Below are 144,179 nucleotides of genomic sequence, written 5' to 3'. Positions count from 1 at the left end.
TTTATTTTGGAGTTATTAGAATCTATTCAGTTACCTACCAAAGTAGCTGTTTGTAAATGTGTAGCTCATACAAAACAACAGGATAAGATTTCAAAAGGCAATGCATGAGCTGATGCAGCTGCAAAGCAAGCAGCCTCAGACTCAGAAACTTTACTTTTGATTGAGGAATTACAACCTTCTGAGATTTTAGATTTAGACATGTTAAAAACAATGCATATGCTTACTACAAAAGCAGAAAAACAAAAATGGGTAAAACGAGGTGCAATTCTTGAGAATGGACTGTACATTTCCAAAGAGAGAAAACCGATATTGCCGTCTAATTTATTTAGATATTCAGCTTTGTTGAGCCATGGGCAGTGCCATGTCTCAAAAGGGGGGATGGTACAGTTAGTAAACCGAATATTCCAAACATATGGATTCACAAATTATACACAAAAATTTTGTGCAGCTTGTCATACTTGTAACAAGCACCATGCACAAGGGGCATTTAAAACCAAGCAAGGAAGTTTTCCTATACCACCATACCCGTTCCATACTATTTGTATGGACTTCATAGAATTGAATAAGTGTGAAGGGAAAAAGTTTTGTTTAGTTATTGTAGACATGTTTTCCAAATGGGTAGAAGCTTTTCCAACCAAAAACCCGGATGCAGCAACAGTAGCGAAAGCCCTGATAAAAGAGATAATCCCTAGATTTGGCATTCCGGAAAGGATTTATAGTGACAATGGCACTCATTTCGTGAATCAGACAATCCAGCAACTTGGGAGATTTTTTGGTATCTCCTTAAAGAACCATTGTGCCTACCACCCACAGTCAGCAGGACTGGTGGAAAGGTACAATGGTACCCTCAAAAATAAGCTTAGGAAGCTAGTTGAGGAAACCCAAAAGAATTGGATATACAGTCTGCCTTTGGCACTGCTGAGTATGAGAATGGTTCCAAATGTAAAGGGTCTGACTCCCTTTGAAATGGTTTTTGGAAGAGCATATTATGTGCCTCAGTGGAAAGCTCTCATGCCTTGCAGAGCAAGAGGCTGACAGTTCATTAGCTAGTTATATGAGGAAACTGTTAACAAATAAATATGTTTTGCAGTTTAACTCTTTTTCAGATAAGGAACAGACCAGACCGGTGGAAGCAGTCTTGGCCCCTGGGACGTTTGTGTGGCTGAAAGTGACGAAAAGGAAGAATTGGGTGAGTCCAAAGTGGGAGGGACCGTACCAGGCTCTGTTGGCAACGCCTACTGCAGTTAGAGTGGCCGAGAGGACGTCCTGGGTTCATTTGACACATTGCAAACCGGTAAAGAACTTTCAACTTGATAAAAACTATGTGACTGATATACAACCAGACCGAGATGGCCAAAAACAAAGCGAATAGAAATTTAGATCAACCTCAGAGATGTTGCATAATCATTTTGTTGAGTGTATATTTATTGACTGTAATTGTGACAATTTTCCTCTTGTTGTGGTTTATCCTACACACAACCACACAAGTGAAAGTGGGAAGGCGTGATGAAACGTCTATAGACTGGCATCCAAATTTTAACACATACCTAGCCATGAAACGTGTATATGCAGAGACTATGAACATTTCAAATTGCTAGGTTTGTACAGCTATACCAACAGCATATGGAGGACTGATAATGTCCGCTGTCCCTTTGGGGATAAATGAGACTTGGGAGAATTTACTCTTCGATACAGGAACTGTGAGATCACAGGACAAAATAGCTTTATTTTTACCTGTCACACAAAAAAGAATTGCATGTTTTTATAAAAATGATACCCTCCAGGTGAGCTGGAGCAATTGTAACATAACCATATCTTACCGATATTATATTAAGAATAGTAATGGCAATACTTTTTACAATACTAATTATGACTCATATTTGAACTCATTGAAAACAACTATGAATGACATTCGCAATAATCCAGTTTTGTTTAAACAATTGTCAGTTATAGATCAGAAAATGTTTCATGCAGGGCTGATGCGTATTAGTACTAAAGTAGAAAACTGTTATTTTATTTGTGGGAAAAAGGCATATAAATGGTTACCTGAGAATTGGTCCGGCAGTTGTTTTTTGGGTTATTTGGTTCCGGCAATAAGACATACTGCAGAATTACCTTTGGGTAAGATACGAAATGTGAGAGAAGCAGCTTGAAAACCTGAAGGTCCAGTTGAAAAACCTGTGAATCCAGTCAGAAAGATCGAAGCTGGCTGGAAAGATCATAATGCCGTAAAAGACAAAAGCAAATTGACTCATATGGACTTGAGTGACAGTGTTATATCCTGGGCAGGAATATTCCCAGCCTATGGAGCAGTCAAATCGATCTGGGAGCTGAGGAAGTTGTCGAAACTTCTCAAAGTAATGAGTAATGCAACTTTTTCTGCCCTAGAACTGGTGACTGATGAACTGAATGCAATGAGAACTGTTGTGCTACAAAATTGAATGGCTCTTGACTTCACCCTAGCGGCAAGAGGTGGTACGTGCGCGCTTATCAAAGAAGAATGCTGTGCGTATATACCAGATAACAGGCATGAAATTAATAATCACCTAGAGGTAATTCAGCAAGTATCAGCCATGACTGAACCAGGCCCAAACCTACTGACAGACTTTTTCCAGAATCTATTTGGGGGTGGGGTTCCATCCTAATGAACATTCTGATTGCCATTTGTGTGGGTATACTCCTAATAGGAGCATGTGTTTGCTGTGGAATTCCCTGCATGAAAAGATTAATCAAAGATTTTATTTATGTATCTGTTACTGAAACTTTGTACCAAGATATTGAAATTGAAAAATTGATCTCAGATGACATTTTTTCTGAAGTATAGATTGAATGACTCACCTAGCTGAAAATCCTAAGTGGAAGAAGTTGGGAGATGAAATGACACTATGCATACTTCAAAATAGAATAAAAAGTATTAATAGGGGGGGAAATGTTAGAAAAATGTGCATTTGAATATATGGGAAATGCTAGTTTAAAAGCAAAGTAGTATATAATGCATTTTATTCTATTAATCATATAAGTAGAGAGGATTAATTCATGTTTAAATATAAAGTAGTTTTGAAACTGCAGTGTGGCTTGAAGCAAGCTAACCTTCGACCCTGGCAGATGCTAGCTTAGCAAGTTTTAATGTTTATGCTTTTCACAAATGATTATCTGCTGGGTCAGGAAATTAAATGTGTGAAATAATGAAATCTTCTGCTCTTTCCTGCTGGGATGATTTGTCCTTGTATATGTATTACTGAGATAGCACGCAGCTGTGTGAGAAAGTGTAACAGAGAACAAAGATGTGTATTAAAAGACTGAATCTGCTATTGTATTCGAACTGATATGAAACCTTGAAGAAGTAACTTTACAGAAAGACATTATGTCTGACCAGGTGGATAGCAAGGCCGTATTGTTACCAGAGGAAAACTTTTTTAAAATATACAGCATCAGCAGTTTTAATGAATAGAGGACTGTAAGCTAAAGTGATGTAGATGCCCTGTGACATACCACGTCAGTAAGGTGGGCACAGCTTGAATATTAAACCTATATAAAATTGTGTGCTTCCTGTTTCATGTTAGACAAAATTCTGTACTTGTACGCTTTTTGCCTCCTGGTGTACACTAGTAAACTTTTGAATCTGAACCTCCTGTGTATTGAATTCTTGATTTTATTTAACTATATATATATATATATATATATATATATATATATATATATATATTGTGCCATTGCAGCCCCTTGTCACCTGAACCTAACTTACACTGTTCTCCCAGCTTGTGACACTTAGAATGAAGGAAGGAATGTGGATGAGATAATGCTGGCACAAGTTTGTTGTTTTACTTATTGCTTGCTTTTAGGTTTGAAGGTGTATTCTGTTGGAACTAGTTGTAGTGGTAGACCAGAGCAGGATAATGACTGTTCACCCTTGCCAAACATACAATGCTTAAAACGTGAAGCTGAGATTAGGAATGCCTCTGATCTTGGATAGTGTGCAGAGTTCATGTCATTAATAATATAGCAATAACCCACGCCTGGGTGTGGGTAATGCTGGATTTATCCATGGTTGGTGTGGTTTGGTCACGAGGGTGAAGTCCGAGTGGCCAAACAAAGCCATCCGTGGGTAAATCCAGCATTACACACACCCAGAAGTGGGTTATTGCTATTATACAATGACATTATTTAAGAAAAAAAATGATTACTTTTCTTAAAAAATGGCATTCTATAATGCCTCCTTGCTGCCCTTCCACAGCTGTCTGGTATTCTGCGGCAGTTCTGATGTACTGCGCATGTGTATGCCTACACAGTACATCAGAACTGTGGGCAAAAGCAACGGAGAAAGCAAGATCTCTGTTGCATTTTACAAACTGTTTTCGCTATGTTAAATGGGTTTAACATAGCGAGACAGCTTTAAAAAAAGCAACAGAGAATCTCCGTTGCTTTTGTTAAAGCTGTCTCGGTATGTTAAACCCATTTAACATAGCGAGACAGTTTTGAAAAAAAGCAACGGAGAAAGCAAGATCTCCGTTGCTTTTTACAGACTGACTCACTATGTTAAAGGAGTTTAATATAGCGAGACAGCTTTAAAAAAGCAACGGAGAACCTCTGTTGCTTTTTTTAAAGCTATCTTGCTATGTTAAAGGAGTTTAACATAGCGAAACAGTGTGAAAAAAGAGTTATAGGAATGGAAAAAGTCTGGGCTATCGGATCTTTTTCCATTACTATAACTCTGATTTACAACGTGTACCCTGACCAATCAGCATGCACGTTTTTGAATATTAATGGGAGGGAGTTGTATAATGCACATTTAGTAGTCTCTCCGTGCAACTACTACACAGGGGAAATACTAGCCCTTGTGGTTAGAAGTTCTGTAAACAGGGTGCAAATCAGAATCAACTAAACAGGCAATGACTTTCACCATTACTTTTAAACTCTTCGGAGCACAGTAATAGAGTTGCTTAATGTATGCGTACACACATGCTTACATGCTCTTCTGCTGCATCCTTCTTTTTAGAGATAAGAAACTGCATATGGAAGCAGAGAGCCTGTGTGTCTGTGTGTGTACAGATTTTTGCATCACATTTTCGGTCCATTTTTCATAAAATTGTGGTTTCTGGCAAATAAGTGGCAAATCATTAAAGACTGAAGTTAGAAAATAATGACAGACATTTGAGTTTCAGATTTTATACCCTTCAGAAAATTCATACTAATGCAAGACCTATTAACTTTCAATTCATGCTAATGCAAGACCTATTCACTTTCTAAGTTTTAAGAGAAATATTTAAAAATTGGGCCTTTGTCCCACTTTTATTTATGGCATTGTCCAGATTTCTTGCTCTGAGGTTGAGAATATGACAAATGTGTCAGGGCCATCACTGTCAGCCAGAGACATTTCAAATTTTGACATGCTCGTACCCCACTCCCCATGTAGTGACTTTGGATGTGTCCAAGCAAGGCAAGGGGCAGTTATGCAGTGCAAGTGTGCAGACAGAGTATCCCCCCCATCCAAGGTAGACACAAGTACAGTGACTTTTCATCTGTCCTTGATTTTGCAGAATGTTCTGGTTTTCTGTAATTTTTATAATGTTGATTTATGCTTCTTATTCAGAAAATGCATGTTGTTGGCAGCATGTTACTTTTATAAAGCTGAATATAAATTATAATTAGAACTGCAGTGCAAGGAGAAGTGGAGTGGTTTGAGTTGAGTGCTGCTTGTTTTCTTATACTTGATTTTGACTGGCATTTCAGTAATGTATATAAAAAGTAATTTATTTTTTCATGCTTCACAGCCTTTCTCTATCTAGATACTAAGTAAGCTGTCATGTAGCCTATGCATTGAAATATTTCTTCTCTTGAATGGACTACCTGTGTATACATGTAACAATGTGCTGTGTAGAGTATTCAGCATGCACCATAGTGACTGAACATTTATTTCATGTAAATTGGTAAGCATGGCCAGCACTGATCCCACTGTACCATAGCTCCATCTCTTTCTGGTTAGCCATACCCCTTCCTGTTGGCCCCACCCATTTATCTGTCTCCTGAAGCCCCCCCCCCTATGATTTGAAGTCACCAGCCGCCACTTTGGTTTGGAAAACTGTTTCAGTTTTTTTACTCCGGTTGGGGGGGGGGGCAGGTCTTATCTTTACTTCAAATGAGACATATTTATGGATAGACCTTACCAGGGAGGGCAAAACACATAGGGTAGTGCAATGGCCCCCCATGTTGGTGAGCACTAGGTCTAGGACATTTGAGCCCCTGTGAGGGTGCAGACCAACTGTTCCAGGACAATAGAATTAACAAAGTCCAGGAACTTCAGAGCAATCATGTTTGTGCTCATGTATATCACCCAATCAATGGAAGGATAGTTGAAATCTCCCATGACCAAGGTGTTTTGCTGTATACTGAGTGACTCTAGCAAGTTGATGTAGGAGGCGTGCTTTTCCTGGTTCATAGTGGGGGACCTGAAGCTGTCAGTGATGCAGTAGGTTACTTTACCTATAGTTATTTGGACCTGCTGGAGTAGCTCAAGAGAGTTGTACTGTTTTACCAGTCTTGAGGTGTATTTGGATTTTATGAAGATGGATACACCTTCAACTTTGATTCTTTCATGTTTGTTTTGGGGTCAGAACATGTGAATGGCATTGTAGCCTTGTATGGCTGAGGTGCTCTCAGCTGCCTTGAACCAAGTGTCAGCGATGGTACAGAGATCAGCATATTCCAAGGTGAAGAGTGCTTCCAGGGAGTGCAGGTTACTGTTTAGGCTCCTAACATTAAGCGGCATGACCTTGAGTTTGCTGCTAGTGGGTTTCTTTACATCAGAAGTTTGGTTATGTTGACATTGCCTAAAAAAGGCACTATGTGGGAGGCAAGCATCTTTGCCCATATCTGAAAGCCTTGAGGAGACAGGTGAAGACCATCTCTGGCAAAGCAGCATGGTCTGTTGACCATGTCTACCCAGGCTGACAGATACTGGATCCCCCTGGTGTGACACCAGAAGATAAGCTAATTATTGAAATCAACTATGTTTTGCTTGTATCATAGTATCATCCTAGGTGAAGGTAGAATGCTGCTTAGGGCTAGGGACATGCCTGCCTGGGACACATAATCCGAGAATCCAGTCATGTCTCTCTTTATATGGTCCAGAGAAGTACGTCTCAGGTCATTCACTCCAACATGTACTATGACAGAGTCATAACGGGAAATGTTACTGAGTGACTTGAGTGCGTGTGTGATTTGATGGCTCCTGGAACCTGACAGGCAGCTGACCGTGACTTTTTCCTTTTCTAACCTGGTGAAGGGAACATCAGTGTATCTCACTACTGAGTCGCCTATGATCCAACATTTGGTTTTGAGGTGTTGTGCCGTAGGGGATTAATTGTTGAGAGATTGATATGTGTCTTGTTGTGTGTAGTGGTGGATTCTGTTAGTGTACCAGTATGTGTGGGTTGTTTGCGAATGGGAGGCCTCCGGTCTTTTGGTAGGCTCTTATTGAGTACCTCTGTGTATTTGGGTTTATGTGTCTTGACCTTATCTTATATGAGAGGAGATGTATGTGTGCTGCCAACCTGTTTGTCTTGTTTATTGTTATGTGAGAAGACTGATTCTTTTAAGGTTAGGATAGGGGAACATCTCAGTGACATTAAGAATAAAAAGGGTTCCAGTTCTTTGCATAAACATATTTCTACACACCCTATGGGCATCTTTTGTTTCATGGTTATTGATCATATTAAGGTTAGGAATAAACAATCTCATGTTTTACATGAAATTCTCACTAACAAAGAAAAAATGTGGATCATTAAATCGGGGGCCCTTTTCCCTCTGGGTCTGAATGATCATTTTTGAAGCATCCAGATTCATATTGTGTTTTTTATATATAATTACATTTTCATGTGGATAGCAAATTGTGTATTGTTAGTATATGCACTAGAGCGTGCTCCTTGCATTCAGTACGAATTTATATATAAGTAAGAAGACAGCATGATAGGTTTGTTTATTTTTGCATCATGTTTGGTTGCTGAGGAAGGCTTTGCCGAAACCGATACAACCATGTTGGTGTACTGTGGTACTGTGGTACTTTTTTGTTGTTCTATTATGGAATAAATTAGTATTGCCTATGCTACAAGAGTCGGGTGCTGGCCTTTTCTTTTGGGATAGTTACATCTCTCACATGCTGTGTTTGTTTGCTTTAGGAGCACGTGGCTGTCAGTATACATGATGCAATTGCTACATTGCCTCAGGATGCCCATGTCAATCCAGCTGGTTGTAGAAATATTGGAGATCTGTCTGTCCATAGTAGTAGTTAATTCTTAAGTTCTAGTTTCTGAGAAGGCAAATTAGATCAGCTATTGCTCTGGGGTTAACAAGTTGGCTTATTCTATAGAATATCGGGGATGAAAATTGGGGTGATGTTGCTCAGTGCTCAGCTGAATTGCCTGCCAAGCAGCAGGGAAGTCTGGGAGGGTTTCACTGACTGTTATCTAGGGAAACATTTCCTTCTATACAGGATACTATTAAACCTTGTTGCACATTGCACAGCTATGGGCAAACGTGGGGATTATATACAGGCGAATTTAAACAATTTTTAACTAGTCTGGTAGTAGGAAATCACACAATGATCCTTCCTCCAGCAATCCCCAGCTTAGACAAGGCTACATCTGCATTATTCTGCCACAAGGGTGCAGGGGAGCCCTTCTTTATGTAAGATGGCTAAATTTGAGTTCAAATGTATGAAAAAAGGCTAGATTCAACAAGTCTGGATCTAGTCTATGCTAAAAGCAATATTTTAGTGACAAACAAGTGCAAATAATGAAGCAGGCACAAAAAGGGAAAACAGTCAAGAAGATACAAATTAATGCAGAAAGACAGTAAAATACACTTGAAAAAGTGCAGATCAAACTCAAAATAAATGTCTTGTTCTTAGCTTTGGATGGCTTGGATTATATTTAGGCAATGTGGCAGAGTTTCGTGTGATCATTTTAATCAAAAGAACATGGATATTTGTTTTTGAGATGTGTTGCATTTTATTGGAGATAGTTCTGTTCAGAAAACTGCGTAATAGTCCTAAATCCCAGTAGCATGTAGGCAATTGTAAGTGTAATTTTTTTTCACAAACTGTCCTTTTTATCCAATATCCTGCAAGTTGCTGCCATTAATATTGCATCACCAAGTCATCCTCCTTTAATATAGCTTGATAGACCTTGTTTTGTTTTTCATTACTAAGTGCTTGGACTTGCCTTTGATGGAGAATTCATTAATGTATACAAAGCATAATGTCTTACATTTGCAGATTTAAAACTGTTTAGCTAAACAGGTCATAAAATGTTTAGCAACTGTAAGGCTTTAATAATTTTTACTTTATCACATGCAGACAGGTTGATTCCTTCTACAGATTCGGCCTTTACAACAGTAACTGTCACTAACATTGTATTTATTCTGCCATCCTAATGAGTTGCTAATGAAGTAGAAATGGGTTTTCTGTAGCAGAGGAGCAACGTGATCTCCACAACAAACAAAGCAGACACTGCAATTAAAGTTAGAGGGTTTGAGATGATTAACACTGGGACAAAATCTGCACCAGGAATTATCCTAATTAAACAGGCATTAGCTGTTCGTGATAAGGAGACAGCTGTTCAACAATACTGTGTCAGAGTAGTCCCTCTAAAGCTTGCCATTTCTGTAGTATTTGGATGATAATTTTGTTGCCAACACATCCCTGTCTATACATGAGAAGAATAAGTTCAACTCCCATCTAGAGATAATTGGCACACTAGTGCAGACAAACTAGCACATAGTAATAACGGCTGCAGTACTGAGTTTCTAAATGTGCATCTCTTCTACAAACTCTGCTGCCATCATAGTGGAAATTAACCCCACGAATGACATTCATTACATTAATGCATTTATCTAACATCATGACCTGCATTCCTGCACCAATAAGGCACATGAATTCAGTTGCCTGAGGCTATGAAAAAACATCTGAAATATTTATATACGTGTGTGTGTGCATATGTGTGTGTGTGTGTGTGTGTGTGTGTGTGTGTGTGTGTGTGTGTGTGTGTGTGTGTGTGTGTGTGTATTATATATATATATATATATAGAGAGAGAGAGAGTGAGAGAGAGATGTTTACACACACATACACACACACACACACACACACACACACACACATATATATATATATATATATATATATATATATATATATATATATATATATATATGGCTCTATATTACATCAAACTCACAGGAGTTCGAACGTTGTAATATCTAAACCAAATGTTCGAACTACAAAAATAGCGAAGCCACAGCACTTCGATTTTTTTCCCAGTGAAAAAAAATTGGTGGGGCGTTTTGGGGGCTTTGCTATTTCCTCTACTGTGGTGCGATCTTGAAGTTGGTATATTTAAGTAGGGGGTGTGGGGGGCACAGCCCTCCACATTGGGGGTGTGGGGGGCAAAGCCCCCCACATTAGTTTCAGTTTAAAGTGCAAGTGTTTTGTTTTGTTTTTTTGTAAAGGAACAGCACTTTTTTTCCCTGAGAAAAAAAATTGCTGTTCTGTGTTTTCGTAGTTATTGGGTTTAGAACTTCATGGTTCAGTATTACATCGTTCAGACTCCTGTGGGTTCTACGATGTAATATAGACCCATATATATATATATATATATATATATATATATATATATATATATATATATATGAAAATTATTGCACAAACATAGCTTAGCTTCTAGAAAATGTTTTTGTCTGGCTGCTGTCGATAACCAATATTCACTTTATACTATCCAGTTTACTTTTCCTTATTCCTCCACTCTCCAAATGCTGGTACTACCCTGCAAATCATTCTACTAATTAATCATAGCCCTTGTTAAAGGAGTATCTCAGAATCCTAAACTAAAGCATCATATCACGCCTAATTAACTCCTAATTATTTCCTGGACTGTTTCTCATTCTTTCAGTATAAATAATGTTTTTTGCATGCAGTCATACTATACTGCATGAAATGAATACCCTTTCATTGAGTTATACCCGCAGTCTGACATCACTATGTCATGTTTTTTTTTAATAATTCTGCTGTGAAGATTACAGGGCACATCAATGTTTCGATGCAACCTATGGTCATGTGGGCAGTAACACAAATTATCATTTTTGATAAGATGAAAAGGGTGAATTATAGGAAGGGAAATTATTTTTGTTTTTCTGTTGTACACATTTAATTGGGGAGAGCAGGTAGGAAGGTCTCAGAGGAATCATGTGTGTAGTTTAGGTGCAATCAGAATAGCAACCATCCTTTGCAGTCATCATGTCAGATAAGCTAAACCAAAATACACATGAATGCAATTCAGAACTTTCTCAGCAGTGCAATACTAGTGCTGTTCTTTCTGATCTTAACCACAGGGAAGTCATTTAACAAAATAGTTAAATACTCAGTGTAGTAATGTTTCTCTGATTGTCACCCTGCTCAGAGGCTGAGGCAGCCTGGCTAGACAGACTGTGCAGCAGAACAGTATCTACCCACATCAAAAGAGATACGTTTGCTAGCAGTCCAGGTGCCAAAGGTGCAGTCTGGTAGGAGGGTACATGCAGTACAAGTTACCAGAGTTTTCCTAATGTGAAGAGGCGGGATCTCTCTCTCTCTGTCATTGGAACCTCTAGGGATACTGAACAGGTATAGTTAGCGAATGATGACTTAAGGTGGAACATAGCAAAGCAGAGCTTAAATGCATACTGTAAATAAAAATAGCAAAAAAAAGATACTAGAAATAAAGTTTAGATCTGCTGTCTTCAGGAAAAATTAATGAGAAAAACAGTCACAAAAACAGACATCAAGATATTTTTGAAGAAGAATATAGAATGAATTGTTGAATAATCAATTATTTTCTCTCTGCAGTATGCATTCATATGGTGCTTTGTCTTGTTTTCAAATTCTGCTTTTGTACTGAAACAGCATCATGTTTTTTTTTTTTAACTCTGAGTTGGAGTCAACCTCTTTTATGTCTAAACCACAAAGCAATGCATCATGTGCAGAAGGGACAAGACAAAACAAAAAAGTCCCCCGTCCTGCAGTCTGATGGTAATTATAAATCACCTACCCACCACATCTCTTGTGTCAACACAGAAGGAATAGTTGTTAGGCAGTGCAGAAGTCCCAAACACATGGGGTGAGTGAGGCGAAACAACAAAAAAGTTAGGAAACAACTAGTACAGCATGTAGCCCTACACATAAGATATGCTACTAGATTTCCCATGGTGCTCAAGAATGGCAATGCTGTACAGTAGCAACACCAAAGAATCACAGCAGTAAGTTATTTAGGTGTACCCTTCTCACATTTCTGATATAGTTAGGTTTTTAATCAATAACTTATAAACACATCACAATGTTCTATGCTTCAATAGGTGAAGCCACAAGCTTTGAGATAATACAAACACGAGGATGTGCTTAAAAGTATTACCTCAGATATGCAGTTTCATTTAAATACGCAATCAATATAAAACAATAAATAAAAATAATACATAGGACACTAGAATTAGTAAAGCAAACTAAAAAGCTGCTGAATGTACACTCATTCATTACAGAGAACTTGGTTATAACAAGAATGACTAAATACAAAAAGATGTGATCCAAATTTCAGAATATAGCTTGGCAAAGTAATTGTCTTAGAAACAAATTCTATTCACTCAGAGCACAGCAATCACAGAAAACATGGAGTAACTTTTTATTAAGAGTCATGGTTTGTGCTACGGGCAGAATTGCAGAGGTGCTGCAGATAGTAGCGAGACAGTACTCTTGAAAGAAATGAAGATTAGCTATTTTATTGAGTTTTACATGGCTGGCATTAAAACTAAAAACAGTAATAATGCAGCTTAGTGTTATATATAGCAAGTCCAGAAAATGTTTTGTCACTTCAGAGAAAATACCACTACTAAACTTTCTCTTTGGTGTTTTATCTCGGTCTTCTCTTGTGAAACATGAAAAAAAGAATCCATGCCATTCTAACAGCAAACAGCCCTGCGCAAATAAATTATGCGTAACTGTGTTTATCGGAGCACCTCACAAAAATACATCACAGAATTCAAATAAACTGTATTCCATTTTACCTGAAAAGTAATGTAGGTAATATATTAAAGCAGGAATACATGTAATTTAACATAGTTTGTTGCCAGTAACACAAATGCCCATAATATGATTGTTTATGTGGGCTACCAAGACTTGTAACTGCACTAATTCTGTATTTTTCCCTTGCTCTTGCTGTGTAACCCCTTTTTTGGAACTCTGGGTTAATCGCATAGAAGAAACAAAATGCAATTTTTTTTTCGTCTTCAAGTGTCCATTTCCTCATTGCCAGGCCACTTGTCTGGCTAGTCAATTTTTTAACTTTTTGCATACTATTGTTTTTTATTGCCATATTGCAGTCTCTTAGGCCTAACACAGGAGCAAGATTTCATTCATTCTTGGAGGACTTTGCCCAAGACTTTCTACCAGCCCTGGCCCTAGTTCTTTTGTCAGGTTTTTTATCCTGAGATGAGAGCATCCAACTCTCCCTTTTTTCCTTATTTTTTTACATGATATATATGACATATATACATATATAGAGAGAGAGATATGTATGAGTGTGTGTATGTGTGTGTGTGTGTGTGTGTGTGTGTGTGTGTGTGTGTGTGTGTGTGTGTGTGTGTGTGTGTGTAAATCAGTTTCTCCTTCATAAGATTTAGTTAATAATGGGCCCGTGGCATGTAGGCACCCACCAAGGCTTGAGGCCAATTTCAGTTCAAAACAAAACCTCCCTTTCCTTTTCTTTTTTGTGATGATTTCATCTCTCCATCCTTCCCCTCAGTCAGACATGGCCAATTCTTGACCTTTGCACCAGGGATTCTACCTAGTGTTGAAGCGAGAACTGCCTGTCAAGGATGTCTTTCAAGCAGCCTTAAGAGTGTTTTGTACTCTAACCATATGGTGGCAATGAGGGCATCTGTGATGGCTTAACCCCAACCTCAGGAGATGTGGATGTTTGACCTGTGTTACTATAGAGGCCCACAGTGTCCTCCTCTATGTGACACCTCAGTTCCACATACCCACATTAAAGGCTACTACCAGGCAATGCCATGGCAAGTGCAATGGCTGCTTCAAGACATGCATTTGTGTCACTGTCCCTCCTGTGAGGAACCATGTTAGTACATAGCCAGCTGCACCCCCTTCATCCAAGGATGGGAAATACCATCTAATTCTGCAAGCTCCATCAGACCCCATACTTTTTAATTGAACCCAGCTTTACAGAGTGACATTCAGTGCTTTTTCACTCTGTACCACTAGATCCACATCCTTTTAATTTTTTTCCTGTTACCCCAGATAACAGAGAAGAGGTAACACATCATATCAGATTCCAACCTGCCAGGTAACATATAGATTCCCAGTCTTTAGAAAAAAAGTGTTAAAATTCTGCCCAAACTGTCCAAATTCCTTCAGATTTTTATTGTGCGCTCACACTGCCTTTGCATTTTAGTTAATTGATTGTTTATAACTTTCCATACTTTGAGCATGCACTGGACCACACAGGCCTTTTTTTTCATTCCAAAACCTACTAAAAACAAATGTTTTAAAAGATAATTACAAACATGTAGAAAACAGTAAATATATAAAATAGCACAGGGAGAGATAATATATCATGAATATAATAAGTATATGTCTCTCTGTCACAAATAAGATATGCAACAAGTTCTAAGTAACACTGAAAAAAATAGTGAAGTATGAAACATTGCTATGTTAAACTTTAAATCACTAAATAAAAAATACAGCATTTTTTGCAGTGGGTAAGTCTCCTGCACCCCCCATCCTCTGCTAATTATGTATACCAACACCAAGATTGCATTACAGTGAGAAAATGGCAAATTTCGTAAATCCCACCACAGTACGATCTTGCTTAAAAAAGCCAGTACAGCTGAATTTCAATCAGCTGTACTTGCTTTTCCCATTCAATATGCTTAAGCATCGACCAAACATTAGACCCCCATATGTGTGTGTATACACACACACACACACACACACACACACACACACACACACACACACACACACACACACTCCTTCTCCTCCACATTAACACATGTACTTCCCTACTTACAAGGATTGTAATTACAAACACTGGCTTTTCAGCAGACACACTAAAACTACATATTGAAATGTTATGCTTCTGCCATATGCTGCCAAGTTTAGTGAAAGATAGTTATAGACAGAATTGCAATACAAAAGGAAAGAAAGGAAGCAAACACAGGAAGTAAGAGGACAGAGACCTGACATAAATAACAGAAAAGCTGGCAAGACAAGCCAATACTGCTTCAATAATTACCTTGATTTGTCTGTCTGCCTACCATCATCATCATCTTCTTTCGCATCATCATCTTCTTTCGGCTATTCCCATTAGGGGTCACCACAGCGGATCATCTGTTTCCATTTCTTCCTGTCCTCTGCATCATGCTCTTTCACACCAACCGCCTGCATGTCCTCTCTCACCACATCCATAAACCTCATCTGAGACCTTCCTCTTTTCCTCCTACCTGGCAGCTCCATCCTTCGCATCCTTTTCCCAATATACCCAGCATCCCTCCTCAGCACATGTCCAAACCAACGCAATCTCGTCTCTCTTGCTTTGTTTCCAAACTGTCCAACCTGAGCTGACCCTCTAATATACTGATTCCTAATCCTGTCCATCCTAGTCACACCCAGTGCAAATCTTAACATCTTTAACTCTGCCACATCCAGTTCTGACTCCTGCCTTTTCGACAATGCTACCATCTCCAACCCATATAACATAGCTGGTCTCACTACCCTCTTGTAGACCTTCCCTTTCACTCTTATTGGTATCCGTCTGTCACAAATCACTCCCGACACTCTTCTCCTCCCATTCCACCCTGCCTGTACTCTCTTCTTCACCTCTCTTCCACACTCACCATTACTCTGAACTGTTGATCCCAAGTACTTAAACTCATCCACCTTTACCAACTCTACTCCCTGTATCCTCACCATTCCTCTACCCTCCATCTCATTTACACACATATATTCTGTTTTAGCCCTGCTGACCTTCATTCCTCTCCTCTCTAAAGCATATCTCCACCTCTCCAGGATCTCCTCAACCTGGTCCCTACTCTCACTACATATAACAATGTCATCTGCAAACATCATAGTCCATGGGGCCTCCTGTCTAATCTCATCTGTCAACCTGTCCATCACTACTGCAAATAAGAAAGGGCTCAGAGCTGATCCTTGATGTAATCCCACCTCCACCTTAAACGTATCTGTCACTCCCACTGCAGTCCTCACCAATGTCACACTACCCTTGTACATATCCTGTACCACTCTTACATACTTCTCTGCCACTCCCGACTTCTTCATACAATACCACAACTCCTCTCTAGGCACCCTGTCATATGCTTTTTCTAAGTCCACAAAGACACAATGCAACTCCTTCTGACCTTCTCTGTATTTCTCCAACAACAATCTCAGAACAAATATTGCATCTGTAGTGCTCTTTCCTGGCATGAAACCATACTGCTGATCACTAATCATCACCTCCCTTCTTAACCTAGCTTCCACTACTCTTTCCCATAACTTCACGCTGTGACTGATCAATTTTATCCCTCTGTAGTTACTGTTACTGCAGTTCTGCACATCACCCTTATTCTTAAAGATAGGTACCAAAACACTTTTTCTCCACTCCTAAGGCATCCTCTGACTTTCCAAAATTTCATTAAACAATCTGGTTAAAAATTCCACTGCCATTTCTCCTAAGCACCTTCATGCTTCCACTGGTATGTCATCTGGGCCAACAGCCTTTCCATTCTTCTTCCTCTTCATAGCTGTCCTTACTTCCTCCTTGCTAATCTGCTTCACTTCCTGATTCACTATCCCTACATCATCCAACCTTCTCTCTCTCTCTCTCTCTCATTCTCTTCATTCATCAGCCCTTCACAGTACTCTTTCCATCTACTCAACACACTCTCCTCACTTGTGAGTACGTTTCCCTCACTGTCCTTTATCACCCTTACCTGCTGCACATCTTTCCCAGCTCTGTCCCTCTGTCTAGCCAATCGGTACAGGTCCTTTTCTCACTCTTTAGTGTCCAATCTCTCATACAACTCTCTATATGCCTTATCCTTAGCCTTCGCCACCTCTCTCTTTGCCATGCGCCTCATCTCCTTATACTCATGTCTGCTTTCTTCATCTCTTTGACAATCCCACTTCTTCGCCAGCCTCTTCCTCTGTATACTCTCCTGTACTTCCTCATTCCACCACCATGTCTCCTTGTCCTTCTTCCTCTGTCCAGTGCCTACCACGAGCTAATTAACAATGGGTTTACTATATCAGATGGCTAGATGTTTAGTACAATAAACAGAGTTCATAGAAGGAATAGTATTAAACACAAATGAAACAATAACAGAAGGTTACGTAAGTGACACCACAGTTGTTGCAATACTTTGATTTGCAAATGAGAATTTAGTGATGCTTTTCAGTTATAGTTGGAAAAGTGTAAATATCAGTTTTAAACAGTGGAGTAGGCAAATGCTTTGTTCACTGATGTAAAGAAGAAATGTCCCTGTTTTGGTGGAACATCAGTATTTTCAGGCCTGATTTACCCCTGCACATACTTTCAGGCTTGATTTATCCTTTTCACAATTTTCTGACTCGCCCTTCATCACATGTGATTTTTGAATCTGTCTAGTATACAGAAAAACCACACTAAATGACAAGTATACTAATGGCACCAATAATTTAATGAAAGAGTTCACACATCTTTCATTTCCCTTTTTCAGAATCAAAAATAAATGGCCTTGTTGGTAGACTTTTTCAACAGAGTTTATAAGATTTTACACTGTCTTTTTGATAATCTGCATATATTTTTCTATCATTTTTGCCACTGTGTTTCTAAGTGTTATCCCGCATTCCTACTGAAAGTGGAAAGAGTTATCTATTTGATATCCAGATTTATGCTAATTAGATGACTCTTTCCTACTGGAAGTGGAAAGAGTTATCTATTTGATATACAGATTTTATGCTAATTAGATTACTCTTTCCTACTGGAAGTGGAAAGAGTTATCTAGCTGATATCCAGATTTATGCTAATTAGATGCCAGATTTTTGGCTGGATAAACCTACTTTTCAAGAGTCTTTGTACCTATTTTCAGAATCTGCAGATCTGACAGAGAACAAGACAACATCTGTTGATCAGGTGCGGAGTCATGCTTGTGTGGTGGGTTGCCAGCATTAGTATGAGATGTGAACAGTACCCAAGAACTGTGATCTAGTAGAAGAAGGCTGCAAGAATGAAAAAAGATCTACACAAAGTAGGCAGATAATTTTGTTTTAGGAGAGGTTGACGATAGGGCCCTTTTTTGGAAGACTGTGTTACAAAACAACATGTCTTATTTGCTTTATTTAAATCAGTGCAACTTAGAAGAAGACTGTAACATAATCTGAGGCATAAAGCTCTCTCTGGTGAAAAAGCTATGCAACACCCCCTTACATTTTAGGAGACCTGAATAAAGTCTAGGTTTAAGTTAAATGACAGTATATTGTAGAAGGATGCACAAGCAGTAATAAAAATGCACTGTCTCAAGTGGAATGCCTAAGGATAGTGTAATGTTTCAATACTGAGGGATTTCAGAAGGTCTAGCATTACTGACAAAATGTATGCTTTACTTATGTTCGAATGCAATGTAAACAGTTTGATTTTCAGTCTGGAGGACAGGAAAGAAGAATACTTCTAAAAAGTAAATTTAACAGATTTTGGAGATACTTCAGACTTGTAAATAACTATGTCATCTGCTTAACAAATTATGTTTACCTTTATATTTTTTGATCAGCTCTTACTTAGAGAGAAAGAGAGAGAGAGAGAGAGAGAGAGAGTGGGAAAAGCAAGGGCCCAAGGATTGAACCTTCTACCACATCACTATCAAGCTTCAGTGCAGTAGGCCATTTGTTGTTAATGTTTACTTTTGCTGATTGGATGCCCAGGTAGCTAGCAAACCACTGTAGTAAAACCATCAGAATGATCGCCCCTGTTTTCTTCTAACAGGATTGCATGGCAGATGGAATCAAATGCCTCACCGAGGTCCACAGAGATGCTACCTGTAAAAGTCCCTTCCTCCGTGCTAGAATAAATTCAATTAGCGATAGAATTGCAGCAAGTGACTTTATTTAAACCAATGCTGTGAAAACTTTATCAAGCTGTGTTTGTTGAAGAATTTGGTAATTTAAATGGGTATTACTTTTTCAAAGGATTTGCTAAGAAGTAGTAAATTGTCTGTGATGACTTTCCTGACAGTTTGGAGAGACATAGACTTAGGTTGAGATTCTTTCTAGTCAACTGATTGATTAAATTTATCACCACTCTACCCGACACATCAGGTTCTGGAACTTGTTTAAATATTTGCTGTTACAGTAACAAAACTCTCCCACTTGATATTCAGAGACATAGCCTGCTCTGTAGAGGATAAGTGCACTGAAGAATGGGTTCATGGGTTTACAACCCAGCATGATATTCAGATTCAGAGATAGTCAAGCCTCAGATGCTTTCATTTTACTGTACACCCAAGGCAAGTTTGGTGTGTGGTAAAATATGTCAAGTATCCAGATGTGCACATTGCTTACTGCATGAAGCTGAGTACAACAAATTATGTGCCATACACAGCCGCATGCACAACAGTTGTACAAAGAAGACCAAGTCTGTTATCATATCTCCAATTAATCAGATGGTGTTAGTGGTATGATAGTACACTTGATCTTCTCAGTAGTCCTGCCAGTAGGTTGGGCCAGGTACTGAGAATGGAGTGATGCTGTCTGACACATAGAAATGACACTGGCTTGAAAAAGACTGCTATCCATTTGGTTAGCAGGTGAGGTGATTGACATTAAGTATGGTGGTTGAATGAAGAAAGTATGTTTTTTTCAAATATGCTTATAAATGCTACAGAACAGAAGTTATCAGGAGGCAATTAACTGTTGCAGTCTGTACCCACTCATAAATGTCCTAGGTCTGATGGTCTCACTTTCTGGTTTATGAAACTTTTTGAGGAACTATTATCTACCCACAATTGCCAGCTCTTCAGCCCACACCTTTGACAGCACAAATGTCCTAGTCTGTAAGTCAGTTCATGTGGTGTAGAGCGAGAAAGCCTTGACTACAGCTCAAGTAAGCAAAGTTTAATTAGTAGCTCAGACACCTGATGGAGCTGACTGTAGAGGATGGAAGTGAGCAGCCACTGCCAGTTTGTCAAATCTGGGGGGGGGGCTCTGGCTTGCCCCATTTAGTAACACCTAGTTGGACTCCTACATGATGCACCCATGAAGTGTGAACCTATGCGCACACCTTGCCAGTGAGAGTGTAAAGACATGCTCACTCCAGCAAGCACTATGGAGTAGAGCTCTGAAAGCCAGTGTGAGGACGTTGTGTGCTACACTAGAGGAAGGGTAGGCCACCCCTCAAGGCCAGCAAGCTGTCCCACTCCTGACCACCCAACTCTCATTTTTGGGGAATGGATAGGCCATCATAACTAACTGGATGAGAACAAAGGAGACATAGTATTCTTGGCTAGTCTAGGGATGCCAGGCTCTAACAACACAGAACAAATGGGACAACAGTACACAGCAGAAGGAGCCATCAGACCAGTCCTGAAAAATAAATTGCCTGCTAATCTGTGGAAAAAGGCCATAGTAATAACCATACCTAAATGTCCAAATGCTTCTAATAGATCTGATTTTTCACTCTTTCTTACTTTTGACAGATGTAGGCAAAGTCTTGAAAAAAGCAGTATATAAATACTTTTCTAACTTTATATACTAGGATGACATTCTTTATCATCACCAGAAATGCTTTATACAAAGTAGAAGCACTGTGACTGCTTTACACATACTTACAAATTTTAAGAAAAGCCACCTCTGCACTTTTTACTGACCTCACAAAAGCTTTTGGCATTAATCATACCCTTCCCACTAACTTCCTTACATACTCCAGCTTCAGAATCCTCCCCCACAGAATAGTTTACAAAGTAACCCATAAACAGACCTTCCACTGATAAACATAACAAGAAGTTTTCTATCAGAGCATCAGTTGTGGATTACCTCAGGATACTATACTAACCTAAAGCCTCTTTAGCACCTTCATTAACTCATAACTTATTGACTTTAAGCACTCAAACTTAATACTAAATGCAGAAGATATGTTTATCTTTGACTCAGGTTCTAAGCACAAAACATTCAAACAAAATCTCCAAAAAAATATTGAACAAAAGCATCTTTCCTTGAATGCCAGAAAAATTAAAATAACAGTGTTTGTCACAGCCAAAAAAAAAAAAACTGCCTCCTCTGTCAGTCCAGCTCAGCTATGGTATCCATAAAATGGAATATGTTCACACTTTGAATTGCCTGGCTATCATACTTCACCCTAGTATTACTCTGCACCTCCACATCAACAACATTAAATTCAAAATCAGCTAACTCTTCTACACACAGTTGAAACAAAATCTATCAATTCCAAATCCCTAAAGGGTGACTACTTACTGGCAAAAATATCCTACAACCTGAAATGGAATACAGACTGCCTTTAATGGCATTCACCTCAAAGAAAAACAGAATGACCTCCAAGTTCTCTACAAAAGAATCTGTCTATTCATTATACTCTCTTCATAAACTGAGCACGACTGTCTTTCTCAAGCGTGCTAACCAGCTTCTTACAAAAAAGGTGTGCTGATCTCCTACTCCTCAGCCTAATACATATGGCACTTTATAACAATAGGCCTTCACCCCTTACCCACAAACTAGTTATATGGAGCAAACCATTTGAGCTCTGACCTGCAATTAGGAATGAGCCATTGCTATTACTCAGAGCTGCTCCAAACCTTGCCACAGCCAACCATGCTTTCTCAATTCTTGCTTCTAAACAATTGCTCTAACTGCAGCCAGCACAGAAACAAATTATCTAACTACCTAAAAAAAGGTTTGCCTGCAGTTTCTTCCAAACAATGCATAAATTGTTCATAAAATAAGCAAACACTGTCAATACTTTCATGATTGACTATAATGACTTCTTTTCAATGCCAGCAAGTTGTCAAATACACCTTTACCCTGACTTCCAAAAGGAAACTATCATTTTGATGGCCATCAGTGTTTTCTCATTATGGCCTTAAAATATTTCTTTTATGGTTATTCTTCTGGAGGAAATCACCAGTGTGAGGGATTGTAATACTGGAAGAGTTTGGTATGCATGCACTTCCACACATATGTGACTCCAGGTACAGCACCTAACATTGATTGGTGATCCATGCATAGGGTGAACTCTAGTGCTCCTGGTGTGGTCTACTAAAAGCCATTAATGGAAAACTCTACCCTAGAACTAAAGAAATATTTTCACTCTCTCTGTTTTCTGACCTATTTTAACACCTTAGAATCACTCTAAGTGCTTTAGTTGTAATTTTAGCCTGTTTTTCAGAACATGGCTACCAATGGGGCTTGATGTATCAATGTGATCTTTCTTCTCCCTCTTTCCTTTATCTTTCCCATAATGCATTGTATGACATGCCAGACATAAGGAAGTAAATTTGAATTCCCATGCCATTGGCATATAATGAGATTTGTGTGAGTCAGTGTTATTTTCTTTACCGTCTGTAAAAGGACTGCTTCTTTTCTGTCTCTTCACCCTCATTTATATTTGGCTCTGACCTTGTTTTACACTATTCTTAGAAGTTATCTAGCTACAGCCAGAAAATTAACTAAATTGCAGGCCTTTGTTCAGTTTTTTCTTTTGTAGTCTAAGATGAATTATTCTGCAATGGTCTCTCAGTGAAGTAACAGTTTCAACACCTCTGCAGTAGTGTGGGGGGAGGGGACTCTCAATTCCTCTTGAACTACAAAAAAAAACCCACTGAACAAAGGCCTGCAATTTAGTTACTTTTCTGGCTGTACCTGGATAACTTCTAAGTCTGAGCCAAGCATATATGAGGGTGATTAGAGACAGAAAAGAAGCAGTCCTTTTACAGAAGGTAAAGAAAATAACAGTGACCCTCACAAATCCCATTATATGTCAATGGCATGGGAATTCAAAGATACTTCCTTATGTCTGGCATGAGTCATACAAAGTATTATGGGAAAGAGAAAGGGTTGAGGAAAAACAAGATCAAGTTGATACATCAAGCCCCATTGGTAGCCATGTTGTGGAAAACAGGCTAAAATTACAAATAAAGTACTTAATAGTGATTTTGAGGTGTTAAAATAGGTCAGGAAACAATAGAGTGAAAAAAAATGTTTTAGTTCTAGGGTGGTTTTCCTTTAAGAGTCTTCACTTCTAGTAGGTTGGGAGCCCCCCACCCCATAAGATGACTGACTTGGTACTGATCACTTAGAATCACATCTCCGGAGAGCTCCTTCCATTCTCACCTGTGTACCACAGAGGTGGATAGTGTATGTGTTGTAATTTGTTTTGATAGTGTAAATGTGAAATGTGCTACACTTATTTGTAGGTTTTCTTTTCATTAGTTGGTCTATAAAGCAAGCAGTGTGAATGGGCAGTTTTTACCTTATGCCTTTAAGTGATTTTTTTGTCTTCTTATTGTATATTTTTTCTTTTGGTGAGCCAGCTATTTCCTTTTTGGGGATAGATTTGTTGTAGAGATAGGGATCAACCATACTACCATTTTATGTGAGTTTTGGCAGAAATTATGTGAATATTTTTTATATATATATTGCTATTTTGATGTTTAATTTTGCTTCTACATTACTTTTGCATTTTAAAGTAGGGACTGAGTATTTAGGTAGGCCTGTATTTTTAATTTTTGTTGGGGGTAACAGTCACAATTTTTATATGTATTTTAAAGTAACAGCTTAAGTTATGTTTTTAATTTTTATTATTTTAATGGCTTTATACTTGAGGACTATTGCTTTAACTATTTTGGACTTGCAGATAAGTGTTTTCAGCTTGTAATTACTGAGATTACTCTAGTTGTAAGGCTTTGTCAATTTATACTAACGTCCAGCTCTTGACAATGTTTGTGGGTTTGTTGATTTGTGGAACTTATGCACATTTCCAAACACTGTTGACAGAGTGGTGATAAACTTTTGATGACATAAGTAGAGAGGTCGTAAAATAACATTCCATCTTGTAACACAGGTAGGTATTTTCTTCAAGTTCACTTTATCAGTGCCCATTGTTTGGATATGCATGTTTACTGGTTTGTGAATACATCTGTATCTTTATCTGTACATTTTATATATTACATACAAGACTGAAATATCCATAAAATAAACAGACAAACACAGTGTCAACATTGTCTTGCATGCTTGACTATATTGACTTCTTCAGACATGTTAAATGCTAGAAATCATTGCTTTAATGACCTTATATGATGACATCGTCCTAAAACAGCCAACGAACACCACTCAGGCATGGATAAAACAATTATGAGTGAGCAGTCTTGTCTTAACTTCAAGTTAACTCTACATCTTTTATGTAAGTCAGACTTTTCAATCTTTTGGTTTTATATTAGGTTTAATACTGATAGTATCTTTTAAACCTGATTGAGTTCTGTGCTTCAAGCAATAATTGCCAGCACAGTTCTTTGTTGTCCAACTTGAAATCCAGGTCCTCACCCTTTACAACGTTGGTGATATTTTCTAATACAAAAATAACACTCTTTTAAAACATTTTAATTGTTTGAATGTTGATGCAGGTCATTGTATTCCATATGCATTTTATAGCATAAATGTGGTCTGCATTTATTTGAGGGAATTTCCAAATTACTCTACCTACAAAGAATGCTGAAAAAGTACAACAATAAGCCATAATCGAGATATATTCTGAGTGACGTTTCTAATGTCTTGAGTAACTAAATGACTTCCCTGTTCTTATATCCTCATAATAAGCAGTATCTGCCACAAAGTTATACCATCTGCAGCTTCCACAGAGGAGACCCCTTTTCTTTTATCTGTGTGGGTACTGTCATAAATGTATCTCCAATGTCTCTCTCCCTCGCTATATTTTTCCATCAAAGACTTTAAATTATTGCCTCATTTGTGAAAAATAATGGTTGTAGCCCTGCTGTCTTACAGTAGACCATATTTACCAAAAGTGTTTTCCCATTTTACTATGTTTTTACTTTCCCTTGCATCTACACTAAAAGTAATCCCTGTTCTAGCCACATTAGTATTTTTCTCACTCCTTCTGTTGCATCTCTCTTGTATAACACCTGCTGGGATGCATTTGTATTTGCCCTCTCATTCCTCCTTAACCTCATGTAAGGATAGTTGTAACTTGCTACTCTCATTATACATTGGTGGGAACATGTATTTCAGTTTGTTCATTTTTTAATCAAAATGATCACCTTGTATAGTTAAACTTGACAAACTGATAGCTTAGCTGGTCACTGTTTTACTTCATTTGAGGTGGATGCACACTGTAAATAATTATTGCACTGACATTCATAGAATCATAGGAGGTTACTAGGCTAATGACCCTGGGGTCCTTCCAAGCCTAACTAATAGTTTAACCCCAAAAAGAAGCCTCAGTGAGCACCTGTTACCCCTGTCAATGAAGGACACAGGTGGAACCCCTGGGACAACATTCTATTTATAAACTGTTGTATTACAACCTCATACCACCACATCCATAGAATACTTTGATAACCAAAAATGTAGCCTTAAATAAAGTCATTATGAAAAAACATGGGAGAAAGTAACAAAGATGGTTACTAAGGGGAAAGGCTAAATGCATGTTGTAATACATGTAAAAGCCAGTGACTTGTCAGAGGAGACAGTAGAAGTTTTATTAAGTAGGGTGAGCAGAGCTAAGAAACTGGTCAAGAGATGACAGGTTCAGGGGCTACAGGTAACATTCATACCAGGAGTTAGTGCCAGTGGCCAGCATCCTAAAGAAGAGAAGGATTCAGGAGTGTAATAACTGGCTCTGACTGGGATATGGGATGAGGCTTTGGGGGTGCTAGGTGGGTTGATGGAAGAAGCTCTGGCATAGATCCCATCACTATGTAACCAATAGTCTCCATCTTAGAAAAGGGCAGCATTGGAAAATTGCACCTCCACACTTACACCTTTAAGCTTACATAGCAGTCTACGCATTAACAAAGAATCAGCATGGAAAAAGTACACAGTCACTAAGCAGAGGGAGAATACGGACATGGAAAAAGAAGAAGAATTCAAAGCAATAATGAGAAGTATTACCGTGCAATGTGACAAGAGTGTAAACTAAGATGGGGACAGCAATACATGATGCAAGAGGAATAGATGGTGGGCATGGAAGTTCTGAGACACAGGCTATTTTAAACTGGCAAACACAGAAAGGATGGAGCAGATTGGAAATCTGTGTGACAGAGGACATCAAATGCAATATTATAGATGAGAAAAAATGTCATGGATAAGGGACTGGTAAGTGTCAGAACCTGGAGCAACTACCTTGTGGTTAAGGTAAGAACAAAGAAGTATTAATGAAGTAGTACAGCTTATCAGCCACAGACTATATGTCAGCACAGGTGGTTAAGAAATGGAGAGGAGGCTACAGGAATGGGGAGGTTTTACATTCAGAGGAGCTGGACCTAGGAGGACTGGCAGATTGCAAGCTCAAGGGTAGAGTGAGAAGTGACTATGGTCTTGCATCTTACCGATGCAGCCAGCTGGTGACAACTGTTGCAAAACCATACCAGACAGGATAGAATTTCGGATGCACTGATGGCCAAAGTAGTGTGAGTCACAGTTGTGGTCAAATCAGTATATGGATTAGTGTAGTTGGAAAAGTAACAACCCAAAGGCAAAGATGATTGTGGCAGATTTCATGAAATTTGGTTTGATCTGACCACATACACACACATGCAAACATGCACACACAAAATGTATTCACTTCTCTTTCTTTTATTCTGACTGCTTTATACAGCATGCACATCCTTAAGCCAATAAAAAATCATCAGCTACAAGCATTTACAATTCAATGATAAAGTTATTTGCTTGTAATAAAGAAAATAAAGCATTGCACTTGAAAAGTAAGTATTCAAACTAAAGTATTCTTACACAAGGAATATAAAATAAATGTTTTAAACAGACAACTGGCATACAGCAAATACTAACAGACAAGTGACATACAGCAAATACTATGTCTCAGCTAATTTGAGCCTTAACTACTTATGCCAGAATTATTTCTCTCTTCTAAGATCAAAACAAGATTTGCAGAGTCCTTACAGGCAATGTAATAAAGTTAAGATCTGTTCACTTGTGCATCCTCCAATAGGGAAAATGCAGCAACTGACTCTCTGGAAGGAAAAACAGTAACTGTCTTAAATTAACAGTCTCTATCTATATTTCTACCATTGGATTTCCTGTAGCTTCAGTTTAAAGTTTAGTAGATGCCTTCTTGTTTAACCAGTTACATACTTTGAAGGGAGGGGTACAAGCTTCTGTCCAAGTAAAGCATCGCTGTCTAACCTTCTGAAAAATTTTCCAAACAGCATTAGGCTTTAAGAACTATAGATGTTTGCAAGAAACAGAAATAGTTACATTTGCAAATTGGAATACATTTTCACAGTAACAAATGTTTAACAACCTTCTGTACATAGTTTCACACACCTCTTTTGGGAGCCCTACTGTTTGTTGTTGAATAGTCAATCAATGCTCAGAATGTCAGTAGCATTCTGTCATGGCAGTCAGATTCAGAAAGAGAGCAATATGGTATGTGTGATCGCAGAAGTGATATATCCATAGTTTAGGGGTTCTGGACTTGCCATATGTCAGGATATGCATCAGGCTTAGTTCAAGTTCAAGTTTGCTATAGTGCATTGATATAGCACTTTCCAAACAATAAATTCAAACAATGAATAGTGAGCAGTTGACAACAGTACTCAAAAACTGGTAAAAATTGAAATAAATTTATAAAAAAATCACTTACAAACATAGTTGCATAAAGAACAATTAAGTCAACATGTAATGATCAGCAGGCAACCCAATACATCCATCTTTAACTTCCAAGATTTATGCCATATTCAGTAAGCCAGCCCTTCCCTTATTGATGTCCCAGAAACAATTACTTTAATTATAACAAAGTCCTTAAAAGTTGCAGAAGTAAACCAGTTCTAAACAACAAAAGCAAAGTTCATATGTTCCACACACAACTACCGGCAGTGCATAAAGAAACTTTATGGTGGTGCAGCAGTAGCATTGTCACCTCACAGCAAGAGGTTCTCCCATTTGATTCTCGGCTGGAGCGTCTTCTATGTGGAGTCTGCATGTCCTCCCAGCGGTTGATTGGCGTTCGAAAGACATGCGTGAATGGGTGTGCCTTCGTTGAAGGCTGGGCGTCGGGCTGGCACTTCGACACCGTAAAAATCTACTGCCAGTCATTAGAGGACCAGAGTTCCACTGTGGCGACCCATAACCGGGAACAGCCGAAAGAAGAAGAAGAAGGTATCTTCTCAATAATTACAAGCAAACAAACTCATGAATGCTGCCTATAGAAGTCTAAAAATTACTTGTTGCAGTTAATCCCCACACTGCAAAAGTTCCAAATTCTGCCAAGCACCACCAAACACTGACTACAGGATTCCTCATCAGAACTTCAAGACAAAACCATCCTGGGACCTCTAAACTCCAGCAGCAGCAAAGATGTCAAGAATGCCACATAAGGCCCACCAAAGTCCACCTCTGTTCTGGCTAAAAGTTAATCGAAAGTGGAATAAAGGGTACTCAGGTCACACAACAGCAGTGATAGCAACTAGCAGCAGGATAAGCAGCATCCAAATGAAAAATGAATGTAAAAAACAAGCAGTACTGCCCAGGCTGACAATCACATGTCACCACTGTCAGGGCCCTTACCATCCACTCAAAACATGTTTTTGTGTTTTGTGATCTTGGGAGTGTTACTGTTTGACTAGCACTCTTCAGAGATCTTAGATGCTTTAAGTCCAAATAATCATATGTGATTAAATGAGATGTGATTATTCATAGTAATCCGACTTCTTTCAAATGCTACTCATTTACTGCCTAAGGAGTTACAATGGGATTCTTTTACTTTAATCTTTTAAACATATATATTTTTTCATAATTAAGTACAGTCAGAGTGCAACTTAATTCATTTTCTATGCATTTCCATTGAGCAGTTATATTTCCTAAGCTTTTCACAACTTTTTTTCAGCTATCATTTGAAAACACAAGAAAAGCAGGTGTACAACCATATATATATATATCCAAGGCAGTGATGTCAGAACAAATTGCCAGCTTTAGACCAAGTTCAGTATCTGTTTTATTAAAAGCATTACATTTACTATACCCTAAAGAATCATTCAGAAGCCATGAATTCTACAACATTATAAAAAGCAACAGCTGTAGCATTGATGCCTGGTATTTTAAAAGAACTGTTTCATTACAGATATTGATAACTCCATATAAACTGATATTACAATGTACACTCTACCAGTTTAAGGTAACTGCTAGGACTTTATAATTTGTGTGTGTCTATTCTGTATGCAAACGTAGGTACTCATGCAAATTTTAGGCATATGCCATGATGGAGATGTAAGGAATGAAAATTCAACGATGTAAGGAGAGTGTCGTTGTAGCACTGGCTGTCAGAATGTCCATGTAGAAGGTATCATCTCTAATATTTTCAGAAAATGTTCCCATCCACTGAATGACTCTCACCAAATGAGAGCAGAAATAATGGTCCACATCACCCTTGAACCCTTGTTGCATATGGTACTTTTAGATAATTTTGTATTTGGTTGTAGCACAGCTACTGAATACATCATATGCACCAAGTCACTCTTATATGTTTCCATTAACTGTTTTATCTTATTTCAGGAATCCAGGGTAACCACAGCTTATCTTCTTGAACAATACACATAAAGTGCGAACCACTTCTGAACAGAATGATAATCTGCTGCAGGACACACACACACACACACACACACACACACACACACACACACACACACACACACACACACACACACACACACACATGCACACACACGCGCACACGCACGCACGCACACACGCGCGTGCGCACTCTGAATCAGGGTTATAACTAGAGTGGGGAAAGGAGGTGTCTATCCCTGACACAAGTTTTTTTTTTTTTTTTGGGGGGGGGGGGCATGATCAGCAGTTACCAAGGGGTGGTAACCAGTACCAGCATTTGCAGTCATGGCTGAAACACTAAAGTGGTTCATAGGTTCACAGGAGAAGTTACTAGGCTATTGGCCCTGAGGCCCTTACAAGCCTAGCCAAGAATCTAGCCCATGTTCCAAGTCAGCACCCTATGCCACTGTCCAGCAGGGACACAGGTGGAATCCCAGGGGTGTATTTTCTGTTCCCCATCCAGTTATCCAGGTTGCAATCAGAAAGGATTAATGAGGTACTCTGCTTTACATGGAGAGGGAGGCACTATGGGGAGGCAAGAGCCTTTGCCAGGAGCCTGAAGCCCAAGGGAGACAGATGCAGGCCATCTCTGGCAAAGCATTGTGGTTTGTCGATCATGTTATCCCAGGCTGTCTGGTACTGGATCCCCTTGGAATGACACTAGAAACTAAGCCAATTGTTAAAGTCAATCATTTTCTGTTTGCATTGAGGCATCATTCTGGGTAATGGTAGAATGCTGCTTGAGGCTAGGAACATACCTTCCTGGGACACATATTCAGTGAGCTTGATTATGTCTCTCTTCCTGTAGTCCAGGGAGGTACCCCAGCCTGGAACTAAATCAGATAACCAAGTATTATAAGGCAATGCTGCACCACTGTGACACCCTTACATCATATGAAGCATTTGTAAAGTCCTACTAACTGGGGTGATACTACATCTTAATCATCCTACATCCACTCAGCACCAATGACAAGTCTGCAAATCACTACATGCCAGGACCAGGTTTCCCTGTACAGCAGCTAAGACGGTCCAAAAAGTATTCGACAGAAATCTGGAAAAATATAAGCCATAGTGCACTGTGCTGTGGTATTATGCATCGCTGGTGGTAAATCACAGTCAGCCATCTCTGATGATGATATGAATTCCAAGCTTAAACAACATAATGGTATGTGCACCATACAAGAACAGTTGTATAGATGACTGTCACAGCTACACATTTATTAACATAAAGTGGACAAGTCCCTTTTAAGTAAATGAAACAATTTATTAACTCTGTAGTATTTGGCTAACATTTGCAGTGTCATTTGTAAACTGGATACTTTGTTAATAGAAATCAATGTAACTCTGAACCACTTCAGATAAATTAAAAAAATAAATCAAGAGAGTATCGGTGCATTACTGCTAATTTTAATGGCTGACTGTATTAAAATGCAGTGCCAATTGTGGTATTCCAAACATGCATAGCTACCAGCAGAAACAGAAAAGAGTAAAACTGAAGACTGCAAAAATATAACTGACATTTTGCATGGGGTATCAATTCAGTTAAGGCTGATTTATTTAGTATAGCAGCACTTTATACATAAAATTGAACAGATAATTTTAAATCTTAAATAACTAAAACAGACATTCATTTAAAGGACCATACAGTGAATTTATTTAAACTGTATGCATCAAAATACGGTTGATAGTTTTAAATCCTATAAGAATAAAATATGTATACCAAACAACTGTTTAGCTTAAAGGCAGATGCTGTTTGTAAAGTCCTTACATATTTAATAAATGGTATAAATGAAGACAATGTGGACAAAATCAAACGATTTTTTTAAAGAATAACGTGAGTGTGACTTTATCTTTCAAAGACAAAGATATCAGCAGAATTAAAATGTTATCCTGATTTTGGAACATGGTGTACGCTCAAAGAGAAATTCTAGTAGCATTCTTTCAGAAGCTAATGCTCAAAAGTATGAGGAGAAAATTGTTGACATTGTTATTAAACTTTACTCCAGGAGCAAATTCTGCATTTATAATGTAAAAAAGAAAACTTAATAAAATTTTCAGAATGTGTCTAATACCAGGAAACAAAGCAGCCAGGAAATCAACAACAGAATTGCTAAGAAAGACTGCCAACAGTTTAATAAGGTCCATGTACTGCATTCAGCACTTTAAGTGCCAGTACAGGCATTTGGTTGACTTTTATTGTATGATAGGAGTGCAGACCTCACCAGATTTTTGATATATTGTTTGGCAGCTATTGAAGTTTAATGTTTGGCTTTTCTCCAGTGCTCAAAGTGTTTCATGGAATTATTCATGAACTATTTCAAGACATTGAAAGAGCTGAGGAATAAAGATCAGGCATTGTCACCAATACTGTATGAACGCAGATTTAAAAAGCTGGAATTTGTGGCTTAAAATTATATTTTAGCACAAACAAATACGAACACATAAAGCTGAAAATAAATTGAATATGCTTAGTGCAAGGGTAATAGTAGTGAAACTACTGCTCTAATACAACAACAAACACAAAGTGTGTGTGTGTGTGTGTGTGTGTGTGTGTGTGTGTGTGTGTGTGTGTGTGTGTGTGTGCACAATGCAGTCCTCTTAAAATCATGATGTTATCATGGTGAAGGGGTCTGTGTGCCGCTGTGCCCCTTACAATTATGCTGTCTGAAGCATTTTACTGCTGGTAGGGTCAGTCTTGGCAAACTGACCTGAAAAGAGGCCTGACAAGAAGAGATTAAAAATGTGAGCACTATTACGTTTTAGTTATAAAGAATCAGAGTGGTTTAGTTAAAGAATAAGGGAACCTCATCCAATATTGGGATAATGTGACCTGTCCAGGAAATGGGTTGGTTTTCACTGTGCCCACTTGGTAGCCAGGTGACCCTATCCTGCAAATCCCTCAAACAACTGCTGTATGTATTCACCACCCACAATGCAAATGGTGGGGAATGATGTCATTTAACTGTCTGACAGAAACAGGATGGAGCACTACATAGCAATGTAAACTGGTCTTGGAAAAGGAGTTTGAGCTCATGCAAGAGTTTGAAATGTACCAGCTACATTTAATTGTTCTTAGTCTAGATATAGTAATGGTTCTGGACCCAGACTACTCAAGGTGAGTCAATCCCTTTCCTGCCATAGAGCTAACCACTAAGAGAGACCCTGGGTGGGTTTGGAGATACGAATCAGACACTATTTGGGTGCTATACAGTTGCAATTTTCATTTGCAAATGAGATTACCTTAAAGCAAATAGGAGTTTCAAACTCTGTGCTTGGTTTTAGCAAACGGAACAGAAACTAGTTAGAGTATTTAACCTTCTCAGAAACAATGGATGCAGTGCTCTACAGGGCACCCACACCAATTTTGTAGTCCCTCTGGAGTTCTGCAGCACTTATGTGGGGGCATGATGGAGATAATAGGAGGAACACAACAGGGAGATACAGTGTACCTGCTCTAAACCTGAGTGGTGTAATGTTTTTGATCTTCTGTGCTAGTTATAGTGTACACAGAGCAAACATTGTTTTCAAAGCAAGACTGTTCAGAAGAGCACTTTGTTCCAGAATACTTTAGGCCAGAAATCAACAAGTGATTTTGTAGTCATGTCTCCAGACCTGAAGCTGCATGTGCTGACCACCTAGGTCAAGAAGAAGGTAGAGCTGAGCCTGTCAGCTGATACCATATGATAGTTGGACATATTGCTGAGCTAGTGGCTTTTCAGTCCCAGGAAACCCAAACATGTAAGGAGGGTTCCTTGAGAATGACTAGTTCATTCTTATTTGGGAGATACTTTGACCTCTCACCTCTGGAAGAGTTTCTGCCATTTACCTTGAGTGGTCAGAGACATTCAGTTTGAATGGACCCTTTTCAAGACCATATAGCCATATTTCAGTAATGTCAAAAAGCTGTGGCCAAACGTTTGTCTGCACTTGTCATTGTTGTAATCCTAGGGCTAGCTGATAGACATCAGCACTACAGGAAACTGTCACGTTAAATAAAGAGGCCATCCATGGAATGCTAGCTGGAGCATGTCCAAGTTTGTCTGGTAGGTAATGACAAACCAGAAAGGCAGTACCTTGGCAGTTATGGAAGTAAAGACCTTGAATGTGGCAGATGTTTGCCAAAATCAAAGAAATTGACCTTTTCAGATGGCCCCGTAGAGGTTCTGACAAACCATTTAATGACCCAATAGGGGTAGTGAAAACATTGTTGGGAGTTCTTCTCAGTGACAGCAGTGAAATGCTCTCCTCAGGTTGGAACATTCTTGAAAGGTAGTAATAACACCCTGAAGAACTCCTAAATCTGGTTGTCATGACTTTTGCTAAGGAGCCACTGCCAGAAACATCAGTTGATATTGGAACTATTTCTTTAGTTAAGGTCAATGTAGTGATTAAACAGTTTTGCTGTTTTTTGTGTAGCATGTTCTGCTTACTAGTTCATTAATTGAGTCTCAGGTAATACGTTTGTTTTTTTTTTTGTTTTTTTTATGGCAGTGTCTTTTCTGTCTGTTCACTTTTGCTTAAAGTCAGAAACTCTGACATGGAATGTCAGTCATAAAATTTGTGAATTTGGCATTCGGTTTATTTCTGCCATTAAGAAGCCATTATACAAGCGGAGTGCAGGCAGAACACGGTGACCCAATACAAAGCATAATTAAGCTGTTAGATTGTGAATAACTAGTATCCAAAAAATATATATATATTTTCAGACCTGCAGCAGTGGCAGGAAATTGTACGCTAATGCATCAGAATGAGGCACACACTCACGTGCATCTTCAGTAAGCAAGTTTCTCGCAAGTCTGTACCCCAGCCAATCACATGCCTTACATCCCCGAATGGCTTGTACTGTTAAAAGTATACTCTTGTCATATATCTAGTTTGTGATGGTTTACCTTCAAAATGTTGATGGTCGGAACGTCGAACCCGCTTGTGAGAACTCCGAACTGTGCCTTCTCAAAACCTTGAATGCTGATGTTTCGAACCACAAAATCTCGTCCCCTTTTTGACCCATGTTAGCACTTGATGTTATGTGATCCTATCTCGCCTACATTCTGACTGATGGGTTCGGAGCCGATCCCTCGGCTCCGACTCGGCACGCTTATGCTATAGAGCGAGGCCTCTAATTGGCTGAGCTATGTTTATCCCAGGATGCACCACCACTAATCCCCCAGATCTCATTTGCCGCTTACAGAGCTTGGACGTGGTCTCAACATTGGCTGGGCTAAGTACTATATTAATAGTATCTTTCCTGTCAGTAATTCTCTATTTTTCAAGAAATCCAAACAAAAGAAAGCCGTAGAGCGGAATGCAGTACTTTTCCTTAAACAAACCACGAAAGTGACACCAACGAACTTCTTGAACGCTTTTATTACACAACCACATGCGTTTTCGTCCTGATACTCCAAGACTTCATCAGATAAAACTCTCTATTTTTCAAACCAAAAGCTGTTTTAACGGCTATTTTTTGTGTACGAGTGTGTTTCTTGGTGTTTTATTGAAATTTGCTTTATTTTTCCTGTCAGAGAAGGTTCCGTTTCAGTTAGAGGGGCCTTCCCTTGTTCTAACTACTTCAGTGGTTGTCTGTGGGTCAAGTACCCATTTGAGTTAGAGGGTCTTGACCCTCCTTGTTTTTTTTCCCTTTTCTTTGCTGTAAAAAAAAAAAAAAAAAAAAAAGTTTTTTGTTTCAGTTTATAATTTCTGAGATACGGCATACTTATTGTACCTGTTTTTTTCTAACAACTGTTTAAGTTTACTGTTGTTTTTTCTGTTTTTACAATATGTCTAAAGAACATAAACCATCCGGTTTTAAGAAGTGCACGAGGTGTGGGTTGAAAATGTCCATAACGGACGACCACTCCTCGTGCGTCTATTGTCTTGGCGCCAAACATCTCCAGGAATCCTGCAGTGTGTGCCATGCGTTTTCCTCCTGAGTCCTCCAAGAGAGGAAAAACAAATTAATCCTTAAAGGATTAATTAAGCCTTCTTTCGAGGAGGCTTTATCTTCCTCTCCTTCTCCTTCTAAGAAGAGGAAAGCGTCGGCTCCGACCAGTCAGTCGGAACCGACGGCAAAAAAAGGCAAGCAGACTTCTCCATCGGCTCCACGGACTTCGGAGCCGAGGTCGGAACGGTCTGCCTCGATGCCTCCTACCTTGACCCCTCTGTTTTCGGAGCCGAGGTCTGGAGCATCGAGAGGTGGGTCACCCTCATCGGCTCCACTGATATTGGAGCCGATAAGGGTCATCGGCTCAGACACTTCCCCCTCGGAGCCGAAGGCCTTATCGGCGCCGAGGGAAATTTCACTGAAGATTTCCTCGGAGCCGATAATTGTGGAGTCCTTCCGGAGCCGGTCCCCGAGCCCTTCGGAGCCGATGGAGAAATCGGTTCAGGCCCGATCGGTATCCTCGAGATCTTCCAGGATGTCTGATTTGGACATCGACAGGGTACTCCTTCGACTTTTCCAGTCTCCGGTGTTCCAAAAGATGGTTTTGGCTCCAACCCATTTGGCTTCGGAGCCGATGGTCCACTCCCTTACAGTACTTCCTCCTCCAACAGCTTCGGTACCGTTGGAGCAGGTGTTGGTGGAACCAGTGGGGGTGTTAGGGTCAGGCCCGACCCTTGCTCCTACTCCGGCTCCTGGGTCGGAGTTCAGTGCACGGACTTCTTCCTTCAGCCCTGGGGGGGAGGCTTTGGGATTGATACCTTCGGTCCCGAGTCTCCCCCTTGGTGCGTTGGCGGCGGGAGTACCGTTCACTGTCGTGGCCATGGAGGGGGGACCTTCCCAGGATTATGGTGGTCCCACCTTCAGGGCTATGAGGAGTGCTCTAGCCAAATCTTCATTGGCTACCTCCACAGTTTCCCCAACTCCTTCCCTACATTTGGAGACTGGGTCGTTGGCAGTTCCCCTGTCAGCAGACAGCGGAGCCCCTGGGCCTCAGGTTACCCCCGCTGGGGTTTCTCCCCCTCCTGGAGGTCCTTCTGAAGCCTCTTCGGAAGAACCTCCCAGGAAGAAAACGTGCAAGAGAAAGCACGTTGACTCCACTGATGAGTCTTTAACATCTGACACCGATCTCGATGATGCAGAGGGGTCCCCCAAGTCGTCCTCGGATGATGTCTCCTTTGCAGACATCCTAGAAGCCCTAAAACAACGAGGCGGCTGGCAATCCAAACCTCCCTCTGCTGATGAGTCGGTGTTCCTGAAGGCCTTCGGGGCTCAGCCCTCGCCTCCTGGGTGTCTCCGCCCTTCGACGAGCTCTTGGATTTGATCTGTCGAAGGGCGTGGGAACACCCGGACTCAGTGGAACTGGTGCCTGCTCGTCCAAACAAGTTCTTTCAGCCCCCCCAGATAGAGAGTTCCTCACGAAAGGTGTGGCTGTGGATGCTATGGTGGTGGCATCTGCTACGCAGCAGGATGTAGCAGAGGCTTCTACGTCCGTCCATCCTCCTAATAAGGAGTCTAGGAGCATGGATCGGTACGGCAAGCGCACCCTAAGTTCAGCGGCCTTTACCTTGAGGTCTCTGAACTACCTAACGCACTTTACGAGATTCCAGAGGGATCTGATTAAGGAGCTGTCCTATACCCTCTTGGGTAACCTGCCTGAGGAGCTGGCCCAGACGGTTGGATCTCAGCTGGCTACAATGTCATCCATTTCGAACTCGTCCATGAGGCTCATCTCGTATGTGGCCGAAGGGGCGAGTAGAGCGGCGGGTACGGGCATTGCTCTACGGAGACAGGCCTGGCTCCGCCTGTGTCATTTCGCGGAGGCCTTCAAGTCTTCATTCGCCGATGCCCCCTTTGATGGGTCCTCCCTTTTTGGGCCCAAGGTGAAAGACACACTTACCCGCTGTGAACAGGAGGGTAAGACTCTGACTGCCGTAGGGGCACGATTTTCCACTCCCTTTCGGCCTTATCCCAAGGCTAAAAGAGGAGGGAAGATGTGGTTCCGGAGATCGCAGAAGTCTTACCCCTCTCAGCAGGAAGGTTCCCCCTCCAGAAGCAGAGGAGGGGGAAATTCATCAGGAAGACGCCGTCCCAGAGGCGGCAGAGGCCCCCGCAATACTGGAGACCGCGAGTCCTTTCGTGGCTCTTCAGCTTTCCATAGTCCCTGAGGGATTGCCCGACTGTGCTGCTCCGGAGCCAGTCAGGGGTCATTTTTCAAAGCACCCAAAGGCCTGGGAAGGGATCACTCAGGACCGATGGGTGCTTCGAATTATCGCCGGAGGTTACTCCATCCCATTCTGTTGTCCCCCACCTCAGTCCAAAAGAATCCCGGACCCGCCACCCAGTCAACGGGATACCGCAGCTATAGAGGTTTCAAAACTGCTGCAAAAAGGAGCCATCCAACCGGTCCCCGCAGACCAGATCGGATTAGGGACTTACTCAAGATTCTTTTTAGTGCCAAAAAAGACCGGGGACTTGAGGCCCATTTTGGACCTAAGCAACCTAAACCGTTCAGTCAAGAAGTCCAAGTTCCGAATGGTCACTTTACAAACCATTCTCCCGTTGTTGGAGAAAGGTGTTTGGATGTGCTCCATAGACCTCAAGGACGCGTATTACCATATCAAAATACATCAAACGTCCAGGAGACACTTGCGCTTCAGCCTAGGAAGCAGTCATTTTCAGTTCCGTGCGCTGCCCTTTGGTCTCACCACAGCCCCCAGGGTGTTCACCAAATGCTTGGCAGTGGTGACTGCTCACTTGAGGAGTCTAGGATTCCAGGTGTTTCCATACCTAGACGACTGGCTTCTAACTGCCACCTCCAAGCATCTACTTTTACGGAGCCTGCAAGCCACAACATCACTGGGCAATTCCCTCGGAATCTCCTTCAATTGGCCAAAGTCTGTGTTACGGCCATCTCAAAGAATCAGATTCATAGGGGCAGAGATAGATTCAAACCAGATGCGGGTCTATCTACCTGCAGACAGAATTCAGATCATACAAAACCAGGTTCGAGCCTTACTCCCCAGGTCCAAATCCCCAGCCAGAATGGTCATGCAACTACTGGGATCGATGTCTGCCACAGTTTTGCTAGTTCCCTTGGCAAGGTTACACATGAGAATCCTCCAGTGGCTACTCTCAACTCAGTGGTCCTTTCAGGAACTCCCTCTCAATCATCTAATATGGATCACAGAATCTTGCAGATGGGACCTTCGCTGGTGGCTAGTGTCTTCCAATTTGGATCAGGGACGACCCTTTGTTCTTCCTCCTCCGGTGGCCACTTTGACCACGGACGCCTCCCAGATGGGGTGGGGGGGGGCATTCCCTGGGCAGGTCAGTCCAGGGCAAATGGCATCTGGAAGAGACCTCTCGCCACATCAACATCCTAGAGATGAGAGCAGTACTCCTGTCCCTTCAAGCCCTTCACTGTTACCTCCCTCAGGGCGTAATTGCTGTTCACTCGGACAACATGTCAGTTGTCTGGTACCTGAACAAGCAGGGAGGGACCAGATCCTATCCTCTTTGCAGAGAAGCGATGAGGGTCTGGGAATGGGCAATCTCAACCAAACGCTTCTTAGTGGCTACTCACATTCCGGGCAAATCCAATGTCGTAGCCGACAGGTTGAGCAGGACCATTCTATCTCCTCACGAGTGGTCTCTGAACATAACTATTACAAGACAGATTTTCAGCGGATGGGGAGTTCCTTGCTGCGACCTCTTCGCGACTCCTCTGAATGCGAAGTGCTAAGAATTTTTCTCCCTAACCCCGGCTCCGGGGAAGAGCCCTATGGACGCGTTAGTCCATCCTTGGCCCACCGGCCTGCTTTATGCCTTCCCTCCAGTTCCTCTCCTACCCAAGGTAATTCAGAAGGCTTCTCTCTTAGGGAGCAAGATGATCTTAATTGCTCCTTACTGGCCTCGTCAAGTCTGGTTTCCCTATCTTCGGAAACATGCTCTGGAAGGTCCATGGTTCCTGGACCAGATCCCAGACCTTCTGACTCATCAGTCGGGACTACTACACCAGTCCCTACACACTTTAAGATTGACAGCCTGGCTCCTCCTCTTCCAACCATAGTCAGGAGACATGCACTAGACCCAGAGGTAGTGCACATATTGTCTTCAGCCCACAAGTTGACTACGAAGAAACTTTTATTCTAGCAAATGGAAAAGATTTGCTATATGGGCTCAACTCCGGGGCCTGGACCCCATTTCAACCCCCATAGCAGAAGTACTCAAGTTCCTAACCTCTCTTTTCAACCAAGGCTCTTCTGTTTCTACCATCAAAGTACAATTGGCAGCAATTTCTAACTTTCATGAATCCATAGACCCACCTTTAATGAGCAACAGGTTGTGTAAGACCTTCTTGAAAGGTGCTGCTCTATTAAGACCTCCAGTTTCTCATCCTGCACCTCCATGGGATCTTGATATAGTATTACGTGCCTTGACTTCTTCCCCCTTTGAACCGGCAGCTACCTGTGATTTAAAGTTTCTATCATGGAAGACAGCTTTCCTAGTAGCAATTATTTCAGCCAGAAGGGTTTCAGAACTTCAAGCTTTGTCAGTAAAACCTCCGTACTTGGCTTTTCATCCAGACAGAGTTTCCCTCAGACCAAATCCTTCTTTTGTTCCCAAAGTCTGCTCTGCTTTATGCTTACAACAGTCATTAGAGCTCCCAGTGTTTTTCCCAAAATACTCCAATGAAGCGGAGTTTATTTTCCACACACTAGATGTCCATAGGCAGTTACGTTTTTATTTGGATAGGACCAAACAATCAAGGAGAACAGATCAGTTGTTTGTGTCCTTTGCAGAAAACAAATTGGGCAACGCAGTCACAAAGGTCACTATTGCCAAATGGATCAGGGACTGTATTACTCAGGCTTATGTTTTTTCTAACGAGGAGCTTTCCACCTCTGTCAAGGCTCATTCTACAAGGGCTATGGCTACTTCGGTAGCATTTCATTCTAAGCTTGCTATTAGTGACATTTGTGCTGCGGCTACATGGTCTTCCCCGCATACTTTCATTTCTCACTACAAATTAGATGTGGCATCTAGAGGACGAGCTTCATTTGGTTCCACAGTGCTCAGGAGTGTTTTCCAATGAGCCACCCGGGATTTAGGTGCTAGGGACGCTGTCCCATCAGTCAGAATGTAGGCGAGATAGGATCACATAACATCTTTTAGTTATGTACTCACCATAACTTCAGATGTTTGGGATCCATCTCGCCTACATTCCTAATAACCCACCCTCCTTCCCCCTTCCTTGGAGATCAGAGGATATCAGAAGGTCCGAATCCTGTTGTTTCATCTTGAAACATCTAACAATGTTATATAAACAAGCTATGCATGTGTGCATGAATGCGGACAAACAAGATCTGGGGGATTAGTGGTGGTGCATCCTGGGATAAACATAGCTCAGCCAATTAGAGGCCTCGCTCTATAGCATAAGCGTGCCGAGTCGGAGCCGAGGGATCGGCTCCGAACCCATCAGTCAGAATGTAGGCGAGATGGATCCCAAACATCTGAAGTTATGGTGAGTACATAACTAAAAGTTTGTAGGTGTGGCGCAGTCAGAAATGTCGACATTCGATTTTTGGTGGTTTGTGATGTTTCGGCGGTACGGGTTTCGTGGAAACAGTTCGGTGATGCGACATTTTAAAGGTAAACCTTTTGTGACATATCTATTTTAGTAAAAATAATAATAAAACTAATCCATTTTACCTCTGTAAACTATTTAGAAGTATAGTACATTTTCCCCAATAAAGGTATAACAGTTTGTGAGCCATGGCACTATTATACACTATACAAAAGCCACTAAACTGAAGTTGAATGATTTAATTACAATAATGTCATGTCCTAATACCAAAGTGGATTTATGATCCACAATCTACCTTACTGAGTAGTGGTTGCCTTGTTTCACTGAGTCATACCAACAACCACTCATTAGCGACATCATGGGGAGGGTAGAATGTAACAGTTAAGAAAGTAATAACTGATGGGTTACACATTTGTCATCATATATGCAGACACCATCACAGGTGCAGACTGATTCAGTAAAGACTTCACTGCACTTCTGATAGACCCTGATCAGATCCAGTCACCTGATTCTCTGGCATGAACATTTACTCTGGCAGTCTTAGTAGCTGTAGCTTCACTTATACACCCGAATATCAACTCTCCGTAACAGATAAGGGCTTGGATTAATTTCCTTCAATCTGAAACTTCTGCCCAAACTTCTGATCGAGTATAATTCTGATCCTTTGTCCTTCCTTTAATAGTAAGAAACTATTTGCAATCTGTCATAGAGTTGCTATTTCAGCTGACTTTTCTGTACAAATTTAGCTGCTAGCATCACGGTTTCTGTTAACAATAGTGATGAAACTTTATACTAATCCTTCTCCCAGTCAACAATTGGGCTGGCAAAAGTCCCATAACCTGTGATGGAATATTCCTGTACATCAGTACTGTTAAATCCAATGTATTTGACCTGAAGCATTGCATTTTCTGAAGAATATTCTTTAATGTTTGAATCATAAACTTGATTTGCTAACTAAAATGTAGGTAGCTTGAGTTTAATAGAATATGTTTAAATTCCATGCATGTAGAAGAATTCTTAAACTCCTAGCATGAGAATTGTGGAATATTTCCTGATGTGACCGGTTCTAGGTTGTGACACTTCCTTTATGGTGGTGACATATATCACTCAACAACTTGAACATATTAATCACAGAAATAGCTGCTAAAGACATAGGGCAGGATTCACAAAACCTCCGTGTAAGAGTTAATATGTCTTACACGGAGGCTGCAGTTAAATGGTGTGACGTCAGCATGCCATGCATATTCATGAGGGCATGCTGAATCACACCCTAGGCTAACACGGTCCATATAGGAAAGTAGGGGGTGTGTCCGCATGGCGAGTTCTGCAAAGGGACACGCCTCCAGAAGAGTCAGAGTCCTGAAAGTAAACTCCCACGAGTGAGTCCACGGAAATGTCAAGAAACACAACACACATGCCCCCACAGACTATAAACCCAACTGTAATGTAAAACGTAAAAATAACAGTTTAATCTTTTTTTTATAATTTCAAAAATGTTTGCCCGTAGTTGCACTCATTTGCGCGGGTGTGCCCTCCGCTCAGCCACAGTTAGCAGTCATTGAAAATATGCAAATTAAGCCAAGTAGCAATATTGTAGCAGTAGAGACGTTGGCCAAAGAGGGGGTAGTCACGGTTTGAGCCCCAACAACATAATTTTCTATTTTTAGTGAAATAAGCATGAAACAATCCCCTGACATATATGTATATATATATATATATAACTATAATTTAAGTAAAATGTAATGAAATGGGCCATGTATTTTTGAAGAAATCTGACACAATAAAATAAAAAAAAATTTATAAGTGCCCATAGCTGAGCAGCGCTCTAACAAGCTGAGTATGACTGCCCGCAGGTGAGCAGCGGTTTAACAGGTGTAATATGAGTGCCCGGAGTTTAGCAGCACTTTATTACGCGTAAAATGTGTGCCCGTAGCTGAGCAACACTTCACACAGCGTAATATGTGTGCTCATAGCCAAATAACACGTTACCCAGCGTAAGCCATTTGCGCAGAGCTGCGCAGCGCGCCAACTGGCTTACCGACGAGCAACGTTGAGCAAGCTATATCAAAACCGCCTTTACACAGACACACCTTCTAGCCTGTCTAGACAGTAGTAAAATAAAAAAGCAATGGCCAGGCTCGAACCCAGGATACTGTGCACCACAGTCAAAGTACTAAACCACTAAGCCATGACAGTTGTACTGCAAAATGCAGTATTAGCATATATATAGGAATGAATGGAAATAGAAGCATGACAAAGCAGGTGTTTTTAAGCTGATACACTTCCAAAATGGCCAATTACAGATAAGTGCGGGAAAACCGGCATATATAAGCCCCATAGGTGGGAATACACAGCATAACTGATTGTGGAACCCATTTGCAGTCAGGATGGCAGGTGTAGGAGAGGGCAGTCACTTCCTAGCACAGAGGTGGGGTGTTGAGGAGTCCAAATATATGGTTTGGCTCCTAGTCCATGATCATGAGGCTCAACTCATGCAGGGCCAGGTTCCCTGGGGTACGTACAAGGCAGAGGCGTGGAACCGGTTGGCACATGATCTCACCAGTGCCACAGGCATACCAAGGACTGGTGAACAGATCCATCACCACCATGTGGACCTGAAGAGACGTAAGCAGGACCAACTGAACCGTTGGATCCAGGAGGCCCGGCAAATGCCCAACACCCCACTACTGAGTAAGTATCCATGTAATTAAGCATATAAGAAATTATCCTAGCCGATATTATGAAGATGTATGTTCCAATATTACTTCATTTATATTACAGCTGCAGGTGTGCATTCTGTGAATCGGCGAGCCTATGATGATAGGCTGGTGAGGTTGCGCCACCAGGCAGGTTAGTAATTATTTTGCTGGAATTGTTATAGAATATAAGTGAGACAGCTTGTAAAAGAGTTCAGTGTTCAAATAAGACTAGAAGAAAGATTCTGCTAGTACTGTATGATTAGATAAGTGATGCAGCCTGTAATCCAGAAATAAAAATGAAACAAGTCTGAAATAGAGATTTTCCACCTGTATTGTAATATCAGATAACTTGCTTCAGCCTGAAAATTACTGGTAAACAATCTACAGAAGATAGACATGTGTCAAATACATCCCCTTTTAAAATCTGACATATGAAACAAGTGAGTCTGTTGGAAAGGATTGTTGTAACCAAGTAAGAAATGTTAATAACGCCTAGAATTAAGTACCATCTTGAATTGTAAAAATAAAACAAGTGAGAGTGTGAGAAAGAGGTATGAATTGACAAAGAAAGCTGTAATAAGTCTTGAATAAAGTTATACTGCAGTCTGTACATAATGAAATGAATGAGACAGCCACAACCAAAAAGTGAAATGTTTGTAATAAAGTACTGAAGCTGGAATGTGTCTGTCCCATAATTTGGATATGTTGCTGTACCCTTGCAATATGGAGATAGTATGGTTGTATGAAATACTGAACATCCACAGTTGTCTAGAGCCATATAAATCAAATGTAGCAGGATGCTGTACCTGAACACAGCCATATATGAACATGTATGAATAAAAATGGAATGTATATTAATGTAGCAGTAACATTCCCACCACCAACATTCCTAAGGTTACATATAGGAAACTGTACTAAGACATGTAGGGTATATATATCTGCAGCTACTAGAAATGTACAGCATATGTATAGGTAGTTTAAGTTGCTAATGTAATATTTCTTCATCCTACCCTATTTCACAAATAATGCCATTCCACACCAAACTGGGTATGTGTATTCACAATTAATTCCCATGGACATTTGTCCTGTTGGTTCATACATATCTGCATGTACATTGATGCATGTGCCCTGTTCACATATCCAAACCTGATGGCCTGTTGCCATCAATCAACCCTGCACATGCTGTTGGATTGTGTACTGTTATTCTAAATATGCATGTGTTATGCTTGCTGTTCAATGTTTGGAATTCATGGGTATTTGGTTAATGGGAATACTGATGCATGCTGTTACAACTAATTTTGAATGGTGTTGTTTGTTACTAACCCAAAATGTCATAAAATACAGCTAAACATAGGACAACAGGGAAGGTGGGTTCCAGCGGACCCACCTCTCCCACCTCAGCTGGCGAGTGCACCTGGCACTAGTGACCAGGCCGGAACCTCCTCCAGTGGCCCTGTGCCACCTTTGGTTGGAAGCACTGCAGGGGATGGGGGCTCGTCACCCCTCTGCAAGTGTGGCCGGAGGAGAACGTCCACTCACCTTCCAAAGTGTCCGGTCTGTGGTGCGTAGCGAGATCAGGCATTTTGTGCTTGAACCCCTACACCAGCTTGAGGCATGGGTGGCGCAACTCACGGGTGTGCCTGCCCGTCCTATACAGCCCCCAGCACAGCCCCGTCCTGGGCTGTGAAGGTGCAGTGGCAACTGCCCATGGGTGGGGATCTCAGTTCCACTGTTGCCATCTGTGGGCTCATGGGCTCGCAATATCCAAACATCCATCCCCGTCAATTGTGTTTACCCCCCACATGTGTTATACTCCACCCCTGTATGCGTCTTGTTTGTCTTGTCTGTTAACCTCCCCAACCTACCTCCCCAAATATACCTACTTCCTGTACCTCACATTCCACTCTCACCTGAAAAAAAATAAAAAAAGGGCACTCTGTTCCCACAAAAAAATTACTCCCCATACATAGCTGCCCATTTTGCAGACATGTCTGCTGGACATGTGAACTGGTAATTACAATTGGCTGTACAACATATTTTGTTGTCCTCACCCCACTCTCAGGGGTGAAAGGTTTCAAATTTCACACCAAATTACACACATATGCACAGCTGTTGCTGATAAAGAAATGGGCAGCTATGGGCCTTTCCTACATCCTTCCTGCAAATCCCGAGCTTGTTTTCCTACTATCCTACCCTCTTTGTGCCCCCTTTTTCACCACTTTCCTATCTCCCCATTTTCTTTTCTTTAAAAGAAATTAGCGCGGGTGTGCACGAGAGTAAGCACTTTTAAGCAGTAGTCAGCGGGTGTGCGCTTAGCTAAGCATGTGTGTGCGAAGCTAAGCGACAGTGCGCATGCGTGAGCACCGCGCAAACCAGTGCTAACCCGCTTACAACTGCTTAAAAGTGCCTTAGTCACTCTGAATGACAAGGCCTGTAGTCTGCTCAGCAGCAAAATAAAATTCCTCTGTCAGTCTCGAACCCAGGACCTTAGAAACACTAGTCTGCATAACTTACCACTAAGCCATGACTGATATACAAGAACTTGGTGCTGAAAGCAATATATCATGAAATAGAAGGACGGAATGTAAAGGGAGTATAGGAAGGCTATTACACAAAGCTTGTTTCTTGTATCTTTACTGGCAATTATTGTGGAAATGTATTACATTAGTGTGATAAGAGAAACAGCCATGCTAGTAGGTAATAATGTGACAGTAGCACCTTGCAAACCCCACACACTATCAGAGCAGGATAAACACCACCATATTTGAATTGGTAAGAGACCAGACCTCCCAACTGTGACTGATTTACAGGGATGTTCCTGATTTGCAAACAAATGTTAACTGTGCCCCACTGACTCCCTGTGAAATGTACCAACAGTAGGCAGAAAGGTGGGGAATCCCATGTAATGGTAACTGTCAATAAGTTAAAGTAGACACTACTTGCATGTCAGAAATGGTGTAGTAATACATATGCTCAAAATACCCCACAATCACAACTGCAGAATGCCTGAAATATATAACGGGTGTATCCCACTGATATGTACCATTCCCTGAGGCTGCTCAAATATGCACCTGAGAGTATCTGAGGCCTGCAAGTGTCAGAAACTCACAGGCATATCAGCCTGTCTGCTGTCACACACTGTGTGAATAGCTGTAGAATTGCTTCCACAAGCACACTCTCATGTAGGAGTACAACCCAGAAATGTCAAAGGATGTAGCCATCTAATAAAATAAGGACAGTATAGCAATTTACAAGCACTGCATGTGCCTGATATTCATAAATGTTAGTACAAAGTACAAGGCCCCACTACTGCTCAGAAGCAAAATAAGATACCCTTGTAGGTGTCAAACCCCACACCTTGGCCTTACCAGACTGCATGCAGTACCCCCAAACCACACCAAACATATAAGAAATTGCTGCTGAAAGAAATATATCATGCATTACAAGGACTGAATGTAAATGGAAAATAGGAAAGCCATAGCAACACATTCCAGTAAAGACACATTGCAGGCCTTCAAGGAGTGAATGTAAAGGCTAAATAGTGAAGCCATAGCAACAAATTGCAAAAGCTACTGTTGTATACCAGTTAATCCACAAGTCCCACAGGAAAGTACATACTCCCATGTAAACAGTATTAGTATTATTAGATGTGAGTTAACACACACTGAGAAGAATGAACTGGAAGAAGCAACAGTCAGGTTTCAGTACAACATGCATTTCAGTGCCTACAACACAGCCTTACATATGAGAGACATACCAACCTTTTGACTCACAGAACAGTGTCCACAGCAAACCAGCATAGTCCCCACCTTGAAAAATTGAAAGGGCTATGCCTACCTAACCTAACATTTTATAGCACTGTCCTGAAATCACAGTAACAACTGCAATTACCACACAGCAGGCTGCATGCAATTAGTAAATGCTGGCCAACAATTGGAGCAGAGGCCATCACATGCACATGTGCAGATACCTACAAAAGCAGCCTGTACTCCCAGTCCACACATGCAATAATATCATTGCAGCAACTGGAGGGGGAGAGAGAGAGAGAGAGAGAGAGAGACCAAAAATAAATAAAAAGAAATACAAATAAAAAAACATCAAGACAGCAGCAAGCCATACAGCAGCAAGGCAGCAAGCCAGCAGCAAGCCATACAGCAGCAAGGCAGACAGCCAGCAGCAAGGCACACAGCCAGCAGCAAGCCATACAGCAGCAAGGCAACAAGCCAGCAGCAAGGCAGACAGCCAGCAGCAAGGCACACAGCCAGCAGCAAGCCATACAGCAGCAAGCCAGCAGCAAGCCATACAGCAGCAAGGCAGATAGCCAGCAGCAAGGCACACAGCCAGCAGCAAGCCATACAGCAGCAAGGTAGCAAGCCAGCAGCAAGGCAGACAGCCAGCAGCAAGGCACACAGCCAGCAGCAAGGCACACAGCCAGCAGCAAGCCAGCAAGCCATACAGCAGCAAGGCAGACAGCCAGCAGCAAGGCACACAGCCAGCAGCAAGCCATAAAAAAAGCAGTCAGAAACAAAGGTAATGTACACTACATAATCTAATAATCAGCATACTGTGAACCCTCCATATGTGTTAGCAGTCTGCATCTATATGTATATGAAGATGTGCATAGGGCAAGGGACATACTGCAACTGTTAGTGAAGGCTGGACATACATATGTAGTTGAAGGTTTGTATGTGCACATATCAATGTAGGTTGTAGTACAACGTACAATGTAGGTTGTATAGTAATGGATGTTTAGAAGTATGTTAGTGTGTGTATTTATATGTGTAAATAAAAAAAAATATATATATATACATATCTATATATCTATATATATATGTATATATATATATATATATATATATATATATATATATATATATATATATAATATACATATATGTGTACATAGATAGAGAGGTATGTATAAATAGATAGACATATATAGATAGATAGATAGAATATGTATATACATATATATGTAATAGACACATACATATCTAGATATATATAGATACATACACATATACAGACAGATATGAATGTCTAGAGATATGTATGGATATGAATCTCTCTCTCTCTCTCTCTCTCTCTCTCCCTCCCTCTCTCTCTTTCTATATATATATATATATATATATATATATATATATATATATATATATATATATATACATATATATATATATGTATATACGAACTGTTCCAAACGTGCCGAAAATACACAAACTAGAGAAGTGAACAAAAACAAAGCAGCTGAACTCTCCCAAGGACGATTTATTCATCAACAGTAGCGTAAGCGTAGTACAAAACCAAGCTTTCGGTGAGCTCAATGTCCCACCTTCATCAGACAACTTTTACAAGCCAACCACCTTAGTTTAAATACTAAACAGTTAATAGATTAATTACAATCAATTATATAAAAACTTATCCAATTAAAAAGAATTTATGGGTGTATAATCTAGTATTTACCTATATAAGTAAATAAATAAATAGACAACTAAATTATGTGTATATATATATATGTATGTATACAAAACCCATATATCAAATACTGTAAACCTTATCCCAAAAATTCATCATCTAATCAATAATTAAGACATTTTATTAAATATTTCTAATTTCAATACTAAAACCAACCTATAAAAAGCATGAACAGTAAATAACTTATAACAAAAATTAAAACACATATTATGTCAGGGAAACTTTGTGTTGAATTAAATAACCTTAAAGTACAAAATATATCCTACTCTATTATTCAACAACACTGTCGGTAAACGCATCAGTCATACGTATTTTTAATGAAAACATATAAACCCGTAAGACATAATGACAATACATGCTGCACAAATCTAAACTTTGTTTCAAATAAAACCAAAATTCAATATCTTTCTGTACATAAAAGGTTAACCACTGTATAGACCTAACAAAAAATACAGTGCCCTGAACCTATTATATTTTATTTAATATAATTAATACACATCTAGTACCTACTTATTCTAAAATATCTCATAAGTAGATACGAGCATAACCTCAAAAGATTTTAAACTATCTTTTATTAGACAACAATTTCAAAACAGGAGCAATAGAGACATACTCATTTAAGCCTGGGTTAATGTATGCCCAGGTTCGTAGCTGCCAATAAAGTTCATTTACTTCTAAATAAGTCTGCCAAGGGCCACTTAAGTTGTCAACAAATGACTTACTCAAAACCGTAAATTTAAAACAATGTCCTGGGCAGTCAAAAATGTGCCTAGCCAGGGCGTTATTAACGTCTTGTTTTGCTATGGCATAAGTGTGCTCATAAATCCGCTGCCTAAATTTTCTTTTCGTTTTTCCGATATAAAAGGCAGTACATTTTTGACACAAAGCCACGTAAACAACACCAGTAGACTCACAATTGAATTTCCCCATTATTTTATATTCTATGTCCCTAATTCTAACTTTTGGGTCAGTAAGAATATACCTACATTGGTTACAAGAACCACATTTTCTTGTTCCAACAAAACATTGAGTAGAAATTTTTGATTTTGATTCAAGCAGACTTTTTAGATTTTGCCCCCTTCTAAAAGTAATTTTCGGGCATTCCCCTAGTCTTTTTGTCAGAAACGTGTCCTCAGTAATAAGTGCCCAACATTTGTTGAGTACATTCCTGATTTCGAAATGGTCAATAGAATAAGTACAAAAAAAATCTCAAGTCAGGTTCAGGTAAATTACTATTTTCAGAGCTTGACATAAATGAAGAATCTATGGCATCATGCAAAACAACATTTTCAGTACTCAAAAAAAGGTTTATAAAAACCCACCCTTCTTTTAGTAGTGACTTTTGTTTTAATGTCACTCAACATCACACCAGGATAACCTCTATTGGCAAACATAATACTCAAATGCGCACATTCTTGCAGAAAATCTTCAAACTCTGAGACCATCCTAGCAGCTCTTACCATCTGGCCTTTAACTATGGCCTTCTTTTGGTAGCTAGGATGGGAACTCGTAAAATGCAAAAATGCGTTTGAGTAAGAGGGCTTACAATAAATCAAGCTCACATACTTAGAGTTTACCACATCTTTCTTAATAAGAATGTCAAGAAAATTAATACTTGACTCTTGCAGGTTGTGTGTAAATTCCAAGAAGGGCGTCTTCTTTGTAAGTGAGTCTAAGAAATCAGGTATAACCAAAGGAGAAGCCTTCCAAATAAAGAACATGTCATCCTGGTACCTAGTGTACCAGGTGACATGAAATGTAAAACAGGGATCAATAAACAAAAAATTATTTTCCCAATGGGCTAAAACTCCATTAGCGAAACTCCCGCCACAGGGAGATCCCATCGCTACTCCTGATTTCTGAAGATATATACTGTTATTAAAGGACATAAAGTTGTTACTTAATACTATTTCAAGTAAAGTTTCAACTACGTAAATCACATTGTCATCCACTTTCCTTTCAAATAAAAATTCACGTATCCATTGGATACCCAACATTTGTGGTATGACTGTGTACAAGTCCTTTATGTCAACAGTCAGAAACCAAGAGTCAGCCTGAAACGGGATCTTACTCAATTCTTGGAGAAAACTCCAAGAGTCCTTACATATATGGACTTCTTTGGAAATTAATGGTCTTAAAATGCTGTCAATGTACTTAGCACAAGCAATGGTAATAGAACCACGCCCGTCCACTATAGGCCGAAAGGGTGGTTGTACCAAAGACTTGTGCGTTTTTGGGGTGCCAAATAACACCGGCAATCTAGGAGCAACAACATTCAAATAATGATACAAATCAAGGTCAATACAGTTCTCCAGAAATAGGTCTTCTATCAGACCCCTTATCTTTACATAAGTTGTATTGACCTCGTTAATACTAACAATTTGGTATCTATCAGTTTCCAATAGTCGGTTCATACTTTGAACATATACACAGTTGTTCATAAAGACCAATCCACCCCCCTTATCGGGTTTCATAACCCTAATGTTACAATTTCTCAACAATTCAAGAAACTGTTTTTCCTCTCTTGTAGTGTTAAAATACCTTTTACTAGAGGGATGGTTGGCTTTAAGGGCTCTAAAATCGTATTCACACATCTTTTCAAATAGACAAAGTGTATCATGCAATGGGGGGTTATACACACTAGGAACTCTAAGTTCACCTGAAAGGGAAGTACCATTACCCATCAAGATTTTTAAATTGAGTTTTCTCACAAATAATTTGAGATCTATCAATATTTTAACAAGATCAAACGGCTTGTCAGGTACAAAGGATAAGCCCTTAGAAAAAAACTCCACCATGTCAGAGTCAATATTAAAAGAAGTGTAATTATAGATTTTGAAGTCCCCTTTTGAATCTGTAAGAACTTCCAACTCAGAAAACCGATCAATCATCTCCTGCGTTGACCTCTCCGATTCCTGTAATTGTTCTGGTTGGTCCTGCCCTGACCATTCGTTTGTTTGTTTTTTCTGTTGTTGTTGCCCCTGGAAAAACCCTGCTGATGGTTAACTTTATCACAGCTGTTAACTACGTCCTCCTCAAATTCGTCCCTGGTATCCTTATCAAACCGTGTAGTAGTAGTATTGGTGTTAGAGTTTGCAGATTTACTAGCATTGCTAAGGAGTCTCTCACTACGACGAAGTGGAGGCAATTCTTCGTTTTCGTGAGACTCCTGTGGTAACTCATCCTGACCACAAGCAACATGATGTTTACCAGATGGATTAGTTCTATCCAGACTGATACTTTCCAATTTATTAGACAATAAGGGTGGTCGAGGATAAGCTTTATGGAGCCGATATTCATTAATGTCTCTACTAATTTTCTTTCTTTTATTGCTAGTAAGCTTGTTAATAGTAGCATCAATACTACTAAAGATACGCAAAAATTCGTACTTGTACCTAAAAAACTCAGGATCACCTTTAATGGTTTGCTCCAAGTTAGCCAGCTCAACCATCAGAAGATCTACTTCTTTCTGGTACTGCAAAATCATAACATCCATATATTCAAGACCTTGCTGGTCAAACAAGGTTAACAAATGTTTATGAAATTCTGAGCCTTCAATAAGACCCACGGGAAAACGCCACTGGTGTAAACCTTTTGGGACTAGTTTTTTAGAAACACATTCTTTCAAATAAGAAATTTCAAGCTGCAGTTTCCTGCACTTGAAAAGTTTAGAGTCAAATGTATTAATAGAGTCGGATAAGTCACTTACGTTTTCCTGATCATTAAAACTGTTTTCTTCCGTAACTTCATCTCTAAAAAAGTCCGTGTGGCTAAGAAATCTATTAATGCAAGGGCTTGCCACACCATTACCACTGGAACAACTGTTTTGTTCTAGTTCGTTGGTCAGCGTTAAATTCCTGTTAATTTGCCCTGGTGGAATATCCGTGCTGTCCATACTCCGCGTAGAGCCAGGCAAAACAACCGGCGCGACACCGGAAGCGTTTGTAATACAAGCCGGTGGTGCCCCTGAATTGTTGGAAAAAAACGGAGCTGCAAAATTAGAACAGGCACCTGACGCTGACTGCGTTACCGCTTCAGTACACTTCAGTTTGGTAACGCTGTTAACTTGCAAAGCGTCTACTTTCTGTGTCAACTTGTCCACTCGATCCATAACAAGTTGAAGCAGGAGAGTTAAATTCCCTTCGGCGTTCGCCTCGTTTGATGAACCCTCTCCTGCTGGAGAATTGCAAAAGCCATCCTCGTTTTGAGTGAATAGTGAACCTTGGGTAGACATGCTCACACTGCTCTGGGCAAACAACACCAACGAACTGTTCCAAACGTGCCGAAAATACACAAACTAGAGAAGTGAACAAAAACAAAGCAGCTGAACTCTCCCAAGGACGATTTATTCATCAACAGTAGCGTAAGCGTAGTACAAAACCAAGCTTTCGGTGAGCTCAATGTCCCACCTTCATCAGACAACTTTTACAAGCCAACCACCTTAGTTTAAATTGTTTTGCATGATGCCATAGATTCTTCATTTATGTCAAGCTCTGAAAATAGTAATTTACCTGAACCTGACTTGAGATTTTTTTGTACTTATTCTATTGACCATTTCGAAATCAGGAATGTACTCAACAAATGTTGGGCACTTATTACTGAGGACACGTTTCTGACAAAAAGACTAGGGGAATGCCCGAAAATTACTTTTAGAAGGGGGCAAAATCTAAAAAGTCTGCTTGAATCAAAATCAAAAATTTCTACTCAATGTTTTGTTGGAACAAGAAAATGTGGTTCTTGTAACCAATGTAGGTATATTCTTACTGACCTAAAAGTTAGAATTAGGGACATAGAATATAAAATAATGGGGAAATTCAATTGTGAGTCTACTGGTGTTGTTTACGTGGCTTTGTGTCAAAAATGTACTGCCTTTTATATCGGAAAAACGAAAAGAAAATTTAGGCAGCGGATTTATGAGCACACTTATGCCATAGCAAAACAAGACGTTAATAATGCCCTGGCTAGGCACATTTTTGACTGCCCAGGACATTGTTTTAAATTTACGGTTTTGAGTAAGTCATTTGTTGACAACTTAAGTGGCCCTTGGCAGACTTATTTAGAAGTAAATGAACTTTATTGGCAGCTAAGAACCTGGGCATACATTAACCCAGGCTTAAATGAGTATGTCTCTATTGCTCCTGTTTTGAAATTGTTGTCTAATAAAAGATAGTTTAAAATCTTTTGAGGTTATGCTCGTATCTACTTATGAGATATTTTAGCATAAGTAGGTACTAGATGTGTATTAATTATATTAAATAAAATATAATAGGTTCAGGGCACTGTATTTTTTGTTAGGTCTATACAGTGGTTAACCTTTTATGTACAGAAAGATATTGAATTTTGGTTTTATTTGAAACAAAGTTTAGATTTGTGCAGCATGTATTGTCATTATGTCTTACGGGTTTATATGTTTTCATTAAAAATACGTATGACTGATGCGTTTACCGACAGTGTTGTTGAATAATAGAGTAGGATATATTTTGTACTTTAAGGTTATTTAATTCAACACAAAGTTTCCTGACATAATATGTGTTTTAATTTTTGTTATAAGTTATTTACTGTTCATGCTTTTTATAGGTTGGTTTTAGTATTGAAATTAGAAATATTTAATAAAATGTCTTAATTATTGATTAGATGATGAATTTTTGGGATAAGGTTTACAGTATTTGATATATGGGTTTTGTATACATACATATATATATATACACATAATTTAGTTGTCTATTTATTTATTTACTTATATAGGTAAATACTAGATTATACACCCATAAATTCTTTTTAATTGGATAAGTTTTTATATAATTGATTGTAATTAATCTATTAACTGTTTAGTATTTAAACTAAGGTGGTTGGCTTGTAAAAGTTGTCTGATGAAGGTGGGACATTGAGCTCACCGAAGACTTGGTTTTGTACTACGCTTATGCTACTGTTGATGAATAAATCGTCCTTGGGAGAGTTCAGCTGCTTTGTTTTTGTTCACTTCTCTAGTATATATATGTATATATATATATATATATATATATATATATATATATATATATATATATATATATGTATATATATATATATATATATATATATATATATATATACATATATATATGTATATATATATATATATATATATATATATATATACTGAGAGAGGTACATGTGTGCAGATGTATTGCAACAGGTGCCTGGTGACAAAAGCATGGACTGAACACCAGTGTGGATACTGGAGTACCATACCCCATTCCAAAACACTATGCCATATGAGTCACCCTGTGTAACTGTTTGACAGGATCAAGTACAATCACATTACATGTGTCCCAAGGGGCAGGGTAGCATAACACTATGCTGCCCTAGGCCCAGGGCCAATAGCATAGTACCTGCCTATGACACAATGCACACACACATGTACTCATTGCAATACCAACTATGTGAGGTGGAATGAGTGTGCCACTGACTGTGTGGAAGGTCTGTAATGGTGTGATTGCTCAGCATGAATTTGTGTCTGTCATGGTAGTGTGTGTCCTCGGTGTGAGGCCAGAGAAAGCTGTGTCAGTTATTGGGATACAAACATACTACATTGCCATATGTTGTGCTGTGGTTCCCTGTATATGACTGCGGTGTAGGTAGGGGTATGGCAGCAAAGACTAGGGTGCATTACCATTGAAACTGTGACTGTGCATTGCATGCATTGCATGGGATGACAATATTCCCCATCCATTAGCTTGATACATACCCCAGTGTGACGTTTTGCATTGAACCTCAAACAGTGTGCCGAGTGCTGGTGTATACTAGTTTGTTGTATGGAGTGTGGCAGGCACTGTCACACAGTTGCTGGCTGAGCACTGATATGTGTTAATTTACATGTGTATCCCCTGATAGACAGACAGATGCTATATATGGCAGTTCAGTGATAGCAGTACAATAGAGTATTATGTGTGCCATATTACTTGCTCACATATTTTTCTTTTCCTTCCAGGATGATGGTGCATCAGCGCAACCCCTGTTATCCGGCTGCAGAGGATGAGGAGATACACCAGAGCCTGGTGCAGCATTTTTCAACACTCTTTTCCTGGACCAGCCAGAACCAGCAGGAGAGGGCTGCACTGTGGCAAGACCTTGTCCGTCGGGTAAATGACATAGGCATGCATAACCGGACATATGAGAAGGTACGCCATCACTGCAGTGATGTAATTAGAAATTTCTGTCAGCGTGCATCTGATATCCACAGGCAGCAGCTTGCCACGGGTGGTGGGGTACCTATCCACCCCCCCCTCACCAGACTGGAGGAGCTCCTCCTAATTGTTGTGGCTCCAGCCCAACAACAACAACATCCACAGACATGTGTAATGATGGAGGCTGGAGCCACACAGCATGTGGACATGGAGTGTGCAGGTAACATGCCATATCTGTAGTTGGCTGTTCTCTGCACTAGTAGTTTATGCATGTGTGAGATGTGTACTGTGTGTGTAGCTGTTATCCTGGAAAATCCTGTGCAAGATTTATATTCTAAATATCATCAGTACACCTGTGAAAGCCAACTGTTGTACTACTGTACTGTATCATTCTCACAGTATCAATGGCACAGTTGTGCCCACTGACAATAACTGTCTTATTTGTGCAGGTCCCTCTGGAGTAACAGCAAGGCAGCCAATCCATGCTGGTGAGTGTGTAATAACAATACTATTAATACTAATGATAATAATAGTAATAATACCCTCAAACAGATTGTGTATGTGTTGGATTGCAGGTGTGTGTGTGTGTGTGTGTGTGTGTGTGTGTGTGTGTGTGTGTGTGTGTGTGTGTGTTTGTATCTCATGTACTGAGGAGTGTGCATGTGTGCATGTGCCCATGTGTGCATGTGCCCGTGTGCATGTGCCCACGTGTGCATGTGTGCGCATGTGCCCATGTGTGCATGTGCCCATGTGTGAATGTGCCCATGTGCATCTGTGGTAACATTGTGTACACATTGTAAACTGTGTTTCCTGTCTTCCTCTCACAGGTTCTGGTGTTGCTCTGGTGGAGTGCAGCAGGGAACCTGAAGCCACTGCTGGGGATAGTGATAATGATGATACATGTGTAATGGCACAGGGAGGTGTGACAGGATCTGTCGTTGGTCAGCCAATCGACAGTACACAGCACAGTCATCCTGCCAATGCATCCATTGTCACCAATGTCCTTAGCTGAGGGACAGCATACAGCGGGCATTGACCAGGGTAATGTGGTATCAGTGGCACATGCATCCCCTCACAGCAGCCATGGCCAGAGTCCTGACATGGTACCACACAGGCAGATGTCCAGGGGTTCTCTTGGGAGCATCCGTGGTCATACTGCCCCTGTCAGATGTGCCCACAGAGGTCTTTCAACCTCAGCTATGTTCCGGGCTGTAATGCAGGCACAGGCATGTATGGAACGGTACACCAGACAGGGTCCGAGGGAGCTTAGAGCACATTGCACTGCTATGAATGACACTATGCGTGACATTGCGGCTGCCATCCATACTGTTGGCGAGGTCATTGACAGACGTTGGGGGGACACATTAGATCTGTTCCACAACTACATGTCCATGAGCCAGGGCAATGCAGGACAGTTGAGGTGTCAATGTGGACACGGACATATGCCAGCAACATCAGCAGCTGGCAGTCGTCGCGGACGACAACAAACCCGCAGCCGCTCCCATAGTGCCAGTACCAGTCCCAGCAATGCTGGGTCTGTGCTGTCATCAGACCACCCTAGGAGACCACATGCACGTGGCTCTGGACAGTCCCAGCAGGGACATGTGTCCAGTCATCAACCATCTGCTTCTGATGACAGTACCCAGTCTGGCTTAGTACCTGATACTGTCCGTAGCATCCCTGCCAGGCACAGGTACTGTGTCCATGGCCAGAGACAGTGATCTGTATGACCTGGCAGGTACAGTCTGTGGCTGTCCACAAACACCTGTATATGGCAGCCATGAGGTGGAACTGTGTGCATGCATACACACATGCATAATGCTAACACCTAGGGCTAACACATACACACACACACACCGCATCAACATTGCCCCATGTTGTACTGTTGTCCCTCACTAACACACACACACACATACATGTTGATTGGATGTGTCAATGGCAGACTCGGGCATACCAAGTACGCACCCTGTGCATATGATGAAACTGTGCCACCTCCAGCAATCTGTAACATTGATGCAGGAACAGGATAGTATGGTGCTGATGCACAGGGTGACTACATAGAACTGTAGTAATATTACCATGTTGTTAACAGTACAGTGTAATGATATCATTGTGGGTATATCCCAGCATGCCTGATGCATTCACAGTATGATTGTCATTGTAGTTTTTTATACACCACTGTTAATTACAAAAGTGTAATGTCTGCACATCTTTGCATTCTGGTGGTAAGGCTGAAAACACAAACCCACCTACATAGGTAGCACAGGGGATAAGAAAATGGAAGTAATGATACTCAATGTCAGACATGTAAACCGCAAGATGCATGCAGTCCAAACTCTACTCAGCACAGAGAATGTTGATATCTGTGCAGTAACAGAAAACAGGTTCAAGGCTCCCAAGAGCAACCTAGCACTACCAGGTTACACCTCATACCATGCTTGACAGCCCCAAAACATGGAACTAACTATGAAAGGAGGGTGAGTCTCAATAAATGTCAAGGATACCCACAACCCCATGTTGTTGCCACAGCATGAAGCATCACAGACTATCCACGTGCAATTAACAGTGGGTAAAACTGCCTTCCAGTTCATAGCCTGCTACAGACCACCCTCCTAAACCCAGGAAACCCACTTGGCCTACTTAAGAACACATGAATATATGAAGGTGTCTCCAAACACCATTATATTGGGCAACTTCATCTACCCACACATAGACTGGGTGCATTACTGTAGCTCCAACACCCTAGGCAAAAGGTTCCTAGAATTCATAAACTCAAATGCTATGGAACAACTTGTTACCACTCCCACAAGAGGGGAAAACACACTGTACCTGATCATCACCAACATGTGGACTCTATGTTCCAGACCAGAAGTGTATCCCTCACTGTTAAGATGACACCATAGAGTAATCTCACTGTATATTCACATACCAACTGCAGCCCCTGCACAGAAAACCACAGTGAAAATGTTGTATAAAGCAAATTCCATGTATTCACATGAGGCAGGCTTCACACATGGGAACTATTTAAGGTCACAGGTACATATCTCTATGCGGCACACACATACCTCATGTGTGCATTGAAATTACTGTTATAGTATATGTCATACAATAATAAAAGCAACACCCACCACAAATTGACAAACTGTGTGACAAAAACACACATGGCATTTGTAGGATTCAAACCCCTAACTAACTTATGACACTTGAGAGAGACACATTAGCAGAGCACACTATTCGAATTACTAGGAAGTTTCTCTTCCCCTGCTATACTTATAGGGTGCTGACATCATCAGTGTTTACAAAGAGGAATGTACATCATGTAGTGTGTTATTCCAGTTGCCAAAAGGGCCATTTCTTTCAATGAGTATTGCACACACCCTGCCCCCCCACAAACACACACACACTGAGCATTTGCAGGAGTCAAACCCCTACCTAAGTATGTTATGACACTTGAGAGAAACGCATTAGCAGAGCGCGCTATTCAAATTACTGGGTGTCTTTTCTTCTCCTGCACTATTTATAGGGTGCTGACATCATTATTTAGAAAGAGGTATGTACATCTATTACTATCCCTCAGTATGGGGGATAGCATATATATGCATTAACAGATGCCTACTTTAGGGTCACATATGCACATCAGCACTACCAGGTTATGTTTTATACCATGCTTCGTGACCACAGGACTTGTAACACACAACACAACCAGTTCAGACCACCCCTCCCATATCCAGGAACCACACTTGGCTTCCCTGGGAACAGTGTAGGATATGAAGGTGTTCACATACACCATTACAGTGTTTAACTTCAGGTACAGGAATATTGAGTGGGGGAACTACTCAGGCCTCAACAACATCACCCTAGAGCCACTACAATTTGTGCATCCATGTGCTATGGCAGAAACACTCACCACAGCCACAAGGGGGAATACATATTGGACCTGACCATCACCAACATGGGGACTCTATGTTCCACACCAGAGGTAGACCACCATTGTTAATATCTGACTATGACCAACTTTCCCTGGACCTCCACATCCCATCCCCACCCCCAGGCAAGGAAATCACTGCAAACCAAGTATTTATCAAAAGCAGACTTTGCACTTGTGAAGACTGGGGTGGAATACTTCAAAGGACCCATGCTGGAGGATTATACAGGCCAATCTGCAGAATCCTTGACAAATGCATTCTATGAGCATCCGGAAGGTTTGCATATCATGCTATCCCAAATAAAACCAAGACTCCTCCACAACAGGAGACCTGTCTGGTTTACACCAGCCATATATAAGCTGTACAACAGAAGGAGGGAGCTAATACATTACAGAGCAATATCCCACAGAGGGAGGACATCTCTGAACAGTATTGGCAAGAGACTTCAGTCCCTCAAAATCATCACTTGCAAGTGTTGACAGTGAAATTGTCCAGACACTGCAGATAAGGCTCCCCTCAGTGTGGAATTGAATCCCAATTAATGTTAGACATAACCCCTCGCCAACCCTCTTCCAGCATACTCCAGACACATGGATGTGACATTGCAAATTCAACCCCTGGGATCTCCACTGTGTCCCTGCTTGATGGAGGCACAGCACACTAGCCTTAGCCTTCTGTGACCTACTTTACAGAGGCACAGTAGCCTACTGTACTGGGGAGGCGGACGCCAAATACACTCTGGCTAAGCTTATGTATTGCCTAGGGCAAACAGCCTAGTATTGACCTCTACACCCATATGTTTAAGTTTCAGATGCACAATATTTGTTGCTGATAAACTGTTTGCAGGTCTTTATTGCCATAGCTTTCCCTGTTTGTATGAACAACATGTGTATCTGTGGAAGATGTTTGAATATGAGAGGGATCCACTATATTACTTATGTCTCTGTTGTCATTTAACTGTGTGCACTGGGCAGATTGCTGTATTGTGGGAGGTTCCTGGCTTAACACATACAAATGCCAGATATGTGTGGCCAACTGCTATACTGAGACATGGCCTAAGTGTGTGAGCATGCCCAGTTCAGGCTTTCCATGGCTTGTTGCCTGACATATGTCTCATTTATCAAAGTGTGCGAGCATGCCCAGTGTGACCTTTCCATATGTTGAGATCTGAGGTCCACCACATTTGTGGTTGTGTGTGAACTTCAACAATATTTCACATTTATAGTTGTGTGTTGGAAGTCATGTTGTGTTCTTACTGCCCAACTGCTTTATGTCTGAACCCAACAGGGATTATGCTGTGCCTGCAGGGTTTCCATGGGATAGTTTGCATACAGTTGTCAACATTCTTTCATACTGACCAAACACTGTAATATCGCATAGTGTACTGGTTCAGTACTTTCACTGTGGTGGACAGTATCCTGGGTTTCAGTCCTATCACTGCTTTAAGTATTCATACTGAGCACACCAGACTGGTTAAGGGACAGTTGTGCAAATATGACCATGTTGCATTTTGTTCAGCTATGGCCTACTTAAACCAGGCTTGTCCAGCATTAGTAGTGTATTCCGCAACTTGGGTGGACATTGACAAACACTAGGCTATGTGCCCTAGGCCATTTCTAATGCTAGTCAGCGAGTGTGTTTGTCCTGCAACACACATTTTAACTGGAGTTTGGCATGACATTTCTCAAGGTTAGTATACTCTACCTCTGTCTACCCATGACATAAAAGTGATACCCAGGGTAAATCTACCATCTCCCATCCACTCATCAAGATTCCTCTTGAAGAGAGTCAATGAGGGACTCTCTGGCTAACCTGGACTGGGAGTTTACTCAAGAGTGGTGGGAGCTTCTGGGTTATGGATCAGTCACTACAGCATATCCTATTTATGTCAGTGCTGAGGTTCAGGTCTCTCATGTGCATAGCTCGCTGGCATTCAGATTTTACAAGGTGCAGCATGTGCATCGATTCCAGCTTGGACATGGCTTTATACATCAGGCACAGATCGCCTCTGGGCAGGCAGTATGGCACTGTGTGGAGCTGCAGTTTGTTTAATCAGGCAACACATGGCATCTGTTAGAGCCCTTTGATCCTCCTGGTGAGGTACTTTTGGGGTCTTTCCAGTTGCTGGAGGTGTCTGCTAAGGTACATCCCACAAGGGTCATTGTACTCAATTGTGTGCCTGATGCAGGATGGCTGAAGAGGCACAATGACCTTTCCCTGATCTTGATGTGAATACCTGCATGATTAGGTGGGTATATGATATGTTTCTCTAACCACTACGGCCACATGGTTGTCAAATGCAAGATTTCTATCAACTTGTGTTCCCAGGTGTCTTATTACTTCTAAAGTTCTTAATGGGTTAACATCTATGTGGTAATTGGTGGGCAGTTACTGTTTTTCCAAAGGGGATGACTATACACTTTTCTGCATTTAGCTTGATGACATGGCTCTGGCACCAGTTGTCTGTTTCTATGAGGTCCTTTTGTAGGATGCTTGTGTCAGCTGGAGGGTCAGATATGGTGCCCAGTTTGTAGTCATCTGCAAACTTGTTCAGACACAGTCCTTCCATGTTGGCCTGTACCTCTGGGAAATATATACCAAACAAGGGAGGTCCCAGGACCGAGCCTTGTGGAATGCCAGTTGTAGCTGGTTTGGAGTCTGACATGGCTGTAGCATTTCTGACCATGTCAGTTCTGTCCTTGAGCTGATTTGCAACCCATCTACTGACATAGGGGTTTATATTTAAGCTGGTGAGCTTATCTATAATGAACAAGTGGGGTATTGTATGGAAGTCTTTTGCAAGGTCCAGATAGGCTGTGTGGACCACATTCCCCTCATCAATGGCCGTGGTGACTGTTTCAAATGAGTCAACCATGTTTAAGGGGCAGGATCTGCCCTTACAAAAGCCACACTGGACAGGGTCCAGTGTCTGTAGGTCCCCAATATCTTTATTTCTGAGGTCCATGATGATCCTTTCCATAGCTTTGCAGACCAAGCTAGTCAGAATTCTGGGGTGATAGTTTGCAGTATCCATTCAGGTACCACCTTTGTGGAGAGGGACCACTGTTGCTGTACACTGCTCTTTGGGTACATATCCTGTGGTAAGGCTGAGATTGAGCAGTAGTTTTATTTGGTGTTCCATTCTTCTTGGAGTTCATGTTGGACGCAGCCCAGGACACCATCTGGTACTATTGATGCTGTGTGTTTTGCTTTGGAGACGCTGGCTGTTACCTGAGCATCTGCAATATCAGGGGGCCAGCACTCTGCTGGGATAGATATTTGGGCATTTGGTGGTGGGGGGGGGATTTTGCACTGAACCCTCACCATGAATGATACCTCAGTACAAAGACAAAATGATCAGCTTTAACAATTGGCTCAATTACTGGTGTCATTCAAAGGGGATCTAATGTCTGTCTGCTTGGGATGACATGACTGACAAGCCACGCTGCTTTGCAAGGGATGGCTTGCACCTGTCACCCCTGGGCTTCCGGATATTGGCCAAGGCTCTTGCCACCCCCATAGTGCCTTTTTTAGGCAAGGCTCAAAAGACAAACCCACCTCCCTAGAAAACACAAGTGGAAAAAAACTAAGGGTAATGCTGCTCAACGCCAGAAGTCTAATCCTCAAAATGCATGCTCTCGAAGCCCTCCTTAGTATGGAGAACATCGATGTCTGTGTAGTGACTGAAACATGGTTCAAGGCTCCTGAGAGCAACCCAGCACTACCAGGTTATACCTCATATCATGCTTTTCGGCCCCAAAACTTGGACCGAACCACAAAAGGAGGGGGAGTATCCATATTCATCCAAGATACACACACCTCCAGGTTAGTGGCAATGCACGAAGCATCGGAGCCCATCCATGTGCAACTCACCATAGGCAAAACTGCCCTACAGTTTGTAGCATGCTACAGACCACCCTCTCAAACTCAGAAACCACACTCGGCCTTCCTGAAGACACTGGAGAGTATGAATGTCTCTCCAAATACCATCATATTGGGAGACTTCAACTACCTAAACATAGACTGGGAGCATTACTCAAGCCCCAACACCCTAGCCCAAAGGTTCCTAGAATTCATAAACTCAAATGCGATGGAACAACTAGTCACCACTCCCACAAGAGGAGATAATATACTAGACCTGATCATCACAAACATGGGGACACAATGCTCAACACCCGAAGTATACCCCTCATTGGTGAGATCAGACCATAAATTAATCTCACTGGAAATCCACATCCCGCCCCCACCCCCAGCACAAAAGACCACAGTGAATTATTTCTCAAAAGCTGACTTCACACTTCTAAAGACTGAAGTGGTATCCTTCAAGGCCCCTGGGCCAGTGGAAACCACAGCCCACACCACTGAATCCTTTATAAATGCTTTCTTTAAACACATTCAAGAATGCATGGATCATGCAATCCCAAATAAAACCAAGACCCATTCCCCCAAAGACAGGCATCTTGCCTGGTGGACCCCAGCCATAAACAAGCTTTACAACAGGAGGAGGAAGCTACTACATGACAGAGCAAAATCCCAAAAAGGGAAGGCATCTCTGATCAGTACTAGCAAAAAACTAGAATCACTCATAAAATCATCCAAGGCCAACTTTGAGAGAAATATCGCAAAAGACACTAAAGACAATCACAAGGCCTTCTTTAGTTATGTTAGAAACCTGGGTGGAAACTCCCAGATATGCTCAGAGTTAGTCCAAAATGACAAAAATACACTGAACCCATAGACATTGCCAACATACTGGCAGACAGGTTCAGTGCAAATTTCTCCCCCCCTCCCCCCCAAAAGGGGAAATATCAATCCCAGCAGAGTGTAGCCATCCTGACATCTCAGATGCCCAGGTGAGAGCTGCCCTCTCCAAACCTAAAAACACAGCATCAATGGGACCAGACGGTGTCCCGGTTTGTGTGCTACATGAACTCCAAGAGGTACTAAACCCGCACATAAGGTGGCTGTTTAATCTTAGCCTTACTACAGGATATGTACCCAAAGAATGGCGTACAGCAACAGTGGTCCCACTCCACAAAGGAGGTGCCTCTATGGACCCTGGAAATTACCGCCCCTTAAGCTTGACGAGCCTGATCTGCAAAGCTATGGAGAGGATCATTATGGAACTCATAAACAAAGACATTGGGGAACTACAGACACTGGATCCTACCCAGTTCGGCTTTGTCAAGGGCAGATGCTGCCTTTTGAACCTGGTCGACTTTTTTGAGACAGTCACTAAGGCCATTTATGAGGGTAAGGCGGTTCACACAGCCTACCTCGACCTTGCAAAGGCCTTTGACACAATACCTCACTCTGGCATCATAGACAAGCTCACCAGCTTAAATGCAAACCCATATGTCGTAAGATGGGTTGCAAATTGGCTCAAGGACAGAACCCACAAGGTCCAAATTGCTGGAGCCATGTCAGACTCTAAGCCAGTCACAAGCAGTGTCCCACAGGGCTCGGTCCTGGGACCCCTCTTGTTCGGCATTTATTTTTCAGAGGTGCAAGCAACATAGGAGGATTGTGGCTGACAAAGTTCACAGATGACTGCAAACTGGGCACCATAATTGATACTCCAGCAGACACAAGCATCCTTCAGAAGGGCCTCATGGAAATGGAAAACTGGTGCCAGAGCCATGGCCTTAAACTGAACGCCAAAAAATATATAGTCATACCCTTTGGGAAAAACAAAGTACCGACAAAGTACCACATAGGTGGTAATCCATTAAGTACAGAAGAAGTAATCAGGGACCTAGGGACCCAAGTTGACAGAAACCTCTCATTTGACACTCACATTGCCAAAGTGGTTAGGAAGACCTTCTATATTGCCCACCTTATCATGAAAGGATTCACATCTAGATCAAGAGAAGTCATTGTGCCGCTATACTCTTCCCTTATCAGGCCCATAATTGAGTACAATGCCCCATTTAGGATGTACCTTAACCGACACCTGCAGCCATTAGAAAGGCCCCAAAAGTACCTCACTAAGAGGATCAAGGGTCTCAAACACATGTCATATGCTGCCCAGCTGAAGAAACTCCAGCTCTATTCAGTCGCATACCGTCTACTCAGAGGCGATCAATGCCTGACATACAAGGCCATGTCCAATCCAGAATTAATGGACAGGCTCCACCTCAGAAAATCCAAATCCACCAGAGCCACGAGAGCGAGAGATTTGAACCTCAACACAGAAATAAATAGGACATGCTGGAGGGACAGATTCATAACCCAGAGGCTCCCTACACTTTGGAACAGAATCCCAGTCCATGTTAGTCAGAGCCCCTCACTGACTCTTTTCAAGAGGAATCTTGACGAGTGAATGGGAGATCATAAGTTTACCCCGGGGGTCATCTCTGCATCACTACTAGACAGAGGCACAGTAAACTAAACCCTAGATGGGCATAGTATTCTCATTCCAAGGGGTGGCAAAAGCCACACACACTCTGGCTAGGCTTATAAATGCCCTAGGGCAGATAGCCTAGTATGAACCTATGAACCTATAAACCTGTCAGGTTGGATGTTGGCAATGTGTGTGGGTTTGGTGTATTGTTTGTAATTTTGGACTAATTCTGAGCATATCTGTGAATTCCCACCAAGATTCCTACCATCAGTTAAGAAAGCCTTGTGATTATCCTTAGTGTCCTGTACAATTTGTATCTTCATAGGTTCATAGGTTCATACTAGGCTATCTGCCCTAGGACATTTATAAGCCTAGTCAGAGTGTATGTGGCTTTCGCTACCCCTTGGAATGAGAATATTATGCCCATTTAGGGTTTAGTTTACTGTGCCTCTGTCTAGTAGTGACACAGAGATGACCCCCAGTGTAAACCTACGATCTCCCATCCACTCGTCAGATTTCTCTTGAAGAGAGTCAGTGAGGGGCTCTGCCTAACATGGACTGGGATTCTGTTCCAGAGTGTAGGGAGACTCTGGGTTATGAATCTGTCCCTCCAGCACGTCCTATTTATTTCTGCATTGAGGTTCACATCTCTCACGGCTCTGATGGATTTGGATTTTCTGAGGTGGAGCATGTCCATTAATTCCGGATTGGACATGGCCTTGTACGTCAGGCATAGATCGCCTCTGAGTAGGCAGTATGCGACTGAATAGAGCTGGAGTTTCTTCAGCCGGGCAGCATATGACATATGTTTGAGACCCTTTATCCTCTTGGTGAGGTACTTTTGGGGTCTTTCTAACTGCTGCAGGTGTCGGGTAAGGTACATCCCAAATGGGCATTGTACTCAATTATGGACCTGATAAGAGAAGAGTATAGGGGCATAATGACCTCTCTTGATCTAGATGTGAATCCTTTCATGATAAGGTGGGCAATATAGAAGGTCTTCCTAACCACCTTGGCAATGTGAGTGTCAAATGAGAGGTTACTGTCAACTTGGGTCCCTAGGTCCCTGATTACTTCTTCCGTACTTAATGGATTACCACCTATGCGGTAATTTGTGGGTACCTTGTTTTTCCCAAAGGGTATGACTATACATTTTTTGGCGTTCAGTTTAAGGCCATGGCTCTGGCACCAGTTATCCGTTTCTATGAGGCCTTTCTGAAGGATGCTTGTGTCCGCTGGAGTATCAATTATGGCACCCAGTTTGCAGTCATCTGCAAACTTTGTCAGCCACAATCTTCCTATGTTTGCTTGCACCTCGGAAAAATAAATGCTGAACAAGAGGGGTTTCAGGACAGAGCCCTGTGGGACACCGCTTGTGACTGGCTTAGAGTCTGACATGGCTCCAGCAATTCTGACCTTGTGGGTTCTGTCCTTGAGCCAGTTTGCAACCCATCTTATGACATATGGGTTTACATTTGAGCTGGTGAGCTTGTCTAAGATGCCTGAGTGGGGTATTGTGTCAAAAGCTTTTGCAAGGTCAGGGTAGGCGGTGTGAACTGCCTTACCCTTATCAATCGCCTTAGTGACTGTTTCAAAAAAGTCAACCAGGTTCAAAAGGCAGGATCTGCCCTTGACAAAGCCGAATTGGGTAGGATCCAGTGTCTGTAGGTCCCCAATGTCTTTGTTTATGAGTTCCATAATGATCCTCTCCATAGCTTTGCAGACCAGGCTCATCAAGCTTATGGGGCGGTAATTTCCAGGGTCCATAGAAGCACCTCCTTTGTGGAGTGGGACCACTGTTGCTGTACACCATTCTTTGGGTATGTATTCTGTAGTAAGGCTGTGATTAAACAGCAGCCTTATGTGCGGGTTTAGTTTCTCTTGGAGTTCATGTAGCACACAACCTGGGACACCGTCTGGTCCCATTGATGCTGTGTTTTTAGCTTTGGAGAGGGCGGCTCTCACCTGGGCATCTGAGATGTTAGGGAGGCTACACTCTGCTGGGATAGATATTTCTCCTTTTGGGGGGAGGGGGGGGGAATTTGCACTGAACCTGTCTGCCAGAATGTTGGCAATGTCTGTGTGTTCAGTGTATTTTGTGTCATTTTGGACTAACTCTGAGCATATCTGTGAGTTTCCACCCAGGTTTCTAACATAAGTAAAGAAGGCCTTGTGATTGTCTTGTGTGTCTTTTGCAATTTTTATCTCAAAGTTGGCCTTGGATGATTTTATGAGTGATCGTATTTTTTTGCTAGGACTCATCAGAGATGCCTTCCCTTTTAGGGATTTTGCTCTGTCATGTAGTAGCTTCCTCCTGTTGTAAAGTTTGTTAATGGCTGGGGTCCACCAGACAAGATGCCCCCTTTGGGGGAATGGGTCTTGGTTTTATTTGGGATTGCATGATCCATGCATTCTTGAAGGTGTCCATAGAAAGCGTTTACAAAGGATTCAGCAGTGTAGGCTGTGGTTTCCACTGGCCCAGGGGCCTTGAAGGATACCACTTCAGTCTTAAGAAGTGTGAAGTAGGCTTTTGAGAAATTCTTCACTGTGGTCTTTTGTGCAAGGGGTGGGGGCGGGATGTGGATTTCCAGTGAGATTAATTTATGGTCTTATCTCACCAATGAGGGGTATACTTCCGGTGTGGAGCATTGTGTCCCCATGTTTGTGATGATCAGGTCTAGTATATTATCTCCTCTTGTGGGAGTGGTGACTAGTTGTTCCATCGCATTTGAGTTTATGAATTCTAGGAACCTTTGGCCTAGGGTGTTGGGGCTTGAGTAATGCTTCCAGTCTATGTTTGGGTAGTTGAAGTCTCACAATATGATGGTATTTGGAGAGACATTCATACTCTCCAGTGTCATCAGGAAGGCTGAGTGGGGTTCCTGAGTTTGAGAGGGTGGTCTGTAGCATGCTACAAACTGTAGGGCTGTTTTGCCTATGGTTAGTTGCACATGGATGGTCTCCAATGCTTCGTGCATTGCCACTAACCTGGAGGTGTGTGTATCTTTGATGAATATGGATACTCCCCCTCCTTTTGTGGTTCGGTCCAAGTTTTGGGGCCGAAAAGCATGATATGAGGTATAACCTGGTAGTGCTGTAATGCTCTCAGGAGCCTTGAACCAGGTTTCAGTCACTGCACAGACATCGATGTTCTCCATACTGAGAAGGGCTTCGAGAGCATGCATCTTGAGGTTTAGACTTCTGGCATTGAGCAGCATTACCCTTAGTTTTTTCCACTTGTGTTTTCTAGGGAGGTGGGTTTGTCTTTTGAGCCTTGCCTAAAAAAGGCACTATGGGGGTGGCAAGAGCCTTGGCCAATATCCAGAAGCCCAGGGGTGACAGGTGCAAGCCATCCCTTGTGAAGCAGCGTGGCTTGTCAAGCATGTCATCCTAAGCAGACAGATATTGGATCCCCTTAGAATGACACCAGTAATTGAGCCAATTGTTAAAGCTGATCATTTTGTCTTTGTGCTGTGGCATCATTCTTGGTGAGGGTAAGATGCTGCTCAGGGTCAGGGTCATACCGGCGTGGGCTACATAATCAGAGAGCTCCTCTATGTCTCTTTTCATGTAGTCCAGGGAGGTACGTCTCAGGTCAGTCACACCAGCATGGACAATGACTGAGTCATATTTGTACTTGTTTTGGAGTGACCTGAGTGCTTGTGTTATGTGGCAGATTCCGGCGCCCAACAGGCAGCTTACTGTAACCTTTTCCTTGTTCAGTCTGGTGAGTGGGACATCACTGTGTCTGACTATGGAGTCACCTATTACAAGTGTATCAGGCATGTTGTTTGGCCTTAAGGGCTGTGACTGTTTGGCACACTGACTTTGTGAACTATGTGTTGCATGTGCTATGTTTTGAGGTAGTGGTTGCTTGGGTGCCTGCTTTGGAGGCCTCTGTTGTTTTGGTAGATTTTTAATTACAGCATCCGAGTATGTTTTTGTGTGTTTATGTGTTTGGTTTGCAGTTGTGGTAGGTCTATGTGAGACTGGGTTTGTGGTGTGTGTGGTTACCTTCTCCTGACTGGTTTTGCCAGTACTGAGTTGAGAGAGCTCAGCCTCCAGTTTGGCTATATAGTTGCATCTCTCACATATATTTGTATTTGTTGGGAGGAGGAGGGGGTTGTCTGTGTACATGAGGCAGTTGTAACATTGCCTCAAGATTCCCAGATTCAACATCTTGTAGCTGGCCTTAGAGGATTTTATGTGTGGCCATAGTTTTTTGCCATAATACTGATCAGAGATTACTTCCCTTTTTGGGTTTTGCTCTATCATGTAGTAGCTTTCTCCTTCACTTGCATGGTTTGGTAATGGCTGGGGTCCACCAGGCTGGATGCCTGAGTGTATGGGATTGGGTCTTGGTTTATTTGGGATTGCATAATCCATACATTCCTGAATGTGTTCATAGAATGCATTTATAAAGGGTTCTGAGGTCTGGCCCATATTTTCCACAGGCACAAGGCCTTTAATGGATTCCACCTCAGTTTGGAGGTGTGCAACATTTGCTTTACACATGTTTTTCACTGTGATTTTCTGCCCAGGGACTGGGGTCAGGATGTGAATATCCAGTGAGATTACTCTATGGTCTGATCTTAGCAGTGAGGGATACACTTCTCATCTTGGGCATAGAGTACCCATGTTGCTGATTATCACATCCAGTATGCTTACCCCTCTTGTTTGAGTGGTAAGTTGTTCCATAGCATTTTGGTTTATGAATTCTAGGAACCTTTGGCCTAGGGTGTTAGAGCTAGAATAATGCTCACAGTCTATGTTTGAGTATTTACAGTTCACAATATAATGTTGTTTGGAGAGACCTTGATATTTTCATGTGTTCTCAAGTAGGCCAAGTGTGGTTCCTGGAGTTAGGAGGGTGGTCTGTAGCAGGCTACAAACTGGGAGTCAGTTTTAGCCACTGTTACTTGCCCGTGGATAGTCCATGCTGCTTCTTGCTGTGGCATCAACCTGGGGGTGTGGTTATCCTTGACAATTATTGATAGTCACCCTCCTTTTGTAGTTTGTTCCATGTTTTGGGGCTGTAAAGCATGGTATGAGGTGTAACCTGGTAGTGTTAGGGTGCTCTTGTGAGCCTTGAACCAGGTTTCTGTTACAGAACAGATATCAACATTCTCCATGCTGAGGAGAGTTTGGACTGCATGCATCTTGCAGTTTAGACTTCTGGCATTGGGTAGCATTACTTCTAGGTTCTTATCCCTTGTGATACCTATGGAGGTGGGTTTGAGCCTTACCTATTCAAGGCACTGTGGGGGTGACAACAGCCTTTGCCAGTATCCAAAAGGCCAGGGGTGATAGGTGCAAACCATCTGTAGCAGGTGGAGCATCGTGTCTTGCTCAGCATGTCATCCCAGGCTGACAGGCATTGGATCCCCTTTGACTAACAGCAATACTTAAGCCAATTATTGTAATTGAGCATCTTGTCTTCATATTGTGGCATCATGCTTGGTGAGGGTAGGATGTTAGTCAGGGTCATCAAGTTTGCATATACTACATGGTGTTACATTGCTTAACACATGGCAATCATGCCTCAGGTAGTGCTGCAGGGCTGTCTATGTTGGATGCACATACTACACTCCCTGTACATGTTTGAAAGCAGGTTGTGTCAACTTAGGCATCCCTTTTACTATATGTGTGAGGCAGAGAGAGGTATCACTTCCAGGGTTCCTACTGAGCCAGTGTATGTGCTATGCATTGCCTCTTTGCCAAGGCCAAGGCATACTGGGAACGCCTCCTTCTGCCTACTGGGGCAGGCTCAGGTTGTTTCTCCTCTAAGTCACGCTCTGCCTGTGATGGCCTTGGCAATGGTGGGGGGCTGTTTGGCCCAGCCCTATGCTGGTACTGCTGCAGCTGTTTTCAGAGAATCATATTATGTAGCATAGCACATACCATGACAATTTGGGTACATGCAGTTGGTGAGTACTGCAAGGCTCCACCAGATGTGTCCAGGCACCGGAACCGTGACTTGAGCAACCCAAACACATGCTTGATTACATTTCGTGTTTGTGCGTGTGCCTCATTATGGCATTCTTGTTCAGGTGAGTGTGCATTTCTGATGGGTGTCATCAGCCATGGCTCCAGTGCGTAGCCAGCATCCCCCACTAAGTGACCATGTGGGATGTCCCTAGTGGCAAATGCCTGGTACAGCTGCATCAAATGCCAGATATGGGAATCATGGTAGCTTCCAGGGCAGCCAGCACATACATTCATTATTATGCCATGGGCATCACACACAACCTGGCAGATGATGGAGGGGAAGCCCTTGCGGTTAATGTAGGCCCTACCCCACTCATCAGCTAGTGTTTTGATGCGTATATGCGTGCAGTCTATTGCACCCACTACCTCAGGGTATTCTGCTATTTGCTGGAAGAGATGCATATTGCTGGCCAATACCTCACGGGAATTGGGGAAATATACATAATCACTGACATGTGCTGACATGGCATCCAGGAACTGGTGCAGTACCCTGGATGCTGATGCCTGTGATATCCCCATCATATCACCAGTTGGTCTCTGGAAGGTACCTGTTGCTAGTATTCTTAGGCCAACACATACCTTGGTTTCCACTGGGATGGGTTCCCCTCTGTTGGTTCTGTGTGTGAGGTGTGGCCTGCACAGCTCAACAATTTGCTGTAGGAGGTCTCTGTCCACTCTATAGCGCTCCACTATCTCCAGCTCATGTAACCCCTGGTAGGTGACCCTGGGCCTGTACACTCTTCTCCGTCTCCTCACTGTGGGTTGTCCAGCAGCATTTGCATAGTCACCACCCTCAGCATGTTGCATAAGTCTCCTTATAACAGCTATGGCAGCCCCTAGCATTTGGTCTGAGTGAAGCTTTTTCAGTTTTCACTTCTAATAGCTTACTCCTGTGTTGCAGTGTCTCTTGAGAGAAACATACTGCACTGTTGTTTGCAGAGTTTTAAGTGCTGGGCTGGGCTACTGTTCTGCCTGTGTAATTTCCTGCTTCTGATTGTTTTCACCTGCTAGCTCTGCCAGTATTCCCTGCTAGCTTCCTACTATTTCTTCTGCTTCCTTTTTTCCTTTCTGTTTCCTCAGGGGGGAGCGATGTGCATACAAGCGAAAACACACTCACAGCGGGTAACACACACGCACACATGCTTAGACGGACTAGAATATGCTTATTCGGGTTAAAACGCACGCACAGCAGCGCAAATAAGTTTACAGGTCTTTAAACGGGCTCCTACATGCTTACTCTGCCTTAAACGCGCGCACTCACGCTTACACGTGCGCACTCTATCTTACTCATGCCTCTTAGCGCACACACGCGCGCATGCACGCCCAGCAAGAAACGTTGGTGTTATCCATAGCGTACACCTTCCATTTCTTGGCTTTCCCATGCCTACTTGTTGACACACCTCCTTCCATGATGTGTGACTGACATCTTTCACATGCCACTGTGCTCCAATGTGCTTCATTTTTTTCATACATAACCCCCTGTGATGTCACCTATCTCCTACTCTGTTACTCTCCCTTATCCTACTCCTACACTCCAGGGAATGTGCTCATTTGCTATGTGACAGTGCGATTCACTATCCTAACACTCATTTACATAGGATTGCCTACTAATGCTTAGTTACATGTCTTACACTCAGCCTCCCCCCTTAGCAACCCCTACTCGGTGGCCATGTTGTTTTCAGCCTGCTATTCCCTTACATTGTAAATTCATGCTTTGCATAAATTTTTATTTTTCTGTTTTTACAGCGCAGCCCATTTGCGTGGCACCGCGCTACGTTTAAACATCGGCGATCGCCGGAAAAAAAAAAAAAATTTTTATTTAATTTTTTCATGGTGGTACGTTGCCAGTGGCCACATATTTGGCCATTGGCATGCTGCTTGGAACATATGCAACCTTTATTTGGAGCTGACAAGGCTCCATTGTGTTATTTGCAGAACAGTACTCAGTTGTCAACTGAGTACATTTCTGCAGATAACACGGCTCTTACACGGACAGGTTTCTGCTTCATGGATCGCTAAATTACCTCATTTACATGCCTTTTGGCTGCAAGTGAGGTAATTAGCATATCCACACCCTGTCCGTGTAAGAGCTGTTTTAGGAGCTCTCTTACATGCCCCTACAGGCTGTTCCTGGATCGCTATGGCTGCATGGAGTCTTACACTACTCTTAGACTCCGTGCATGCCATCGTGAATCCTGCCCATAGATTTTTGATATTCATCTGAAGTTGTTACAATATTGCAAGTAAATTTCCAGCTTTTAGCATGGCACCTTTGGACTTTCCAGTGAAGTTTACTCATCTTCCTGATTTGATTCTTGTACATGACACTGATTACAATATTCTGTATTATTTGTGTTATTGTGTTGAAACAATACATGATATTCTTCCTCTCTTGTACACCTGGACATTCCCAGGTGTAACTCGAGCACTTTGAGCAGAACTTTATTTATTTGCAGAAACAGAATGATAACTTTATCACATTTAAACGAGACCTTGCATGCAGAATTATTTCTTTCTGAACATTTAATATGGGTTAATTAATGGATGATGTTCCATCCCATTATCTCTCAATGCTGACATTACAGTTTCATGTTACAGCCGCAGTGCTGTATAAAACTCTCATAGCAATTTCAGTTCCTGCAAATTCACATCTCTATCTGCTATTTGTATCACAACCCTTAAAACTTCTAAATCGTCTTCCAGTACATCATCTTTATACTCGCGTAGAGAGGCATTGCGCAACATATCAACAAGGTGCACTGGCCTTCCTGGTTTGTGCTACACTTTCTGATCATACTTCTAAAAAGTAAGCAGCATTTTCTGTATCCTGTCTGATGCTGTAAGAAAATATATCCTGAAAATGCACTGTTAGAGTTCGTTATCTGACTCAACTGTAGTATATTTTCCTCAAACATAAATATTAAAGTTTCTGGCAGCCAAAGGCTATTTCTTTTTCTGTTGTCTGTATTTATCTGGTTAGTGTGGCTGTAGAACTGCTCCAAGCCTTCCTGGTTAGCATCTGCTTGGAAAGTAATTGGAAAAACTACATTGTGACAATTTAGTGTCAGTGTAGCAGTTATGCTGGCTAGCATCTACTTGGAAACTAATTGGAAAAACTACATTGTAACAATATAGCAGCAGTGTAGCAGTTATGTAGCTTCTTTAGTAGTTCAAAATTTTTAGCTTTTTTGCTTGAACCTTTGGCCAGCCTTTCTTAGAGGTGCAGTTATATCTTCCAAGTGTGCAATGAACTTAGGTAGATACTATACTATTTTCAAAAATGGTATAAAAGAGAGTATATCAGTAGAGGTCTGCATATTAACATTGCCCTGCCCTTTGTCAGCATCTAGTTGCAATCCATAAATGGTCTATGTATTCCATGGAGGTAACTTCTGCCTGACACTTGACCTTGATTACCTTCAAACCTTGTGACATTAATCTGTCAACTAGCTTAATTAGTATATCAGGCTTTAGCGTAGTAACACCCGAAAATGGAATCCATCCATCCATCCACAACCCCTTTTCTTATTTTTGCACATGGGGTCAGGGTATCACATTAACAGTGAAAATCATCTGGAGCCAAGGTTTACACTGCCGGGTGGCTGTCCCTGACATGGCTACTCTTCCATACCACACAGTTGCATGCATACTCACACCTATGGCCAATTTACAGTGTCCAATCCACCTGCTGCATGTCTTTGGAATGTGGAAGTAAACTGGTGCACCTGGAGAAAACCCATGCAAACACAGGGAAGGCATGCAGACTCCACACAGAAGGCACCAAGCTGAGAATCAAACCAGAGAACCACTTGCTATGAGTCGACCACACTTTCTGTTGTGCAGAATGCCATCAATAACATTCATATCACATTTCAATGTATCAAACATGTTATCCCATACATGTTGTGATAGTTCTATGCTGCTAAAATCTCTAAAGGTAGACTCAGAAATCTATATCAACTTTTAATATGATAAAATCACTGATTTGCATCTATCACTGAAAAGAACTATACATTGGAGATACTGGTAGCTACATTTTCAGTAGTCTGCAATGGGCAATGCTCCATCTGAATCTACTAGTTTAAATCCTGTAGGTCTATACTAATCTTGTCCTTAACTCACTTAACTACAATCACTCTGCTACTGTATCTGTCTATCACACTAAGTGATTCTTTGCATTTAAGTGCAATTTTAGGGACTGGCATGGCTTCTGGTGGCAGATTAATATGATACTCTATCTCTAAGTATCATAGACTTCAAATAAATCCAAATAATTCTCTAGGGTATTGATCTGGCAATAAGAACTTGATTTGGCCCTTGCTTCAGTACTCTGCATTTTATGTTTCTGCTCAAGCAATGAAGCACTTAAAACATCTATTTTTCTGTATTCTTTCTTTGGTACTTAAGTATTATCACAACCACATTTCCAACCTGGCATAATTTGTTATGTTTGGCCGAAAATATTTATAGTAACCTTAAAAGGAGTGTGTAAACTATTACTGTTTTCTGTGTCACATCGAGTATGAGGCAGGAAGAGGAGTAATGGTAAAATGTGGTATTCCGGGGTGCCATAGGTTTCTGATGGGACTTACTTGATTAATGTGTCTGCTGCCTGACACTCGCCGTTATCCAATGTCATCGTGTTTGAATTTGTTAATGTATGGCAACTTTGGATATCTGTAGTCATGTAACAGTGACTATTGGGTTTTTGCTGTGTTTTAAACGTTACAGTTTTTTAACATTGCAATGCCAATGCTATTAAAGGTTTCGACTGGATTTTTTTAAGATCTATACAATTGCAAGTCATGCATTTTACAAACTGTTGTCTTGACGACTTTTTTACCACCTGTTGTAGTCTTCATAATAAGGGATGTGTTACGGACTTATTTTTGTTTTTTATTAGTCTACAATGATATTCAGTATTTTACATGTATTTTTTTGATATGTTATCTGTTGTAATGTACAACAGTTCTCCTTGTAGTCTGATTCAGTGAATGTACTCTACATTGCTTACACTGCAGTTCTTGCCTGTAATCTTACTTTTATTGCTTGTTTTCTGCATACTTGTTTTGGTCTTAAATGTTTAGGTTACAAGCTGTATAATCCAGCTTTACAAAAATGTTAAAGAATAAACAGGTCCTTCTTCACAGGACTCCGAAACCACAGGCATGTTTATTGTACTTCTCATTAAGGTAGGTCACGAAATGACGCTACCCAGGAGGAGGAATTGTGCCGTTATTCCTCTTCCAAGATCAAAAACAATGTGACACAAAAGTTGTTACCACTTCACATGCCCCTTTTCAGGTTCACATACATCATTTTGCCAAAAGATTACAAATGATGCCATGCTAAAAATGTTGTTGCGATAATACGCAAATACCCTTTCTTTTCTGTCAACATTGCAGTGAAATTCTTAAAATGCTGCATTTTACTTAACTCAGTGCTTTACAACCAGTGTTTATCAGTCTCCATTTTGGCTGTGCCTATGTATCACTCAAACATTTGAGCAGGATGCTTTTGCAAATATTCAAATTGCCTTCTCGTGCATTGTCACAGAATTGCATTTTAGAAGTCAGTTGTACTTTTCTATTAGTCAAACACTACAGATGTTGCCTGTAGACTCCATTTCATTAATATTTTCTACCTGAAGTCGCTGTATGCTCGAAATCCCATGCCCATAGACAGGTAAGCATCTTTGTCCAATATATTAGTTTGCTTCATCTGAGACTGTAGAGCTACAACTTGAAATATCTGCTTATAAATATTATTATTATACGCACAGCTTAACCATTCCTGTCCCACTGGTTTAAATTGTGCCTCAAGCAGGATAACAACATGCATGCATTTTTACATACTTCACTTTCCTACACTTCCATGAAGGTTCCACTTGTGGAGTTCAGCACCTTGATGTTGAACTCGGTGTTAACTGTTTTCTATAATAATTACCACAGGGACAGTTTCTAAATGTTCACCACCAGTGATTCCATTGTTTTTGTGACATTTCTTATCTTTTTTTCTTGTGAGACCATGAAGTTAGCATAAGTATGTTCAGCAGGCAAACCCCATGTAAAAAAAAAACACTTTTAATTTTATTCTGTGTGTTGTATCTCAACCAAGTTAATTTGGTGAGTTAAGCCTTCACTGAGTTAACCTTCAGTGATTCATAGGGGAAGTTAATAGTCTGCAGTTCAGACAAAATATTTCTAATGCAGAGTCAGAAAATATATTACATCCTATATTAATGCCTGCTTTATTTAAATGCTTATTTAAAGCCATATCATTAATAATTCGATGTTGTCCCTTCTTACTTTTAAAACACATTCTCACAAAATGATTACTGGCTCCACACTTTGTACAAATTTGAAATTTAGATTTATATTATGTTTAATCATGCCTACATGCAACATTTATACTTTTGATGTGGATCCTTGCTACTTATTTGTTTCCAGACTCTGTCATATAGTCAGATATAATTTTGCTTTTATTATTTTTACGGTTCTATATATTATGTTTTTTTACAAACAGTGTCAAACTTATATAGTTCTAACCCCTCTCTTCCTGATTTTAACTGCGCATGTGACAATTTGCTGACATATGCATCTATGAATTTTTCAAGTGTTAGATATCACAGAATATTCTATTCCTGATTAAGAAGTCACAATTTGTCCAGATTCAAAGCAGTGCGTCCTGTCTTTCAACTCAATGCATATCCATCAACATTTTTTTGGGCTACTTAATTTCTGGTGTAAAACAAATATCTTATGTACAATAAATTTTACAATATGCCTAAAATTTATTTTCCATTTTAGCCAGATAGTCTCCGTTCCTCTTCTTTCATGAAAGATGCATTAAATACCTTAATGATTCAAGTGCCTGTGATATAAAGACACATGGCCCACACCACATTTTCTGGCTAGTCCACGAGACCACTCAGTGTGGCACAGCTGAAACATTCTTTGGCAAGTTCTTTAGTAAATTCAAAGTCATTGGTAGTTCCATGGTCACCACTTTGAGACAGAAGTTGAAGAATCATCCTCTCAGAAGTCGGAAAAAATTAGTTTAGTGCACTTAATGAAAATGTTTACTACTCAGAGAAATGTGTGCATCAGACTTCTCAGTGCAGAAAGCAAATTACTGTGGCATATTTGGCAGTAAAATGCAAACAGAATATATAAAAATACACTTAGGTGCCCATGTCTAGTTGAATCATTTTCCTCCAGTACAAATAATGAAAGGCACACTACAGTACAATGAACAATGCACAGAGGCTAAAACAAATGCTTGCAGTTTTCCATACTCAACATGAAAATATGAAAAAGCCTGCTACTTCTGACAGTCTGTTACATGTGCAGTGGAAGAGACTTGTTAGTAAATGTACCAGGTCACTGCACGGAGGCTGCAGAATACACAAGATACACATACAAACAAAAACATACACTCACACCAACACGCACACAACTACTTCTTCATTTGAAGTCTTTCCTCAAAAGTCTGAAACTCTCCCAGTCACATGACTCAAGTTTTGACTGTTTTTACTATTAAATGCATACTATGTTATGTATCCCATATGTGACAAATTGTTATAAAACTGTTACTTTATCACCCGATATTTCTAATCTGTATGTATGTACAGAATGTGTAGATATTTAACTTTAGTCAGACTTTTTGTTTTTTAAATGGACTTAACACTATGTTTGTCATTAAACTCTATGCATGATGCCAAAAACACGCCATACATCACAATTTGATTTCACTACCTCTCCCACCTCCTTACATGTTTAGCAGTCACCTGTAGTACCCGAAAAGCAATGAGAAGTGAACTGGGTTTAGCAAAAATATACTGCAAAAATATGACTGCACCTCTCTGCCTACACTGTCTTTTCCCAACATCAAAACTGGTTATTTCCGTATGATTCCAAATGGCCCGCAGATGCTACATTATATTCTACCATTTCTCTAAAATGGAGGCAGATGTAGTATTAATTTAATATCTTGTCTGAATGTCTGCTGCTATAAAATTAGATATTGCAGCATTATTGTTGAAGCTTTCTTTTATTCTTTGTTCTAAATTTTTGTAGTTCGATATTGTCTTCTCAATGTCATGTTCATTGTGTATCTGTATTTTGGATTTTTCTCCCCAGGCTTCCACTGAAAATATATACTGCACAGTCAAATTTCAATTGTTAAGAAATGGAAATAAGCAAATACTTACAAACAGGCAGGTAGACATTGATTGATTAACTAATAAAAGTGCAATAAGCAAATGGTCCATAAGTATGCATTCGTATAAAATATGAAGACTGTTTAAGAATCTTATTTTATACTTTTTTTTTTTTTTTTTTTGCATTTCACTCTATTTATTTTGGAAGGTTGTGCCTAGGAGCCCATTCTGCTGACAAACATAGAATTTGTTTAGTTATTTATTTATTTATTTGTCTGTTTATACAGGATGATAAACTGGACCACCTGAGGCTGTTTTTCAGCCACAACCTAGTTACAGAAAAAAGGGAAAAAAATACAATCCTATACAGATTGAAGCAAATGTCACCTAATACTGTATAAAGTTACAGTGTGATATAATAATACAAAGAACACAGAAAGAGCAATCATTAACAAATGGTTCTGATAACCTAAGGTACCAAGTAACATTTCATTATCAGGATTAAACTATACCGGGAGCTGCCCACTAACTGGCTATTTTGCAGTCTGAATCAGCACAGTCAATTTCTTTTTAATATTTTTTTCTGCGTTATATGCATACTGTTTGATCAATACCTGGGTAGGTTATACCATGGCACTGTTATATACTTAGAGCTCTCATAGTGCTCCGAATCTCTTAAAATGGTTTGCTCCACTCATTTCTAAAAGAGAAAAAATCTTCACTGACTCTGTCCAACACAGTGCACTAACATGGCATTGACTACCTAAACTACAACATCAGCACTGCTCCGAGATATTCCATGCACCTGACCTTCAAAAAGACTGAAACACAGAAATGTGATAGCTTTCACTGGACTAGCATGGGTTTTACAATACAACTATATGAGTTTCTGGACTGACAGGAGCCCTTCATCGGGATTTAATAAGTTGCTGATATCAGATACAGTGCTTCAACGCCTACTTCCTTCTGTAGAATGGTAAAAGGGAGTAATTTATTTCCCACTGGCAAAAAGGAATGTTTTAAAATGGCAGTAAAAAAAAAAAACTTAATGTGCAACTCAGATGCTTATAACTATGGCATACACAACTGAGAGGCAGATGTAGTATGTTTGTGTGTGTGTGTGTGTGTGTGTGTGTGTGTGTGTGTGTGTGTGTGTGTGTGTGTGTGTGTGTGTGTGTGTGTGTGTGTGTGTGTGTGTGTGTGTGTGTGTGTGTGTGTGTGTGTGTGTGTGTGTGTGTGTGTGTGTGTGTGTGTGTGTGTGTGTGTGTGTGTGTGTGTGTGTGCATGCGTGCGTGCATGTCTGTAGGCACATGCATGTCCATGTGTTTCTCAGACTGAAAATTTAGGTAGCAGAGCTCATAGTTTGTCACAAAAATAAAGGTTGTCATTGAATGAAATGTTAGAAGCAGTGCTCATTTGGGAGAGAAGAACATATTCAACATTAGTATGTCTCATCCAGGCTTATATTTATTTGAAGAATAAATGATATGTTGGAAGATTTAAAGAAGGAAAATTAGGAATCATAATTTATTAGTCTAAGTATGGAATACATGTGACTATTTTATTAAAATGTTTAGAATGTATATAATAATTGCAATATTTTGAGGTAATATTATTGATACAAAAAAGAAGTAGGGCTGGCAAGGTAATAAAACAGTAATTTAGAATGCCTGGATGTCTCTGTACTGAGAATGTGAATCTTGCTGACCCTGTCCAGCATTAAACATTAAGCGACATGTTAGAAACAGGCAGTATGTTACACAGCACAGTGTTTTAGTTAACAGTGAAGAAAGAAAGATAGAAAAAGAAAGAAAGAAAGAAAAAGTAGCTGTCCTAGAGTCAGAGTATATATTATATGTTGCACTACTTAACACACAGCCTTTTTCTAATGTTAAAATACTGAATATTGGGGCCATAATGACTGTTGTGCTTATTCTTACAAGCCTTAAAATTAAAATGCTATCCTTAATATAATATTAACTGCTCTATAAGTATGATTAAAATTGTGCACAATTACCATTCTGAGAAGGTCATCCTAAAATAATCATAAAGTTGTGCATGATCAGAGTAGAATCATTATGTTGCCAGTCAATAAACCTTATATGTACCCAGCCTTATACACACTACTGCCTCAGACAAAAATTTCTCAATTATTACAATGTCTCAGAAAACCCAACCTGACAGTCAAGCCATTTGCTGCCACACTGAAAAAAAATCAAGTAAACATTTCTATTTTCTGTCTTACCAAAGGTATATAGCAATTTTCTTGAAGAACTATGATTGACATGTCTGACACAATATGATCAGACCTTCAGTGTTGTAAAACTTAGGTTGGTACAATAAAAGTATCATGTCACTTCTGTCTTCCAGTGACCTCTGTCGGTAGACCTGTACAGCATTTCTACTTTTGTCTTTTATTTTCAGAAATGCATTTTTCTTAACAATTCTAAGAAGAAAACTAGAACAGTGCTGCTCAAAATTCCAAACAAAGATTTTTCAATACAGGATATGAACTACTACATTTTATTCATTTATTTATTTATTTATTTATTTATTTATTTATTTCAGTTTGGTATCTGAGTGGATGGGCCATCCCTATGATATCTTTCAGCCGTGAGCTACAAATTACAATAATTAATATCAAGGACTGCAAGCATATGGCAAACAATGTATACAGACTGAATTTTCAATTATGTACTGAAGTTACATGTCAGAACAAGTAATAGTACAAAATGTGTAGAATAACAGAGAAGTGGAAATATTATCAAACAGCAGGCTTAAGGTATGCAACTTCCTGTTTCACTTGGTCAGATATTTACACTATTTACAAAGCTCATTTAACAGCCTTTGATTGACTTTGATTAACGTGAGTAAGAAACACGACATTCGCAGGGTGCACCTGAAATAAGAGATAAGAACACTACCCATTTTTCAGCACACTAAGAAACTATATCAGGTTACAAGGCAAAGACAGAAAGATAAATAAGATAGTGAGACACCCTTCATAAGGGATGCCAGCAACCACCTGCATACCAGTCCACAGGATATCAAAGGCAGATAGGAGTATGTCCAGCAGCTTCTGAATAAAGAAAACCCCACAGAAGCTGTACTGCCCCAGAAACAGCCTATGATGAGAGAAGAAAAGGAGCCCAACCTAGAAGAAGTAAGAATAGCACTAAGGAAAATTAAGTCAGGAAAAGCAATGGGATCAGATGAGGTCACAGCAGATATGACAAAGGTACTGTGTGAGATAGGGTAGAAATGGCTCCTGAGGGTACTCATAGCAGTGTGGAGAGAAAGGTGTATCCCAGATGACTGGAGAATAAGCATACTCATGCCAGTTCTTGTACAGAACAAAGGATGGATCCACAACTGTGGGCAGTACAAAGACATCAAATTCCTATCACATTGCATGAAAGTTCTGGAGAGGGTGACTGATAAACGAATATGCAGAGTAGTAGAATGTAAGATAGGAGATGAGCAGTTTGGATTCAGATCAGGATGCAGCACAACTGACCCGATGTTTCCAGTGAGACAGATAGTGGAGAAGAAGCTAGAGATGAGGAAAGAGTCCAATTGGGCAGTCCTAGACTTAGAGAAAGCATATGATAAGAACCCAAGAAAGCTGATTTGGGCAGTCCTGAGGATGGTTCAAAGTCCCAGAAACACTGGTAGAATTAGTACAGGCTATGTACAAAGATCCAATGGATCAAGTATGAGCAGTGTTCGGTCTATCAGAGGGGTTCCCAATTGGAGTGGGTGTGTATTAGGTCTCAGCTCTGAGACCACTGCTGTTCATACAGGTGATGCATTACACTAGCAAACAGGTCGGAGGGGACAGATCAACAAACTTGCTCTATGCAAATGATGTGGTATTACAGGCAGACTCTGATCAAAAATTCAGCAAAGCCTTCTTTAGCTATGTTAGAAACCTGGGAGGAAACTCCCAGAGCTAGTTCAAAATGATGTGAAGATTACTGATCCTACATTGCCAACATACTGGCTGACAGGTTCAGTGCAAACCCAAAACTCCCCCCCCAAAAGGAGAAAAATCTGCACCCATCCATGGGACCTGATGGTGTCCCCGCTGTGTGCTCCATGAACTCAATGAGGATAAACCCCCAGCTAGGACAGCTGTTTAATGGTATCATGAAAAACTCATCAGCTTAAATGTCAACCCATACATCACAAGATGGGTTGCAAACTGGCTGAGTGATGAACCCAGGGGGGTCAGAGGCTGGCGCCATGTCAGACTCAAAGCCTGTCACAAGTGGTGTCCCACAGGCTAGTCCTGGTCCCACTCTTTTTTGGCTACTTTTCTTGAAGAACAAGCAAACACCAGAGGAGAGGACAGGAGTTACAGATGAACAGAAACGGATAACTGGTGCCAGAGCCACGGCCTAAAGTTATGCCAAAAATGCATAGTCTACCCCTAGCTACCAAAATAGGCAATCCACTGAGCAACAGAAGAAGTTATCAGGGGACCTGGGACCCCAGGGTTAGTAGTCTCTCATTTTTCGACACCCATGTAGCTAAAGTAATTAGGAACCTTCCTACATTGCCCCTTATCATCAAGAAGGATCTCATCCTAGGATCAAGAGGAGGTATAGTACTCATTCATCACATCATCAGACCAATGATTGAGTACAATGCCCCATTCGAAATGTATGACCGACACTTGCAGCACAGCAGGAGAGGCCACAAAAGTTCCTCACCTCAAAAATCTGTCCTATGCTGCCCGACTGAAAGAACTCAGCTCCTCTTCAGTGTCACACCGCTTTTGCTCAGGTGACCTTTGCCTAAACATGTCATAGGCCAGTCAAACCCAGATTGATGAAATATGCTTCACTCAAAAAAAAGATCCATCAGAGAGCCACAGGCGGGAGACTTAAACGAGGATAGATTCATCACCCAAAGACTCTATGCTGTGGAAACAAAATCCCGTACATGTGAGAGGCAGAGCACTGGCCTTGTGTTCAAAGAAATCAGATATACAGGGATTACCTCAGTGTCACTGCTGACAGAGGCACAGCAGCAAAATAATGGGGGTATTCCCCCCATAAGGGGTGGGGTGGCGACAAACCAGATGGGCTAGGCTTGTTTGTAAATATATGCCCCAGATAGCCTAGTATGAACCTATGAACCTATAAGGGAATGGAATGCAAAACTGAAGCACATGGGGTGAAACTAAGTGCAGATAAGACAGTGGTAATGGCAGCAAACTGGGGAAATCAGAAGAAGATGAGAACTGAGATAGAGGGGAAAAAAACTTGAACAGGTTAACAGTTTCAAGTATCTGGTAGGGGTGACTGAGTAGAAGAGGAGTCTGAATGAAGAGTAAAGCTAGAATCAAAGGAGCTGCAGGCAACTGGCATAGACTGTCAAGTGTAGTGTATGACAGAAGAACGACAAAGAAGCTGAAAAGTAAGGTGTACAAAACAGTGGTGTGACCAGTACTACTGTATGGTATGGAAACATGGGCAGTAAAGAGAGAGCAGCTGAAAAAGCTAGAGGTGATGGAAATAAAGTGCTGAGATAGGTGGTAAGATGCACACAGTGGGACAAATGACATGAGACATAAGAGTAGGAGCCAAAGTCGCTCCAATTGCAGAAAAGGTCAAAGAGAACAGATTATGGTGGTTTAAGCATATGTGTAGAAAAGCAGAGGACAATCAGATAAAGAAGATTTGATTCTGACAGGAAGAAGGTAAGAAGAAACGAGAACAAAATAAAACAGCAGGTAATATACTTGAATTTTATTGTATTAAACAGAGTATTATAGCTTGATTACTTAACTGTGTTACCAAGATGTCTTACATCAAAGATATGTATGTTATTTATTGTGAATTACATACTTGTAACTATTAAGTGGTTATGGTTGCTCTTGGGCTATGGTTTTAAATATATAAAATTATTTTTAAACTGTTTTTAAACTCTTGCCCTTTAAATGTTAATTGGGGATACATTGTATTTGTATAAAAGAGGTCATATAACAGTTTTAAGATGTCTGATGAAGGCCGGAACTACTGGACAAAAGTGCTTACCATTGTATAATAAAGTTCATTACATTTGTAGCTACCTGACTTTTTTTTGTTTTAGTCTAATAGCAGTTTGAAGTGCTTTTAGTTTGTTATGGCTGCAGGCAGCTCGCACAATGATTTATCTTCTAATTCCTGCATGGAGTTTGAACTATTGCAGAGCTCTGTGCATAATTTAACTCTCCTAGTCCAACAGCTGCCTCAAAGCTCACAGCGGGAAACTCCTGAAAGTTTACACTCTTTGGCTGGGACCACTCAGTAAAATCGTTCTTACAACAAGTCCCTGTCGGATAGTATTCCACTGGGTCAAGGATATCCCCGGGATACTGACAGTGTACCCTTTAGTGCTGTCATGGTTACCCAGGGTGTGGCCAATATAAATTTAGATCAATGGCTTAATTGTGGAGAATCTCCTTTTTTAAGTTATGGAATGACCATGCCCACCTTGGATTCCTCATTCCAGACCTTCCATGACTTATTATTTAGTTATCGGAAGTTGCAACACGACAATAATTATTTTAAAGAATGTATTAAATGCACTCAAATTCCTAAAGGTCTGCCAATGTGGAAATTTCCCATGGGACTTGTGGAACATAGTCCCCTCTATCGTGAACTTTTGGAAATGTATGACCGTCACGGTTGCAAGTTACTGGAGATGTTAGTTAAATACAACACCTCTGAGATGGACTTGCTTTATGAGAAAATAAAAACTTTAGATTCTTCTATTAGACATGATATATTATTTAATTCCTACAAACGTTGTTATGATAATATATTTACTGACATTGATAAAAAGCGTAGCAATATATTTCAGAGGAAAAAAAATAATTGGAGAGGGACCATTTGGATTATATTAACGGTAAGGCATATGCTAAGCCCCCTTTTGGCAACAGTAATCAACTGACGGTAATGGAACTTTCCTATGATGATCCACAACAGCCCCCTTTGGACCAAGGTTACCCTCGTCAGTCGGAGAGAATCCAGAACAAGAGGGCAAATTCCAACAGTATGCACCTGGATCCAGTACACACCCTGGGGAGGCATCAGTGGAAGCCTTCCTTTTCCAACAGGAAGCACTGGCAGAACTAGTAGGTCCTTTCAATAATGGTAACTCATATAATTAAAAAATTGCTGGTGACTTTAATATTTATAATTATAATAGTTATGAGATTACTCCAACTCATGGTGACCTGTTACTAAAGGCCTAACATTCATTCCTACCAGACGTGCTGACATCACTAAAGTGGTTACTGATTTAAAATTATTTACAGGAAAACTAAATCTAGCCATTATATTCAATGGGTCTGCAATCTCCAACAATAACTGTGACTGGAGTCTTAGTTCCTAGTACTATTAACCCTGAGTTGCAACCAAGGTCTCTGAGCAAATATGCAAGATGGGCATTAGACATTTACTTGCTCAGCCAGTTAAGTACTATGTACCCAACTTAACAGCAGAACAATGGAGTTTAATGGAAGCAATAAGAACACATGGTGATTTAAGATTGATGCAGCCTGATAAAGGGGGAGGCTAAATTGTTATGGATCATGCGGATTATAACCAATGTATGCTGCAGTTTCTCTGTGACGATACTTATAGTGAAGCCTCCATCAATGAGATAAATATTTCTATTAATCTTATTGACTATTTTTTACATGATATGTTGACCTAGGGCCAAATTTCACCTGCAGATTATGATTTTATGTTCAATAGTTCCCTGAAATTAGCCACAATATTCGGGGTACCAAAAATACTCAAGGATTTGAATGAACCACTGTTGTGGCCTATTGTTGATGCTGGCAATTCTGAGACTTATTATATAGCAAAGTACGTTGACTATCAATTAAAACACAAATTGTTTACTATTTAATATTTATGCCATGATTCCTGGGATTTTTTATTTAAATGTAATCAGTTGGGGGCCTATACTGAAGGAATATTTTTAACAGTGGATGTTAAGGATCTTTTTACGTGCATTCCACATGACATTGGAATTGAATGGTTTACAGAATTCTATACTGACTTTTTACCTGCGGGCCAATATAAAATTAATGTTCTTTCTCATTTATTAGAGTTAGTGCTGTGCAATAATTTTATATACTGTGACGGGCATTATTTTAAACAGTTAAAATGAGTTGCTATGGTCTCTCCTGTTGGGCCATTGCATGCTAACACAGTAGTGGTTATTTTTTTAATACTTCAGTTTTTGCACACATTAAATTGCATGTCTGTTTTTTGGATGATATTTTTTATTGCATGGACTGGCCCTAGAGATCTTATACCAGGTTTTATGGACTATCTTAACGGAATTACTGAGTTTTTGCAATTGTCATATCAAGTTGAGGAGTTGAGCATAGCATACTTGAATGTTTTATTATGTAAAGATTTACAGAGGGGTTGCTTGAAGTTATCTATTTATAGGAAGAAAACTTATTCTAATAAGATCTTGCACTTTACAAGCGACCATCCCTTCGATGTTACAAAAGCAGTTATTAAGGGTCAGATGGTGAGAGCTGCCAGGATGGTGACACTATTGGAAGAATGTATAGAAGAGTGTAACTTCATAGGCCAGATGTTTTTCATTAGCGGGTACCCTATTGATATGGTGGAGTCTATAAAATCTGAGGCCATTAACAGAAGAGTACTTGGCCTATAGCTGCCACTTCTGATGGCAACTGCATGAGCTATGTTGCCTCCTGAGCACTATGAGCATTTCATAGGACTGGGTTTTACATTTAATGGCCCATTCAATTGAAACCCTCACCCTGATCTCAACCTTGTTGTAAGGTCTAATGGGGGACTTCCATCTTGATTCTAACCCAATTGTAAATTTGCCAGTACTGGAATTACTTGGTAGTGCATCTCGATATATTGAGCACTGCCCTTCCCCTGACTCAAACATCAACCCTCTACCAAATAAGGAAAAAGTTGATGGTAATGCATTTATTACTACATATACTAACAATACTAGGGGGGTTTTGGCGATTATTCATAAGAATTGGGATTTAATAACAGCAGATAGAGAACTGGGGAGAATATTGAGTCCCCATCCTAAGATTATATATAGAAGGGATAGGAATTTTAAAGACTGGTGTGACACCTTATCCTCAGGTATGGTTAAGTATTCCTGGTAAAATGACCAGATGTGGGAACTGTAATAAGTGTAAATATATTCTTGATTGTAACCAATTGACCTCAGGTAGAAAATTGATTGCTATTTCTGGTCAGTGTAGTTGTTATACTAAAGGAGTGGTTTATGCCACTAAGTGTAAAAGTGGCCCTGCTTATTATGTAGGCAAAATGGAGCGGAAGCTTAAGCAACGTATTTACGAACATAGTTATGTGATGAGTAAGAATAAGATGACAAATGCCCTGTTTAATGATATTAGTGAATTTAATAACAATCAGTTTGGGTTCATAGTGTTAGAACATGTAAAAATCAGCCCCAGGGGGTCCTTGGAATATTTTACTGGAGCAGAGAGAATATTAGTGGCAGATCTATTTAAATTCCTCAGCGCCCCCTGGCCTTAATGATGTTATTTCTATTTCTAGTGCATTCAAAATGAAAGTCTATGATGGGTGAATTTTATTTTATAAACAGAGTATTATAGCTTGATTACTTAACTGCATGTTATTTAGATGTCTTACATCAAAGATATGCATGTTATTTTTTGTGGATTAGATAGTTTTAACTATGTTATACTTAAGTGGTTATGGTTGCTATTGGGCTATGGTTTTAAATATGTAAAAATATTTTTAAACTGTTTTTAAACTCTTGCCCTTTAAATGTTAATTGGGGATACATTGTATTTGTATAAAAGATGTCATATGACCATTTTAAGATGTCTGATAAAGGCTGGAATTACCGGACAAAAGCGCTTACCATTGTATAATAAAGTTCATTACATTCGTAGCTACCTGACTTTTTTTTTTTATTGTTTGTTTTGTTTTGTTTTAGTCTAATATCAGTTTAAAGTGGTTTAAGAAGGAAAGAAGAACGTCCAGCAAAGAGGTGGCTGGATTGTTTTGAGTGAAGATCTGTGGCAGTCAGGCAGTGAATATTGAAGAAAGCAGAAGTGTGGCACTGAATCAAGAGAGACTGTGACAGGTAACATGATTAGCATGTAGAAAATGGGAAAAAAGGGCGTTGATGATGATGATGTTCAGCACACATCCGCACTGATAAAAATCTTCCAAATGGTCAGTCAATCATCTTCTGAAGGACGTGTATTTTATTTCTTTTCTGATGTGTTGAGGAGATGGTTTGGATTGGCTAGGATATTTTTGCTGAAGCATTTTTCACCTATAGGCTGTCCAACGGAGGTCTTTACAGAGTAAAATATCTGTCAGCAGAATCTCTTAAGTTGTAGAGTGGGCATTTAATTTCAATTTTGCAAAGGAGTACGGGGTAATATTTATTGTGAATAAGTTCAAAAGTTAAGGTCAAAAGTATTAGTAAAACCATAGTTGTCCTTGAGAGCTGGTTAGCTTTTCTTAAAGGTTCACAGTGATGTTCATTGTTTCATAGTGCTGTTCATGTCTGGGTGACAGACTTATGAAGTGGCACAATTTGTTAGTCGTAGGTTGTAGAATTTTTTTGTTGGTGTCTGCAAGAGTAGCAGTTCTAGATAGGAAATATTCCAAATGCGGATAAGTACATTTCTAGCTAGCTTTCTCTTAGATTCTGTGGCAAGGTGATCAGAGACTGAGTCACATGCACTTAACTGTGCATTTACTTTGTCTGACATAGCTTCATTGTGATGCATACATGTTAATTAAGGGCCCATTTGAAGGCTAGATATCGATATGATTGAACATGAGTAAGCAGAAATGGTGGCAAGTTAATGATACATAAATAAGAACTTCTCAGTCTATTTAAGTTCTTCCCCAACTTACTGCAACTTATTTTATTTTTTTTGTAATTGGAGCCCTGCTGGTTATTCATTATACTACACCTCCTATCGGCCAGTGGCTATAGCACCAACATAATCTTTATGGCCTTACTCTTACTGTAGTCAGAATTTAGTGTCTTTATCAGCAAACCATCCTTATGAACTAGCACTGGGAAGAGGGCACTTAGACTTCTGTCATGGCACTAACATGCAATGAGTTCATACAGGAATAAAACATGTGTGCTACCATTCCACTGTACCCTGTATGACATTCACCATACCAGTGTTTTATCTAGTTAAAATACAGATGTCAAATGATGTAAGAAATATGTTAGAAATATAACAGTCTTAAAAGTTGACTGAGTTTGCAGACCTTTATATTATGCTAATAATTAAACACGTTTTAGCTCAATTACTAGAATTCTTGAGAAAATGACATGATCATCCAGCAACAATACAGATACATTTAAGAGAAGCTTAGAGTTTAAGGACTTATGCTATTCCCTGAATTGTGAAAAGTGGGTAACAAGTTAACCTAAATAACTCTGTTATATACTTTGCTCATGATACATGCCTTATACCTGGTTGAAGCAAGACAAAAGTATATAGTTCTTTCAAATGACAAAACCTGTATGACTTTCTAAGATATTGATATTGACTCATTTCTGTTGGTCCTGTGTTACTTTTGTTTTACGAGTGCATTCTTATTAAAGCACATATTATATGGAGAGAAAAGTAGGACCCTCTATGGGTGAATAATCTTTCAAAAATGCTCATATCCCAGCTTCTACCCCAACAGAATCCCTTTTGCCCTTTAATAATCTAATATCAGTAAGTCAGTCTTCATCCTAAATATATAAACACAGTGAGATTAGAAAGTCACCTGTTTCAAACAAGACCCTATGTTATATGTTGGTATCTTATTTATCTCCAGTCAGAGAGCGAGAGTCATCTTTATAAAATTCAAGAAACTTCTGCCTTTTAGCATTACTGTCTGCCTTACCTTCTGAAACACAGCAGTAAAGTAACCGTTTGCCTCATGACAATACCAACCCACTTCATTCTTTCATGTCTGGTGGATATATCAAGCTTGTTTTCCCAAATGAAAAATAAACCAATAAATGAATAATCAAAGATAAGTGGGTGCATGGATCCTTTTCCACCATGACCTAGGCCATGGATCCTTTTCCACCATGACCTAGGCTACAGAGTAACAATACATATGGTGTGTGTGTGTGTGTGTGTGTGTGTGTGTGTGTGTGTGTGTGTGTGTGTGTGTGTGTGTGTGTGTGTGTGTGTGTGTATATGTGATACATGTGGTGTGTGTGTGTGTGTGTGTGTGTGTGTGTGTGTGTGTGTGTGTGTGTGTGTGTGTGTGTGTGTGTGTGTGTGTGTGTGTGTGTGTGTGTGTAAATATGCATGTATACGTGTGGATACACACACACACACATATATATATATATATATATATATATATATATATATATATATATAAAATAAATATATAATTTTACGGAATACTCAAGTAATTTAATCACAATTCATAGAAATCTATAAAAGTTCGTATACAGTATGCGTTGCTGTTACTGACTATAGAAGTTATTAGGGATGTGAGTTTTTCAAGAGTTTGCCTGGATTGTTAATGGCCACAAGCACATTGTATCCTCAGATCTGTAGAAGTTTGAGTTTGTACACCAGCACTGATTCACTGTTTGTGATGTTTTTACTTTTCTCTGTGGTGTTCAATCATGGAGTTAATACAAATAAGTAAGGGGGTGTAGGTGCAAAGTCCCCAACATGAGGTGCAGGGGGACTTACCTCCTGCAGAAAACAGTTTTTTATGGTATATATGTTATACAAAAAGTTTTCTGTGAGCTGTGATTTATGTAAATAGATTTTCAACAAGTTGAGTTTGACCATTTATGAAATGAGCATTCAATAAAATATTTTTCAGTTGATTTAAGTTTTTAGAAATTCGAACTCCATATGGTCGAGACAGTATGATCAAGTTTTTAAAAACTCAAATGTTTGAATGGAGATCGTGGTACAGCAAGGATCTGGAAGTTTACCATTTCCTCACTGTACTGCAATCTCTAAGTTGGTATATTTAATCTGCTGGGAGTGTGGTAGGTAGATTTTTTGTGGAGGTTTTTTGATGTTCTAGTTTTCCGAAACTCAATCATATGGTCTCTTCAATATTTTTTTTCAAGTTTCCAAAAAGTTGATCATCTGACATCGACCCATATATTTATGTACGTGCACACACACACACACACACACACACACACACACACACACACACACACACACACACACACACACACACATACACATATCCTCCTCCTCCTCCTTTTTCCCTTTTTCTACATGTGGTTGGGGTATCATGTTAACTGTCACCATCTTTCTCAATTCAATGCCACACTTTTACCTTCTTCGACAGTTATGCCCGACTGCCACAGATCTTCTTCCACACAATCTATCCACCTCATTGCTGGACATCTGGCTCCAACTGAATTGTTATTCATTAACAGGACTTTATAGCAGACCCATGTTTTACCAACTCAGGCTTTGCCAGTGCTATAATATTACAGTATGGTTGGATTTTTATTATGCAAAATCACATCACATGACAAACCCTCCACCAGTCCAAGTATCATAGTTCCAGTTAAAAATAATCTATCTAAATAACCAATAAATAATTCAAAAAATATAATACACTTATTTAATCCAGTTTGCCATTTAATCAAGGTGGAAATAATTCTCCCTATACTATTATCCATCTTCTTTCTTTGCTAAAAACAAAATATGTCCTTCTGAACAAGGTATATCACCCTATCACGCTCATTTATCACTTCAGCATACCCTCACTTCAATGAACGGCATTTCATCAGAAATGCCGTTGATCTAATTCCCCTCATGTGGGGGGGCTGTGCCCCCCACACCCACAACTAATTATATATACCAACTCTGAGATTGCATTACAGTTTGAGAATCCAAAAATTTCCTTGATCCGTATACTACTGTCTCGTCAGTCAGTATGCTAAATGATAATGATGTGATTTGTTTGATGTAATTCCTGTGTTTTTCTACATTTGATTAACTTTTTTTTGTTAGGTTCCATCTCCATCCTTCTACAAAAACAATAAAAATAAAATGTAAAACTTTCTTGTACTTTCTTTGTCAGTTATAGCTTATATAGCATTAAATTCCTCCTAACTTAACTACACTTTAAAGAAGCACTATATATTAAATTTAAAAATGTAGGGTCTGACAATACATAAACCCGTACATATATATGGCCATGTAAATAAAATATTATAATTGAAACCAAAATATATCTATAATATATTAATATTTCATGGATTTTTTTTCATGCATTTAAGACCTCCATAAATAACCTAAACTATACCTCCCTGTCATCTCTTAAACCTCTAAATATATTATATATATATATATATATATATATATTATATATATATATATATATATATATATATATATATATATATATATATATATATATATATATATATATATATATATATATATATATATATCTATATTGTTTTTAACTATGTCTCAAAACATCAGATCTCATTGAAGATCGGAATACATCTGCTACATACATTAAAGTTTTGAAATTGGGAAGTGGAGTACAGTGGGTACAGTGAGTTCTAGAATATATTCTATTCCTAGCACAGTAAAGACTTGAGAGTTGGTATATATATATATAATTAGCAAGGGGGGTGCACAGCCCACAACATGGGCTATAGCCCTCCTGCAAAAACACTGTTTGTTTTTTTTTATTTTTTATTTTGGCTGTGTTTCGAGAATATCACTCATACTAGACCTATGATATAGAGACTATATGATATATATATATATATATATATATATGGTTCGTTGAGGCATGTGCGATAATGAGTCTTTCGATTACACAGCTTTTGAATCTCTTGGTTTCACTTCATTACACTTTCTTGGATAGTGCAAATTGATAGTGTACTTTGGTGCCCTTTCCCCATTTTCTCCACTGTAGTGTAACTGCGGAGTTGGTATATACATGTTCGGGAATGTGGAAAGGGGACCCATGCAAAAAAGTTTTTTTCTGACTTTCGAGTGATGGTTTTTGGAATTTGCTATTCAGAAAAGTATAATGTTCACTTCATTAAATGTAGGGAACCAACATAATCACAATGCACACACACACACACACACACACACACACACACGCACACACACACACACACACACACACACACACACACACACACACACACACACACACACACACACACACACACACGCACATGCACATGCACGTGCACACACACACACACACACACACACACACACACACACACACACACACACACACACACACACACACACACACACAGACACACAGTCATATATACATATTTATTATAGTGGAGGTATGGGGAATTCCTCACATTTGGGAGATACAAAGAAGTTTGCTTGTGCAAAACAATTATTAAAGGTGAAATCACCAACAACACTCTATCAACCAAAATATAAAATAATACCACTGGAACAGATCCACCAAGAAAATTTATTCTGTCTCTCTAGCTCCACAGTCAAAGACCTTCAAGGAAAAATAAAATACATCACAAAACTGGTTTCTTATATAAAAATACAAACCAACAATTATTCAATTGCACAATTAAATAATTAAACAACTAAATAAAATAAATAAAATGCCTCCATTTAACTTCCCCATTCAAACCTTCAGGAATTAATGTATTATACTTTAAGATAAAAACAGACTTAAAGGTGAAATGTTTGGTTGTACCATTGTTTGCACTTTTGTGTTTGATTTACTATGATTTGTAATAAGATGGGCACAATAAAATGAACTGCTATTAATTAAAACTTGATAGAAGTAAATCTTGTAAAGCAAGTATTGTTTTTTCAGACTATTACAGCCAATGATTGGGTACTCTCAAGTGAGGAAAACATATATGCTACTATTAGTCCTCTAGTTCTATTAAAACAAGAATGAAATTCATTGTGCTGCATTCTACTTTATATTCTTAGCAGTTATTTGTGTGTGTGTGTGTGTGTGTGTGTGTGTGTGTGTGTGTGTGTGTGTGTGTGTGTGTGTGTGTGTGTGTGTGTGCGCGCACACGCAAGCGTGCAGGCATGCATGTGCACATGAATGCTCATATATACAACGTGCACATGTCTATGTCTGTGCATGCATGTGCATGTTTACACTCAACTGTTGAATGCTTTTGCAGTTTTATTTTCTAGTGTTATTCCATTCCCTGCATGCCACTACATGTTTTGACTGTGCAGCTTTAGGATTACTGTAGACTTGGTATGCTGACAGCTCATAAGAAAAAGAAATGTCTAGACATTTTAACTAGTATAGTAGCTATGTGTATGACCAGGCTTGTTTTATATCTCCCTGCCGAGTGTTAATGGAATTTTGATATTTCATTTCAGATTACTGTTACACAGTCAGCAACACCCACAGAGATTCAGATTTCTTTGCCAAGAATGAAACAGAACTGTAGGCTTTAAGGAGGAGGCAGATTCTGTGCTCCGAAACATATGCTGTATAATCTGTTCATTTCTCAAAGAATAACTTGCTGTCAGAGCCCACTAAATGCCTAACATAAGTACTCACAACATCTCCTCTATTAACACAATACTGCTTTCCACATTGCCCTACAGATGAGATTTTAAATCAAGTTATTGTCTGCACTTTACTGGGGGTGGTTTAAGCAGACATTATGGTTGCTGTGCCACTTATTAAAAAGAGGCGATACATTTCTCAGAATAATCTCAGAGTTCACTATTCAGTAAATACTAATAAAAGTTTAATTAACTTAAATGTCAATTTATTTGAATTGTTACCTTCCCAGTTGGTTAAAAATAGCTGTCCTGCCTAAACATTTGTCTAGTCAGCAGAAAAGTAAATTAACAAGCTTCTGTTCATGCCAAATGTTTGTTTGCTATGTTACTACACTCCAAGACAAATAGCACACTTAAATTTAGCCTTACACTTTGCTTTCTTTGTGACTGTTACTTCATTAATGAACTGACAAAACATTTTAACTCTGTACCCTTTCTTTGCAATCCAGTTTCTCTGTTGTGGTATTAGCTACTTTTGCTGCAGGAGAGGTAATATGTTATAATTAAAACAGAATACTGTAACGTTCTTTGAAAAGGCATGAAACCAAAACTCATAAAAGTCTAAGGAAAGTCATGTTGTCTTTGTTTCAATTGCTAGTAGAGAACAAGGAATTGTAATTGCACACACAAAATTCCATCTAAATGATAAAGGTGTTAAATTGTGCATATATGAAATTACAGAATTATAGTTTTATCTTTTACTGAAGACTCACACATTAGAAAAAATCTGTGCCGCAGTAAACTTGAGTATTGACTGAAGTAGACGGCACAAACTTCCTTAGAAGTGCCGTAACCCAGCCTTCAGAATGGAGCAAGACTTTTTACAAGCAAGCACTATGCAGTAATCATGCATGCATTCTTTTAATGACTATACATGCTGGAATTATAGACCTTTCAATATTTGTGTGATAAATAAAGTATATCATCAACAGACTCTGTTCAGCAATTCAACATGCTGTAAAGCATAGCTAAGCTATAGAATTAATAAACTAGACAACAGTGTGTGACCCTGCAGCCAATATGAAATACCTTGGAACAATGAAAAGGCTCGTATAGTGCACCTAGATTAATCCAAAAATTGGACCAGCGAACCAACAGTAAAAATGTTGCCAAAAAATCAGTCCACAAGTTAGGTCTTCTGAACCACTTTCTGAAAAACTTTAAAAAATAAATAGGGACAGATTGTAAATACTGCTCTTTTATAAACTTGGAAAGTTACTAGAATAAAAGGATTTGGGTTAGCATGCATTTTCTGAAGGCAGTGAAGTATGAAACTCAAATGTATCTCATTATTTAATGATGCCAATCCTCAGGAATTTGTCAGGAAACTAGAAATTTCATGAGGAACAGACCAATATATATGACACAAAAATCTGGACAGTTGAGAGGTACGGGTGCTGTGTTTGTTACTTAAATATGGAGCTCACATTATTCTTTTGATGCTAATCCTCAGAATACTGTAAGAATGAATACAATTGCATAAGTTTAAGGTGAACTTGCAAAAGATCAGGGAATGCCATTTTACACCCCAACCAATGTGATAAGTGCAAGGATGAGATAAAACTGAATGCACAAGTCAGATGAATACTTCATAATATGAAAGAAATGAATTAAAGAAATGAGTCAAGACCAGTTATTATCAAGGTAAAAGAATATCTAAAGCAAATTTTAAAATGCTAGTAGGAGAAAGATATACATATGCTGCAATCTCTAATAATGTTATCTTATCATCTCATTGAAGGGAAGGGAGAACTGACAATTAAATGGCTATTTTTTCTCTAAGCAACTTTATTAGAAACATTTTTCTTATAAAACAAAAAGTACTGCAATACAATATTAATGTAATACAAATGATAAAATAATGAAATTACAAATAAGAAATATTTTAAATTATGTACAATATACACAAAGGCTCAGAACAAAAAAACAATAGAATTATAGCTCCATTTTTCATTAGAAAATTTTCCATTTTCCTCTTCATCAGGATCCTAATTTTTAGAGACAGAATTCATTTGGAAAAAGTCAATAAGAGATATCACTTTTGTCCAAGAATTATTTATAAATGAATTGGGATAAATTCTTTGTTCTTTGATTTTAGTATCTTTGAGTGCTGTTTCTTTCAAGAAGGAAAGAAAATCTTCAAAAGAAAGTGATGCAGATCTTCCCCATTTCTTAGTGATACATTTCCTTGCTACTGCAAGGATAGTCCATAAGAAGCAAAAATGCCAAGGTAATTAAATGGCACTTTGATGGGAGAATTTAGAAATATAAATTATATAAGATAAACCATCAGTGAACAAATAAAACAAAAAATAGTATATATGACTAGTACATAAGGAAGACAGACATTATATATACATGCTCATGGCAGAAAGTAAAAGTGTAAAATCTCATATAATTTTCTCAGAAAATTACATAGAATATATTCAAAAAGATCCACTACACCACTGGATTCACTAAGATTACCTGAGGTGACTAATTATACAATTCAGAGCTGAAATTTGAGTATTTTTACTGCTGAGCCAGTTTATTCATTTCTACTAGAAAGTAGAGTATATTTTCTAAAATGTTTCATAATAGCAGAAGACAATGTAGTTTGAAATGAGCATCATAAAACATTTAAATACACTATAGGCTGCAAATGTTCTTTGACACTGCTGAGCTACAAGTTAACTCCTTCAAACCTAGTAATGCATATTTTTTAAATTTTTTTTAAGTTGAAGGAATTTTAGATGTTTGATAATTATCATATTAAGATTGATATACAAATTTAAGGTACAGACACTTGTACTTTTAAGACTAATTCAGAGCTTTTGGTAGAGTTATTAAATGTGTATATATATCTTTTGGCATGATAAATGTATATATGCATTAACTTTGTTATTGTGTAATAGTTTGGTAAGCTTAGATTGCCTGTCACCTTTAAAGTTTATAGATCACTTTATCTTTTCCTGTCCCACTCTGTTCTACTTGTATATTTAAAGATTTAGTTGTAATGATGTTGAATGAGGAAATAATTTGGAAATATTTAATGGATAATTATACTATTATTACATAAATAGATACGTATTATGTTATTTGTCAGATTATTTACTTCAGCTAAATTGAAGTGGATTATTAAACGTTTGCATTATAATGAGAAAATTAGTTTTAAATGGAAAAATATACAGTTATGTTAGTGGGCATTTTAACTTTTAACTTACATACATTATCATATTAATTATCTTTAAGTTACTGTAGCTTTTATCTAGTTCTTGATGAATTTTTTTAGTTTTACTTGGCAGAAAGATAATTAGTATTTTATCTTTTTAATAGGCAAATCAGGAACTTTGGTATTCATGGTAGGTTGCGTTTTATTAGCAATAAATATAGTTACAATTGTAGATGTGTCTCTGTTCTTGTTACTTAGGAGTTTTAGAGTTTAGTTTATAAAAAGAAAGAATTTAAAAAATATGGAAAGTTAAGATAGTGTTGGAGGTATACAGTAGAGTTTTATATACAACAACATTAATACGGCGGATAGCCTGGATCCAAAGCTTACTTAATAAATAATCCTGTTTTGGTTTGAGATTGACTATGCAGTAGCTTGGTATGAGAAGTTTTTATTTAAATTTATATTTATATTTTACTTTTTCAACTGTTTTTTACTGTTTGTAGGAAGGAATGGATATCTTGTAGACAAGAAGATTTGCTTTGATTTATATTTTGTTGTTTTACCTTTAATTTTCACTGTTAGTTGTTAGAAAGAGATAGGATGACTAGAGTTTGCCTGTCTAAAACCTAATAGACCTAGTCAGCTATAAAGTCACACAGACTGCAGAGAAGGCAATCCAGAGCTCTCTAGTCAATCCTATCTTGTTGTAATTTATTGATCTTTACTGTTAAAAAGAGGTACAACTGTGAGTGATAGTGAGCAGAAACTACTGTGTGATATAAAGGAATTCCTGCTTTTGTCTAACATTCAGAACTTGTACAGGCAGACCAACAACTTTACTGCACTTAATTTAATATTTAGTTGTATATTGTTTGCGTGATTTTTCTCACAGAAGTTTATTTCATTTCACTTTGAGTTATGTGGTAACTGATTTTGATTATTCTTTTCTTTTAGAATTTTTTATTCATCTGCAGCTAAATATGATTCATTAAATGTGTATGCCATTAATGATTTGCTAAATCAAAAATATCTCGTACAGTGCAATAAATCCTATGTATATTTAAAGGTAACTTCTGATAACACTGATAATCTGTGTTCCTCGTGTCAAAAGTTGGAAGATTTGCTTACCATTGTTTGTAGTAATCTAGACTTACTGATGATTGCACTGGTTCAACTGGCACAGCTTGGAAAACTGTTGTTACATATGTTAATGACTGAACTGGTGAGATAAATAATGTTAAGCAGAGAACAAATAGAACACATTTAGGAAAGGATGTGTCTATTGTCTGTAAAGATCATCCAACCCCTATGAAACAAGACAATGCCCCTGACAACTTTGGAATTCTGGATGCAAGTATTCAGCAATCTGAGGATCCGGTTTGTTTAGAAGAAAACAAAAAAAGAAAGAAAGGAAGAAGTTTACAACAAATGTCAAGGAAGAAAAAGAAACTGATAAATGTCTGTAAAGTAAAGAAAATACATACTAAAAAGGGCATTGCTTTGTTATGTAAGACACAGATTATAGGGAATGATAACATTTTCTATCAGAAAACCTTCAGTCTACAGATAAATCCACATTTTCCAAAAGAGAAACAAAAAAAAAAAAGAGGCAAGTGGAGGGTGAAAAGGAATAAATCAAAATTGAATGTGGAAGAACTGAAGAACATTACTGTAAGAAAATAATGGCTCAAGCTATGGATGTACAAAGCCAACTGGATGAGAATTGTAGGCTTGCAAATGTAATAAGCAATGAAAACAGTGGGATTAATGACACTAACAGTGATGAAGATACTTACTTTGCAACAATTGATAGAGCAAATATTACTGAATTAGAAGCAGAAGATTCTTTAGATCTGGTCAGAAAATAAAAAAATTAATTAGAGATTCAATTATTAGAGGAACCAATTTTTACATTTGCAGAGAAGATAATGAAAATTGAATAATGCTATGCTTGCCAGGAGCAAAAATAGAGAATGTGAGACAAGACTTAGAATGCCTTAATGTAAGTATGGATCTATTTTTATTCATATCAGTACAAATGATTTCACTTGCAAGGACTCTCTGATTATTAATAGGGAGCTTACAGCCCTCTTGGATAGCATACAGGTGTTAGGACGTACCTTTCTTAAATCAAATAAAGAAAGGAGATTCAGGTCACTACAAATGAAAAGATGTTTTGCAGTAAATACCTAAATGAAAATAATGTCCTCTTTTACAAAATGGAGATTTGTAGAGTATCTGAGCCATGTGGTCAGACAGGATGGCATGCATTTGTCAGGATCAGGGAAGAGAATTTTTGCAGCAGATATTTTTCAATATTTGACAAACATAATGCAGAACTTTTGCCAGGTCAAAAATGTAACAGTTCACAGATAACATTTGATGCATCTCTGATGGTTGTTAATGCTAAAAGCATTAATAATAAAGTTTTTTATTAAAAAAATTCATATGTTCTCACAAGATTGATGTTATTGTTTGTGAAACATGGTTAAAGAGCAGTGACTGGAAGCCATTTCTGTCAAGGTATAAATGTTTTACTGTAACAAGCATTCTAACAAAAAAAAAAAAAAAACAGGTGGAGGTGTTATGATAGGGATTAAAGATAGTTTTGACACCCGTGATTATTATATGTTCACTGATAGCAGCAATACTATAGACTGTAACTGTGACAATAAAGACAACCCTGGAAGAGATAACAATTGTTGAAGTGTACAGATCACCAAAGTCAAGTGCTAATGACCTAGAGGAATTCATACATTTATTGTATGAAACACAGGAGGGAAAAATAATAGTGGCTGGGGACTTAAATTTACCAGAAACAGATTGGAATAATATTGATTCAACAACATTAGAAAGGAAATTATTCACATTGTACATTCAGTAACAACAATTGCTTCATACTGTAAAAAAAAAAAAAAACTGCCAGGGAATGGAACATACTAGATATTGTGTTCCTAAAGAGATTACGGTTACTTCATGTCCAGGTTTTACCACTGCAGATGTGCAGTGATCATGGGGTTATTAATGTTAATTTGTTGCTACCTAATTCTCCCAAACTGAAATATAAACCAGTGCACAGATTAATTATAGATTATATGAAAGCAAAACAGTCAATATGTAAAACTAATTGGATTGATGCTTTCAGTGGAAAAACAGCTGAAGGAATGTGGAAAGCTTTGAAAGAAACTGTTTGAGTGCAAAAAAAAAGTTTAACATCAGGATCTAAGCCTACAACACCATGGGGATATACTTCTATAAGAACAAGATACCTTACTAAGGTGAGAGACAAAAATATATATAAGAAAGGGAAAAGAGATTGAATTACAACGTTTTAAACTGAAATAAGCAAGCTGGACAAACAACTTAAACATAGTGTGAGACAAGATCAAGAAAAGATTGAGGAAGATTTATATAAAGGTATTGAACATAAGAGAAAACCATTTAATAGAAATATAAAATGTGGAAGGAGGAAAGGCTTACAAATTGATAAACTGTGTGTAGATTATAAAATGTATTCTCGGATGCAACACATTATAGATACATTTACAAAATCTTATGCAAAACAGTTCGGCATCGCAACGGGGTGATAAGTTGTCCTAGTAACATCCAGGTAACCTCAAATATTGAAATCAAATTAGATTATATTGAAAAGGAACTATGAAAATTGGATCCAAACAAAGTGCAGGGAGGAATTAGTAATAATGACCTGAAAACACTTCAGCAAGAACTTACAGTACCATTAGGTATTGCATCTGGGACTGGGGTTTCCAACTAACTTTTGGTTAAAAATATTAACATCTTTGCATGAGGATTTAGCCATGAGCAAGAGCTATTTCGATGCACACCCCGAACAGACACCAACCTGGCTAACAACAGGAAAAACAATGTTCCTACTTAAGAATGAACCTGAAAGCTACAATAAAAATTATAAACCAATAACTTGCCTTCTGACGACTATAAACTATATACAGAAACTGATGCAGACAGAGTTTATAGTCATTTAGAAGAAAACTCAATTATGGCAGTAGAACAAAAAGGACAATAAAAAAGTCATATGAAACAAAAGATCATTTGTTATTAAATAAAGTCATAGTGGAGAAATTGCAAAAAGGGGAAGAATCTAAGTATGGCATGAACTGACTACAAAAAAGCATTTGACAGTATCCCACATTCATGGATAAAAGAGTGCTTAGAAAGGTATAAGATACACCTTACACTAATCGACTATATTACAGTGACCATGAAACAGTGGCAAACCACTTTGCAATTAAGTCATGATAAATGACAAATTATTATCCTTAGCCCTATGATAAAAATTCAAAGGTAGATGTAACAAGGTGACTGTCTGTCACCGCTGCTATTCTGCCTTGTCCTTAACCCATTAGGCTTAGACCATGGCTATAATTTGGCTCTAGAAAACAACAAAGTGTAAAGACTTCTCATGTTCTCTTTTCATTGATTTAAAACTGTATAGTTCATCAGATGAGGAACTGAAAGTACAACTGCAAGTTGTCAAAACTTTTTCAGAAGATATAAGAATGTCATTTGGTCTTGATAAATGTGCAAAAGCAACCTTTAAAGTAGGAAAACTGCAGCACCAGTAAAACATCAGTTTGGGACAAGAATGTGATATTAATGAACTTGAGCAAGACGGAGTATATAATATTTGGGAATTGATGAAGGATCAATAATAAAACATGAACAAATGTGAGTAAAACTTAGTAAGGAATACCTTAGAAGACTTAAATTAATCCTGAAAACAGCGTTGACATCTTGGAAAAAAATCCAAGCTATAAATTAATTTGCTCTTCCTGTCCTAGCTTACAGTTTTGGAGTGATTGACTGGCCCCAAAACATTTTGGATAGATTAGATAGGAAAACAAGAAGGATGCTTCATGCTCGCCAAATGATTTATAAGTCAGTGCATGCCAAGATTATATATTCCCCATTCTGAAGGAGGGATGAGCCTCCTTGAAACTGATTACATGTATAGATCTGCAATCGTGGGACTCCACACATATCTGCTGACCTCACAAGACCTAAACATAGTGAACGTTTTGAAACATGAAGAGAATAAATCTAAGATGACTTCTCTGCTTAATCTAGCAAAAGCATATTGGTGTCAAGCAGGAATGGAAATCAAATCAGAAGTAGATAAAAATCAGGCAGCAACTGAATGTGCCAAAAAACAAAAGAAAGAATATAAAGTGAAGGACCAGATGAGAAGGCAAGAAATGTGGAAAATGCATAAATATAGTTGCAAGTATAGAAAACGTCTGGAAGAACCTCATGTTGATCAGAAACAAATGTAGGCATGGTTAAGGAGAGGCAAATTTAAAACAAGAGATGAATGGTTAATATTGGTGGCCCAAGACAGTGGACTACGTACACTCTGGTTTACAAAGTCCATTGAACATGTTGGAGAAACAGACAGATGTAGGTTTTGTACAACCAAATTGGAAATAGTCGCACACCACTTTGTTGGTTGTAACATACTAATGGCAGATGGACTGTATACTGAAAGGCATAATAATGTGGTAAGACTGTTGCACTGGAGATTGTGCAAACATTATGGTATTGAAGTGGCAGAAAAACACTGGAAACATGAGCCAAAAAGCATCATAGAAAATGATGAAGTTTACATCACATGGGATCACCCATTACCAACAGTTCAAAAGATGGAATCTAGAAAAATGGATATAGTGGTCCATGAAAAGAAGACAAAAGTAGCATTGATCTTTGAAATCTCCACACCCAGGATCTGCAGGCAGAAACTAGAGTAATGTGGAAAAAAGATACCCAGACAGTTCCAATAGTAGTAGGAGTAATGGGTCTTATAAAAAATAATCTACAATCATATTTAGATATGTTACCAATACATGTAACCACATATGAATTGCAGAAGGAGTCATTACTAGGCACATTGAGGGTGCTGTGAAGAGTACTTTTGGCTGACATCAAAGATTGGAACAATACTAATTTCATGAACTTTAATCACACTTTGACTTAAGAATGGCGTCCCTTCCTGTCATGGTATTAGAAACCCAAAAGATTTGCAGAAATTAAAAGGGAGATACCATTATGTCTATTACTTACTAGGTTGTATAAATATGGGGGTATTCCTCAAGACTGGAGACATGCACTCATTAAACCTGCCTGTAAGGGAAAGGGGAGTAGGACAAACCCATTATCATTCAGACCCTTAAGTCTACTTTCATGTTGTGAAAAAATAAAGGAGAGGATAATATTGGATAAGTTATTGTCTGAACTGGAAAGGTTGGAACTTGAAACCGGATGTCAGCATGCATATGTTGAAACTAGATCTATTACCACCTGTAACATGATGTTCTATAAAAATATAATAACAGCTATGAATGAAAAATTGTGCTGGGATGTAATTTATATAGATTTACCTTCAGCATTTGACAGCCTCATAAACAAAACACTGATGAATAAATTAGAACAACTAGGTATTGATGTACTCTTCATAAGATTGACAGTTGCATGGATTACAAATAGCATGTGGCAAGTATCAGACAGCAATTGGACGTGTGAAAGCTTTGGTTACAGTCAGGGTGTCCCACAGTGCTCTGTCTTAGGCCCTTACTTGTTTAGATTGTATCTTTCAGACCTTTCTCATCTGAGGTGTTCTACAGTCTGTTTGCAGATTACTTGAAACTGGGTAAACTGATTACATGTGTTACAGATAGGGCATGCCTGCACAAGAATGTGACTAAACTGACCATGTTGGCGGAGGAGAATAATATGCTGATAAACCCATCAAAAACAAAGCATATGAGATTTGGGAGACAAATTGAAAGTTGAATATTTAATACAACATGCAGTGACTGAAATAGTCAGTTCATCTAAGGACCTGGATATATGGGTAGATCTAGTTTTGAGTTTGTCTAATCATAACAACCAATTGATTAATGACAGTTATAGAACTATAGGTGATATAAAAAATGTATAAAGTCTAGGAAATCAGAAATGAAGAAGGCATTATTAGTCAATTACATTAAACCCAAACTTAAGTATGGAAACCTTATAAGAAAGCAAACATGAGTAAACTGGAAAGAGTACAGCGGAAATATACCAAGGACATCAATGCATGTGAAAATTTAAGTTATTAGTTAAGATTAAAATATATGAACTATATATGAACTTGTAGAGTGTCTCATATAGATATTTAAGAAGAGATTATATTCAAGTATATAGGGCATTTAGGGACAACTACCTCTGGGAATGTTCAGAGTTATCAAAAATTAAAACAGAATCATCAAACAATCTATGTAGAATATTCTATAGGAATGAGAAGTGTACTAATTGGTTCTCTGAAAGAGACAGAGTAGTGAATGCAAGGAACAGACGATCAAATTTCATTAAAGCAAGCACTAGTCTAAATATTTTTAAGAGCAGCCTGGCAACTTATTATGGGAACAACTGTTTTGGTATATTGACAGGCTAGAAGGGCATTAATGCCTATGCTTGAAATATTTGTATGAATGCACATACAAGTTCTCCCAAATACACAGTATGGATAGTTTTAAACTATTGTTTATTAATGTAAATGGATTAAACAATAGCTACAAAAGGAAATAATCAATGAAGTATTTAAACTTAAGTAAAGGAAACATTTTCTTGCAGGTGACTCCCTTGATATATAGATAAAAATATACAATACTTACACATTTATCATCTGCTTCTTTCAACAAAAGAAGGAGAAAAAACGCTATACTTTAGAGAAAATCTACTGCAATGCCTAGTGTCATAGAATCTGATAATGATCCCAAAGGGATGTATACATTTGTACTAATTAAACTTAATAGCAAACTGTATACACTACCTAATTTTACTGGATCCCTGGAATAGGTGCAAGAGTGGCTAAGGATCACTTACACTTATTACAAAATCATTGGATGGGTAGTCTAATTTTAGGTGGAGATTTTAACTGTATATCTAGTACGGAAGATACAAGTTGACAGAAAAAAATTCTAGCTAAAGTACTAAACAAATGGATTAGTAATAATAATTTAGTTGATTTAATAGTAAAAGCAGAAAGATTTGTTTGTGTCTTTCAGCTTTTCCCGGTTAGGGGTCGCCACAGCGGAACTCCGGTCCGCTAATGATTGGTAGTGGATTTTTACCTACCGGATTACCAGCCCTGATGCACAACCTTCAATGAAGGCATGTCCCATTCACGTATGCCTCCACACAGAAGACGCTCTAGCTGAGAATCGAACGGGACAACATCTTGCTATGAGGCGACAACGCTACCGCAGCACCACCACCGCAGTTGTAAAAGCAGAAAGATAAGTTGTAATTTTTCACCAGTTGCTCTTATGCATAGGGGACACAAACTAGAACTGACAGGATTAATGCTTCCACAGATTTACTTAATAAAGTTAATTATTTAAAAACTATTCTATGTCCTTTATTTGATCATAATGCACTACATATTACATATTAATGGATTCACTGACATTTCAAATTATTTACAGAATTCCTGTATATATGATGAAACTAAACAAATTTAAGGAAAAGGACTTTAAACTTTATAATTATACTGACATTGAATTGGGAACCACGGTAGCGGACATTGTTCCACATGGCCTCAACTTTGTACCAGCCAGAGAAGCGGACTTAGTTAAGGTAATTCTGGACTTAAAAGTATAATGTCCACAAACTCAATTTTAGCATTTTGTTTAATGATAGACAGTTACCTAATGACATTTTGAGATTTAGTAGTTTGTATAACCCTCCACTACATCCATTATCACAATTTGAAAAGTTTTGTGAATTGGATCTACAGTCCACACTTGGTAAGCATATTGAAAAGAATGAACCAACAGAAGGGGAAATTAAAAGTGTATTTAACTTATTACATGAGGGCTGCTTTAGAGCTATGCAACTGGACAAGGGTGGTGGATTGTCATAATGCCTGTTTTTGAATGCAGTGTACTTATATTTAATATATTGGCAGGTGGCGCATATGAACCTTCGAGTGTATCTGAACTTAACAGGGCTTGCTATAAGATAAACAACCAGCTGAAAGACATGTACATAGAGCAGCGTATCGGCATGGAAGAATTTCAATACTTGACAGTGTTGGCACCTAGGACTACCACCATATTGGGAGCACCCAAGGTACACAGGTCAATTGAAAACCCACCACTAAGACCCATAGTAGATGGTAGGGGCTCAATTACAGTCCCATATACCCAATTTTATAGACCATAAGTTCAAGAGTCTATTAGAGGATGAACAGCACCTATGTAAGGACTCATGAAATTTTTTAGCTAAATTGAACAATGCTGAATTTTCAATGAATGACCTTTTGGTCACGATACATGTATGAGACTTGTACATGGTGATACCCCACAAAATAGCATTAGATTCTACACAGGATTACCTAGGTAGGAGAGGGATTAAGGAAGATGATATCAACACATGCATAGAAATGCTAGAAATTATTTTATATAACAATTTTATTACTTTTGAGGGCAAAATTTATAAACAAAAGGAAGGGAAAGCCATGGGTTCACCAGTGGGATCTCTCATAGCTAACATAGTTATGCTACAATGGGAAAATCAATATGTCCTAGGACAACAGTACAGAGATAGTATCAAGCTGTATTTATATTATCTGGATAATTTATTTATCATCTGGAAGGAAGATTAAATTCTATTACAACAATTTTTACATTATATTAATAACAGCACTGACTTTTTGGATTTTACTCACACTTATAATAGGGAGAGAATGGCCTGTCTGGATGTGATGATAGAGAAGGACCCTGCTAGGGATAGTTATGTGGCCAGTGTTTACCACAAACCTACATACTCTAATCCTTTACTGCACTTTTCTAGTTCTCACCCACGAAAGGAAAAGAAAGCTGTGGTGAAGGGACAAATGGTCAGGGTGGCATGCATGAGTACTAGGGAAACAGATTTCAAAAGGGAATGTGAACTATTAATCAGATGTTCACTAGGAGAGGACACCTCATGTATTTACTATATGAGACATGGGTGGAAGTATCAACTAAAAGAATAAAAGGGATATACAAACCAATCCTGACTAAGGCAACTATGGGGGGCATATTCCAATAACAGGGAAACATAAACATAATGATTATAAAGGAGCTATGATAACTACATTTAATACTGAAAGCAGCAAAATTAATTGGATCTTATACAAGAATTGGAATGTTTTTCAGAGAAAACTATAACATTTTACAAGCCCTAGGTCAGGCTCCAATTATTTATTTAAGGACATGATGGAGAGGAAAACCATTAAAATTGTACCTCAGGCTAGGATGACCACGTGTGGGAGATGCAGTACATGTAAATACATCCTGGAGGGTGACAATATAAATTTGAAAAGCAAAGATTTTCCCATAAGAGGTAAATACAACTGTGATACTATGGGAGTCATTTACAGGGCTCGCTGTCAATCCTGTGAAGTCTTTTACACAGGCAAAATTGAGTGAAAGCTTCACAGTCGTATATATGAGCACATGTATGAAATTAAGATGAAGAGATCTACCAATGCTCTGTATAGGCATGTGTTGTCACATGAAGGACATGAGTTTAAATTTGGCATAGTGGAAAAGGTTGAAATAATCCACGGGTGGGGTTCCATAATCTACCTTATTGGAAAAACAGGAATTAATTTGGAAGATAAAGTTAGAGGCTTACAGTTTCCAGACCTCAATGACATGGTCAGCCTAGGTCCAATATTAAAGTTTATTGAACAATAAAACTAGCCAGTATGAATAAATGAATGATTTAACTCTATGCATTTAGTAAAACTGTATAAATGCAGAATTATCAGGGTGTTTTCTTTTTAATTTTATATGCATTCCCGCAAATGCTTTACAATTTTTGTATTAAAAAGTTTTTTTAGCAGCTGCAACATTATACTAGGGGTTGTGGAAGACTGTAACCAAGCCAATATATATACATATATTTTTTACACACTTTCTGGATGCAAACTTCAAGTCTTTTCAAGTAGGAATATTTTTACACCCGTTTTACTACAATTCTTTCTGTTTGGTTTATAGAGGGACATGTCCTTTTAAACAAAATGACTTGTGCTCTCAATGCAACAGAACGATATTTAAATACAGGGTTGAGTCTCCTTTAATTGTATCTGATGAAGTTTTATGGTTTAAAATGAAAGCACTTATATACTCTTTTTGCCAAGGATTAAAGGACATTTTTAAGCATTTGTGAAGGCTTCTTCTTCCTGTGGTATGGATTACAAAATCTAAATTTAAGATTTACCTTAAGGAACACATTTTGAATTTTCTATCTTTGAATGATGATGGTCAGGTTAGTAAAGTCATACTATGAGATTCTTTAATATGGTCTAGTAATAAAATGAAAGAGTGGGATATAGAGTTATTACACATACAAGTTTAGGTTTGTCATATAGACCTATTTTATTGTTAAAAGTACATTATAAAATATTTGCTTTCATTTTCACTGTAAGATTAAGAGATACAGTAAATTAATTAATAAAGATCAAACAGGATTTATAGTCAATAGATTAACTTATGATAATATTAAAAGGTTAGTAAAAATCTTAGATTTAGCAGATGGGTTGAACAAAAAGTTGGATTTAATTAATTTGCCTAAAGTGAAGTTTGAACAACAAACAAAGAAATTGGATAATAGTGAAATCATTAAAAAAAGTAAAAACAAAATATTATTCGATTTTAGCACAAATTGGAGATAGCTTTAGAAAAATTAAAATTACAAAGTTATGCAAGGACTCCAAAAAATCTTCACAGATTAGAAGTAAGATGCTAAGCAAAAAGGCACAAATTAATAATATCCTAACTCCTCAAACTAATACACTTACTTCAGACATAGAGGAAAAGCTCAATATTTTGAGAAATTTCAAGAAAATCTTAAAGAGAAATAATAATCCTGATTATTGCAAAATTGATAAATATTTAAAGCACAATGTTACTAATAAACTTAATTATCAGCAAATTTCTATTTTGAATAAACCTATTACCTTAATAGATGTTAAAGATGTATTAAAAAAGGTAAAATTGGAAAAGCTCCAGGGTTAGATGGTTCAAGTATGGAATTATATACTCTGCTTCCATTAAATGTTTTAGAATTACTGAGTGAAGCTTGCAGGATAATCCTGAGTGATAAAATAATTCCTTCCTCATGGATATGTTCCGTAATTTCACCTATACTTAAATAAGGAAAGGATAAAAAGTTAGTTTTATCATATAGGCCGATATCACTGTTAAATGTATATTATAAAATATTTGCTTCCATTTTCACTATAAGATTTTTTTCAAAACTTCAATCTTATGGTCTTGACCATAGGAAAGTCAACAGTTTGAAACTTTTAAATTTAGAAGTGGACCCATGCACATACGTACACCAAATTCAATAGCTTTAATACCTGAGAAAAAACTTTTAAAGAAAATGGAAAAAAATGTTAATTTCATTCTTTTGGTACCCTAAAAGCAGAGGATTGCAAATAAAATCATATTACACTATGAGAGTATGGTGAAATTACCTTTCCTGACATAGAATTTTATTCCATTGCTGCAAATGTTAATCTAGTATACTCTGGCTAGACTCAACTTATACTAGTCAATGGAAAACCTTTCCAAAACAGATTAGACTAAGTTCTTATACGTTTATCAATATGGTGAATTAGATTTTTGTAACAATCCATTCATTTGGTTAATAAAACATACTTTAAGAAAGAAACTCATTTCAATCTTTAGACCCTTCATATTTGAAGTTAATCTTAAAAATAGTTAAAAATATGTTTTTAAAATCCCATTAATTTTAAAATGGAAATGTTTTTGTTTTCCCATCACATACACTTCTAGATTTGTGGAAACTCACAACAATTTTGAAATGAATTTACTAAAAAGGAATGAGTTAGAATTATGGTCTGATTGCTTTGAAAAAGGGAAAGCTAAGTTAACAGAATGTTTAATAAATGATTATAATTTGGATGAATCTGTTATTCAGCTATTATTAGCTATTAGACATTGAATACATTTGTAGGTAATATGGATGAAAAGGAACAGAACACCATTCCCCCATTATATGAGTTCATGAGTGCTTTCATCAAAGCTAAATTGAACTACAAAGGAAATGTTTGCAAGTTATATAAGTTAATTGTAAATAATTTTGGATTTTTTTTAGATAGCAGTAAACTGAGTAACTCAACTAATGATAAGAATAAAGTTGTATTACTTAAGTCAGTTAGTCAAGCATCTTCAAGTTTATACTGGAAAGTTTTATGTGGAAATATATACATAGAAAGTTTGTAACTCTTTATAAAATTTTCAAGTTTAGTAAAGTGACTTCTTTAGTTTGCTGGACATGCAGTAAAGATGCAAAAGTTGATTGGGCACATATGTTTATGGATTGTGAAAAAATAAATATTTATTGGGAAGAGAACTATTAATAAAAGCGTTATGGTCTGATAACTTTTCCTTAACTACATCAACAATACTTATGAATGCTACACTGCCTTTATCAGTAAAAGCCAAACAACAAAAATGTTTTGGAGTTTCCTTGCAGTAGCTAGAAAAATTGTTACAAGAAATTGGAAATCAAACTTAGTTTCTACATTCAAGGAATGTTTAAGTTTAACAGATGGTATGTAACACTGAAAAAGAAGTGATTAGAATAAGGTCTGTAAATCATACTAAGACTTCTAGTTGGGAAAACCTTGAAATTTGCTATTGAAATACCAATATATTTAATTTGTTAATTATATTAATTAACTATATTAGATTACACTGATTATTTCATTGGATGACACAGTGGTGCAGCAGTTTGTATTGTTGCCTCACACCAAGAGGTTCTCCAGTTTGATTCTCAGTTGAAGTGCCTTCTGTGGGGAGTCTGCATGTCTTCCTTACATTCGTGTGCATTTCCTCCAGGTGCTCCAGTTTTCACCCAGATTACAAAGACATGTGTCTGGAGTGTTTCTCCCTGGGCTTCTGCTGAAAATTGGCTTATTCCAAGTTGGACTTTCCCAGTAATCAAATGTTAAATAAATAAAATAAAATGTAATATATTTCTTAACACTGTGTAACAATAGGTGATATTAAATGTTTTCCTTTTTGCATGTATTTATTACGTATATGTTAAACCAATAAAAATTTTCTTAAATAAAAAAATCTTTCTTTATATTAAAATCATAGCTGCATGTCAATATTGCTAAAGACAACCTGTCATTCTTGCCCGATTCAGCCCACACAGTGGTGGAAAGAAAGTTACACTCTTACATTTAAATTGTACAGTGCAGTTTATCTGGTTAACCAGGTAAGAAGCTGTTCCATAGACCCTTCTGAGCCATGGCCCAAAGTTACAAGTTCCATGGCAGTCTTTAAGGGTGTAAAAAGTCTCAGTAGTACCCGGCTTTGCTGTTTTAGCTTTATCCTCAGCATGATGTAATTAACGATGTTGCAAGGCCTTTCTTGTATGAGAAGTCTCACTGGCAATGTTACTCATCTTGCAGGTTCTATGAATGTCACACTTCCCTGAATAAAGGTTATTTTTCACCATTTCAAAGCCTCAGTCATTATATTTCTATAAGTCCTTGCCACAGAAGACATGCAAAAAGTGATTAATAATTAAATTAACTAATGACAGCAGATCACCAATAGGTGAAGTAAATGGGAAGTAAATACAGCTTCATTTGATGCTTTCTTTTTTTGGAATCGGTTGCCCCTCCCCCACCTAAACAGACATTCTATTTTTTTAAAACTTACACCATCTTACCTGAGTACTGAGGATATCTGCATATCTTGCTTGCTGAAGATTTGATCTCACTGTCATCCCGCAGAATATAAGCAATGGCAATAACAAACCAACAGTCACACTGATTTTAAATCATTGAATATACTGGTTCAGTATAGTCAACTTTCATGATCCGAGGGGGCCTTTGGGAATGACTGAAGTTTAACAGTTCAGCATTGCTCTTTTGACTTTGTCTACAGCCTTCAGTAATCAGCAACACTATTTAGCATGAATGTGATACTTTATCCAGTGACATCTATCCTTCCTAACCCTGCCCAAGTTGTGGCTCTGCTGAACAATAACCTCCTCAACATTTCAAACAATTCACCTCTCAAGGTCGCCAACATGGATAGTTACCAAAATTCTGAGCCCTATAAAGTTTAAAACTGCTACCTTATCAACATGGAAGGCAGTCAAGCAGACAGTGATAATTAAAGCAGTAGTCATGGATTGAGGATGGATGCGGAAACTGGATGCATTTCTGTATCAAGGTAGTTCACGCAGCTTGATGAGGTAGAGAAATTACTGACAATGCAGCTTTAGTAAGATAGTTACGTGTAACTGCAAATGTTATAAATGCTACAGTGTAATTTCTGGAATGCAGCAGGATGTTCACAAGCTATTGCAGAGCAGCAGCCTTATAGAATATGCAATTAAGTGTAAGTGCAAACAGTTAAAGTACATATTAAGAGGTATATTTGATTTTCAAAGTTATAGTATTTCATATAAATAAAAGAGACATACATAAATAACGAATCCAAACTGGAGCAGGTAAAATAAGAAACACAATTTAATATAAGCGCTTTCAGAAAAGACAATGCTTCTCCTTCATCAGATACACAAAAACATAAACTTTGACGTGGTTTTATAATAAAGCCTCGTCTTAATTAATTAATTGGACAACCATGTGATGCATTCATCTAAAAGAAAACATCAAGTTAAAAGCAACTGATAAAGCATGATAATTCCAACATAATTAGAAAAATCAAAATTCAGTAGAACTACTATATTAATATAAGCATTACAAAATGCTAAAAAATATTGTATGCAACTATTGAAAAACCAACAAGGGTAATACATAACTTTTTAAAGAAAAATAAAAAAAAAAAAAAGGCAATTATTGATGCTATTAAGGCTTCTAAACATTTTACATTATATTATGCAGAAGCTACCACTTCAAGGCTAGAAGTTTAAGAAAACACTTAACATAAATGTTTTCATTAAGACCTGGGAAGACGTATGCTGCAGTCCTAATTTGCCAACATAACTCCTCCATTTCTAATTTGATCTGCCATGGGCCACCTCTCTCATCCTGCACTACTTGTTTAAGTATAGTGAATTTAAAATGATGGTCAGGAAAATCATGTATGTGCCTGACTAGTGCATTAGTCATATCCTTCCTACTAATAGCGTATTGATGTTCGTAAATACGTTGCTTTATTTTTCTTTCTGTCTTACCAATGTAGAAGGCGGAACAATCCTGGCAACAAGCAGAGTAAACCACTCCTTTAGTGTCACAAGTGTATCTACTCTGAACCTTGTAATATTTGTCCCTGCTTTTAAACTGAACGAGGCTTTATTATAAAACCACGTCAAAGTTTATGTTTTTGTGTATCTGATGAAGGAGAAGCATTGTCTTTTCCAAAAGCGCTTATATTAAATTGTGTTTCTTATTTTACCTGCTCCAGTTTGGATTCGTTATTTTTGTTTTTCTTAAGTTTGTGAATGTTTTTCAGGCTGAAAAGAGACATACATACTACAACACACAAGGGACTATTTTATTTTAAAAACTCCTTAAAATCAAATGTAATAAAAGCTGTGTTGGCATAGAAGAATAAAGTGTTAACTATACGCAGGGTGAATGGAGTGCTGCCAAAGAGCTGGGGGCATAAGTGTCATGCACCAAGCTGCCAATGGATAGTACTCTTCATTGAGCGAGTGAACGAGGCATACACATGCAAAGGGGAAGGCACTGTGGCCCCCACAGTGAAGTGAATCATATGTTACTTCACTCAGGGGATACCTACAAGTACAGCAACAGCCCTTATCTGTGCCTAAATGACAGCCCATCCAGATGGCTCTCACCCTAGTAAATCTAGCAGGATTCCCAAAACTAGAGAATGAGAGGTCTCATGTTAAAATGGTGGAGGCCTGATGGTCACCAAGGCATAGGGGTGGGCAAAAAGCTTAGAAAAAATGGAATGTATGAAAAAGTGTGCACTCAGAGAGACAAACACACACACCAAAATCACTATATAATAAATAAAATTACTTTTTGTACGCAGGGAAAAAAAGATAACCTGTGAGACTTGCAATGGGATTAACAGTACATTCCTACCATTAAAGTTATTTTATACAAGCACCATGTTTCTTACCTTTTGTATCAGGAATATGTAGTTAGACTGTAAAATGCACATTATATTGTTGCATTCCTTATATATATATATATATATATATATATATATATATATATATATATATATATATATATATATATATATATATATATATATATATATATATATATATATATATATCCTTGTGTTCTTGGATGCATTGATCCCCTTTGCATTGGATCATATGTCCGCCTTGTGCTTCTGTTTTGAGGATGGTGCATGCATGCGTCTTTTGTGGCTTGCATCCGATTGTGGCCTGCATCAGACATGCCGCACACACCCTGTGGTGGTGGAAGACTGATGTACCAGCCAATGTTTTTGCCTTGGCAGGCGGCTCCCTTGTGAAAATAATACTGCAACAGAGAGGAGAAGGACATCTATCGTTATGGTAAGTTTTTGCATAACTAATCTTAAAGTAGCAGAAAGTATATTAAGAACTAAGCCAACATGGAAATGGAAAAAGGAGGTTCTACCTATAGGGATGAGTGTAATTAGGGATGCATAAAAAAAAAGGCAGGAGGGAGCTGGAATTTACTGGAGGAAGCTGGCAGAGGGGAAGAGGCCAAGAAGGCATTTGGACTGGAAGCCAGAGATTATCTTCCCTGTCAGGGATTGATATCAAAGTGTAGGCAAAGAGATAGAGGAATCCTAAATGAAAGACCAGCACTGGTTGAGTTTTTAGTTGAATCTGGGGCAGAAGCTACTGTTAAAGGAAAAATGAATAGGGCATATAAAATATTGCATGATAAATATAGAAGTCCATCAGATGAGGTCAGAAAAGATTAGGGTGCGATTAGATAAGTAATTTGCAAATAAACAATGGGAGGTCATATGTATGCCTCCCAAATATGCAACAAAATCTAGAACATTTAAGATTTTTGCCTGGAAGTGCTTGCATAGGTACTTTTATATCCCAAGCAAGCTGCAAGGAAGTTTTCCTCCGGTAGATGGCAAATGTTGGAGCTGTAATGGGGAAGAAGGGAGTAACTTGGAGCATATGATTTCTGAGTGTAATGAGTTGGTAGACTTCATCAATTCCCTCTGGAGTACTCCATCAGGAATACTGGGTGAGCAAATGGGTGCAACTAAGGAAACAATTTTTTGAGCTGGTTTACAGGATCTGAATTGCCTAGACATAAGGCCTTAAGTTCAATTCTGGTGTTTGCGAAAAAAAAGCAGTCACTAGAAAATGGAAATGAGTCTAAGCCAGCCATACTTGAAGTAGTCGAACCTCTGTGGCAAAAAAGGACTAAGGCAGGTAGCTTGTGTGATGTATTCAGGGTTCTAATTCAGAGATATTCAGATATTTGGGCCTATCTTTTCTGCTAGTGAGAGCAGCACAGCTGTGTAGACCTTGTCTGCCACAAGCTGATTCGTAAAAAAGCAGGGGCTAGCAGGATTGGATAGATTTCAGCTCTGTTAGTTTAGTGGTTAGAGTTCTGACTTTGCAGGCAGTACTTCACAGTTTGAATATGCTACATCTAAAGAAATCCCAATCCCTCCACACCACACACTCCAGAGATCTCAACCTCATTACCACAATCAACAGAACATGCTGGAGGGACAGGCTCATAACCCACAGACCATGCCCAAGTATAGACTTCCCATACATGTCAAGCAGAGCACCTCACTGTCCATCTTCAAGAGAAATCTTGATGAGTGGATAGGTAATATAAAGTTCACCCCGGGGATCAATCCAGTGGGTCTACTTGATGGAGGTACTGGGAGATAACATCGGGTGGCATGATGCCAGGGCACTTGTATGGGCTAGGTTTGTAAAGGCTCCAGGTCCATTAGCGTAGTGCACACCTATGAAGAGCAAAGCAAAAATAGGAAAACAGCATGGATCCATGTCACAGATGGATGGAGCCCTGACTGTGACCCAGGTGGCCAGAGTATGATTTGAGCCCTAGCACTGGAGTAGCCAGGCAGGGATGGAAAGGAGTAAGGAACATTATTTTCAGTGTCTGTTACTTCTTTTTCTTTCTAAAGTGGTCAAGTTTCATTCTTTTGTTATGCCTGAGTTGTAGTCCTTAAACTTATCTCCTCCCCCTACATACTTCCTCTTTATATCTGTCAAAGTGACAAATCTGAGCTGTTTGCTGCTGTGATTGATAGAGCTGTTCTGTGTGATTATCCCTGTTTGTCTTATAAGTAGTCATTGAAAAGCAATAAATGGTATTTAAACCTGGCTGACTAAAAGAAAGTTGGGTATATATGAAAACACATGTAAAGTCAATACATTGACAGGAGCTTAGGGGCTATGATATAATATTTTAAAGCCAAGCACTACATTGTGGGATACCTGGAGGTTGACTAAAAAAAAATCAGGATCCCGGACCCCATGTGGGCAGACTCTGGAATTACATTTAAAAATATAAAAAAAGTATGTAGAGTCCAAAAGCAGGGTTAAAATGTAGGAAACATCAAGACTTGATAAAACAAACACATGTTTTCAGTCCGTGGCATGGTTCTCCCTTAAATGGCTTAGCTGTTTTTTTTTTTTTTGTTTTGTTTTTTTATATCACTAACGGTTGTCCTTTTTCTTTTAGATGATGACGAAGTGTACCTTTTAGGAGAGATGGGCAGCTATTGTAGCCCAAGTGGAGAAGTTGTTCAAAGATGCTGAGTCAGCAGAAACACTCCCAGCAGGTGTCCAGAATGTGACAGGTGGCAAGACACATTCCCAGTCAGTCACTCAACCATTGCCCACCACAGAGAAGCATGCCAGAAAGTCAGTGGCAGAACCAAAGATGGAAGACACTGATATTGGTGGATCAGAGTCTCATACAGCTACAGTTAATGTCAATTCTATGCAGGTTGGCCCAGGGGATGAAGTTTCAATTTTGGGTAAGTTAGGTGTTACGGGGCCTTAAAGAGATTGACCATGTGAAAGGTCAGGAGTTGTTTGCATGGGGGTCACAACTGCAGGGCAATGCATTGCACAGGGATGCGTAGTACAACAAGGCAAGGAGACAGTTGTTAGGGGTATTGGCATCTACGTCAGAGCAACTGGGTCAGTCACAACAAGTGGGTGGGTTTAGGACTTTGGACCCCAGCCAGGTGACTTGCTAACTATGCAATCACTTTCAGTAGGGGATGCAGGGCATTTTATTATCCCACATATTCCCATTACTGTTAAGGAAAATATACGGGAAGGGGAGTACGTGGACATCTTTGATCTGATAAATTCTGATGGGGTGCAAAGCTTGCCTGAAGCAGGCATGGCTATGAATATGGACTGTAGTGGGGAGGAAATGAACAGGGAGGTTTAGAGCCAGGACTTGGAAAAATAGGGCATTACACTTCATAGGTTCATAGGTAGGTACTAGGCTATTGGCCCTAGGGCCTATATAAGCCTAGCCAAACAGTACCCTGGCTTTTGCCACCCAAGAAAATTATTATTTTCCTTTATTACATAGTGGTCTATTTGGAGAAGGATGCTTCCCTGGCCCTCCCCCTGAGGCTCAAAGGTTGTGTTCTGGAAATACATGTTTATGGTATGACCAGCATTTCCACAAAATGAAGGCTGTTGATCAGTCATTCAGATGAGAGATGAGGCATCCGGACATCTGGTTGGTGGCAATGCAGACAGTGTAAGTGGTCAAGCTAGGATATCTATGGAGGTGGGAGACAACTCAGGTACATGCTGAACATTCATTATGGGGCTGAACATTCATTATGGGAAGGTGTGCCTGGTCAGCATCTTGATTTTCCCATAGTTGTTCTGCTTGTGGTGGGGGCATTCAGTGGTGCAATGCTGGTTCCGAGAGAGAAATTGAGGACAGGGGGGAATCTCCCCATAGTAGCCCAGCAAGGTGTTACAGGGCAGGGTAATTTTCAAGGGCAAAGAAGTGCTGCAACTTTTCAAAGGCAGAGAGGTATGCCATCATTCTCATTTTCCCATTAAAGTGCATGTGTTACAATGATTTTTGGTAGGCTTCCTCAGTATAGAGGTGGCCACAGAATTGATTGCGGGGTTTTCAGTTTTTTTTTTTCATTAAGACTGACGTCAGGGAGATGGGGTAGTTTGTAACAACTTATGTTCTGTTTGCTGCAGAGAGAACATTCTGTAGGGATTAATTGATAAATAGATGGAGGCCAGAAGGATCTTGGGTCTGTTTGACACCTCCTCTTTTGCTAGTTTTAAGGTGTCCCCCATGGGTTTAGTAATGAAAAAGCCTCCTGGGGAATTTCAGATGATTCCTCATCTGTCCTTCCCAAAAGGTGGGTCAGTCTATGAATATATTTGCAAAATGGACACACAGGTGCAGTATGCATCTTTGGATAATGCTGTCAAGGTGATCAGAGGCTTTTTGGACCCTTGGCTACCGAAGGTGGACATTGTATTAGCTTTCCACTTGTTACTGGTTTGAGAAGAGGACTCGGCATTGCTGGGTATGGTGGTCAACAAAAAATTTTACTTTGAGAATTCCATGCCCATGGGCTATTTGGTGACAGGTGCTACTTTCAAAAAATTCAGCTGAGTCCTGCACTGAATATGGCAGCAAAATGAGTCTGGCCAGAGGGCCATCCATTACATAGATGACTTCCTATTGCTGGGAGAGGGGCATGCGGGAGCTTTAGAAGGACTACATGCTTATAACAGGATATGCAGGGAATTGGGAGTCCCTCTTGCTCACAGAAAGCTGAAAGGTCTGAGCAAAGCTATTTGTTTCTTAGGTTTGACAGTTGATGCAGGCGGAGGGGTGTTTCATTTCTCAGAGGATAAACTAGGCAAACTAAAGGGTAAAATTGAATGGTTTTGGTTGAATAACAAGGTTTGGATTAAGGAAGCCATGAAGCTCTTGGGTTTGCTGAACTGTGCATGCAGGACAGTTAGCCCAGGTAGGACTTTTTGTAGATTGGTAGCATACATGCTGAAGGGTAAGAAGAACAAGCATCACTGGGTGAGGGTTGTCAGATTAGTTAAGGAGGGTCTGCAGTTGTGTGCTATGTTTCGTGAACAGTTCAATGGCATTTCCTTTTAGCAGAAAGACTGGATCAGTCAAGAAGAGTTGCAGTTTTACATTGACTCTGTGGGAGTACAAATAATGGAGGATTATTGAATTTTTATTTTCTACTGAAAACTTTCAATGTTGTGAAATTAAGAGATGTTGTTGAATACTATGGAATCTATACTTGTAATAAGTTGTTTAACTAAACTGTTTGTCTTATCCTAAGTGGTGTGGTTATCTATCCGAGAGGGGATCTGGACAAATATTTCTGTATGGTTGCATCTCCTGCTTTTCTCTACAGCATATGAGTATTATGTTGAAATAACCCAGCTACAGACAGCTTGTCATACAGATCCCATAGCATTCCACATGCTTCCTCTGGGCTACATTTTTCCTGCATTTATGCATGCATAGATGGGTTTCAAGAACTGTATACAGTATTCCAGATGTGACCTTGAATGTGAGCTAATCGGGTGTAACAGTGTTGTTACTAACAAATTCATTTTAAGCACTTTGCATATGGAGCAATAGTTTAATATAGCAGTCACAATGTCCTAAAGAGCTGATTGCTACCCAGCCTGTAACAACTGCTCTCATATACTGTACCACAATGTATCAATAAGATAAAGACAGAACAAAACAGGTGACTAGCAATCAAACATCCATCTCTTGATTTCATCTCAAATGCATTCCACTAAAATTGTTTTAGCTGCTTTTATTGATATTACCTGTGACAAAACTTTTTTTTTGTCATCACATATACAAAACAAGAAAACAATTTAATAAAGTAGGTTGATTTGCAGACATAAAATAAAAATCAAGCCACTTTGGTTTTATTTTGGGAAAGAAATCTCTGTAATGAGCACTGATATTTCTCTTGCACACTTTTGCTTTTAGGGTAAGATCATTGTCCTATAGCCAGTACATTTACATTTCAGCATGCTTGTTTCCATTTCAAGGGAGAATTGTATGCTGTCAGAGTCATTACACACACACACACACACACACACACACACACACACACACACACACACACACACACACACACACACACACACACACACTGCTACTTTGTGACAATGTTTCATTTCCATTACCTTTATTACAATGACTCACAAACTATGTCTTTGCAGAAACAAATGAGAATGTTCTCTAGCCTACTGCTTTATAATCAGAACTGTCATGTCTAGTGCTTAATGGTTTGATGTTTGACTTAATTAGTTGTATTTGCCTTAGAAAAAAGTGATTAAATGGTAAGTAAGCTCTAGATACAGCAGAGACTATGGTACAATATGGGCATATTAGTTGCTTTGAATGCCTACTGACATTATAAAAGCAGGTTTCATATCTGTGGTATTGTCTTTCTTAGAATGAACATAATTATTATGTCGGCCAAAGGAGTTAACAGTTTAATGATTATTTTCATCTAAGCTGTTGTCTCTTGGGATTTTTAATAGTTCTTTAATGAAGTAACAATTACATTCACTGTAGTGTTATTAACTGGCATGCTCTATAGTCACTTAATATATATTAAACTCTGTTTATTTATTTAGGATAGATTACCTGAAGGTCTAAGGGGGATATACATGAATTTATTTTCAAGAGGTGGAATTGAGTAGAGCTGTACCAGTTAAACAGGTGCTAAGTACTCATGGACAATGTCAAGAAGAATGAAGGAATTGCACTCTGCCAAGGTAAAAGACAAAGGACATGCCAGGCCAGAGCAGAAGCAAAAACTAGAATATTGTCAGAGTTACTCAGAACAAGTATTCATTAAAGAAAAGCTATAATTAAATGTAAATGCAACATAAATAAAAATCTTGGAGTAAGAAAGTTCAGACATTTTAAGTTAACCTAAAGACAATAGAAATCAGCTGGCATGGTGTTAGCTGGTGATGACAAATGCAATATGGAGGTTGAGAGTGAAAGTACAGGGAAATCAACGGCTGGACAAACCATAGGAAGAAACATTTGAGAAGGCAGAGGAAGTATATAATGGAGGTACATTACAGTTGCCTGGAGGATCTGGGGCAGAGGCAGTTTGATTTAGTTAGTGCAGTTTTGTTCCTTAACTATTTAAAGCTAAAGATGGAGGTGACAGAGAGCACAGCAGAGAAAGCTAAGGAAAGATGGATAAAATGCTATACAAAAAGATATAGGCACATGGATTTTGTACAACACAGACTGATTGCAAGCCTTGAAATTCTGTAACTAAAAGTATTATACATTGGCAGGTATTGGAAGTTACTGTCAGTAGCAGTTTATTGAGATAAGTATTTTTATGCTCTTACTGAGTTTTACTGCAATAGCTGTGCACATTTTTAGCTATTTTCCAATAATCTAGTTAAGAATTGCTTTTACTTTTGTTTGTACTCTAGTGAATGTGGAGAAAGAACCTAGACATTTCTAGGTCTCTGATTGCTGTACAACCTTAAAGAGCATCATTCTGATATTGGCCAGTGTGCTCAATGAATACTTTCTGGCCTGTAGCTCTTTATGAATTATTCCCTACGGAATGTCCTCCCTCCAGAGAATGGAATGTAAGTTGTTACAAACCACCCCATGCCCCAACCCCAGTCTTAATGGAAAAAAAAATAGACTAAGAAAAATGATAAAGCACAATGCCTCTAAGTGTACCACTTCAGAAAATCACCACAGCACAAAGTGAGTCTTTTTCTTTACTAAACCCATGGGGGACACCTTAAAACTAGCAAAAGAGGGGGTGTCAGACAGACCCAAGATCCTTCTGGCCTGCATCTCTTTATCACTTAATCCCTACAGAATGTTCTCCATGCCGCAAACACAGCATAAGTTGTTACAAACTACCCCATCATCCTGACTTCAGTCTTAATGACAAAAAAAAACTGAAAACCCTGCAATCAGTTCTGTGGCCACCTCCATACTGGGGAAACCTGCTAAAAATCATTGCAACACATGCCCTTTAATGGGCAAATGGGAATAATGGTATACCTCTCTGCCTTTGAAAAGTCACAGCACCTCTTTGCCCTTGGGAATTATCTGCCCTCTAACACCCTGCTGCCCTACTATTGGGAGCTTTCCCCTTACCCCATGCCTGGAAGCACCTATCCTTGAATCCCCTCTTGATACCAGCATTGCACCACTGAATGCCCACCACAAACAGAACAAGTGTGGTAAAATCAACACACTGGCCAGACATACCTTCCCATATTGAATGCCCAGCATGCACCTGATTTGTCTCCCATCTCCCTAGATATCCTAGCTTGACCACTCACACTGTCTAACACTGTCAACAACAAGATGTCCAGATGTCTCACCTCCCATTTCAATTATGGATCAACAGCCTTCCTTTTGTGGAAACGTTGGTCATACCATAACCATGCATTCCCCAAACACAACCTTTAAGCCTCCTGAATAGTGAGAAAATAAGTCAACAGTGGGAGGGCCTGGGAAGCATCCTTCTCCAAACAGACCACTATGTAATAAATGAAGCAGAATACTCAATGTTTCCAAGCCCTAGCTGTAAACCCCTCCTGCTTATAGCACAGCCAAATGTAACTGTCACTAGATAGATGCAGATATCTTAAGGCATATCTGCTCAATACCACCAAACCTCACCTGATCCCTACTGGTTAGTGTTACAAGTGATATCTGTAATAGGGAACAGCTCCCCATAGTTGTACAATGAGTGATACTGTGCACAGTGGGTCCTCAGAGTAGAATCTAACAGCCCATAGCTGCTTTACTTCAACAGAAGTAGCTCACAATTGCACCATATTTCCCTTTGTTGGTGGTTGCTCTGCATAGTGCATATTCAACAGTTTCTTAGCACAGCTATTTTTTTTCCCTACAGTATAGTCAGATAATTATCCCAGTTCAACAAAAACAGTACTTAGTGTCTTTAAGTCTCAAGGGCCCTTCCCTTTCATGTGGCAACTATGACTGTGATATGGTGGTGTTTCATGTATGAGTAAACAATGTAGCACATAAAACCATGACGGACATGCAGAGAGACATGTCAGAACTCTCCATGAAAATCATATATTCAGACAAAACTGTTTCACAACATAATTCTTCCTTCTCTAAGAATGATGACTAAATACAAAGAAAAGATAATTGGCTTCAACAATTGGCTGAATAGTTGATGTCAATCTAGGGGAATCCAGTATTTGTCAGTATGGGACAAGATGCTTGACAAGTCCTACTTGTTTGCCAAGGATGGTATGCAAATCACACTTTAAGCCTTTCACATACTGTCTAAAGCCTTTGCTCCCCCATGTGATGAAAGGAGGTGCTGCCAGCACAGCTAGCTTTAATTTTGTAACTAATTATATGTCATTTGTGAATATCAAACTGATTTATATAAGATGCTGGTGTTACAAATGTATTAGAACTGTATGTTATGTTTATCAAACTGATTTGTACAGACATTTGTGTTGAAAAGTATTTGAAAAAGTGCTTGTGTTTAAAATGTTTCCACAGTGTGCCCTACTGGAGAGAATAAAAATGTACATTCACTATTGTAACTGTTTAAATGTATATGTTTTTAACCGAGGAAACTGGAAATCAGGAGGTTAACCTCAGTCCAGCAAACTTTAAAATATATCTGACATTACATCACTTTACAGGGTAGGCCATAAAGATGCTATCTCAGAGGTTTCAATGCAACAGGGGACACAAAAGTCTGTACTAGAAAGCTTTCGGTATTGTCTTTGGGGTGAACTAATTACTAGTCTGGAAGTGTGGAGGTATGCAAATGTTTTATGACTTCCAGCACCTGCCACAGATCTGAACAAAAGCCCTTGTGTGTGTATTTTTACAGGTAGGTGCTAAGTCCTGCCAGCTTCCAGCAATGGGGATTTGCATTGGAACTAGAGGTCAGATGACCAGAAGTGATGTCATTCTGCTAGCTATCTCAGAAGTAATATTTCAGATATTATTTTGAGAATTCTCTTAGTGAGACAGAGTATTTTGTATTCTGTCTTGGGCAGACAACAAGAAGGGCAATTCACCAGATCATCTGCCTTAACTCTGTTAAGTAAGTTATTAGGGAGTAGTATAATTCTCTTAAATTCAGTCAGGAATATAGTGAAGCTTAGTTTAGATATTGATTTTCTTTATTTGTCTGGGTCTGTCCTTCAATGTTATTTTAAATATTTTCTGTGATTTTGAACTTTGATGCCACTGTGAATAGATACATAGTATTGTCTTGTTCTTTTATTAATTATTAATATATTTAAATCTTTCATTGTGGCTGATCTTTGTAGAGATATTTCAGTTTTGAGAGTACTTGCATATTTATTTGGTGTCACTGTGTGGGCCACTCCAAATAGCCTTGCTCTTGTTCAAACTACCATTTGTATTAATTTCACTCAGTATATTGGGTACCCTTGGAAGAACCTTAAGGTAGCTGACAGGAGTGTCTGGTGGCAGTCATAACTATCTTATAGTCTGGGAAGAAGGGGTCATAGCTAGTGTTTGTGTGTGTGTGTGTGTGTGTGTGTGTGTGTGTGTGTGTGTGTGTGTGTGTGTGTGTGTGTGTGTGTGTGTGTGTGTGTGTGTGTGTGTGTGTGTGTGTGTAAATCACATCTCAAAGAGTGTGTGTCAGCTACTTGGGCAGGGATAGGAAGCACTGGTTGGACAGAGAGGGTGATGGAGGCCTTGGCTTGGACACTCAGCTGACATCTTAACTCTGTAGCTGTGCCAGCAGGGAGTCTTATTGGGGATATGGAGAAAGATGGAGAAACCAGTCCCGGACTGACTGTGGTCTCTGTGTGCTCTTAAGGGAAATTGCACTTGATGCAGAGAACTGCATTTGGAAATACTGTGTGTGTACCCATTATCCTCCCAGTGAAAATCCCCACAGATGCCACTGGTGAGGATTGAGAATCCTTGATTACTGGCCCAGAGGTGGGGCATCACACATCATAGTGCATTTTTAGCCAGATTCCAGCTGATAGACATGACATTGCAACAACTTTGCAAATACAAAACAGGATGGCATTAAGGTAGCTCTGCTCTATGCCAGAAGTCTCAACAACAAAATGCCTGACCTTGAGGCTCTCCTGTACATGGAGCGGATTGATGTTTGTGTAATTACAAATGATGGCTCTTAATGTTCAGAAACCACTCTTTCTTTCTGTTGTATATAGCCTGTTTATACTAGGGGTCAACAGGGTGGCTAGTTTTTTCAGCAAGACCTGGTTTTAATCCAGTCAGGTACAGCTGATTCTATACAACTGCTTAAGTAGTTATAAAGGGTATTGGTGTACACCTCTGCATAGGAGTCCATGTTATTTTTGTTTGAGGGGGGTTTGAAACATCTTATACCATCACCTAGTAGGAGGTAGTTTGCCTTATTAAAATTCTTAAACATTTTTGAGCTTGATGGGATAACTGGTCTTATAATTACATCGACCATGATTTATGGTCTGATCTTACCAGGAAGGACATCACACAGGAGGGTGCACTGCTCTCCCATGTTGGTGAGTACTATGTCCAAGACATTTGAGCTTCTTGAAGGTGTGCTGACTAACTGCTCCAGAGCATTTGCATTGACAAAGTCCAAGAACCTCTGAGCCAGCATGCTTGTGGTCATGTATGTTTCCTAATCGATGGTAGGGTAATTAAAATCACCCATGAGTAAGGTGTTGGGATGTATGACATGGGACTCCAGTAAGTTCAGGTGTATGGTATGCTTTTCCTGTTATATGGCGGAGGAGCTATAGCTAGCTATGATGTGGTAGGGAGCTTTGCTTATAGTTAATTGGACATGGAGTAGCTCAAGACAGTCATACTGTTTGACCAGTCTCAAGGTTTACTTATCTTTAATGAAGATGGATACACCTCCTCATTGGTTCTTTCACACTCAGTGTGTGGTCAGAATGTATGGAAGGCATTGTATCCCTGCACAGCGAGGGTGCTTTCCATGCCTTTGAACCATGTCTTGGTGACTGCACAAATGTCAGCATCTTCTGAAGTGAGGAGTGTTTCCAGGGAGTGCAGTTTCTTGTTTAGACTCCTACCATCAATAAACAGGAGCATGTATGCCTCACTGGATGAGTATTCACTGATTCACACTTGACTTGAATAGCCTGACCCTACTCAAGATAGAGGAGAGTCACTCTGAGACATAAAGGATCACAAATCCCAATTGCCTTGTATTTCCTATGATCCTTTGTTCCTATGATCCCATTACCTATGTAATGTACTTTAAAAGTGTATAGTCATAGTGGGTATAAAGCTCTGTTATACCCACTGATCTTTATATTTACACTTAAGGTATTATGTGTTAAACTAAACTGGTTTAACTATTGAAGTCCGGTCTATCCAATTTACTTTAAAAATGTATGCATTAAATGTGTTGTGAACTCCAATAGACCTGCTGTGATTTAAAAATTCACACCTCTGGTATAATATGTTAAAATAAATGGATCTCACTACTGAAGCCTGATGTACCACTGTGCTTCAAATATTTACAAACTCCTTCTCATGTGACATGCTTGACTGAATTTGATAACATACCGAAGTCTGATGTATCCACTGTGTTTTAAATATTTATATCTCCGATACAACGCATTCAACTTAATATGTTGCACTACAGATCTCTGATGTGCCACTGCTCTTTGGAAATATAAATCCTTGGTGCAATATGCTAAGGTAAAAGGGGTTCTACCACTGAAGTCTAAGGTACCCACTGTCCTTTATACCTTTGTACTCCTGGCTTAATATGTTAAACTGAATGAGTTATAATACTGAATTCTAATGTTCCATCTGTGCTTTAAACATTCACAGCCCTTTTACTATATGTTAAAATGAATGGATTTTAGTACTGAATTTTAAATTACCCACTGCAGTTAAACTGAATGAGATACCTGAAGTTTGAGGTACCCATTGTGTTTAAGATATTCACAATCCTGTCATGATAGGCTAAATAGAATAGTTTCTGAGATAGAATTCTGATCTGTACACCTTGTATTAAACATTAACACCCCTGCTGGTACAATATGTTACAGTTTTAAATACTGAAGTTTGAGGTACCAACTGTACTTTAAACATTTACAATACTGGTGTGATACGGTAAGCTGATAGGCTCTAATACTGAAGTTACATATACTCACTGTGCTTTAATCATTACATCCAGGTGATATATACTAATGCTGAATGGCTTGTTATACTGAAGTTTGTTATACCCTCTGTACTTCAGTCATTATAAACAGGTGTGATATGTTAATGCTGAAAGGCTTGTTATACTGAATATGAAACATCCACTGCGATTTAAACATATGTTTGCATCCCAAGTGTATGATATGTTAAACTGAATGGGTTCTAATATTGTGTACATGCAGTACTTGAAACATTTTATACCCCTGCTATGATATATTAAATTTAGTGACCTGTAATAAAGACGTCTGATGTACCTACTGTGGTTTAAACATTTATACCCATGTTGTACTCTCTTCTTTCCACAGGGTACATATTACCCCTATGTAATAATTTATTTTTCTGCATTTCTGTGCTGCTCTTCAGCCTCCTGTATGTCTACTCCTATAACAAAGATCTGCACTACTTGTGGTTCATCTGACTGTCACAGTTTAAAAAGACACAGTTGGATGTACTCTGTAAAGTTAAAGAAAACCTGCTAAAAGTATATTTATATCAGGGGAGTAAAATTCCCTATACTGTCATATAGTGGTCATCACCCCATAGTGCACACATTGCCTCTCCTGTTAACTGTTAATAGTAACTGTAATTCAGCTCAAGAAAATAAGTATCATTTCCCCCTTCACCCTGGTAACCATCAGCACATCCCGGTGCCTCCACCCTAAGTCGGATACACTTATGTCTCCAAATCTACCTCAACTTGTTCTGCCAAGGTTGGGGCTGACAGGGATTATTAGGGGATCTCAGGACCTCATGTCATCCTTGCTGCAGTGGGTGGTTATAATGACCTACCTTAATTTCCTACCTTCCCCAGCATTCTTCTGTTATGTCCAAGGGCTACTCCCCTCTGTCGACCACACTCTTCCACCTGGGGTGTCCATATGCAGCACTCTCTGCCAGCTCCTCAGATGCCTGAGCTGCTAATCAAATCTAGGTTAGCTGGGCAACAGTTAAGGCTTTATCCCGCTATACCATGTCTCTGGCCTTTTTTGTAGCATCATATCCAGCATTTCATTTAATAGCTTGCCTTGCCCTACTTCCCTACCTGTATCTAATAATACTTTGCCAAAATACTCAACTCACACTTCACCTGGATTGACTGAGTCAGGAGAAGCTATATCCAATGGATGTGCCCGTTGTGCATACTATTACTTAAATGGCCATGGTTTCCCTTTTGGTACAACCTGAATTTGTTGTAGCATCTAGTTATCAAATATATTTGTGTTGCATTGGAAAGAAACGTAACATTTTAATTTCCCTTTTATGCTCATATTAAAGTTTACTTTTGCTTTACTGATGATATCCTCTTTATTTGGAAAGTTGGAGAGAGAACAGAAAATGTTTCTTGACTTTCTTAAATTACTGTAGTTACTATATGAAATTCAAGATGAATTATTATGCCAGAGAAATTAACTTTTTTAGATAATAGAATATTAATTATAGCCAACTATCAAATATTAGTGAAAAAAAAAATTAAAAAAGAAATTATGTGCACTGGATATTTGAAGTGGATGAGAATACGTGCAGAATACATTAAAAAGAACACATCTAAAGGTCAGTTAGTGATAACAGAATGAGTAGGCAGTCAGATGATGACACAGATTCTTTAGGAGAGACTGAAGAGAAAAGGGGAAACCCAGAAGTTATTATAAAAGAAACAAAACAAGTACAAGAGCTGAGAGAAACAAAATAAAAAAAAATGCAATTAAAGGTACTTATTTAAATAAAAGAAATGAAAAGGGGGTAGACAGAAGCATGCGCACAATGTTGCCATTTACATCAGATAGTTCAGGTGTTAAAAATAGAATATGTAATAATTGGAAAATAATGTGCATGAAGCTTGCTAAAATACGTGACAAGCCTAAATTTGTTGCCAAACCAATTCAAAATATAAGAAGTCAATAACTACAGGTCCACCAATGTGGTAATTGCCTTCAATGTCACTATATTAATTGTGAAAACTTTTGGGTCATGAAATATAATAAATGTATGGCTCAATCTTTTTTTTACTTGTAAATCGACAAATGTGATTTTTGCAGCTTTATGGTCTGGATTTCCTGCATTTCATGTAAGAAAAGCATAAAAAGTAGCAGGCTTGGGTGTCTGAACATTATTATGCAATAAATACAAAGGATGAGACAAGCACAACCACTCGACTCTATGTAAAGATGGGATAAAATTCTGTTTCATAGTATTTGATCATGTCACTATAGGACACAGCAGTCGTAATGTAGAAAATAGTTTAGAATACAAGGAATAATATGCATGGCAAATGTGATTGGAGGCACATTAACATACTGGATTAAATGAATAAATTAATTTTGTTGGTGTTTTACAAGGGGTAGAAATTAAAGTATTGATCCCTCTTGTTTTGAGTATAGTATTTTCTTTAACTTATTCTATATTAAAGTTCCTGTTGAGTTTAAGTGGACTTCTTCTGACTGCATTTTTTTTATTTAGTAAGTTCACAACATAAAAAAATATGTCAGTCTGCTACAAAATGCAGTTATGGCCATCTTCATAAGTAAAATATTTGTTAAGATTTTTTTCAGAAAAGTGTTCCTGTCATACCCCCAAACTCTAAATATATTCCCCCAAACTCTAAATATATTAACTCCAAGGCTGCACTCCCTTGGAATAATGAGAAACTATTTTTAAGATAAACAAGTCTTCCATTTTCTTGAAAGTTGTATGACCACATGTTTAGTGTTTCCTATTAGGGAATACACCTTGAATAAGTATTTTCAAACCAGAAGATACTGCATTGCTTTTAAACAGATTGAGACAGCTATATACTATCTAGTAACACTAAGAACTTTATTAATTTGTGTACTGGACAGTTCATGCTAGCAATAGTATTTATTTTTGTTGTGGTAATACTGCTATAATGCTTGTCAACAAGGTAAGTCTCAATAACTCATTAGGATTCCCAGCAGCACACAATTACTATGCCAATTCTAGCAATTTCTTTGGTTGCAGAGCCACAGCAACAAAGACGATGTTGAACAACAATCTCTGCTTTAAGATGAGACATAGCACCATCTCACCACAGAAGTATAAACAATGCCTTAGTCCTCAGCCATCTTACCTGTCTACTATGGTAAGCATAATGGTCAACTTCAAACTAGTCTCTGACAACAATTTTTGAAGTCATGATTTCTGAAGAAACTTTATAATTATAGATACCACAAGTAACTCAGCATATTCAGCTGTCATACATCTAAATAAACGCTGGTAAAAAGCCTGTTCAATTACAAACAGCAGACGCATACTACATTTCAACTGGTAGAAATGAAATAAACACTAAAACGCAAATGAGGTGGGCTGTAAGAAGTTTTAAAGAGTGACTAACAGAAGGAATACACTGTGATACAACAACAGTTGACAAAAAAGAATTAAGTGAAGTACTGAATAAATTTTGTGCTACAGTAAGAAACAGTATATCAGAAAACTAAGCATCCCAGGCTATGCAGGCGTAAGAGTAATTTCTTCAGAACCATATAATATGCTTGTATTGATCACATGCTGACAAGCAGTAAATTAATAATGTTACCTCAGAGAAAAGCTTACTTTACATCATCTAAAAATACTGTTATACCAGTATCCAGATCACTTAACATAATGCAGTACAGTGTCTGATACAAAACATAAATATATAATCCTCTCTCATCATACATCTCGAAACTCTGAGCTTTACAAATCAGACCACTGACCTTTTAAAATCATATTAGACAGTAAGAAAAGAGGACTTTCTTATTTTTCACAACAGAATGTCTTCATATACTAAACCCTATATATAGCTTATCATAGGAATCTTTGTATCAGCTTAATTTATTTATTTAATAAGGTAGTACCCATAAAGTCATCTGACTTTCTGAGGAACTCACCAAATCTTTTGCGACTAAATCTGTGGGCCAGAATCATGTGTTCATAGCTTGTTACCAGGATAATGAGCACTAGGACCCTTATAAGCCTAGCCGTGCACCCTAAACTATTTGGGTCCCAAGTACCATGGGCATCTATATGGGGAGGTCAGGTTAGCAGGGAGTTAACTAAGGATTTTTAGGGGGTGGAGGTATTATTTAAGATAATACTTTTCTTATTGGTGGCCTCTGTCTATAAGGGACATGGGGGCCAGACTGGTCTGTAAATTTATGATTTCATTTTATGATTTCCCATCCAATTGCTAAGGTTTCATTTGAATCAGGTCATGGATGAATTCTGTTTTGCACGGATGGGGAGCTTAGTCCATAGTGAGGGATCCTTTGAGACACATATCTGTCTCTCCAGCATGTTTTGTTTATGTAACAAGTGAAATTCAGATCCCCGCTTCTATTTCTGGTGCTGTTTGTTTTGCACATGTGCAACAAATCCATCAGTGCTGGGTATGAGGAAGCCCTGTAAGCCAGGTAAAGATCCACACTCAGCATCTTGTAGGAGAATGAATACAGCGATGGTGCCTTTAGGCAATCAGTGTCAGACAGAGTATTCATGCTCTAAATTCTCTTGGGGAGAAACCTATGTGGCCATTCCAACTGTTGCAAGTGGCTGGTTAGATACATGCCAAAGGGGACATTGTATTCATTGACAGGTCTGATAAGGGCCAAGTAAACTGGTATTATAACTCCCTTGGACCTGAATGCCATATCCTTACCTACAAGTTGAGTGACATAGAGTGATTTTTTTACTATCTTAGTTACATGTTGGTGAAAGGCCAGACTGTTGTCCACATATGTTCCCAGATCCCTTACTACTAGGTTAACTCTTAGGGGTGTTGTACTGATGGAGTAAATAACTTTGGCTGACACTTTACCAAATAGCATTATAATGCATTTTTGGCATTGAGTTTCTGACCATGGCTTTGACTTTAGTCATTTCTCTATGTTAAACCAGCTTTCAAGATGCTGGTATCTTGGGGGAATCTATATTAGTTCCCAGTTTATAGTAATCTGTGAACTTTCTGAGTCAGAGGCCTTGAACATTAGCCTTTACTTCTGAGAAGTAGTAGCCAAACAGAAGTGGGCCCAGCACAGAGCCCTGGGGTACTCCACTGGTGACCAGTCTCATGGTGGAGGTGGTCTCGCTAATCCTGACTTCTTGGGTCTTGTCTATGAGCCAGCCAGCAATCCAGCAACTCATGTAGAGCTTTATGCCTGGCTCAGAGAGCTTATCAACAATGCCTGAGTGTGGTATTGTATCAAATGCCTTGTCTATATCGAGTTAAGCAGTATGCACTGTTTTACCCTCATTCATTGCCTTGGTGACCATCTCAAAGAAGCCTACCAGGTTAAATAGGGATGACCTCTCCCTAACAAAGCCAAATTTGGACTGGTCCAGTGTCTATAGATTGCTAATGTCCTTGCTTATCACTTCCATGACAATTCATTCCATGGCATTCAATTTTTGGCTTGTTAGACTGATGGGTCTGTTTTCTGGGCCAGTTGATGGTCCAGCCTCATGGAGGGGTATGACTATTGTGGTTCTCCACTCACTTGGAATTTAGCTTGTTTGAAGGCTGTAGTTGTAGACTGGCTCAAGTGGTCCTGACAAGTTGTCTTTTAGACTGTTTAGGAGGCAATCAGGTTTGTTGTGAGGACTCATGGAGGCAGCATTCTTGACTTTAGTGAGTGACGCCAGCACTTGGTCCCTGCTAATAGTTGGCTATAGTAAAGAATATTGGAGAGGAATTTACATGGTGGAGCTGGGAAGGATTTTGGGAGTGTGAGTGGGGTGATTTTTGTGCTGAATTTAGCACCCATCAGATTTGCTGTGACACCCTGATCAGTGAAGGTGGTAAAATTTGCCACCAGTTTTGCACACCACTGCGTGCTACCTTTAAGGTTCTAGACATAGATGAAGGTGGCCTTGTGATTGTCTTTAGCCTGCAAGGCTATCTTAACCTTGTAGTTGAACATGTTGGACTTAATTAGACTTTTTAGTTTTCTTGTTTGATTGTATAAGAGAGCACTTGCCTTTAAAGGAGTTACTGTTCCTGATTTTGGCCATAATATATCCTGTTTAGGTGAGAATTGCACCAGGTGGGTTTGTTTTTAGTGTTTGTTTTGGGTTTATTTATGGTAGGTACAGCAGCCTCTATGCAGCCATTCACATTTGAATAGTGACTCTGAATAATTCTGCACTGGTGGCTGTAGTCTCAGGGTTAGGGGGAGCCTTGAATTTTACAAACTGTCACTTACTAGGATGCATTTTGCCTTAGAATAGTTCATATCTATTACAGGTATAGCTAGGTTTTCCAGATTGACTTTTACTTCAAAGGAGGCAGCAATCTGACCTCACTAGTGAGGATGCGACACAGGGGAGAATGCAACACTGTCATCTGATGATGAGTACCAAATCCAGCATGTTTTATCCTCTGGATGGAGTGTACACCAATTGGTCCATGTTCTTTGTGTTAATGAAATCTAGGAAGTGTGTCTGTGAGTTTGAGGCAGTGTAAGTTTTCCAGCCTATAGAAGAGTAGTTAAAGTCGCCCACAAATAGGGTGTTTGGTTGGATCGTGAGCTCCTCTAGTAGGTTTAGGTAAGAGTCATGATGGTGGCCTGTAGCTAGCCATGAAATGGTGAAAGACCTTATCAATGGTGACTTGCATGTGAATGAGCTGTTTAACCAACCTAGAGGTATGTATGTTGCTAACATAGATCACGACACCTCAGCCTTTGGGTCCAGTCTCCTAGCACTGAGCAGTAACACCTTAAGGCTGACTGGAGACTTTTTCACTATGTTGGTAGTTTTTTTTTCTTTTTGGCATTGCCTAAAAAAGACTCTAGGGAGTGTGGATAAAATTTTAGCCAATATCCATAATGCTGGGGGACAGGTGCAGCCCATCCTTGGCAAAGCAACATGGTTTGTTCACCATGTCCTCCCTTCATGACACATATTGGATTGCCCTGTAGTGATACCAGAACCTAAGACCTAAAATCAATCATTTCGTCTTCATACTGTGCCATCATCCTTGGGGAAGTTAGAATGCTACTCAACGCAAGATTCATACCCATCTGTGACACATATTCTGAGAAATCCATTATGTCTCTTTTTGTATAATCCAGTGAGGTACATCTCAGGGCATTTACACCCATATGAACTATGAAAGAATTGTATTGGTACCTAGGGTGCAGTGACCTGTGTGCATGTGCGATATTGTGTATCCTGGTTCCAGATAAGCATCTAACCATTATCTTTTCCTTGTCTAACCTGATGCGTGGGGCATCTGTGTGCTGCAAAATGGAGTCCCAATGACCAGAGTATTTCTTAAGGCATATACTTGCCTTATGAGTGTTGCTGTTGTGGGACCATTGGGTATAGGCTAATGTGAGATGTTTGGTGTCACTTTTTGTGTGCATTTTGGTGATTGCTGAGGAGTAGTGTTGCCATTACTTGGCTTTGGAGGTCTCTGAGATTTGTGAAGGTTTTCTTTTAAGTTCCTCAGCATAAGACAGTCTTTGTTTGTGGTAAGAAGTGTGTGATGGATGTAGTGTGGGTATTACTGACAACCTCATTTATATGCGAGATTGTTGCCTCCAAGGAAGTTGTACATTTACATCTCACATACCGTGTTATTTTCTTTAATGATTAACTGGTTGTCTGAGAACATAAGACAATTTCTACATTGAATTAGGATGCCCAATGTACCAAGTTGGCCACAAAGACATTTGGAAATTACATATCTGTGTTGTCTGGTCCTGTAACAGGGTGGGCTATTTAGGATTAATAACTGGGTTTTAACAAGGGTCCCCTGGGTTAGTTTCCAAGGTTAAGGGCAAGATGTTCTATAGTGCTTGGATATGGTAGTGCTATTCAATATGCAAACTAGTTTCTGGAGTTAAGGGCAAGATGCCATATAGTGTTAGGATGTGGTATCGATATTCCACATGTAAGCTAGCTACCCTAGGCTTAATTCCACTCAATGTCACACTGCGTAACAGGTTTCAGACCCAATCCTAACTTCATAGGGAAATGTTACTGTTCAGGCATTTGTTATTCTGCAGGGTACTGCTAACAACTTCTACTCAATGGGCAGCTCCTTGCAAACCTATCTGATTCATAGCAGAAAAAAAGGTTTAAAAACTGACTCCTATGTCCTCTAGCCAATAAACAACCAAACTTTATACATACAAAACTCATAGTACTGGAAAGGTATGCCTCTCATATGAATTTAAGATGTTTACTGCTCATTAAACATCAGTATCCAGGCACTTGCAATATTTTGAATTCTGAATGTAAACATAACATAATGCATCTTACCACCACCTGAATGAACAGCAGATTACCCATTAATGTAAATGTCTTCTGCATAGTCTACTCCTTCAGCACCCCCCCATGTGAAGGGTCTGTTCTGCACCCTCAATCTCACATATATACTACATTAAAAGTTGTATTGACTCAGAAAAAAAGTGAACAAATGTATTTTGCTTTCTTCCAAGTTGGTGTAATCTTAGCAGGATTATACAAAGAGAGCAGGTGATAAGGAAGAATAGCCTCCACATAAAAATACTGATTTTTTTTTAAAAGAGTTGTGTTTAGATATAGTAGCAGGATAGTGATTTGGGCAGGTCAGGCATCAGGACTAGTCAACCATTTTCTGTTGCATTTTCCTTTTAGGAGGAAGCATTTAGAAGAATACAGAATGCAGTAAAAGAAAATCATTTATTATATATCAGGTAGAATGCAGAATGCAATAAAAGAAAAACATTCATTTGTCAGAACGGTGTTAAAAGAAGTTTGAATGTTTCTTCAGATGGCAGCAGTTTTCATATATAAGCACTAAATGTATCTGCTCGAGTGTGTGGGAATTTGTACTGATGCGCAGTACTTCAGGAAAGCAGGCTTTGCAGGATGCAAGCCCCTCACACCCCCTTAATTATGCATTCTTACCCCAACGGTATTCCAATTTGGAAAAACAACAATCATATCTAAATAGTGATCAGTCTTTCTCCACTTCCCATCAACCTCAAAGGACACCCAGCAACATTTCAAACATTGTAAATTCATTATACATTGTTAAAGCAAGCAATGAGTAAACAAGTAATAACCACTCAATTTCTTGCGCAAATATAACCCGATCAGCTTCAAAATGAGCACCAGTAAAGGTAATCTGGCCGGCAAATATGGTTTTATTGCAAGTATCAGAACAGCCCCAACTAACACTGTATGATGCAGCACCAGGAGAAAGCCCACACTGAATGCATTAACACTTGCTGAACCATTTGAGTGAATAACAGCTGATTTCAGAAAGAACGTGCGGCACAATACCAAATATATAGGAATAAACAAGAAGTCTGCTATAACTTGGAATCCATTGCAACATATTACAGGAAATTTGGGCTAGCTGAGAAAACTGCATATTCATTGTGAAAGGTAGAATACACGTGTGGTATTATGTGATATTATGTGATATTATGTGGTATTATGTGATATTATGTGATATTATGTGCTTAATTTTGTTTAAAGCCCTAGCAACTCTCCTTGTTTCCAAGCCCTGTTTCCAAGCCCTGAAACCCATGTACCTGCTACTTGCCTGTCTCCCACTCCCTGAATAGCAATTTCAATGGTGTTTTAACTCATTCACACCCATAGAAGATTTTGGTATACTTCTACTTTACCCAATAGCTCCTTATGGTGTTCTGACACTTTGGGACTGGCTACATTAAACATCCATAGTTCCTGATTGTATCCTAACATTTTGGGCTGTCTTTCTTAAGTGAGTGAATCAGCAATTGCTTCTAGGTTGCATAAGAAAGTGCAAAGTGTAAGTAACAAAAATGCACTAACACTGATAATCTAGAATGTTCTACAGGGCAGATATTAATCACAGCTTGTTGCTTGTTATTAATATTTTCATAACTTCATTCATATTTTTATAAATGAGAGAGAAAAATGTTACTGAGGGGCATGGTATTAAATGCCATGGTGGGAAACAGAAAAATATATTGTCACTGCCCATCTAGTGCACTATACAAGAGATATTGCTTGTCATTTACTAATAATTATGAAGATATGCCATATTCCCATGCACACATAAATATATCCAAAACCAAATTATTTTCAGTCTATTGCATGGCCTCAGGTGACACTGTAGATAATGTTCAACAAAATCATCCTGATATTTGCACTGTAAGCTGTACATCTTGAGTCACACTTAGTGTTATTTCAGTGGTAGGTATGCTTCTTCTTTCAGCTTTTTCCCAGTTAGGGGTCGCCACAGCAGATCACCTGCCCCTCATGATTGGTAGAAGAGTTTTACGGTGTTGAATTGCCAGCCCAGCACCCAACCTTCCACAGAAGGCACAAACACACACGCACTCATGCCTAGGGCCAATTTAGTGTGTCCAATCCACCTTCAGCATGTCTTTGGGATGTGGAAGGAAACCAGAGCACCTGGAGGAAACCCACACAATCACAGGGATGACATAAAGACTCCGCACAGAAGGCACCCCAGCCGAGGATTGAACTGGAGAACCCCTTGTTGTGAGGTGACAATGCTAACCACTGCACCACCGTGGCCACCCATTTCAGTGGTAGGTATTCAAATAGGAATATTTTTTTTCACATTTCTGTAAATATCCCAATAAACAGGCACTCAGGATGCAATTTTGTACCATCATATGATGTGAAAGTTCAAGTCTAGCTGAATAAAATTGATCTGGCACTATATGTCTCATTTCCAAGATAGGAAAAGTTGAAAGGAAGGCTTTAGAGAAAAAAAATATATAAGCATGTACTTGTGTGCATTGTACTATATTACACAGATAAGCAGGAAACCCGATACTGATGTAAACAGAGGCATGCAGCTATCATAAATGGTGGCCTGGTGAGCTCTACTGAGTTTAACCAGAAGGGCATGAAAAAATTCACTGGCCAAAAGAACATGCTTCTTCAATATTCCCTGGATACCAAGAATTCTTTTTCTTCTTTCGGCTTTTCCCGGTTAAGGGTCACCACAGCAGATCACCTGTCTGCTCATGATTAGCAGTGGAGTTTTACGGTGGCGAGTTGCCAGCCTGGCACCCAATCTTCCACAGAAGGCACACACTCACAGCTAGGGCCAATTTAGAGTGTCCAATCCACCTACAGCATGTCTTTGGGATGTGGGAGGAAACCGGAGCACCCAGAGGAAACCCACGCGACCACAGGGAGGAAATGCAGACTCCGCACAGAAGGCACCCCAGCTGAGGATTGAACCAGAGAACCTCTTGTTGTGAGGTGGCAACTCCCTGGATACCAAGAATATCCAGCAAATTATTTGCAATAACTGGCATGTCCTTTCTTGTGATGAAGGGATCAAATAGTTGGCTAATAGCCAGCCCACTTTTACATACAAAAGGAAACCTAATATCAAAAATTTATTGGAAAGACCTTGTTTTAATTTTGTGTCTAGGTTTCCAGTGACTGAAATGTGGGAGATGTCCCCAGTGTTGCTACTATGAGAACAACTATACTGGCCCCTTAATGGATATCATTATGAAATTTGCAAAAAGGGGCAAGTGTTATTGCTACTCTGAAAGGGTGGCATACATTGCAGTCTGTACTCAATGTCAAGTGTTCTGTGTGGGCAAAACCAGCAATGCCTTCAACAAAAAGATTTATCAGCATGTTTATAGTATACAGAAGGCTGACAACAAGAGTGCTCTTGTCAGGCATTCCCTATCCTGTGTAGGCTTTAAAAGATTTAAGTTTTTTTATTTTGGAGCAAGTGCAAGCAGCTGCATATACAGGGGACTGGAAGAGCAAATTATTGCACTGTGAAATGTTGTGGCAACTTAGATTAGACCCCATGCATTTACTAGGGTTTAATGACACAAGTTGTAAATAGTGTTGTTTATGTTATATTTCACTGTTTTCCAATACTCTTTAAGATTTTCCAGAGTATTTTGTGGTTTTTGCCCTCTGATCGGGTGTTTTTGGAGGGGTGTTCATGAATATGTTTTAAATGCTGTTCTCACTTCCTGTTTCACGTTTCTGAAGATGTCTTTTGTATAAGATGAAAGTGCTCAACCATGGTTGTTTGCAGTTTATAGCTTTTACTTTGTTAATGAAGTTCCTTGGTCATCCACCTGCTGGTGTTTGTTTTGTTTTTCAATTGTAATATATTACATAATCATCGTCATCATCCCTCTTTTTCCACATCACATCTGTGTGTCATGTCAGCTGTTGCCTTTTAACTTGTTTTACACTTCAGTGAACTGTCAACATATTTTCCACTTTGTTTTCTTTGTTGCTTAAATGTTTGTCTTGAGGTGATAACGCTGCAACCATCATTTCTGAAGTTGAAAGGGAATTCTCAAAAAACTGGAAGTCCCAATTTCAATGTTTTGGGCTGTACCTCACTTTGAGCTGTCTTTCTGATGAAACAAACAGAACCAGTATGAAATTTAGGGAACATTTATAGTAGTAAACACACTTATTTTATTAAAGAGGAGAAAAACAAAGTTACAGCATTCAATATAAATTTCAGGCATGCTGTTAATCAAAAATGTGCCATATGAGATATGTAACAACTTTTGTAGCAGTTTTGAAGATACGGAAGTCCAAGATGGTCAGATGCCGTATCTATAGTGTTGTGCTTAAGGAAAAGTATGTGTCCATTCAGAATTCTACTTCAAACCACTGCAGCAAGGAAATGCAGGAAATGTGGTAATGATTAGCACTGCATTACAAGTACAGAAAAATGAACATTAACATAGCATGAGAATGATATTCTGAAAAATATGCTAACTTGTATGAATTCCTGTGATGCATACAAACAGAACACCATGGAAAGATATCACATTGGGATGTAGAGTGCAGAGATGCAGAGTAACCACTGCAATTACTTTTTAAACTGGGTCAACAAACAGGACAAAGTCCGAATTTGCTTTAATCCAAGAGACTGTAATAAAAAACTACAGCAAACTGTTGGAGAAGTGACTGCCATTATACCTAATGCCAGATTCTTTTCAGTACTTAATGCAAACCAGGGATTTTGGCAA

Source organism: Protopterus annectens, chromosome 6.part1 (genome assembly GCF_019279795.1).
Source record: "Protopterus annectens isolate FY-2018-M chromosome 6.part1, PAN1.0, whole genome shotgun sequence".
NCBI classification, from domain to species: Eukaryota; Metazoa; Chordata; order Ceratodontiformes; family Protopteridae; genus Protopterus; species Protopterus annectens.
Note: the sequence above shows the minus strand (reverse complement) of the source record.